The sequence below is a fragment of the Coloeus monedula genome (assembly GCF_965178545.1).
Source record: "Coloeus monedula genome assembly, chromosome: 5".
NCBI classification, from domain to species: domain Eukaryota; kingdom Metazoa; phylum Chordata; class Aves; order Passeriformes; family Corvidae; genus Coloeus; species Coloeus monedula.
In genome coordinates, this window is record NC_138785.1 from 20,740,710 (window position 1) to 20,884,888 (window position 144,179).

Below are 144,179 nucleotides of genomic sequence, written 5' to 3' on the forward strand. Positions count from 1 at the left end.
TCTGTTTCTCCCACTTACCTCCTAAATTCTATTTCAGAGCAGAACATGAAGAGTTAGTTTGGATTAATGTGTGAATAAGTATCAATTACCTGAAAGAGTAATTACCTCTAAGGTTGGAATACTTAAGGGCAACTACCCCATTGAAAACCAGCATTTGAGGTATATTTTGCCAGAATAAAAAACCTCAGCTATGCTGAAAAAGGACTCAATTGTGGGATTATTAAGGTATCTACCTTTCTTTTTCTGCTACTTTTGCTATTCTTAGATATTTTGCAAAAGAATCTTGCTCATTTGATCTCTGCCATCTTAGTTCTATGCCGAGAGCCACTGGGAATCATCCAAACCCATGTAAGCCAACAAAAAATCTCCCTTTATTTTCATCAAGTTAAGGATCAGGGAGCATCACCTCCATCACATATCATCTGTCTGATAAAAAAAGTACTGTGTATCCAGTGCCTTGGGAAACTAGAATCAAGGGTTTCAGCAGTTATCTTCTCCCAAAAAAAGCATTCAGAAAAGAACTGGAAACTCACCACGTCAGTGCAGACTGCCACATGCAATTTGTATGAGAAGATCAAATGTATACTGCAGCTATGGGTGCCCTAACATATCCATGTGAAGCCAGTAGGAGTCTTTTCACAGATTTCAGTGAACTTTGGATCAAATCTTAGAGGCAATTAAGCAGTCCCATTTTGTATACTAAGATTTTATGACTATGTGTAGGCAGACATTCCATACCTGTCTTTCATGGTGCTCCTGGAATAATTGCAGCCATTAAATGGACAGCCATGGATCTTCCAGTCTCTACTCTGAGTTTGCTGCAGCTGTTTGACCCACTGTCCATGTCTGATTCTTCCATATGAGAATCCTTAAGCCTAGACTGTCCATGCTGTGAAAACCAGGAGGAATGAAATCTGTGCTTCCTGACAAGATACAGGCATGTTACTTTTCTTTGAGTTTACGGCATCGCAATTTGCCTTAATTTGCCTACTGTCTTGAGGGAATGAAGGAAAGTCTTGGTGGGGAGAAGAAACACCTGAAATTCATTATATGAAAGTCATGTAACACAAGTATTAACACTATGATTTACAGTAATAAAAACATTGTTACAATGTGTTTAATTAGGAACCATTACAAGACCAATTAAAGTTGTCAAAATAGAACAAAAAAGCAACATGTGTTTTTCCCCTGGAGGAGTAGGATATGGTGAGGCTCATTATTAACTCTTAATATGACAATAGAAGATTGCTTTTGCTTTGAGTTAAAATCCAAGCTCTTAGAAAAAAAGAGGTCAGAGTTATATTCCTCTCTGGAAGACATCGTTTAAAAAAATTTTAGCACAACAGCAGAAGCATTTTTTAATACCCAGAGTAGACACTTTAAAAAATCTGAATTCAACAGTATCTACTTAGTTCAGCTTTAGCACCTAACACAGTTCTGATGTTTGCAACCTGCATGCCAGTATCCATCTTACTGCAGAAAATAAGACACAATGGCAGTTTACCTGGAAAGGATGGTCAGGCAGCCCTTGAAGAAATCTAATTAAAATGCAGCTTGTAACCAGAGCAGTGCATCACACTGTGCTGCCATAGCAACCAGGGTCCCATGGACTTTTGGGGCCATCTGAGGGCATGTTTGCAGGAGGCCCACAAGAACCAAACTGATCACCTTTAGTACATTTTAAATGACCTGAACACTCTGAATGATTTGCTAATATTACCAATGAAAGAAATTAATTAACTCTTACATGTTCAGACAGTGGACCAGTCCCAGGAGCAAATTTATTCTTGTTATTGTTCTTTATGATATAACACTCCCCACAGCTAATTTAAGAAGTGCACAACTTATTTGCAACCTGTGAGCAACCAATTAAAATTGATTCCCTAGAAAAGAAACTAGAGAGCAATCAAGACCTGTGGGCTGTGGAAGTGAAGATGAATAACAGAAATACATGTTCTATGTAGACTGCTATTTCCAGTGCTATCTTCTGAAGTATCAGGCATGAGACTCATCTCAGTAGTTGCTTTTGGTGGATGATTCCCTGCTGCCATACTAGGGGGAAAAAAAAAAAAATCACACTACAGCACTGGGCTTTTCTTACCAAATCCTTCTCCTAGAACAGAAAGATCCTTAAACAACATAAAGATATATATATAGATATATATATATATATATGCAGTATCATACATTGTATCTCATCCCAACATAATTTTCCAGGAATACAATCAACAGATTTGTGACTGAGGCATTCATTTTTCACCATAAAGATGTCCAGGTCAAGAAACTCCTTTGACACATCACCTCTGAAGGAGACTGCAAACTGTTGGTGGGTTGCTACGGGTTACCACCAAAGTTTTCTGCAAAAAAGCACAGGACTTTAGGTTCCATTAAGCAATTAAACTGTTGATGAAAATAGCTGAAAGTTGTTTTAAATGATCAAGGGGATTTTTCATTGTTTGAAGAAAAAAAAAAAGAGCTTGATAGCAATTATTCTGAAAAAAATGAAATTCCTGAGAAATATTGAGTTGGGACTGGGGGATGACACAAGAAATTGAAGCACGGTTTTCTAAGCATCATGAAACCAGTGTGTTCATGTGATTTTGGTTCAGAGTACTACATCATCAGCTCCCACTGTATTCAGATGGAACAGGCACTCAGCTGGAAAGATCTATTTCATGTTGGGCATGCTAGTACCAGGAAGGTTGCAGAAAGCCAGAAAGGAGCTCAATTCAAAAACAAGTTGGAGAGTTCATCCTCCATGGATCTGGGTCTCTTTTTGAGCATACCAGTAACACACATTATGCAGTTGTGCCTAAGTCACCTCACTTCCAAAACCAGACAATGATATTTACCTGTTACCTAGAACACTGAAAACAGTAGCACAAGTCAAGCTAAAAATCCTACTCAAGACCAGAGAATCTTAAAACACAAAGCCATTTCAGGTTAGAGGCAACACTAGATCCAAAATAACAAATAATAAAACATCATAGAAGTAAAAGCATCTCACATTTAAATCTTCTTACTATATGGAAAAATATCCAGGCAGCACATGTCTAAAAACAGACAGTAGACTGTACTTCTGCAAAATGGGACTTTATACAGGACAAATTCATTGCAATTAAGCCATCGCTGTATATCCCAGTACTTTAACAGCCTTGGAACAGTAATTCTTCAAAGGGCCTCATGACTTCCTGATAATTTGCTGCATCCCATTATTAATAGCTTCATTCACTTTCAGGTTGTCCTTACAACAGCAAGTTTATTAGCCCTGCAAACGAATCTATCTTGTCAGCAAAGCTGCGCCCAGCTGACGTAGCAGCCCCAATTTGCTCATTTTTCACCACGTTTTTTGTACAGACTGGGCTTACATTTGCTGGTTTTGTTCCTCCAGTTCCTTCAAAAGAAGCAACACAGCTTGAATGCTTCAACAGGGACTTTTGGAAGGGAAAGGTGGCATTAGAAATCATCACTAATTTAGAAATTCATTTTTAATGGGTTACATTTTATTTGCTTCAGTTGAACACCATTATTTACAGGCACAAGTTAATAAAACACATCACAAAACAATAAAATTTCAACAGCTAATATTTATAGGTGCATAGTTCATGCTCAGTTACTTTTTTTTAATATGTATAATACATACACATATATATAAAGCTCTCACAATAAGTAATCTCTGCACAGAAAGAATAGTCATAGGAAACAAATGAAAACTGTATCATAAACAATATTAAATTACGGACAGCCTATCAACAAAACATGTACAGAATTAGAAATAAGCAGTAGACACTTAGGTGTTTTTACTTAATATTTTCTTTTTTAACTTTTAAACTTGAAGCCACAATATCCACAGCACAACAATGACTCTGCCAACCGGCTTTCATTTCAGCAGGAGGGAAATGCTGAAACAAGGTGGATGCAGTCACAGATACTCCAATCATTGCTGATGGAAGACTTCAAAATACACCGTAAAAACTGTAAAAAAATTTAACAACTGGGCACATTGGAACTCAGCACTTGTACAGGATGGGATGTCTTTAGTAGTTAGTAGATTTCAGGTGATAGAAAGGAAGGAAAGGACTCTCATGCTTCAGGTTCATAGTCTTGATACTCTTCCTATTGAGGGAGAGCAGAAATCAACACTACTGGTATTTTAGATAAAGACATCCTGTTTTCTCTATTTATTCTACTCCTGGTGGACTCAGTGCCCAAATACAGATTCTCATGTGATCAGGATATGATATTTACTTGTGTTTTGTCACATTTTCCAGATTCTGTACCTTACAAGTCATGGTACTTAGAGGAGAATTAGACTTTTACAGCAATTAACACATCATTCAGCTGATACTGCCAGGAACTCCTGAGGCTACCCATGACTATTCACTTGGAGGGGAAGGAGTACTACCTCTGGGCTGAACAGCACACCAGGTGCTACAGATCCTCATATGAGTCAGTAAATCATTTAAAGGAGTGTTTAACTGTGGACACATTACCAGCATCCATAATTTCAGTGATATTCAAGAAAGTACATGCAAGCCTTTAAGTCTTTTACTGGATCATGGCCTAAATTTTTTATACCTCTCATTTTCAGTCTAATTAACTGTGCTACCATAAAACTGCTACTCCATCTACCAATGCATCACGCCAGACATTGTAGTAATATTTTAGATAGCTGGTTCATAAAAACCAACAAAATAATTTACTCCCATAATTGCATTAACTTAAGATCATGTTTCACAAAGCATGATGCATTGGTGAATGTCCAAGCTATTAAAATAATCTATGAAGATGCAGTTTGTCCTGCATTCCCTATTAAGCATATTAAAGATACAAATTTACTGTGGATTACTCAGAAACTCAGGCACAAGTGTTTTGATACACACACTATTTTCCCATTTAACTTCCTTACTATCAAAAAAGCAATTAATTTCTGATTCCCAGCACTATACCTCTGGCAGATCTTGGACAAAGAGGCCACATTTCTGCTGTGCCCTTGCAGCTCCCAGCATCAGCCTGAGTCAGGCTCATGTAACTGGAGCATGCAGGCTCCTCCTGTGCCCTTCTCTCACATGCATTCACAACAAACACCACGATAGATTTACCTCTGGAGGCATTTCGTAAGCCTCGTTCTCAGGATCCACAGGAACATCTGTATTATTCACCATTCCCTCCTGCAGGAAACCTTCTTCATTCTACATTTAAAACAGGGAAAGAAAAGTGACAGTGACTGCTTGTCTCATCATTTCCACCACAGCATGACTTTCCTCCCCATCAGTGCTTGACTTCTCGGCCTGTCCTTTGGTTGTGGGATGTTGCCAGGGGTCATGGAGAGGGAGGGGACATTAGCTGCAGCAAGATCTTCTCCATGTTTCACAGGGATATCCATGGGAATGACTACTGTCATCTTTTTGAATAGCTGAGATTCCATTTTTCTCTTGCCATGGACAGGCCAAGAAGTCAATCTGAATACAAGAACAGTACCACCACCACCTTGCTGAATATGTTTGGAAGATATTTTAACCCCACAGAAATGCTTTTGTCGAGTCACAAAGCAAACCAAAACAAGGGGATTTTGTGCCTTAAGAAACAGATCCAGGAAACAAAGTTCCACACAAACTGTTTAAGTATCACATTAATTCCTATTTAACTGCCTTAGGGAACACAGTCACAGGTATGCAAAAGTGCCTGTAAAAACAGGCCAATATTGAATAATATCAAGACACACAAATAAAACAGTAATTCAATTATCTATTTTTTAATGTTATAGGTGCATCCATCCTCTCATAAACCTTTATTTGCAAGTTTTAGCTTTTTCACAATACACTGCAAAAAAGGGAAAACATGCTGATTTTTTTTTTCCCCCCAGCTTTAGAACCTAACTGTATTGGAAAATGGTTTTTTCCTTTAATGGGTCATACCTTTACATGCTTTCTTATGTCAACCAGTATGTTATGCACTACTGGTGTATGATACATGGTATGATACCTTTTCCCAAGCTTCTTGCTTTTTCTGTAGTATAGAAGCACTTCTATTTTATACAGCAATTTTATAAAGAGTCTCTTGGAATTAACAACATTGCAGTGTTGTGAGGAATAACTTGTTGAATAAGATTATTAAAGGAAAATTATTATTGTCTTAGAACTACGGCTACTGCGTACCAAATGAAACAAAGGAAAAAACCCACATTTCAGTTGGGCCAATCCCCTTTGTAGTTGTTACTACAGAAGTTCAGAGAGAAGAAACATGAGTACCGCCAGAGCAGAGGCTGCTGAGTTCATCCTGAACTGTAAGAAAATTGGTATGAAAACAGGAGGAGTGTCTCAGTGGAACTATTGCGACCATGCTGATTTATAACAGGTGTCGATCTAGACAGAAATGCACTAAAAACTAATTACAGACACTCAGGAAGAAATTCATTTTAAAAACCCTACCTGCAGGCTGGTAGTATAGACAGAAATACAAAATTAAGTAAGTCATAAACCAGACTAATGAGATAATTCTTCAAATCTACAAATTATAATATAGGGGCACTAAATTAAATTTAGGATACAGAAAAAATAAGGACAAGAGAAGCTAAACCTGAAATTCACTTCTGAAAGCTTAATGCAAAATAGAATATAATATGCAAAACAGGTGGTATTAAACCCTCTTTACCGTCACACAGTATTTATTGTGCTTCTCCATTTGCCACATATTGGCTTCCTCTCTGGTTTAACACTCTGTTCCTCACTTTCTGCACCACCCCAAGCACAAAATGTGATTTCATCTGCCAGATACTAACCCTGTTCTTCCTTGGATCCATCATCTTTCTATACATATGTAGGTACACACTTTTGACCCTCAGCATTGAAGTTTATGATGCGCAGAATTTATATCCATAATATGGATTCTTCTCTTCACCTCTTATTTCAGACTTTAAAAGGTCCAGTGTGGAGAGATATCTGATCCGACTGCTTCTCAGTGGGGCCAGATATGCTTTTTCCTTGGGAAGTAAACAGCACAGTCTGTGTGGAGACAGGACCTAACTGTTCTGCCAAGTTCCCTCCATGCATGTGCCGGCTCTGCATCAACACCCTGTGCTGCTCTGTGGCATAGACAACATGGACAAATTCCAAAAAGCCATCGGACACTGATGAATAAGCTTGCAAATGCCTTTATTTAGGTATCTAATAGACACCTGTGTCTTCCAGAACTGCCAAAAATTTGAGGTGTTCAATATGACAGGTATTTTTTCCAGCATGAAATTATGAGAAAGACTAGGCCCAGTTACAGTTCTGCCTCATCTTATTGAAACACTTGAGTTCCTCAGATTACTTGACTTCAGTATTCACCTTAGCTTCTAAACAAATTTTTAAGAGCATTTATGCCCACTTCCTTTTATGAACAGTAGCATCAATCCTTACCAGCTTTGATTGAAATAGCCAAAGAGAGTGTGCGATGCAAATTTGGCAGCTGTTACTGTCCCCTTGATCTAAGGGATCAGCTCTAAGGACCTAAAGCTCCCATCACCTGCTCTCTTGCTTAATCCAAAATATAATTTAATTTCTGCTTCTCCCAATCATTAAGGAACAGCTTCAGCTAACGATCAGTACATCAAGTAAAACTGTGCCCTAAGTCAGGCTTGAGGATGCACAAGAAAGCAAGCGTGCAGCTTAATGTTATCTGTAGCAAGAAAACAGATGGCAAGTGAAACTGCCAGGACCATTAGTAACAACAAGGAAAAAGACTTGCCAGCCGAATTTCAAATAAGAACTTCAAAGTTCACATGCTGTTTGTTTGTTAGGAACCTCTGCAATGGATCTGGACTGTCCATCAGGATTAGTGAGACACAAGGCTTAAAAGACTGAATTTATCATCTTCCCAAATCCCTTCAGCAAGTTCAGGATGGAGACTGCTCTACAGCTTCAAACAAAACAATCAGCAGCACTAGAAAAATACAACATCAAACACACCACCATTATTTTTCAAAGGAAGTAAATCATAAGCTGTACCAAATCTCCAAGGGAACTCTTTGCCTGGGAAAGGTTTATCACCTTTGCCCAGCAGCAAACAGTAACACAAACACCACCTTTCATGCTGACGTCACTGCAGTTCAGATGAGGGTGACATTACTCAAGGTCATCTGTTACATATAAATGCATAGCAAAGGTGACCACCTCATTTTAAATGGTGGCATGCTCTGCTTCTGATCTACAGTCCCCCCAAAGTACGGGTATCACAAAAGTAAACCACCACCCCCAGTAGCACAGAGCCATCTAAGGTAAACTTTAAATCATAATTTACGTCCTTTAAACCAAAGAAATACAATTTTACATAGTCATGATCTATAATTCCATATCCTAATTCAGTTATGGAAGAGGAAAACCACCCAAAAGACCAATTCTTGTCTTGGTATGGAAGACACATTTTTCTCTAAAAGCTGCAACCTCTCTCAACCACACTGAAGGGTACTTCCAGAGGGAAAGATTTTTTTTTTTATTAGATGATCTGAAAAGCTCAACTAACATTTCTCAGAGATGAAGCCAGTTTTTAACTGGGGACCATGAACTCTTGGTGGGAAAACAATTTAAAAAGGGAAAATTACAACTTACCCAATAAACAAGGTGTTAGAAGAACAGTGAGGTGAGGACATCTGCTCATCCCCTGAGGATTCCCTTAAGAAAAAATGAATGCCCACCTCTATATTGGTTTGAAGCATGGTCACTCCGGGTAAGACTTGTATTTTGACTCCAGAGTCTCTTGTGCCTTCAGACCCCACATTACAGAAAAAGTTTTTGCGCCATCCCAAGCAGTGTAGAGCACACTGCCATTCCCAAGCATTAACAGGAGTGGTCACTTTGTGCTACCAGCACTTCTGCCTGCCTTGGCAAAGGCATGTGCCTATCACATCTGCACAAGGCCCATGAGCTACCAGGCAAACTGGCAAGCCCACCCACACTTTTCCCAGGAATACGCAGGTACGTTACAAGGCGTATACCCTCTCTTCCATGAGGTGCTGTGCTCTCATTTTGCCAAGCAACTTTTAGAAACAAAGAAGAGATGGTGTCCCATCATTGTGAAGTGACACATTTGCATGACCCTGGGTGCCACTACTGCCTCAAGGAACAGGTAAGAAATAACCGGCATACAAAAGCATGAAGCAGAACTGCTGCAATGGCTCCAAAATGTTGATCTCTTCTCTTTTACTATGGGAATGAATTCTGCTAAGGTCTGTGCACAACAGGGTGAAATTACCCACTTTTGCAAAAAAATAGTAATCACACTAATTAAAAACTCTTCCTGAAGAACTGGCCCAGTTAAAATATAGAGTACTTGACAAAACTTCAGGACTATTTCTTTCACCAGGAAAATGCCACCAAATAGGTTTTTCTTATTTTAGTGTTTTTGATGAAAATTGCACTCCATTCTTCCCCTTCACTCTCTTTCCCACCTTGTAACACTCTTGGTGGAAGGGAGCAGACTGTTTAATATCCCCTACGCATGAAAAACAGACCAAGTGGTCCACTCCTGGTACTGCTCCTATGTCAGCACCAGGCAGTGAAATAGTCACTTTCAGGAGCATGCATTCTGTCCCCTCGGTGACATGTGCTGGAAGGCCAAGTTATTGCCACTAGAAAGAAGGCAATTTATCCCAAGTCAGAAACTAGAGAAACTTCAAAAGGAACCATTGTAATTGTAATTTAGTGGCTGATCTAAATGCTATACTTTGCCATCTCTCTGGTTAGTAATATGTTTTTTCTCTCCATTATGAACACTGATGGAGTCTTACAGTCATGCATAATTCTCATGATTACTGGAGACTAATTCCTTCTGGAGTGATTCCACATCCTGAGATAAATAAACCAGGCTACCAAACTGTCAGCTCTTAGAACATTTATACTGGCAAGAGGCAATCACCCTGGAAGCCACAAACCACAGAGGTCAGAAGCGACCTCCAGAAATTGTCCACCTTGAGCAGGTTGCTCAGGGCCATGCCTGATTGGGTTTTAACCACTCCCACAGATGGAGACTCCACAACCTGGCTGGAGAACCTCATCCAGTGTTCAACTAACTACACAGTGAAAAACCTTTTTCTTACATTTAAGTGGAGTTTCCTGCATTTAGATTAGTGCCCACTGCTTCCTGCCATTTCACTGGGCACTACTGAAGAGTATGGCTCAATCTCCTTTACTTCCACCCCCACCAGGTGTTTATACTCATTGATAAATTCCCCCCAAAACTCATATTCCTGTTCTTTCACAGTTGCTGATTTTTCTGTCAGTTCTGTAGACCTCTATGGAATTTCTCATGCAGATATTGTGGGAGGACCTTTTCTCTAGCTGAAAGCCCTACTGCCCACAATAAATAAGGTGAGGCTTACCTAAAACACCTAGAAGATTATTGTAACTTGAAAAGTCATAGTTAATTTCAGCAAAATAGATTATTATAACTCAATGAGCACTGGTCACTCTACATCACTTGCCAGTCTGTTATGGAGTGTTTTATAATGTAAAACTGTGAACCAATTAAATTTGATTAAATTAAATCTGTGTAAATTAATCAAATTAAAAATGTGAATCAAAAAAGCTACGAACCAAGACAAGAGGCATTATGGAAAAAGCAGTGAACTAGAATAGGGAAAAAGCTGGTTTACAAGGTAATCTTCAGGAAAGCCCTTTGAGACCCCAACAAAATGTTCCATGCAAAGCAATTTTAACATAGCCCAACCTGTTGTGCATACACACCAGTTGGTACCTGCGGGAGCTCAAAATAATAAAATACACATCCAAAAGCATTATTACCTTGAAGAACTATCACATACTGATAGAGTAACACCTTCCTGACAGCAATGGGCATGTACATCTTTGTGAGCCCAGATGTTAATTCTAGCCCAGTATTAGTGAATTATTGAATTTGCTGCTGTTACAGTCTGGATAATTGCACTGGTAATCTGTCTTAATTTATTTAGGGATAAAATTGTTTATCCCTAAAGCTATTGGCCTCATGCCTGTTACCGCATCTCAAACCTGTAACTTGGCAGGGCTGCCTTAAGCCCTTAAAACTGGTAACTCTATGTCCCTCCAGCCTGATTAAGCCCATTTCATTTTGGTATTACCCACCCTGTGAGAGCTTTTGTCAGGAGCTGTCAGTCATTATATGGTGGAGCTTAAAGTAAAATTTTGAGATTCCTTTTTTATACCCCCAGGGCAGCTGTTATTGTTCCTGTACAAATCTGCCTCCTGCTACAAAGCTGAATAACAATTTGCTGCGTTTATGGGCTTAAAACTCCACTTTGAAAAGAAAATAATTTGTATTCCTTCTTCTCCAAAATGTACTCCACCAGGATGCCCAGGGGCTGGATGCTGGACTGAAGTGAACAAATAATTGTCTTCCCAGTTTGGTAACTAATTTTTTACAGATATTTTGACCATAGAGCCCAACTCATCTGGATTGGAGAGAAACCCTTGAACAAAGAATTCCAACAAGAGGCAAAACAAAGATATGCTAAAACCGCCTCAATTAATTTACTTTCCTAGTCCTAAGGTGTTATATTCATGGAACTGACTGAGTTATACAGTTATAACTAAGTGGCCAGGTCAGCTTAGAATGCTTTTTAAAGCTCCTGCTCACTCATTGCAATAGTCAGTGCCTCCAAGACTCAGCAGTAAATGACAAAGCATCATCATCAGTCCAGTTGTCCTACTCCAGAGACACAGAAATGCATCTGTGCACTAGCTAGAAATAAAGTAAACTGTTTCAATTATCTCTAAGCTGAACACCTAAGTGAAGGAAACGATGAGAAAGCATTATGTGTGAAGGAAACTAGCTGTTCCAGTGCACAACTCATTTAGAGTACCAATAATGAAATGAGACTATCTCCCTCCTTCTCCTCAAATGGAGAGCTGAAATGAAGAAGAGACATTTAATTAAACAAACAAATATCAGCAAAAGCACAATCCCAATGAAAGGCTAAAACAGTGCCTGCAAGTGCGACAGGCTGCATTGTGATTTGCATTTTTATGCCTTTCAGTTGGCAATGATAAAAGTGAAAAAGAAAACAACCGAGGCTTACAGAGAGAGGAATGAAGTGTGTGTGGTAACCTGTAACCACAAGTGCATCTTGGTGTCTACAAGTAGCTGGAAATAATTTCTGTTTACAACAATCTGCAAATTGTTGTAAATTCCTTGAAAAACAAATTTCAGTACAACATAGATTGTGTACATTTTTTCTTTCCTTCCTCTAAAATTCCTCAGTATTACTTGTACAGATGAGACTCCTTCAGAGTAAAACAGGAACATTTCTGTGAGAAATCAAATTTTCTGAAACTCTGATTCATGTTTGCACTAACCAGGCTGGTAAAGTACCTAATTAGAGCCACTGGAATGTTGGTATTGCTGATAAATGAGAATTACATGGAGAACCTGCTCATTGCCCAGGCCAGACCAGAAGTTCATATGAGTTCTACACATGATGGAGATGTGCATCAATCCCAGGTGACTTAAAGTAAGAGGCTGCCTAGGGGCTGAGTCAATGTGACATCAGCAACGCATGTAAACGCACCTAGGACACACAGCCCTTCCAGCTTCATCCTTTTCTGCTTCCCAAATCCATTGTCACATTGAAAACTCCATGGGTAAGGAAAAAAAAGCTAGAGCACATAATTTGGAAAGACTGAAGTTACTTCTAATTGCAAAATAGTGGTATGCTAACTCGATGTCGCATCAGAGATGTGGCCACAGATCTGCCTCTTGACATTCTCCTGAACAAGGTAATAACAATTTTTTATAGTAATAGATCTGTTCAAACAATTTCCACTATCAACTTTGTGATTTACATTCTCAAAACTGAAATTTCAGACTGCAGTTCCACAGAAATCTTCAGTCATAACACCACTAATTTCAATGAGGATTTCGAAGAAGGAGCAAGGGCTGCACTGAACTGTTTGCTTGATCTTATGCAGTAAGAAGGAACAATAAACAGCCTGAGTTTATTTTTATTATTTGTACTACATAACTCCAAGATACCTTGACAAAACTGAATGAGTGACTGAAATAAATAACATGCCCCTCAATAGGAAAACATGTAAGCATCACTTAGGCACTCACCAAATCAAAGATGATGGGCAAACAGCGCACCAAAAAGAATTACAAAGTCAAAAAATAACATAAGCACAAAATGTCCCATTAGTGCAAAGAAAGGGGAAGCCATTCTCTCATGTATTAAAAAGGCCTATCCAGCCCTAAGGGGCCTTCTCCTGAGTACAGAATTCAGTCTACACAATACACTTGGCTGGGGATGTTGGGAGATCCCAAAGGAGAGCAGCAGGAATGATCACATCCTAGAACAGAGAAGAAAATGAAGGAAGCTGTTAGACGCTATGTCTGTTAGCTAAACCCATCTGTTCCCTTTCTGTAATGGAAGGATTCTCCATTCTGTGTGAGCCCATCACCAAGAATGGTACCCAAGGACGATATTTGAACTTTACCTTCATTAAATAAAACTAGAACATAACACATGACCTTTACAAATCACATTAACTAGAAGAATGGTACACATCAGCTTGGAAGTCAGCATAGAAATGAGCAATCTTAGCCAGATTTGGCTCTACTAGGTCAGTAAAGATTATTTTAAACAGCATGGTCCCAGCCAAAACTGCAATGTTTTTTATTTACAACAGTTTGAATATCATAACCACATTTCAATGTTAAGTACATTTTTAGTACAGATAAACTCCAGAAGTTATTATATAGACTCCATGGGTACATATTCTCTTTCCTAAGAAAATTAAAGGAGAAAAATAAATTTCCTCTAAAAAAAATCTCCAGTTACACATGCAGTTCATTCAATGCTGTATTATCTAAAACAGCAACCTCTAAACCATAGCTACTTCTCCTACTCTTAGACAAAGTCCTCTACACAGAACTGCAGGCCCAGCCACCCTCTGGCATCACGAACAGTGGGAGTTCCCACTGCGTTACACATGGCCCCAGAGAGAGCACACCTTCCAGTTCTGTACCCTATCTCCTGTGACTGTAGTCACAAAGCAATGAAGCAACTTCACTCACTCCCAAGGAAGTTCTTCAAGAAAGGGGAAGATCTCTCTGCAGGTAGCAGGAAGAGGGCATGCTTTTCTCCCTTTTGCTTTTCCCTGGAGTATGAGCAGACAAGCTGCTGCAATCAGCATTGACTCATTTGCTTGTATACTGTCCAGCACACTGAGCTGCAGGCTCATGGGTGATCTAGTGGCAGGATGTCACCTTCAAAGGCTGGAATTAATTGACAGGACATGCTTTGAGTGAAGTGGTTACCCTTCAATTATTATCAGTGAGCATCTCTCTAAAGCATTCCTTCAATTCCAACCTATTACAGCACTTTACCCAGCTGAGGAATTTTAAAATATATTTCTTCTATGGAGTAAACCACCACTTGCTTTGAAAAAAACCCACTTGCAACAATTATTTGAACTATAATGGTTTCAGGAGTATTTCCTGCAACTGTGATCTATTCAGCAGCAGATTAGACACTACAAAAGACTAGAGAGCCTGCATTTTAAAATTTATATTCCTGCAGTGACAATCCACATCTAGAAGCAAGTACACAGCTATTCAGAGCTTTCACTTGAATCGGGAAAGGTTGTTTCACAGACCAGTGTCACGAAACACAAACATCATGTACATCTCTTCAGCTTCTTCCTCTCCCATAGAAAATTGAAATAACTCCTTTTGATTACGTGGAAAGAATTACTTAATAAAGTCTACTTACTAAGGTGTAGTAGGCAAGGAGACTCTTTAAAGACCAGTGCCGAAATATGCAATACTTGAGTATCTGTGTTTTCTTTCCCTCCTCCCCCAGCAGTGCTATTGTTACCTTTTCACTTCTGGCTTAGATGCAAGTAAGCAGCAGACTGAAGTCTGCCATCCTCTACACTGCCTGAGAGTAGATTTCAAAGAAACAGTTTCCCAGGCCAAATTCTGCTCTATTTTTGTCAATATAAGCCTGGTGTAACTCTACTCCTCACTAAGCCATTTGGGTACTTACACCTGTATGTCTGAGAGCAGCCTGGGTTTATGACCCCCTTTTCAGGTATCAGCTGCTGTCCCAAAAGGGGTGGACACCAGAAAAATCTTCACTACTACTTCACATATAAGAAGTCATAAAGAGTGTAAGTTTGGACAGCCTTTGAGGAGTCACCCAAGTTGCACCTCTGTTTTAGGCAGGTTCAGCTCTCCCCAAATCATTCCCAACAGATGTATGGGAAAAGCCACTTAAAAGTCTTAAAGTAACAAAGGTTTGGTACTAGAGAAAGCATTACCCTGACTCATTTCATTCTTCTCTGGGCTAACCCAGCTCCTTCTGTCCACACAACACAGTGAGGCAAAACCTGTGGAGCAAAGCCTGTGGTGCTCATTTATGAGAGCTGTAGACAATGTACCACTTGCTAGAGTTGGGATGTGGCTGCTTGGTGTTTGGAACAGAGTCAAGCGGGGCAGAGATGCTGCTCACCACATTGTTGAGAAGGAAAAGGAGGGCAAGCCCCAGTGGTACCAAAAGTCCAAAAACTACCTGAACCAGTGTGGGCAGATGATGATCTCAGCCACAGATGAAGCTTCAAAGGGGAACTGTTGCTGCACTGTTTTTACCAGAAGGAGCCTTCTACTAATAAACTCTGTTAAACCATTTGACATTAAAATGCAGAGCTGCTTTTAAAGGATCAAAGCATTGAATGTTAGTTATTAGAATTGTTAAAATGACACTTTCCCTCTGGTCCTTTCTTATTATTAATCACAGCAGCTCTCCAAATGTTACCAGCTAAGCAGGAGCTGCCCCTGGAATGCATTTAAGTCACAGTGAAGTTATCACCATAAACTGCCAGAATTCACAGGAAGCAGTCAGTCCCACAGCCACTAGAAACAAAATGGAAATATCACTTTTCACATCTACTATTCTGATTTGAGAGAGGGGATTCTAATCATACTCCAGCCTTCACCCCATTTATATTTAAGCATATCAGAGGAAAAAATGATGTATACACACCATAGAGGTAGCACACAAAAAAAGTAGGTGAGATAAAAGCATTTATTCTGTTCATGACAGCCAGAATAGCAGGTAAAACCACTCTTCTGCCAGGACATTTTGAGTGAAATACTGCTTAGTAACTGCACTCATTACACTGTCTACTTTAGGGATTAATAGGAAAAACCAAACCACTTTTCTTCAAATTCATGGCATAACAGTCAGCTACACGTGATTTATGGAAGCTCAGATGAAGCTGAGGAAGAATAATTTCATGTATGTCATGTCAATGAGACTGATTACCAACAAAGCTTATTTTATGAGAGACAAGAATGATCAGTTAAAACAGAGAAGGAGTGAGAGAGAGGAACACATGTAGCAAATTAATTACAGTTGGTACAGTTCTTTCTCCTACAAGCCACATTTGCAGTTCCTGAACAACAGTACACTGCCTGAAGCAATACAACATTTTCTCCATCATAATGAGAACCTAAATGCTGCTCTTTTGTATTTTCGGAACTGAGGATGAAACAAAAAGGCTGGCAGGATGAGTCCATGCTTCAGAAAAAGATGTGTACTTACGATATGTCTCCCTGTAGTTCAAAAAGAACACAAAATCCTATCTGCTACCAGCCATAAAGATGTTTCTCTACATGTGCTGCCTGATGAACATTTGGGTAAGAATCAGAGCCACATCTTGAGAATCACCCACGCAGATCTGAACACAACTCACTTGCAAGACTGCCACAGCTGGATGCCCCAGTGTTTGTAAACACTCAAACAGTATCAGTTAGGCACTAAGCTGGTGAGTCTATGTGTAAATGTCATTTTAGAAATGGCCCACACTAGAAAATACTTCTGTGGAATACAAGGCTAAGAGTAAATGTACTTTGACATGAACAAACTAAATGAAATTCAGCATTATGCTGTATAACCATCTTCTAATAACTACCTCCAAATAATTTTGTTTCAATTATCTGACAGGTATTTGTGCATTCCCAACACAGGGGTATTGCAATGGCTCTCATTAAAGTATGATAATTTTTGTAGTGGTTTAGCATAAAGCCAAATGATGTGTTTACTGTTCCATAACGAGCATTGTTCAACAAGCAGATTCAATGAGGAAACATGGCAGTGAAAGCAGCAGTGATTCCCTTATACATGTGTATCATTTCTGTACAAGCAGGCAACAAACCAACTGGTCCTTGCTTTTTGGTTTAGTTGCTCATCTTCCTGGAATTATCCAAGAAAGGCAATGGCATTGGAAAAAGCAACAGTTGACTGCTCTAATGTTACTGACCTCTTTCCCATACCTGTAACATTTCAAACATAAATATGCAAAGTGTAGATGCTTAGTGGGCTACATTTACCTAAGTCACTTCTGCCAGGATACGCTCTGGACCATCTAGCAGCCTCAAAAAGCTATTTACAGAAGAATAACTAGTGCCTCAAGTATTCAGAAGCATTTTTCTGAATAGATTATTGCAGAAAAGAAGTTCAACATATTCTTTGCAACAACAACATATGTAAACCATATCATGTGGCTGCATGGTACTTAGTTGCCAGCTGGACTTAAACCATGACATAGATATAAGCAATCTGATAAGTGAAGCTTAAAATAACATTACTACTGAAAGCTTAAAAGCTGATATACTTCAACTTGAATTATTTTTAAACATATAAGTTTAATATTTTTAATTCACTAAATTCATTCATTTGCTTCAGCAAAAGATTTTCAAGCATACACTTAAACAAGTAGTTCCACAGAAGTCAAAGCTTTTACATAGGTTTAACAGTAACAGTAGAGAATCAAGAACGACCCTCAGAAACCCAAAGTGCTTCAAGTGCCAAAACCCCAAACTACTTAATATGGTTAAGGTAGGACATCTTGGGAATTTGATGCAAACCACTTTCATCCAGCAAGACAGACTCAGCATGTATCCACCTGTAGTCTCCCAAATTACATCAGTGACAAGTGAGCTCTTCTACTGTACCCTCACTGCAATAAGAGAATTAAGATTCCCATATAAAGAGACAGTATTCAAGCAAAATGTGTTCTTAACACTAGTTCCAACAACCCTGTGGAAACCAAGATTTAAGTCAAACCAAACTTAGGAGACAACATTCCCCCAGTGACTATTCACTGCAGAAGCAGAATCCCTTCAGCACTTCATTTTTTTTTTACTGCTGCTGATTATCCTGTGCAGAGAAAAAAATGCTCTAGTGCTTTGTGTTGTGTGGGTGATGCTCCCATTTCCCAGCTGAGTTTGGTTCAGCATTTATAGAAGGGGTAAAATATTCTGAATTGGCTTCTATCAGTAAAATGACTCAGTGATCACTGCACAAGTGGGAGGACTTCAAGCACTTGACATTGCTTCTCACATTCTTGCTGTCACAAATGCAAATGTTAGGGAATTTAAACTCACTCCTATCTTGTCATTTTAAAATCCTAAAGGGACCTTTGATAATTCAGTGGCCTGTTAAATATTTAGCAGTCAGGAAGAAAGGATTCTTTTTCCTTCTGTGATGGTTTAATGGGTTTCAAATCTAATACTGCTTCCTTTATGTGAATACAATGTATCACCATTTGCCCACCATTTTCCTCAGAGAAAAACAAAAATCCCTTCAATTAAAAATTGATCTGCCTTCTAAACTAACAAGAGAAGAAGACAGAAGTAATATAAACAGAAGATAGGGCTGTGAACCCCACAAACTACATAATCTGTATGCACAGAACACAGGTACGTCTTGGGGGCTTATAAAATAAATTTTTATTATTCTGTTCCCCTTCAAAGCTAAGTGCCTTGCAAATATTGGCTGGGGACACACTCAGCTCATTGAAGGCAGCACTGCCACTACCCTCTTCAGAGGTGTAGGGCTTTGGTCCCAAGGGCACCAATACCCTACTGCACTTGAACCTGTTAATCCCACTGAAGCACATGTGATTGTTTTCATGGTAATATTCATCACACTCCAGGAAGAGATGAGTCTCTCTTATTTTAGGAGCTAAAATTAAGCACCAGGGAGCACTGAGCTGTAACCAGCCCTGTTGCTCTGGCTCAACTCTGCTTGCAGCCTAAGGAGAGATGGCTCCTGCACCCTCCCACACAAACACTCTCCTGTGCTTGTGAGCATGCCTGTTATATTAATGACTCATCTTCATCGTAAAGCACCAGCTCAGACTTTTCATTAATCACCTGAAGTGTGCTGGCTTCTGCAGTTTGCTCAGTCCCCACTCTATGAATAATTCAGGCTTCAGCATTACAAACACAGGGAAGGAGTTTGTGGGTCAGGTCCGGCACTTCAGCAAGGACTTTGTAGCTTTACAGAAAATACATTATGGTCAGAATCTGATTTTTTCAACCCAGTGCTGGGTAATTCCTGGATATTTGTTATGAGCCAGAATAACAGCTTTCAAAATGTGATTTTTAAATTGCATGGGTGGCCAGCAGGTCACTGCTGGTTCATTCCCAGTGATAGGATCAGTCAGAGAACTAGTCCTGTACCACAGCCCAGCCCTCCTTTCCTGTAGAAAAACCACGGGCTAGCTTGCTCAACACTACAGAAACCTAGAGTAAAAAAGGAATGCACTGTACTGCATTCAGGGGAAGAGAAGATAATTCCCTCAAAATATTCTGAAAAAGGCTCTACATGTGTTATGAGAATGAGAAAGCCACTGAGAAGAGCTGCAGGTTGTGGGGAGGAAGCACTGACTTTTGATGGACTGTGGACACTTTCTCCTGCATCCCAGCCAACACTAGATTACATTCACAGTTCATTCTTTACATCTCTTTCAGTTTCAATTAACTGTTTCTTAATTATTTCTGTAATAGCTTCATTTTATTCCATTTTACAGATGACCTTTTTTAATACTAACTACAAAGTAATACAGCTTCCTACTCTAGCTTAAAATGGGCTCCCCACAAATAACCACCAGGGCAAAGTACACTGTTTGCAAAAACTAACAGCCTAAAACTGATGTAAATTTATGTCCACCCACCAGCTAGCCCATCAATTTCCTCTCTCATAAAATGTCAAAGCACCTGTCAATCACGCAGACAATGTGAGAGGCTTCACCACAGGGACTAAAAGAACAACTCTCCCTTCTAACTTCTCACACCAATAAGGGAACCATTTGATACAGAGGTTAGAGCCCAGACACACTGGGTATGTATCTTACAAACTTGACAGATATGTAAGCACTACATCAAGGCTGTACCACTCCTTGACACATCACTTCCTTAAAATAGACACTAGATATCACATAGGGGGTATCTAGAACCACATATTCGGCAGGTGTATACCAGAGCAGACTGTAGACCCCATAATTGATCGCTTATCTATCAACAATGGATTGCTTATCTATCAAGACTATTTGTATCTTTTGGAGCACCAATTTCCAGGTAGCTGGTTAACTTCAGTTCAAGAGATGTGCTTAATTCAAGCCAAAGGTACAGATCTTTACGTACAGCTCTCCCCACAAAGGAAGGGGACAGCTTCTTCCCTGGCTGGGACTGAGCCTACAAAAGCTTATACCACCACAAAGACTGGATGCAGCAGGCTAAGTGGATAATTTGGCAGCACTCCTATCTTGAAAACACTACTCAATTTCCTTCCACAGGACAAGTGTCTGCAGCTACCCTAAAGGAAGTGTTCACTCCTCCTTTCCTTGCCTGCCTAAAATAAATACCTTTCTGGCACAGAAAACAACCTACTTTTAGACATGCTACAGATGAGCAATACATTTTGCTGTAAGACAACAGACTGAGACCTGAGCTCATGGCAGCAAGGGGCAGCCCACAGCTGACAACACTCACAGATCAGCTGAGCTCATGTCTCAGGTGGCATTGCTTTTCTGCCTGAAATACATTTTGTTTCCCCTTCAGCTTTAGATTTTTTTTTATTTTTTGTTTTGCACTTCAGGATTACTAACTGCAAACCCAGCAGCCATATGTTGCTGCCCCCCAAAGTCCCAGCTCCTCTGCTGAATGGCCCCTCAGTGAGGGCCTCACCATCCTCATCTCACTGTGCTTTTCACCTTGTGAAAGAGCAGTCCAAGCCCAGTCAGCACTGACCTGTTGCAAGAAACGGTCTCCTCTTATATGGGAAAATGTCCTGGCCCAAAGGGCCAGACTTTTGGAAGTGATGGAACTTCTCTCCTCTACATCTTCAAAGGACTACCTGCCTTGCTCCAAGCCCTGCTCATTGCTGGATGGTTGTCAGTGCAACTCCAGCATGCTGGCCCAGTAGTTGAAAACTACTAAAAAGCACTGCTGACCAAACCTGTAACACCACTCAGCACTACACCTTGGGGAACATTGATGCTGTGGCTTCACCACATCAATGCTGCATTTTAACTGACTCAAAGACTTGAAATCTCAGTAAACTATCCAGTGGGTTTTTAAGTGTCCCAGCACAGGAAGAGTACTCATGAAAATACTGAAGAGCTTTCCAGTTCAAATAAAACAACATTTTATTTCCTCCGATAATACATTGCTTTAGTCAGGTCAATCTGACACTGTTCAAAAGCCCACATTTAATTAACAGCAGTTAGAAGTTGTCTTTCTACATGGGAACTTAAGAGTAATTAACTTCAGCTGCTGAGCTTGTTAAGGACACTTCCCTGTCCAGCACTCTCACACCACCTGAGCTGGGACTGAGGCCCCTTCACAGCTATACCCCCCACACTCACACAGTCAGAACATGTTTCCTCACCAGCTGGACCCCAGGATTCCCACAGCACAGCCTCAAATGTCTCCATCTTTTAAGTACCTTAATCATGGTGCAGTAACTGAGTAACACCTCGAGCTGGCTCCTCAAGGAGGGACCCAGAACCAAGGAGCCCCTGGGCTTTCACATCCTCACAGTGGAAGGGTGGGAAACTCTGGAATCACCAGCTCCTGCTGTGTCCCTGGGTGTCCGGTCCCCTGGCTGGGCCACAGGTCCCTGTGCCCTTTGTTCTGCAAGGGGTCAGCACTCCACGGCCTCTTGCCTGGGCTCGGGCTCCTGCCCCCCAGAGCTGAACCTGCAACTCTCAACCTGTAACTCAGCTGTACTGCAGCCGTACCCTGAGCTACCTGCACACAAAAATGCTGAGTGAACTCACTCTGCAGAAATTCCAGACTAAGTTTCCACTGCAAAGTTTTGCTGTAGTAGGGGTACATACTGGGATAACGAAAACCAGTCTGTCTATTATTGATATGTCTATACCCACACCGATTCTTGCAATGCAGTTCTTCCACCACTATAGCATATTCTGAAAAACTTTCTCAAATTTTTTTTTTTTTTTTACTATAAAAGCTTTGTTGACATTTGGGATGAAGTTCCTCAGAGAGCTCTACCAATATCTGTCTACCTTCTAAATATAATCTTTCTTCAGACATCTACCATATCCTCCCATGATACACACAGAATCTGTTCGAGCTTTTCGTACTGTCAGTGACAGATTTAACTCTGCATTTGCCAGATTGGGACTAGCAGAGATGTACCAGCACATCTCTGACGACATTTCTGTCCTTTCCCATCAATTATTAGACTGTGTAGCTACTCGTTGCCTCCCAACACCACATAACTGCTGAGAAAGAGCCTATTTCGAAGCTTGTAAAGTGCACAAGAAAAAAGAAGGCCCTCTGATGTTTGTTCTTTATAAACTGCACAGCAGGTGCCAGCTCCCAGTCCCTTCTCTGGACAACCTCTCCATTGCCCAGACGGCTTCTTGAGGTTCACTTGGACATGAGATGTGCTTTGCACTTCTACAAAGCAAAATAATCCCAGAGGATTGCCACGGGTTTGAAGTCAAGGGCATGCCATGTTTACTTGTGATTTCTATTTTCTTTGGGAAGCTTTGGAGAGAAAAGTCAAAAATAAAATGCTCACTGCTGAGACAAAGCAGTGCCTTCCAAGTGCAAATGTTTCCACAAGTGCAGAGGCACTCTAGGTACCAGATGTGACCATAACAGTGTCTCTGCTTTGAAAACACTATGATTAGTCTCACTTTTTTTTTTTTTTTGAGAGAAGGAAAAGGTTTAAATTCAGGTAATGCTCTTCAAAGGACTACATTAGAGATGCAAAGATAAGCAAAGCACTCAAAAAATCATGAAACACCATCTGCTCTCTTTTATCTTCTAATGTCTATCAGCATCACCAGTGCTGCCAACATTAGTCACTCTCCTCATGATATTGGGTGTTTTTCTTACGCTCTCTGCTCTCATAATCAAAGTTATACAATAGCAGTTTATTTAAAATAAACTAAAAAAAAATCCAATACACTTGATGCCTGAGAAAACCAGTGCAAGTCAGCAGCTCAGAAAAGCAAGTTAAAAATATTTAGATAGAATTAAACTGCTAAAATTTGTTATTATATTAAGTATACTCCAGGGACTACCTTTCAGAGTCACTCAGCTCCCACAGGGGTACCAAATGGATAACCACACTTAAGACCCAGGGCAGCACACTGAATCTCTCAAAAATCTGCTTTTGACTATGACCACAGAATACCCAAAAAATCCTGTTGCAAGCCACATTTTTACACAGGCATAGCTCATGACAGAGAAGTCAACTGAACTCTGTGCCTTCGGAAGCCAGGCAATACTCAAGCACTGAGCCCCATATTGATTGTAGTCTCATTCTCTCCTCAGATGAGAGTCCAGGAGAACAAATGCAGCCTCTGTCTCTCCTGCCAACTTTACACTACCAGGATTACATCTTACTCAGCTGCTTCACACAGCTTTTATTTTTATATAAAGTGAAGAATTTTTTTGCTATTCTGAAACACAAAGTATGTCACTGCCACTGCCTGCTGACACCAGGGTGCAGCTCATGACAAGTGCTGTAGGCACTGGAAAGGCACCAGCACACCTTGGCTGGCAGGTGGAGCAGGGCAGCCCAGGGAATGCTGCTCACAGGTGTTTTTCAACAACTCTGCACAGCTGAGCTGGGACCCAAATGATTTGGATCCCTTTGTATGTAGCCATCACCTGGGAAACACATCCATTATGCCCCACTCTCTCCCCATCACATCCCTAGCATAGGTGGCAACCAAAACCGCAGTCTCATCCTTGGCATTTAATCCTGGGAAGTAGAGGCTGCGCTGTGCGAAAGCGTTCTGTTCTCAGCACGCATGTCACAGGCTGCATCTTTGCAGGAGGCTCTGTGACTCATGCCTGACTCATGCGAGACCTGTACCACCAACACCATCCATCACAGTCAGAAAACAGAGTACCTGTCCTCAGGTTAGGAGCTATTTTAATGCCATGGGTGTTAAGGAAGAAATATGCTCAAGCCGAGGTAGCTGGTGCAAGGACACTTGAAGGAACACGACACTGCCCTGATCCCCAGAACCCTCACTCAGCCCAAGCACGGCGGCTTCCACGAGAAAGATTAAATGACAGTACCCACCAGCTCAACTTAATTTAACCACAGCACCCTGGCATCCAAATCCACTGAGGACTTTTGCGCACACACTCTTGTTCAGGTACCCACACAGAAGAATGAACCCATGCACACACTTGGTCCTTTACACAACCAACTCCTGGTCTTTCTGGCACTGTGATTTGTGTGAGGCATTTTTCAAAGTTTCATGTCTTTTCCTATCTACATTTTCCAATATGAGACAACAAAGTTAGTAATTTTCTTACTGTTACAGCTTCACCCCCACCAAGAGACAGAGGGGAAAACCAGGATTTCAGAACATTTGAATATTTCTTACAAAGTCACCTTCCTCTCTCCTTCCAGCCTCAATAAAACACAGCCATTTCTCCCCCACATTTAAAACCACCAAGCTCATTAACTACTTAGTGAGTTTTGTGCTTTCCTGCTGCACAAGCAGCAAGCCTCAGTCTATTTTCCAAGTCACAACTTCTTTTTGTTGTCATTTCTAATACACAGTTTTGTGCACAGAGGTTTCCTGAGAGCCATGTGGACCAAGACATGTTTCTTCACAGTAGGAAGTACAGAAATTGGTAGAAGAGCAGCACTAAAATTAAAGCATTTATTTGGTATGTCAAACAAAACCTACAGCACCCAAGCCAGAAGTTCATTATATTACACTAGATTAAGAAAGCACAGGCAAAATGTGTAAAATAGTGGAAATAGAAAATTTGAAACCTTATAGGGTATATTATATTTAGCAATATAATTTAACTGCACAAACTGCTTAAGCATTGGACATGTATATCATTATAGTTTATCCACTGCAAGTAACTCTGCCAGTGGAGACAAGAAATTGTAAGTTGCCTGTAGGGAATTCTTTTGGATGAATTATCAGAGGGCGGTTGAATATTCAAAACAAGACATTTTAGAAATGTACTTCTCAAACAATACCCTCTTTAGTTAGTCCTTCCGAAAAACCAGGCCAGATTTTTAATTGTCTGTCAGTGCAGATGATCTAAATCAATTATTTAAATTATGCTCAGTTTTCAGACATTAGTTTTAAGAAGGAGAACAAAGAGGAGAGATCGATCATGAGATGATCTGCTTGGTTGATCTCTGGCCACTACTTCCAGAAGAGCTGTTAGAGGGAAGCAGACAGACATCCACACATGCAGGAATCCATCTTTTTAAGCTACTACAAATCAGATCCAACGACCTCCTGGGCAGCATTCAGCAACTGCCATTAAAAATGGTCACCAGTACACGTCTAGAAGGCGTCTTTGAACTAATTAGTCAGCTTCCAAACTGCAACAGCATTCCGAGAAGAAAAACATCTCTTATATTGTCACTTTTTCAAGTTTATATTTTACCTGATCAAAACCATAAAGAGCTAACATGCTTGGTGTTAAGAAAAAGGCTCAGATCCAAAGTCAGTGCCACTGCTGTCAAAAACTTAAATCAGTTTTGGACTGAGCCATGCGTTTGAAAGTTTTTAAAGACTAGAGCTGTCATTTGTGTCATAGACTTAACTGTCTTAGATGCTTAGAAATTATAATGAAAAGCAAAATATAATGCTGTTAGCCTTAACACAAGTTATCTGCATCGTATGAATTTGTCTAGCATTACCAGAATTCTTAACTTGTATGTTAGTGCAGGTGAAAGCAGTTAGGATACAGCAGGATATTAGGAAGTATCATTTCAGGAAGCAGTCATACAGCAGCTGAAGAAAAGGCCAGTGGCAGCATCTTTCTCCATATCCCCAATCCTTCAATTACCTTGTGGTGAACCACGGGAAAATCACAGCCTTGGTCCTAGGAGGGAGAGGATATGTGGTGGACAGTGAGGAAGAGCAGAGGAAGTGGTTTTTAAGAGTAACCATGTAAGCAGAGTCTACAAACCACCAGCAAATAGCTACAGAAAAACCAAGAATGAGTCCCTGCCACAGGCAAAAATGTATGGTCCTATCTTTTTGAAGTAATTTTCCTGATTGGAAAAGTCAAGCCAAGCATCTTGTTGCCTGTGAAGTGGGAATAATTAGGGATCCTACACAGCCATTTCCCAGCAACACCTGTACAAAGAGGAAAAGTAGCTTCTTCTCCTATCAATTGCAAAATAGTATTTTTTTAGAAGAAATTTATCCTGACACTCACAAGTTCAGATTTATATTTCTTTGCCCTCTTTAAAACAATTATGTAACTAAATATAGAAAATAATTCTATTTATGCTATTTGGCATCTAAGAATTTGGCACAGAACCAAAGAAAAGAACACATGTAAACAAAATGCTTAAATAGCACAGGAAATATTCTTTTAAGATCCTACTGGGTTAGATGAATGAATGAACTAGCAAAAGCTATCATTACTAATCCAACTACCATGGTATAACGAAAGGAAAAGTCTCATTGTAGCTTTGATGCAACATTTAGTCCTTGGTTTTGATCACTCTGCTTCTCTAGAGATTCTGATAGGAAATACGTGAATTAAGGGAGGAAAGGGATCTCTCAACTACTCAAAACCCATAAATAAAGGCAAAACCCCAAAGCTTCAGACACCTTCTTACATTCAATCCCTCTTCCCATCACTTCCATGTAATGCTTCAATTCTTAATTTTTTCCTTTTTCCTAATGTTACCATTATGTTACCTATGAACCTCAGTTATTGGGGAACTCCATCTTCACTTAATCACCTTCTGGCTGATAGATCACCCAGCACAAATACCCAGGGCTAACTTGTCTTCCACAGGAATGACTTCTGGGAAGTGTGATGCTCAAGGTCTATAAACTTCTCAGCCACATCCATGAATTTTAGCCTTCTGAATGCTTTACTAAACACTGTGCTGATTTCACCTCTGCAGAAGCCTTTCTCTTGCTTACAACAGCGTGCCAAACTCTTATATTTCACACAGATAAAGCAGAAACATTCTACAAGCTCTGCAGGTAGGGAAACAGACTTAATAGATCTTCAGTGATTAAATGCAAAGCTGCAGCCAGTTTATGATAGACCAGAACAACTCCTCCGACTTCTCCAGCAGCCTCCATCCATGAATCGAAATTTCAAAGTAGCTCAAAGTGCATCCCAAGCATTTTAAGCTCTGGAGTTAAAAATTAATTTTGCCTAGCAACATGGCCTTAAGTTATCTTACTTTCATGGAAGTTGTTTCAGCGATCTTTTTTAGTACAGAAGCAGCTTGGGTACACCATCAGCCATTTCCTTTACAACTGGTACTGAGACAACCTGGAAAAAGCTTCACTTGATCCATCCAACCTTGAATTTTCTTCCCTGCTTCCTGTACTAATCCTTAACTGAATATCACTGCCCCCATTTCCACCAGAACAACAATTCATGGAAATTACTTGCTTTTTTACCATACAATACAATATTTCAATTTCTGATTTTCTTTTGACATCTGTGAGCATGCACAGAGTTCACTATGGGGTCACCAGCTGCAAATGGCACTTCCCATACTTTTGTGGAGCTTCTCTTGACTACTTGCTTGTCTGCCATCAGGCAGGTTATCCTGCATTATTGTCAGTGTCTCTGCTTGTTTCCAAGGACAGAACATCTAATTGTTAATGATTACATGTCCAAAATTCACCAGCTTCATAACTACACTCCAACTCAACTGAAGATGCTTTGACAAAGCCTTCACATATTCTATCTTCCCCAGTTTCACCCTATAAAAAAATTGTCCTTTGAACTCCTTTATCTTCTGGGAAGGAAACCCTCCTGCATATGCTTCACACACACACAGCTCCCTCCCAATCCTCAGCAGGGAAAAGGGACACAAATCTTAAATACAGAAAGAATTTTTCCTCACTTAAACAGGGTTTCAGTAGGAGCCGTATGAAACTTTGTGCATCACCCAAATAATGTGGCTCAGGGTAAATAGTCCTTTTATTTTTTTCTTCTTTTTTTTGGCCAAAACTCCTATTGTTCCTGAAGAAAAAGGAAGCCTTAAATTGTTTTTCAGCCACATTGTCCACATTGGATACGCTGCCAGATCTTTGCTGATCATTTTATATGCTGACACTGCTTTTATTTTTTTTGCTTGTTGAACTAATGTTTTTGTATTATTTTCACATGCTGTTCATTGGAAAAACACAGATTGTTTTCCCAGTCACACAGTTCCCATCATTACCTTAGCCACAAGTTGTGTATCTCTGTTTTAGCCACAATCCCTCATCACTTAGTGTGATTTATAAACTCTGATATTCATTCAGCTCCCATGCTTTCAGACAAAGAAAAATAGCCTACCAAATGCTTGCAGGAACTACACTACCTGTCATTCCTTCTGTAATCCCTGGCACTGCTGTTCATTGCCCTTAGAAGAAGAAGAAAAATTAAGGTGAAGAGCATGCAACATCAGTGCTTCTTTTCTGCTCAAATGACTATGTGGGTTTATTTTCTGTTCCTGCAAGAAAATCTGGAGTTAAGTCCTCAAGGTGTAGCTAAGCATATCACCTGTGATTTACATGTTCCTCCTTGGGACATTTGGTGGCCATACCACAAAAGCAAAGCTCTTGGGCCAGGCTTCCCCAGGTAGATGATGCTGAGGTCAGGCTGGTCACAGTAGGGTTATGCTTGCAGAACATGCAGTCCTAGGTTTTAGTGGTGCAGTGATTTCTCTTACAGTTTCCAGCAGGAGGCACACCTCATCACTAGAATGTTCACAGAGAGATTTTTGACACACATTGTGGCCATTTTTTATTTCCCTGCTACCTCCGTTTGAAATCTCAGTTTGTCTTGATTCTTTCCAAGTCAGAATCCTTAAGAATTTCTCAGGTCACTCAAAAAATTACCAAGAAGCCTAGTAAAACTTGCAGAATTACATATCAAATTTTATTTTAAGGGGGAATAAGTTAATTAAAACATAAAAGATGCTGAACTCTAAGCAATTGTAAAGGAAAATATTAAGTCAACATAGCGAAAAGCACATCTCAGCTTCCAACCTAGTTATCATTTCTTTTGTCCTAGTGGCTACAGCTACAGCCTTTGGAAAAAATCTCAGTTTATATGTTCTTTGCTTTCTCTCAGTCACTCTGTGGTGGTGAAACCATTAGTATTTAAAATTGAAGGGTCTGGCTAAGAAGTTTATCTTATCTACAAGAACACTCTTTTTAACCAAAAGCTAGCAGTCCACAATGGTTCCAACTCCCCACTTCTGAGTGAGGGTAACACCAGAGAGGGGGAGACACCATCTCAGTGTTCCCTCACTAGGGCCACAGTGAATAGGGTTTCTCTCTGACCTGCCCTCATTTGTGCTCGCACTGTTATGCACTCAGAGTCCCCGGGCCCCCTACAGCTCTGTAGTACATCTGTTTGGAACACAACAAAATCCCATCTTTCTCAGAGGCCTGAACAAATGAAACCAGTGACCTTGTTTCATTTCCTTTTCCCCAAAGGAGCACTAATTTCAGGGCTGCGTTGTAGCTGGCAGAACAGTATGTCTAACAAATGGAGCAGTGAGAAATAGCATTCCCAACATTATATTGCATAATGCAAGGCACTGAGATTTACTATGTTAGTCACGAGCCTTTACATACTGTACTCATCTATTCACAGAGCACTGAATCCTCCTTTTTAGAAAAGGCTCCTACATGTCCCATGCTAACAAAGATGACATTTACGAGTTTTACCATGAGTCTTCTTTCTCCTCAACTAATTCTGTCGTGGTAGGAGTATGTCACTTATTTATGGCACGCATTTGGGTGGAGTGTGGGGTTTTAATCACCAACTCAAGGAATTTTTGTTGCTGGACATTTTGGCCAAGGCTGTGTTCATTTAAGAGTGGCTCAGATTTAGTAACACTGAGGAGCCCAACTAGAAGCACTTCAGGAATACGTATTTCAGGACACTTCTAATTAATCTCAGATTAGACACCCTGAAGTTAAAATCCTAATGATGGGTTACTCAACAACTGCCTTGGACAGTAACCTAATTTTAATGCTAAAATGATTTCATCTATTTTATTGCTACTGAGAGAGAAACAAAGTAATTAGTAGGTGCTTTTTAACAGGACAACCAGCAATTTAAGTTTCTTTTACAGGGAAATAGTCAGAATTGCAGAGTTATCTGCAAATAAGTCTTCACTGAATTGCTTCTCCACTGCCAAAAACAGGCCCCCATTGCACAGAGAGCAGAGGCTGATAGGAGAGAACTGCATCATTAAAAAGCTAAAATGTGTTATTCCTCTTTCTCATGCAGACATTGCTTCTCTTTCACAGCCTTAGAGGCAGAGTAAGAGCATCCCATTTGAAGGAAACCTTCCCTCCAGTTGCTCTGGAGGAAGGAATAAAATAACCAGTACAAGCCTACACAAACAAAGTGAAAAAAATCCCAAACCCCTAGAAGTGAAATACCTTAGACCTTTTTAAAGTCTGGTTACCTTCTGACCAAACTTTCTATCAAATACTTGACCAGATCTTTAGGTGGTCCAAAATGAGCATTGATGAAAGTCAAGTGACAACCAGTGGCACTACATGAACAAAAAGTCAGCAGTCTGGGTGGGGATTTGGGAACTACACCAGAGGCACTAAAGTTGCTCTCACAGAGAAAAATCAGTAACTCTCCCACTGACTGCCATGGCAAACAACTACACACAGCTGAAAATCCTGCTCCTGGATGGAAAAAACAGAAGCACAGGCAATAAAACACCAGAGCAGGTCTTGTCCAACAAGATTGCTTCTTTTGCACAGACTCAAAATTAGTGGATTAAGGGTGCAAAGTTAAATTACTCTAGTTAGATCTTACCCAGGCAGCTGGTGCTGTACCTCAAAAATCTTGATTTTAAAAGTAACTCAAATCGATATGAATATAAACAAGGCCTTTTGAATTTAAGCTGTAAAGAAAGAATAACAATAAATGACAGTGTTTCAGTTCGAAGGAAGGTGTCTCATCAGTTACTAAAAGGATTTTTTAAAAATATCTTCCTTAAAAGATCTGTGATAGAAAAGACAGCATACTAGTCACAGATTTAGAAGTGGTAATGATGTGGAAGAAATTCTGATTACTGGCAGCAGAACAGGAACACAAATCTAAAAACTGAATCTCAAGCATAAAACTCCCAAAATTTATCCCAGAAATAATTTGTTCATAAGCTTAAAATTTCACTTAAAAAACTCCCCACAACTATTTGTAGCAGGAAATTTTGAAAATGTGAGCCAAGTCTAACCGTTACATACATGTGCAAAATCCCAGAAATACCCAGATGACAGCTCAGAGATGCCACATCTCCCCTCCACTTCCGGCTGTTAGTCCGAAAACTAAGAACAACAGTTTAAAGGTCAGCACAATTAACTATCTCAGTAAGTCTTGCTGCAAAACCAGCATCCAGCTAAAGCCCATAATACCCACAAGTTGAAGACACTGTCTTTATATTGCCTATTTAAAAAAGTATCCATGAGAAGCTGCAGTCACACTAAGCCATTACAAAATATTCCCAAACACTCATACAAACACAATTTTTGTAACCATTTCAACAGCATTCACCATTCCTTTTATTTACATTCTATTATCACACATATGAGAAGCCACTCCAAATATGCATGCAGTAATGTATTTGCACAGTTCCTTCAAAAAGGCTTTGTGAGCTTGGAAGACTTTTTATCCAAAAGCAAGAACATTCTGTGCACTCGGTGACCAAATGCACAGGACAAATAACAAATAGCAAACAGCAGACAGAGCAACTGATAGGCTGAAACAGACAAACAATCTTGAATAATGGGTAAATTAACGGAAATTGAAATCTGTTCACACATCATTTATGGATACAATGGCTAAAATTTCTGCATAACAAAGTTTTGAAATAATATTAGAAAATACTACAGGAAAAAGATAGCTACCAGGCTATCAAGACTGGAAGATTATTCTTGTTTCTCCCCCCCAGTTTCTTATAATTATACAGTCTAAGACAAGAAAACCACAGCTTTACTGGATGAGTAAGTTACATAAAAATGTAGGATTTCTCCTTCTTTCCCATTTTATTGCAAGGTGCATATTTTTCAAGAAATGAAAATAGAAACCCAGTTAACGTCAAAAAATATCAGGATGAAGAGCATCTCAAAGACCTCAGATTTGGTATCTCTTGGATCATCAACTTGACTTTTGCCTGCTAAACAGCACAGAGACAAGACAAAGACAGATGAAAACTAAAGGACATCAAATACAATCACTGGTGCCACATAAAAATCTTCAAGTGGGACACTGGCTGCAGAAGGTTACATGGATTCAAATAACTGCGGGACAAGCTGAGAGGTATCAAATGGAAACAGTACTTTTCTTACAGTGTGGTGACACCTCTGAGTTAGGAAGTCCCTCAATTAAAAATTCCTCCTGGCAAGTGAAGAGTTAAACCATACCATGAATGCCCTGCATCTTCAAGACGAGATTCACATGCCACGCCAATGTTTGTAACCCTTCTTAGGTTCTTACCTCTGATGCATTTAAAAACAAAAGAACTAGAGACATCTAATGTACATTTTTTCCTTCCAAAAATCAACAAAATAATAAGACCATAAGAAACTCCAAACATTTCAGCAATGATTGTAATTTCAAGAAGCACAATGAACAACTTAAATCTACATGGCAAATCTGTCCCAATGCTGAGCACTGAAGCAACAATATCAAAAGATGCAGCTCTGAGTCTGAACAACTCAACTCAGTGCCACATTTGAATTTTATGCTGCTCTGTGCAACTCTCCCTTGCCTTTGTATTACAAAGTTGTAAATAAAAAGGTTGTTCAAAGAGATGCTACCACTTTGTTTCCCTGTTACTGTAAGAAACTTTTATCCTAAAAAAGCTGAAGACAGTCATCACCCAACTGAAAATTTAATCAGTTTAAATTTAAGAGGATAAGCAATTCATCGGGGTTGGGCTGTAGCTGACTAGACAGATAGAGTTAAGATTTCTTTCAGTGTTCAGGAACTGCAGATAGCACAGTTTAGTTTACACAGAACAGTGTAAAGTGCTTTAGGAGGGCTGCTGTATATTAGCCAGTAAATAGTTGCAGGTGAAACCCCAGAGGATGTTCCAATAAATCCTTTAAACAATACCTTTAGGTGCCTAAACCAATACTGTGGTAGTGAGCCTGCACTTACAAGTCTGTATTTGGCAGACAATTGACCACTTCAGGTTTGTAACTCTGACATCAACACTACTAATAGGACTAATTACTGTAGCTTATATTTTTGTACTTCTCAAACAGCAAGAGAAATCCAAGCTTCCTGCCTTGCATTTCCAACAGAGTAGAAGCATCTGTTCTGAAGATGAAAGTGACATTTGCTTTTAAGTTCTTTGAAATAATCCCCATGCTTTTCAGAGTGTAAAGACTAATGATTTCTGTCAGTTTGGATGTTTCAGGATCCTGTTCTAGTGAGCTGCATTTCTGTCACATTTTTTTTCCTGGATAAAATACAAGTAAATCCCAAAGCAACAAAACTTGTTGTACAGCTGCAAAACCTTGAGAGGTGTATTCCACTCCATCCATCCAAACTACACTCTTTTGGATACAGTGTGACTTCAGACAACCATTACAGGGGTCTTCACCAGAAGATTACTAAAAAATATATTGTGTTCTACTTACAGTTCAGACTGTGTGTGAGGAAAGCACTGTGGCTGCTTAGAGAACAACCCCTGTGATTTGGGAACATGGTTTTTGTGAGTCTGGTCCCTGATTAGTACAGGAAGAAAAGTATCAGCAGAGCAGCTTCAGGCCAACACTGGTCTGTGTGTGTTTCTCTTCAGTGGAACCCACTATGGCACAAGGCATCCTCCTCCCCAGCCACATAAGAGGTGATTTACTCTCCACAAGGATTGGACTCAAAGGTAATGTACATAATGCTGAGAGACTGACTAGAACTCATGGACTCACCATCTTTTAAAATGGAGTAGGGCTATGCAAATGCATGAATCTATCATGTCTGGACTAATGCCTGTTCAGGTGGTCTGAGTATGTACTTTTTAACTGTATCTTTAAATACTAACTGGCAATGAACAATTCAGATTCCCATCTCTTTTCTCAAACAGAAATAGACATTTATGAGTGGCACTTGAGCCAATCCTGTCTAAATAATGCGACACAGAAGAAAGATTGTTGAGAAAAACATGCACAGAATGGTACTGCTATCACATCTCATGCTACTGCATGTGTTTTGGTAGGAAACATTTCAAATACAGCCCAAGTTTTAAGATAAGACTTAAATCACAAGGAGGAAAGAATTAGTATGCACTAGAAGGTATGATAAAAACAAGCAAGGCAGAATTATTTCCCTGAAATAAAAAGTGTAATTACTTTGGTGCGAAGTTTCACACATCTCACAGATATTTTAACAGCTACTCCTCCAAAATGCCCCCTTGTTGTAAACCCGTCTCCATCCTTGATTACCAGCAATAAGACTGAAAAAATTTCAAATAATAAACTCCATACAAGCCACGAAATTCACTCTGTTCCATTTCCACCTAAACATCTGTTTTTCCAGTGATGGACATGGAGGACAAGGACTAGGAGATAGGCTATTCTACCATTCAGTCTTCATAAAGTAACTGAAAAACTCAGAGGTCACCAGTCTTGTGATCACTATCTCGTATCAAATAAAAAAATCCCATCACCTTGCAGTAATTGTCTGCTTCTCTGGCAGTCTGAAGACAACTCTAATAGCTTACTGTATTTCAGAGTCTGAGGCAATGAAGAACCAAACTGTTTGGCTTGGGAAAGACGAAAGGGAAAGTAGTAAAAAAAAAAAACAAAACCGGAGAGTTCTAAATTATTACTACTTACTTCGGAGTTAATATAGTGATCTTTCAGAAGGGAAAAGAAGTTAAAAGGCAGTATATGCCATCACAATAGACTAAATGCATATAGATACAACAGGACTTCAGGAAAGTGAACAGATGACAGTCTGGATGATCTGTCCAAAAGCACAGCTAACATCTGTGCTGTTTTTTTTAATTGCACTTATGTGCAAGGCTTGACTGATCATTATTTTATATATTCACAGCTGAAGAAGCAGTTTCCATCTGACAAGAATATCCTGCTGCCTGGCATTTGTACTTTTTACTAATATCCCAATTACATTACTACTGGTGACCAAGAAGTGGAACAAAGTATTCAGTAAGAAATAGGGCCGTGCCAAATTCTCAGATTCTCAGACATTCAGTCTACACAGTCCTGAAAAACAAAACTATTTATATGGCATAATGAAGTACTCAAAGATCAGAACAATCTTGAATAGAAGGCAAAATAGAAATCAAACACCAAGTAAATGGAACAAGTTTTCTGTTGAGTAGGTTTGACTGACAAGATCATCCTTACTTGCTGTACTTGCTGTCAAAGAGTGACAGTCCATGCTGAGGTGGTTGAACAAGCAGTGAAATAAAAACTTACTGTCAAAGGAAGTAAGAAAACTTAACTATCACCAGCTGTCAGTGTACCAGACTTACCCTCTTGTTCTTAGTCAATTCTAGTTGCTTTAAAACCTTGCCAACCTAGAAGACATATCAGGTTGATCAAGAGTACAAGACAGAACCGACAGCTGACAGGCTCACAATAGCCCTTCTTCATGCAGCCAAAGACATCAAATGGGAACAAGGGATCAATTTAACAGACCCCAGCACCATTTTTCATGCTAAGAATGTGATGTTATTTGCTGCTCTGTACTATTTGGATACCATCCACCTACTGCTTGATGCCTCTGGAAGAGCAGCTTCCCAGATGACTAACATTGACTCCCACAATAGAGAAGATGCTATGAAAGAACAATACAAGGAGCAACAAAGAACAAAACAATTTCATGTCACATTTTAAAGCCAGAAAAATTACACATCCTATTTATTTCCACCCTCTAGAGACTTACTTAATCATTACTTGGTAATGCCTGGTGGCAAAACTCTCAGGGTTTTGGTTTTTTGTTTTGTCAAGAGCAATTACTATAATTTATCTCTCATATACAACTTTACTAGATGATGTTGAGATTATTAACAAAAATCTGAACACTGCAGCATGCACTGCTCCAACAGTAAAAGATAAGGAGAAACAAGTCCCAATTGTTCAAATACAGAGTTCAAAAAGCCCAGACATGGCAATATCCCAAGGGCTGACTTAATGAAACAATGCACTCCTTGTAGGCAGTACACTTAAGAGACCTGACTGAAAAAGCCTACTGTGAATCAGAGCAACTACAAAATTATGTGCTAGCATTGTTAAAATATGCTAGAGTTCTACCTCACCAGTTCTATACATGTGTATGTACTTAAGATTATTTTATGTTATCAATATGCCCATTCACTTCTGCTTATTTCTCCTGCAATCAGCTGCCAAACACTGACACCTTCCCATATTCTTGAGCAGCCGCAGTGACTGCAGTTCTGTTTACCTGCTCACCAAAGCACTGTTGGGTGGCTAAAGAATAGAAGAGCCCTTGATGCACCTTTAGTTTTAATACTGATATATTAAAGCACATCGGCCTGTTTAGCACCCCGAAAAAAGACAATCCCAAGAATCATGCACTTAAGCATGAGTATGTTTTTTCAGTGAATGATTCTCATGAACATCCCAAGTCTTTCCAATGCTAGTCCACAGAGCATGCAAGTGCTGCACCTCTGGTCCCCTGTCCTTTGATTTTGGAACTGAAGCAAGCTGTGCTTCTTGAGAGAGATCAAGCCATCAGCCAAAACACGATCATCTTGGTCCATCTCCCTCATTGCTTGCACAGCTTGGATCCTACCAGAAGCCCTTCCAAGCTTCTGTTAGCTACTCACGCAAAACAAGTGAGGGAAGGAACTTCATGCAATGCCTCATTGTTAGGAAGATAGCGCCTCTTAGGCCAAAGACAACTTGCATTTCTGGACTTCTTTGCCCCCACTTCTCAAACCAGTCTCAAATGCTGGCCACATGCAGAATGACACTTTGTGAAAGAACAGTGTAATAAATGGTTAAAAGGTTTTTTTTGGTTAAAAGGAAGTTAATAGTTACTTGTTATACACAGTTAATAAGTTGATTATTATTGCGACTGTACGGGTGTAATGCTGCTATGTGATCGCTAGATGGTGGCACCAATGGGGGAAGAGTGGTGGGTCTATAGAAAAGGGGAGAACGTTCTGGAATGTTCTTAAGATGACTTAATGGTTTATGATGTAAACATTTTGAGGAATTATTGCTTAGAGGGCAAACCAATCACTCAATGCCCCAGAGATTGATGGAGCTGAACACCAATGAGGACCCTGGCAACGAGCCACCAGAGGGAGGATCTGAGCTCCACCAATCATAACATCAGAGGGACTATAAAACAGCCCCAGGGCTCAGCCCCCACAGGGGTCTTCCTGAGGAACCTGAGTCCGAAGGAACACCCTGGGCGTCGCACTGTAGTTTTTTTTCTGGGTTTCCGAGTGGGACTCGGGCTTATCTCGAGTCTCCGCTCCTGGTTTTTCTTTTTAAATAAACAAGCAGACTTAGATCTCACCCAAAAAGTCCAGGCTCCGTTTATAACAACAGTGTGTTCTTCTAACAAAGAGTGACCAACAGATAGTTCAAGCCACAACATCTGGAAATGAGCCAGCCAAATTCCTGCCTCTCCTCCAGAAGAGACTTTAAAAAACCCCAAAAAATCCAATGCATCTCAGATATCACAATCAGAAATGACATAAGGGACATAACAGATGAGATACTGTAACACAAAAGCTCTTCATAAATATGCTACATACAGTAGCTCGAAACACAATCATCATTTTAACAGCTACACTGAAACGTTTACTGCAAGTAGTCGACAGTTCACGTCAAAACAGAAAAATACAAATGATTTCAAGTTTTCTTCCTTCTGAAAGATGCTTGGTAAATGCTATGACAGGTTTGTTTCTCTCTTTGAATGCCAGATACGTTCAACTAAATGTAAAGATAACCGTAAAACTCAGCTCGAGCTCTTACTTCTCCTGGATCATCGCTATATTTTAATAAAGATATATCTAGCCAAACTAAATATTCAATTTCTCCTGCACAGCCACTGTGGATAAAAGCCTTGTACCTATTTACACATAGGCAAGCAAGGCAGCCTTCAATAGATTTACAAAAATGAAGCTGAGCATTAGGGTAATAAAAAGCCTATCTTGCCTTGGACATTGATGATGTGTAAGAAAAGCAGGAAAGCACCAATCCAGTTCTGATCTCCTACCAGTCTACCTGGGAGGTCAGGGGCAGGAAGTGATTACAACCCTGGAATGCACATAACAAACCAAACACTCTGGGTAAATTCTTTGTACTTTGTTGAAACAGTCAGCATTTCCCTCAAGTGCCAGTTTCAGTCCCAATGACGGACAATCACGCCTCTTGCCATCCTGGTAAAGGAGAGATTGGTGTCTATCAGTACAAGGCAGTCATCTTTATTTCAACAGCACAGCTGCAGAGATCATGACAAAGGAGCAAGGAAGATAATAGCAGGGGGGTTAGATAATGTCCAAGGCAGAGAGGTTGGAAGTAGATGATCTTTAAGGTCCCTTCCAACACAAGCCATTCTGTGATTCTGCGATAGAGCAATATGATGTTGTACTGGACTGATGAAATAGCTGGTCAAACACTATGCACCCTATGGAAACCAAAAGGATAGGTCTCCTGTACAGGACAAGAGTGTCCGCAGGACAGATGGACCAAAGGCTCAGTAAGAACAGATTTTAACTCACTGGAAAATTTAGAAGGTATTCTGATTTTATTTTAAACTTGGATAATCAATAAACACAAAGCACATGGCTGTGGATTTTTCTTAAACTTAATAATCTTTAAAAAAATTTTTTATACACACAAACCCATCCAAATTCAAGATCCTCAGAATCTCATCAGTTTAGTTTCTTTCTCCTTGGGGCAAGGGGTACTAATTAGGTGAGCTACTGAGATGTCAGCACACAATCTAGGAACATTTAGGTGGATGTGATGGTTTGCACAGAGCTCAAAATAGGCCTCAGGCACTGAAGGGTAAAACATGAAAGGAGAAGAGGAGGACATGACATGATGGACCCCGTACAAGTCCTTTCAGATAATTTGAAATCTTAGCTGAACCTATGTCCCTGTAAAACAGTCACTCAAAAGCCCTGCTTTTCCACACTACCCCAATGTTAGGTGCTAGGATAGACATTCAAAAGCAGTCAGCACTCATCAAGTTGTGCTACAAATAAGTTTCCTGGCAATTATCAAAGGGATCAACATTAGGACTGATACAGAGCAGTTACAAAAAAAGTCTCTGAAATGAAATTTCTTCTTCCCATAGGACTCATGTTTATTACCAATGTTTACCAAAAAGGCAAAACATCAGGCTGAAATATCCAAGATCCAGGGCAGCTAGACTTCCAAGCCACTATTCTGGTGGCAAAAGCTGCTGGGTATACAAGAAAGGTAAATCCATTGCACATCCCATACCCCAAGGAAACAGGATTAAGAGGTTCTCTCATGGTGCTTGAATGCAAAGGGGGAACTACCTTCTCTCATATATGCCCACTCTTTCCTCCTCCCACTCATTCCTCAATCAAACATCTCCTACCAAGTCTTTCCATCCTTCCTGAACCCAGCTCATCCCCTCCATCAGCTTTGATTCCACAAACAGACTTGTCCTAACCAGAGGATGCAAATCAATCCCAGCCAAATCAGTTACTGTTTTCTTAGGCCAACTTTAAACCCAAGATGAACAGGGAAAACTTGAAGTAACTGAATGTCCTCAAGTCTCTGTAGAGCACATTAACTTGGCACCTTGACCAGCTACCGATCATCCATTTTACTTCAAGTACAACCAATAGTTCTCCACGTTCTCTTTGTAGCCTGAATGCCAGGATGAATTCCCAAGTCTGAAATATTCTCCTTCAGGAAGCCTGCAAAGGCTTCTGTTCAGTCACTTCCCTCCCCATAATGTACCACACACAATCTAGAGGCATACAGCTGAGCTAAGGAACACAGAGGCTGGGAAAAGAAGAAAAAACAAATCCACCACTACTCATCTTAACTGTCATCAAGATGTTTACATTACTCCAACTAGATTCCAAAGCAAGGTCTAAGCTTTGCTTTTTAAATTGGTTTCATTACTTCTCCCAGCCTCCCCTATTTCTCAGTTTGGACAACAGCTGGCATTTACAGCAGTCCAACCAGCCGCATGACAAATCGTACATCCGAAATGTAGCTCAGGGAAAAAACTGCAGAGACAGCTAAGATTTAAAAACTCCATCTCATTGATGGTGTGTAGGAGGTGGAAAGAAGCACTGCTAAATCTGTTACCTTTCCTGTGAATGATGAGCATACCACCCCTTCCAAAAATAGACTACGGAAGAAACATTATGCTGGTGACTGTGAAAAAGCAAGCTCACTACTTTGGCTCAGACATCAGGTCAGCTGTATGTGAACACATGCCCTCCTTCAAAGCTACTGGAATAGCTATTACTTAGGTTTTTTCTAAAAAGTAAACACATGGAGTCTATTGGAAATAACAGTGCTTTAAAAAACGTATCCTCATTTCAAGAAGCTGTTTTATAAATTCCAAGCTAACAAAAGGTAACAACTGACATAAGGCTCCTAGTAAAAGCTTCCACCTTCCACCTGCTGGTCTGACAAGCCTGTGCTGCATTCTGTCACAACATCCATCACTGATCCCTCCTGCCTTCACCTTTTAAACTTTTGCTATGCAAATATATGCTCATAAAGCCTGTCTCCATACTGTGGACAAGGAAGAGAGTTCAGCTGCTAAATGCACTGGTCCAGCACCATCAAATACAAAAAATGCACTTCAGAAAAATTACTCAGACCACAGTAGGGATGAGGAGAAGGGAGGAAATCTTTCTTCCATCTCAAGATCTCTGCAAAGCCAGTGACTTCACTTTTGACCTGTTACAATAATTTACACCAGAAAGGGAAATTAATTCAGCCTCCAGCTCTGTTGGATCTCTGACCTTTCTCTACAAAACAATTTACATACAGTATGTCTGAACTCAGTCAGTTATATTTTGAGGGATTTGTAAGATGATCTGTCACAGGCACAAAATTAAAAATGACCCAGACATTAAAACTGGTGCTACCAGGAATCTGAAAAGAATCACTTGTTCAGATCAACCATATGAAGTATTAGCTAAGTCAGACAGGGGTTAATCAAGCATCTCTTGAGTGCAGTTCCTACATAAGATATGCTGGTAGCTAAGTAATGAACTGAAGTGTTTGATGCCACCAGAGTGATGTTATTATTTTTAATTGACATAAGTATATTCATTAGGCAAAGTATAAGTGTTTCATGCACATATTATCATCTATAAACTGCATTATGGATATAAATTCTACCAAACTGGCCAGCAACTGCATACACAATTACAATTAAACCACACATTTCAATACCTTTAAAGTATCAACTTACTATAAATCATGAGCTTATTAAAAACACTTCAAATTAGAAGCAGTCAGAAGCTCACAGTGAGTTCTCAACACCAGAGATGCTAACAGGTTTTACAGCTTCCAGCCTCCTTCCTAAAGGCTCACACAAAATCAAGACAACCTGCACGTCTTAAAAGTGCTCTGTAACCCAGCTCAGATGCCCTTGCAATTTCCTTCCCCAAGCATATTTTGCATTACAACCTGTAAAAGTAATTTGCTTTAGATGTGATAGCTTGTTTCAACCACTGCTTCTTCCTTTTTTCATCTTGAATGGACATTCCCTGTTAGAAATACTGTCTCTATGGATAAGAAGAGATTTCTTGTGACTGACACTCAACCTGACACCCTAACTGAACTTTTCACACCACTCCAAGGTAATGCATGTCCATTTAGACCACAAAGAACCCTTCTGGCCTTAAAAGCATCACAGGAAATTAGCAAGGAAAAAAAAATCCACATATCTTTCTTACAAATAATAGCACATGAAGAAAGAACTATATTACACAATTAAAAGATACAGCAGAGGTCAGCCAAAAAAGCCTAGAGGCTTTGCTTCATCCCATGGCCCCTGAGAAGAAATATGCATGGCTGACAATACTGGCAGGGTATCAGCTACTCTAGGTGATGCCCCTTCCCCACAGGATGGAGTGGGAGGTGGGACAGAGGGATTAAGTTGCTTTAAGGGCACAAATCCTGTTCCATGTGCTTCTGAAGGAGCAGCAGTTACAGACAGCTCCTCTTTCTGTTCACAGCTAACTGACCAACCAGGGTAAAAGTAGTTCTCTTCTGGCTGCATATCCTCATCTTGAGCTTCATTTTGACTTTTCTGACCCAAGCCTGGAAAACCTCCAGGGCATGTGCTAATCAAGCACAAGGAAATAGCTCTGAAAGCTAACACCAAAAGCTTGGAGGGCAATCAATATGTCCAATACATTTCAGAATCAGGGTTTTTGCCTGCTTTCACTCTTGCAAAAAGCATGTTTTTTTAAAGGACAACTTTAGCAGCTTACACATCCAGTTTGCTCACAGGGAATATTTTGCATTAGACAAGCCACTGGCAAAAGAGACATGTGCAATCTAAATGTTCAGATGCATTTCTGAGACATTCTATGTAGCTTTGTCCAGTAACAAATTTCAGTGTCCAGGTATATCATAGAAGCTTTTGAAACACTCTGAGACAAGTACTTAAAAACTGAAACATTATTACCAATCATCCTTATCCAGGCCACTTAACTTCCTCTGACAAAAAATTAACACAGTTGAAAGCAGGTGAGAGCCAGAGAGTTTAATGACAGTTTACTGTAGAAAAGATGGATCATCTCTTCTTTTTCATTATGTCCTAGCAGCTTCAAAAAAGTCCCAGACATCTGCATGCTATATCCAAGCTTTCATCTATTACTCCACAGATTCTTTAGGAAGTTGTATCAGTGGTTAAAACAGCCACCAAAATGGTGTATGTGATATGATACTAATATTTGCTGATCATCACAAGTACTCTGATATAAATTTCCTTTCTTCTGATAGTAAAACAGCACTGCCGGTAATTAGGTAGTCCTAATAAAGCACCCCACTTTATTTCTTTCATCCTCCCTTTCCCTCTTAACCTATAGGGTTTCTTTGGAAGGGAGATGACAGATTATCTGTATTTTCAGAATGTCAGGCCAATCTCCACAGGGAGGTATTTACTCCACACTTCAGTTCTCAAAGTTTACACAGCCCTCATCATCACATCAATCCAAGACCCCAATTTGCCACTCATGCCTATGAAACATCCCACTGCAGTGCTTTGCTGAACAGACTGGCAGACAAACACGCATTGCAGTGCTTTGCCAAAATGTCATTTCAGCACCATAAGCTTTCACCACTAGCTAAGAAAACCTGCCAGCTGCAGTCCTCGACTTTTACAACATCAGCAAGTCACACCAACTACCATCATCACAAATACTCTGGAGGCAATGACTTCCAGATAGGCACAGAATGAATCACATTTAAGCTTCTTACCTTCCAAGGCTTGCACACTCCTTCTTGGCCAGCAGAGGAAAGGAGCATTGAAACATGGCAGAAGATGCTAAGGAGACACTTATAGTAACCTGCTAATACCTGGAAGCTTGTAAAACCTTTACCTTAAGTTGCACAAAATGCCACTTCAAATTTTGCCCAGCTACCATGAGTTACATGAAAACTATTTCCCATCTGAAATTGATGAATCTTTCACACAAAAGTGGGCAAGAACAGGAATACAGTTGGCATGAATATATATCACCCCCAAATGAACTTAAAAGTACTCCTCTCACCAAATAGCACCTTCCTAAGTATTTAGCATGGGGTTGGAAACTATTCAGAACAGGAAAAAGAATTCTGTGAGTACTGCATGAAATCCCATAGATGGATGCATAAGAAAGACAGGGACACTGAAATGGAACTGGTCCCACAGCTAGCCTGAGAGAATTCCATAATGCAATGGCCATACCTACACAGGGGAGATCAACACAGCAGGAATGTGCTGTGGGGGGAATACTAGGTAAGTTACACAGAAACAGGAGATGGAGGATATAGGAGGTGGAAGGGAGACCAGAGTAAAGAAGAGGGAGGAAACAGAGCAGAGTGCAGACAAGCAAACTCATTTAATAAATGCAAAAGGCAGTGTCCCAGTAAAAGGATGGGGAATGTCTTTTGCACTTCTTCCTCCCAAGTTAAAGAAAAAGAAATTAAAAATTGTGTTCTGCTATTTGTAGATATTACAAGTATTATCTCATTAGCATGACATGAACAATTCCTAGTGGAGAATGTGTTTACCCTTCCATCAGCTGGGAAGCAATTCTTTTTGGAGACCAAGGGAGATAGGCATATTCAGTTTAAGATGGGGGTACTTAATTTCTCCACAATCAAAGAAATCTGAGGTTAAGCAATTGCTAGAAAACAAAGAACAATATGATGCCACCCAAAAGCTCCCTAACTCAATCTCTCCACAGGTAATTAGGAATACATTATTGTCAGAAGTAGTGAAGGCAGCAGGTAGATCCCAAACATCAGTCTGCACTAAAATGTTATCTCACAGCATGGAAGCCATTAGGAAACCAGGAAAACTTGCAAGACCTTTACATTAAACTGACATTTGCTCCTGAATTAATGAGGAGCAATAACCTCCAGGATATTGTGATAACAGCTTACAAGTTTTCTTTGCTCAAGTTCTGCTTAAATCACAGCTATCAATGCACTGAAATGCTTTGACAGAAAGAACATGGTCTTCCTTCAAATACTGCTGTTTTGCTCTCTGAGAAAAGATACTGGCAACATGCCCCATAGTAGGAAAAGTATTTTCTCTGCCAACCAGGGAGGTCAAGCATAAGTTGCCATTCAAAGTTCTACCAGCACTTCAGCATACTCTTCAACAAACACAAACTCTGGCACTTCTATCTACAGTCACCCATCTTCCACTGCCTGTTTTTTTCCCCCAAGTATTGTTATTTTCTATGCATATTCATTTCTATCTTGCCTAGCCTAATTTTAAATATTTCAAACAGTGGTGTTCAAAGTGACATAAAATTACTCTACTCAGAAGTCCTACCAGAATGTGCACATACCTGCTTAGAAGGAAGTGACAGGTAAAAACTCTTGCAAAAGAAAGGTAGAAGAAAACCATTGTATTTCCTAGCTGGCTTTACGATCTCTTTACCCCTCCTGTTAATCAGCATATTTTTTGTGAGCATCATTAGCATATTTCATCAAATAAAATTTCCTATAAACATTGGAGTCTGGTTCATACACTCCATGCTGTTCTTTACTATGCCACTATGCAGTATCAACGCATACTAAGCTACATATGGGAGGCTTGCCCATGTGGAAACACCAAGAGAAAACAGAACTGCATTAATGAAACTGCATTAAGCGGCCTCAACTGCAACTGTAATGTACTTCCAAAATAAATTCAAACCACTAAATCAAAGCCACTTGCATTCCAACACTCAGAATTCATACTGGATTCTAACACAATTTCACAGATCTACCGACATTCATACCTCTGTACAACCTAGATGATTCACGAGCTTTCCCATCAAAAATACATGTGCTGTCATGAGGAGGAGATTGGACTGTGTACATAAAGCAGATTCAAAACTTTAATATCACCTACCAGCGGGTGCCTTATGGTCCATAACAAACCAGAGTTTGCTGTTTCTAGAATATAGATTAGCTTTATAGAATGAATTTGTTACAGATATTTTAGTACAACACATCATTAATTCTGAGATCAGTAAGAAAAGCTCTACCAAAATAAATCAGTCCAGCTACACTACAGTCAAAGAGATATGTCAGCTCACTGACAGTTCCACTTCCTCCAAGAATTTAAAGAAACAGCTAATAAAGGCTTTCTCTTAAAAGGCTCTTCTGTGAATCAGCTCCTGAGCAATGTGGATCCCCTAATGGGAAATCTATCCATCATTCTTCCACTCTCAATCAATCTACAGACATTAAAAAAGGAAACATCGCTAACAGCTGCTAAATATCCTTTTTGTTTTGCAGCAGTCACTCACATACATTATGCATAGATCAAGAATAAAGCAATAAGGGAAAAAGAAAAACCTGCCTCAGACTATGTGCTCTGCACATTATGATTCAAATAGAAATTTGAAAGCAAGTGTTGTCTGACTGATGTTCAGCTGTGACTATCTGAGCAAGCCTTCTCCTATAAATCACCTAAACCCTGTTGGTTTCCTTGAGAAAGACCAACTATGTGCTAGTTATCCCACCAGAAACCATGCTATGCAAGCTTGCAGGCCAGGCTGATGGGGCTTTGAGCAACCTGATCTACTGGAAGGTGTCCCTGCTTGTGGCAGGGGGTTTGGAACTAGATGATCTTAAAGGTCCCTTCCAACCCAAATCATTTTTTGCTTCCAAACTGCTGCTGTAATTGCTGCAACACACCAGCCAGGAGTGTCACATCAAAACAATGGTAAGGCCCACCCTGAACAACTAGAAATCCCATCTCTGCATTGCACAAGACAAACTGGCACTGGTTGCATCAGGTAAAAAGGGTTAGACCTACGACTGCATGGCAGGCCCACTATGGACCTAGATCACTGGATATATTTAATCAAACGTATCCATTCTCTCCTGTGACATTTTATTGGAGCCAGAAAGGGTAAGAAGTAGTTGAGGAGGGCAGTTAGATGCTGCTGTGCCCCTACAGCCTGCTTGCTTTACAGTATCTACAGAAAAGCATCAACTCCAGAAGTTAATTGGGTGGAGGCCATTTCTGCATTTGGCACACCAAAATCTTACTGAAGTTTCCTTGCTTAAATCAAGGCTTGATATTTTGCTCATACTAAATGCTCTGGGAGATCAATAAACCTGTTTATTCCAACTGAAGAACAACAGTTTAAGTCTCATGCAACTTGCACTTACCATCCTGCTTTTCCTTGGGGTCTATTAGCCTTTTGGGACTAATGCCAATAGCAAAAAAAGTAATGAAAAAGTAAAAAACCTCTCTATTTCCCTTTCTGAATAAGGAAATCAGGCATCTCTGCTCCACAGCTTTTCCTTAGTGTTTTTAGCCAAGCTTTTCGAAATTAATTGACTAACCTATAGACTGGAAGCATAGGGAATAATGATCCTTCAACAAGTCAAGCATCCTGTACAGTATACTGAAATAAAGATGATCAGAGAACCAGGAGACCTCCATATTCTAGCAAAATACATGGTTCCACCTACAACCAAATCCCGCAATGATTAGACCCATTTTTAGAATCTTATTTACAAAAACCATTAATTTTTAAAGCTTCAGGAATTTTCCCTGTGGCATGTCAGTATTATGGCAAGCAAAGAAAATACACTGAGTAGGTCTCAAAAAAATAAAAAGAGATAAAACAAGAAAATGCCTGTTGGAGCTTCTCAACTACCAAGCTAGGTATTTTTATTGTATGCAGGTAGCAAGGAGAGCACCAAAGCAGTCTTGGGGACTTTAATGTTGGTATTCAAACTTCGGGAACTGATACCCAAGATAACTTAAGTAGAAGTCAAATGTCATCCCTAAGTTATTTCTGCATAAGATTTCTGCAGAAGAGTTTCTAAACTGATCTGTTTCTGTAATCAAAGTGTAAAGTGCAAAACCTCGAGATTTCTCATTCAGCTTTTTTGGTTTCTTGAACTACTGGTGGTAATCAAAACTTTTTTGGGAACACCCCAAAATCTCAATTTGCAATGAGACAAATCAGAAATCTTTACAGAAAAAGTGTAACTTACATTTTAAAAAATTGGTGTTTAATAAAGAAGAAAGGTATCCTTCATTCTGCCACTGAAAGACAAATTTTCAGAGACTCACAGGGTTTGCATTCCTTCTACTGGTAAGATTTCCCAAATGAACAACTAACAGCTGACTGGAGTACACTGTGATGCTTGGTGTCTTAATCAAAACTGAGTTGCTCTCACCAAAATTAAAAGGTGTTTCATCATGTCTTTAGTCTCAGCAATGTGCCATGTCTCATGGAGATTCCCTGTAAAAAGGATCAAAAAGGCTCCTACATATTTGTATATTTGATTATGGTGATTCCCCAAAGTAGATTCATTCACCCTGGCTCTAAACAAAGTATAATGTCTGTGGAAAATTTTGGTGGTTCACAAGATGAGCTGTTCTAGAAAGGAAAAAAAGTAAGACGTGGAATACTCGACACCTGTGGGTTCCACTGCACTGAACGTTTATGCTGGGGCACTGTTTGAACTCTAAGGAACAACAGAAAACACAGGGCGGTGGGGAGGGGCAGATAGAGCAAACTTGCCATCACTTTTAATATTCTGTATTAATTTTCACATTAAATGCAATTAGCAAGGGCTCTTAATATTTTCTCTAAAAGAAAATGCCTAATGCCTAAATTGTTGGTCTTGACACCTAAAGACTTTCTGTGAAAGCTTTGTAATTAAACCAATGAGTTCAATTACCTGCTCTGGAAGCATATTGTCTACCTACTTGCTACCTGCTACTGCAATCTTGTGTTTTCAGTGCTATTTACTGCAAAAATGTTAAATTAAGAGACACTAGAAAAAAAAATTAGCACATGGAGATACCAAAAATGATCCATACAGATCATATGGATCCCAAAAATCTTAAGGACAAGACCTGTTCTTCTATTTACTTTAGTAAAATCTACAGTACATGAAATCCATAGCACTGTATCATCATACAGTACTCAAAGAACCTTGAGGTTTCAGCTTGACTGGGAATTTTCGTGCTAGAACAGTAAAATTATTCAGCATAGAAATCATAGAAGTTGGCTACATCTATTCTTGAGATGCCAGGGAACCAAATGACATGGATTCAGTGACATTAAGAACTTAATTCAATTAGTTAATTACCTATCTGAAAACAACAGACTTTGCAATCCATATTTTGTTTTCATGTAATGCTATACACCAGATGCTTATTTGCTGGTACCCTCCCCTCCCCCCCCCCCCCATTTGTATGCATACATTCAGGCTGACTTACAAATCTCCATTAAATGCAACTAGCAATAATTTTCACTTTTTTAAAACTCATTTAGAAGACACACTGTACACAGAAACAAAACATGCACAGGCACACAATAGATGTTTTGTCACTCAGTAAAATACTGCTTGCAATATATTAGCCCTTTTATAATTAATTTGAGCCTACTAACCACCACTACCCTGGCTGTTTCTAGCAGTGGGTTTCTGCCAAAGCAGCAATCCCCCAGGCAGCCCCAGATGGGCACTCTCAAGTCATCCCTGTCTCTCACTGTCTCAGCTGTCACTCCACACTGCCTGCTTACACCAGCTGCAGGGCAGGTGGGTGACAGCGTGGTGTCACAGCAGCCCTCCAGCCTGGCCTCACTTGGATGCTTAAGCTTGTGCTTCATGCTCCAAAGCACACCAGCTTTTAAGGCTGCACTAGGCCAGCTTGGACAAGTTTCTCAAGAAAGAATTTTACCAAGTATTTGCTTCATATTTCCTTCGCATAATTATTGTTGTAGCCACAGGTTAAAAAAAAAAAAATTTATGAGTGTTTTTAATTATTGAAAGTCAAAACCAAACTTCCATCACGGCACAAGAAAAATGCCAGTCACCATGCAAGACTGTAGGCTTTCACAGAGGCAAGCTGCCTTAAGACATAACCTGACAGAGAAAAAAAAGTTACACTGATACTTTGATTGGATGCCTGGTTGGCATCTTCTGTTATTTCAGAAAAACTCACCCTGTTTCCTTCAAGGGACTTGTGTCCCACTGCTATTCTGGATGCCCACACCTGCCCTACCCAGCTGTCAGTTAACCAGGAAAATCCAAGCAAAAATCTATCTCATGGGCCTTGGAGCTGCAAAGGAATGCAAACCCACTAGGTTTTAAAATAACTTTATGTGACTCAATTTTGGTATTAACATTTTCAAAATGGCTACTCATCCCTTGCAAAACCAGTAAAAGACAGAGGCAAGGCAGACCAGGAGGAGCCACAGATACTCCTCAGCTACATGGCCATACTGCATAGGTGACTGAGACTCTCAGTCTAAAAATATCGGTATCAAGACTCGAATGAATGATTTTACATATCTAAAGAACAAAGCACCAGGTCAGAATAATGTTGCTATTTATAGGAACAATATGCATGCACATTATGGATGTTCTTTCATTTCACAGATGTAATTTTATTCTGTTACAGCCATCAAGACTTAAATATAAGCTTTACAATACAGAGAACAGATTTAAATGAAAGTCAGCAGACATTTGTTTTATACTTTATAATTACAGGGATCTCTCTCTACAGAGAGGGATAAAAAGGCATTAGTTATGGTCAATACTAAAGGGGGTAATTGTGAATTAAAGCAATAATGATCCTGATTACACTGAGTTTCAAGAGCTGTGAACAGAAAAGAATATTCTCATCATAAAACTACGCAAGAGCTTTAGCAGGAACGAATGGCAGAGACTACTGTGACCATGCCATACTCATGTATCCCCTGGCTGTTCATTAGATTCTCCACTTTGCAGATCTTCCCACACAGCTTTCACAAAGGTCCATGACCACATCAAAAGCAACATTTTACTTATAGCTGAATAAAAGAGGACTAAAAAATCCCCCAGGAATATTGATTTGAAATAGAATAAAACCTGTTTGTGAGATGTTTTCCAAGACAATACACCACAGTGACATGAATACCTACCACAACGTAACATCCCTTTTTGCTCCACATCGTAAAGCACCAATAGGATTTGTCAGACAGAGACAGAGTACACTTCAATAAGGATAAAAACCCCAAGTTTTTAAGGATTCAATTTTTACAGCTCCTCTGTACACTAACTGGAAACAAGATATACAATAGAACTTCATGCTAAATTCCATGACAGCTGTATTTTTGTGTAAATACTAAATACTCTTCCTAATCTTATTTTTGTCTAACTCTTAAATGTTCATATAGGAAACAGCACAAAAGGAGGTATTTGTCTCTTCTGGGTTATTTTTGTCTCCAAAAAACACTACACACATTTTGGAAAGCATCATTCCTGACAACTGGGGTCACTTTTCACCTAGTGTCAGTGGAAGAACAAAACTACAGTATATCAGCAACAAAAATGAGGTAACACTTCATATTGCGCAAATACTTATACTCACCTTGGGGCTGGAATAAAAATACCTACAGTGTTCTATAGGATAAGCTAGAGCAAATTTAATCTGGATAGTCGAGAATATTTGGAGGCATTTTTGAGACAGTCAGTCTATTAAGGAAGACAGTGACTCTCCAGCTAGACATTTACTTTAGATGCAGCGTGTCTAACCAGTCAGTGGATTGGTACACAAACCCTTCTCTCTACAACCACAAAGGATACAAAGGAAACCTGAGATTTGCTGTTTGACCTTTCAGCACTAACAGGTTGCTTTTAAATTTGAAGTTACTGGGAAAAACAGTTGTCTTTCCACACAGATACACAGCTATCCTACAGCAGTTGGCCTCCGCTAGAGGCTGCTGAGTTCAGAATCACCACTAGATCACACTTTAAACCATGATCCATGACTAAGACATTTCAGAATAATAAAGTTCCGTGCCTAATCCTACTCAAGTTCCCAAATCCTGAAAGCCACTGAAAATACAAGCTATAAACAGCAGACATGTTCTTTGTTGTTCATTTGTTTGGCATAACACAAATCATCCGGCATTCATACCGCTGACAGACAGAAAACACTCCATCTGCCTCTTCACGAGGCCTTCTTTGCTCACTTCTTCACCTGGAAAAGACTATAAATAAACAAACCTGTTTCGCCAACTGATCCTTCTTCACCAAGCCAGTGGCTGCAGCGATGTTCCCTGCTCCTTCCACTGTTTTCTGCGCCACCGCTGTCACTCCCGTCACCACAGCTCCCCCAACATTAGACACTTGCTCTTTGGTCTTCTCAGCCACTGAGGAGAAACATAAGATGGAAAAACACCTTATGCCTCTGGGAGCTGTAACTTTTTCAGAGAATCTATCACTGACAGCCCAACATCATGAAAAGCCATTACATTTTCTGTACCCCAAGTGGATCTTAAGAAATTAAACTATCCATCTGGTAACGCTGGAGCAGTAGAGGTAAAAATAAACCTTAGCTGGGGCTCAATTTCTTTCATGTGAAAGACATCTGACATTTTCATTCATGTCTAACTGCACTTTAGGGAAGAAAAATCATTATTTAGGTGCTCTTATTATGTCCAACTCACTGTATAATATATCCTAGTTTGGAAACACATTCCAATTAGTCCACCAAACACTTGCTGCATGATACAGGGCACAGAAGACAAGATTTTTTTACATTAGACTCAAAAAAACATTGATTATTCTTTTTATTTTTAAGGTATATTTCATTAAAAAGCAGATCTATCAATGCTCAACCAGAGAATTTCAAATACAACCTTTTATCTGACTCCCTTGAGATTTTTGCCCCAGTGCTGATACATAATATACTAATTTATAAAAAGACTGATTGCCAAAGCAAACTGGATTAATAGCTAACTTCCAAGCCCGAGGGAAACAACAACTCATTTAGCCTACATATACATCAGCAGTTGCCATTCTACCTTTCAGAGTATCACTGGGTTTTTTCTGCTCATTCATCCCCAAGGGCTCTTTCTGACAGCAGCCTGAACTACAGTGACGCTGCTCGAAGAAAAGGGATGGAATGACTTCATGCCTTCAAGTTACATAGCCAGATTTTCAGCAAAACAATCCCTATGTATTCCTCTAAACAAGGGAATGGTCTTCAAAAACATCCATCATATATTTTTTCAATTCTAACTAATCCTATACTTTCCTCCAGGCTAAATCCCATTTGATCCATAAAACGCATTCATGGCTTTATCTGTACCCTTTATGACCATGGGATGGATTCCATTTGAAAGTTAGGCCACCATTTCTGTGTCTTTTTTTGGGAAGCACATATGAAAATTAGACTTTCTGTGGATAAATTACATTTCTTTAATTCCTTACATAAAGAGTATCAGTTGTCCATATCACAGGGCAGACAGCATACATTACCATGATTGATACTAAATGGCAAGAATTAGGAAAAAGCTAGAAAGCTAAACAACATCCCTAATATGCAATTTTAATTAAAGACCCAAATTATAAATATCTGCTGACCGAAAATGGAGGCAGATAATTTAATGCTCATTCTAGCTAAGTTAAAGGGAAAAGTTAGCAACCAATTGAGTATTATCTCTATTATGACCAGGAGCTTTCATTATAGAGCAGAACAACAATTTCCTACACATTGTAGGAAATTAGAAACAGAAGAAATCTGCTTCAAATATCTCCCACACTATACATACTAATAATCTAAAAGTTCACGAGAAATTTATTGTATACATCCACTGCTCTATTGCCATGCTTTTTCCAAGGAAATAAAAAAAAATCAAGAGTGGGTTTTGCTGAAAAGCAAATGTTGCCCTCAGGGAAGGTCTCACTTAATGCTAGTAAGTGCAAAAAGATATCTCTTAAGATGCCCCATTTGATTATTACCAGCTACAGACCACAAAAAGCCTTGAATTCTATGGATAAAATTTATATAGGAAGCTTTTCACTAGTTCATGCAAACATGTATCTTAAGATGTGTGTCCTAATAACACACTTTATCTTGCAAAGCATGGTGAGACCCAATTGTGCTTGGAGTATTTCAGAAAGAAACTGAGTAACATTATGAAACAAACTCATTCATGTTATTCCAAATGGCAAAAAGAACTCTAAAAAATAAAGTAGCATGTTGTAAAAGTAGATTCAAAAATCATATTTTCCAAGAAGTATTTAAATTTTTTAAAAAGTTAAAAAGAAGAGGAGATATGCTTTGGGTACATCTCAGTACTTTTTCTTTTCCTCTGTCTCATTCATTTTCTTGGAGAGCTCCTGGGCTGCATCCAAAGCAGCATAACCAGCAAGTCAAGGGAGGGGATTCTGCCCCTCTGCTCCGCTCTGGTGAGACCCCACCGGCCGTGCTGCAGCCAGCCTGGGGTCCCAGCACAGGAAGGACATGGACCTGATGGAGCAAGTCCAGGGGACATTATCAAGATGACCAGAGGGATGGAGCACCCCTCCTATGAAGGCATTCAGAGAGCTGGGGTTGTTCAGCCTGAAGAGAAGGCTCCAGGAAGACCTACTTGTGACCTTCCAGTACCTAAAAGGAGCCCACAAGAAAGGTGGAAAGGGACTTTTACCGGGTCGTGTTGTTACAGGACAGGAGTGAATGGCTTCAAACTGAAAGAGTGCAGGTTTAGATTTGGAAGAAATTATTTTCTGTGAGGGTGGTGAAGCACTGGAACAGGTTTGCCCAGAGAAGCTGTGGCTGCCCCATTCCTGGAAGTGCTCAAGGCCAGGGGGCCATGAGCAACCTGGTCTAGCAAAAGGCATTCCTGCCCATGTAAGGGGGTTAGAACCAGATAATCTTTAAGGCCTCTTCCAACCCAAACCATTCTATGATTCTATAATTCAGGGTCCTTTTGTTCTGTTAATTTCTTCTGTATGGAAGTGACACACATTGTTTTGAAAACTCCCCCTTCCAAACAATGTTGAATGGCAGAAAACGTAAAGAACAAACTCAGCAGGCTTGATGCTGACAAGAGCTCAGCTGGCCTTCAGCAGACTCATCCTTTCTGATAAAATGATAAAGCATGGTTGTACTGTGTTGATTGTCATAGTCACAATTAGTTTCATTATCTCAGCTCTTAAAGCAACTGCACCTCAAAAGCAAAATATCACAAAACAGAGTGGAACTGAGTACACTGTGAATGCTGCAGTATAATCCACCTGATTCTCAATGCCATTATTAGACCCACATTTCTTATACTATGTTGTCATGGCAAATACAACCACTGTCCAAGAGCAACTATCCGGTGGCTGCTGTTCTCACTACTAACAGTATTTTGGGAAGGCGCTGTCTGAAGTGCATTTTTTCCTCCCAGAAACACATTATCCTAGGAGAGGCTTAGTACATACGAACTCAAATGAAAAAGGAAAGAATCAGGCTGCTAACAGTGTTACTGGCACAACAGTAAGATACTGATAAAAGTAGCAACAAAAGCAGTATATTTAATATTGCTTCTATTTCAGACAGCCATGGTTTAGCCCCAGCTGGCAACTAAGCACCACACAGCTGCCCACTCACTTCCTCCCCCAGCAGAATGGGGAGGAAGAGAATTGGAAAGGTAGAAGTAAGACAACTCATGGGCTAAGTACAGTTAAATTGAAATAAAATAGTAATAACAAATCATAATAAGAAAATAACAGAGAGAAAGATATAAATCCCACAGGCGATGCAAATTAAAACAATTGCTCACCACCAACAAACTGATGCCCAGCCAATCCCCAAGCAGATGACCCCCACCAACCTTCCCCATAGTTTCACTGCTCAGTAGGATGCCATACAGTGTGGAATATCCCTCTGGTCAGCTGTGGTCAGCTGTCCTGGCTGTGTCTTCCCCCAATTCCTTGTGAACCCTCAGCCTCCGCACTGGTGGGGTGAAGTGAGAAGCAGGAAATGCCTTGATGCCTAAGACCTGCTCAGCAATGAGCATCTCTATGTTATCAACTCTGGTTCCAGCACAAATCCCAAACAGCCCCATACCAGGAACTATGAAGAAAATTAACTCCATCCCAGCCAAAACCTGCGCAGACATAGCATAAGAAAGCTGACACAGGAGTTACCATGGAAGATCTCTCACACACTGCTTCAGAAATCAGAGCCATGAAGATAAATTCAGCAAACTATATAAATAGCACAGATTGGCAAAAGCAATCATAGTAAGGAGAAAGCCATCTTTCCTGTCTCTAAGGAATAACTAAACATCATTACCAGAGTGACTCTGATAATGAGCTCCAGCCTGGTGACGCTCCAGCTCTGAAACCCCAGTGACAGGAGAAGAAAAATCAAAGTAGGTTTCCAGTCTCACATATTTTATTTCTTACACTAAGTAGCAATGGCGAAAGCATTAAGGGCACACAAAAAAATCAATTCGGAATGCAAGGGGGTGATTCCAAATAATTAAATTCATCTGAATACCAGGTTGCTTAATGATCTTAAGCCATGAAGTCTTTGTAAAATTGATAAATTTGCATCACAGTGTTGAGAACCACAGTAAAGCAGCTTCTGCAGAGCTTTGCTGTGTTATGGCCTGATTACTACTTCTATCTATGCAGAGACTATCCCTTCCATTAAACGACCCTGGGACAGTGTACAATGAACACACCAAGGCTAACTTTAAGTTCTAATACTGACTATAGCACTGGGCAAAAAGTATTAGCATTGAAGTTGACTTTTCCCTACTTATTACAGACAACTGGGTAGCATATGGTATCAATGTAAAACCTCTGGAGCAATTCAAAACAACTACTAGTTGCTTTCAACCTTGGACAGTAAAAGTAGATTCAAACCACAGAACTTCTCTGAATTAATGAAATTACTCTTACTGTACCAAATATACTTTTGAGTACGTGTTTCAAACAGTAAGTTTCTCTTAAGTACTTGAAGAGTTCACTTACAAAGATGCCACAAATATATTGGTAGTTCTTTAATTTATGCAATTTTCTGTAAGATACCTGAGGGAGTTAAAGAGCAGGACACCAATGAATAAGAACGTTAAGAAGAATAGGAATGATCAGATAAAAGAATTAAGAAAAACACTTCACTATTGGTTTATAACTTTCAATATTGTGTCTTCAGTCAATTTTAGGACACAGACACATGGTTGAGGGACTAAGAGCTTTTTGGTTCTGATTTATTTACAAGCAGTAAATATTTGTAAATAGTAAATATTTAAAATAAAGTAAATACTTGCTTTATTTAGAATATCAGGAGATGGACTGTAAATGGATCATCTATGATACAGTTCATTTTTGGGAGATAAAATGGGTGAATTATGCATTTACAGTCAAAGGCCAGGAGACATATTAATTACGAAGGCAAGTCTAAACACAAGCAAACATCCCATAAAACCAATAAGCAAAGCTGCTTTATCATCAGAACTTCTGAGAAAAGGTGACCTGACAAATAACACACTCACCATATTCCTGTGAACCACAGCCTGGAATCCTCATTTCACAGTATCTTGATGTCACTAAACCTGGTACAATCAGGTCACATTTAAAGCAAGAAACACCTAATTTTGGGTTTGGAAATTAACTGACTGAAGAATGCATTTAGGTTTTTTAACTCTTTAAGGCATGTCATTTCACAGGCATTTCACCAGCATAGAGGGTTAACCCACAGCTTACTCAAAAATAGCAAAACAATCAAGATTTTGGAACTCAGACAGCAAGAAAAGACTGACTGCACAACTGTGCACATACTCATTTTGATCTGTAATTCTATTTTGCATTTGATTGTCTCCAACCCCTTGAGCCATTTTTGTTTACATAAAGTGTTTACTTCACCTCAGGTTTCACATGATGAACAGGGGAGTTAGTATCATAAGACCACCACAACCCCAGTCATATGAAAAGAGACAAGTAGGTCTTTACAAGCGACTTAAAAGGCATTTTTATCACATTAACTGTAACAGCACTGATTTAAATGGATTTGATTTCTACAGCAACTTCACTACCATCTCTGAGTGTCTTCATATTACACCTCAGAATCACTACAGTGAACCCAAATCTGTTTTTATCTACTTTCTCTACTTGCCAGAACAGCTATTAATAGACTTGTTATTATTTTTTTTTCTTAAAACGTGTCCAAGCAGTTCCTCTATTCTTACACTAGCAAGTCCATGCTGTTTCATTTTGGAAGCCATGCTCTCTAGGTTTTGCCTGAAGTCTTCTCTTCTCACAGCCACATTTCAACCTGTTCACCCCCTGTTCATTTTCCATTTTCATTCAACAGCCAAACTAATCCCAAGCAGCCTGAAAGGCCAGAAGGAAGCAAACTGTGGCACAGAACCCATTATTCCCAAGCTTTGGGCATTTTGCTTTGTGTCACTTGTTTCCTAAAGTGTGTGAGGAGCAGCTACTGTTTTGCCTAACAGTAACTTTGTCACATTTTCTATTCATAGGCACAGCATGTAACAGAGGTGTTCCCCTTATGTTTAGCTTTATAGTCTGTTTTGTACCTTCCAGAACAAAATTCAAAATCTTTTCAAACCTGTTAAAAATTCTATTCACCTATTGAAAATTTCCTGCCTCACTAAACATATTGCCACCACATAAAGAGAGGTACAGCATTTGAGACCAGCAGTTTCTTTCAGGATGAGGGAGAGAAGTCCCCCACTGAGTCAGCCCACCAGAAGCCCAGTGCTTCAGCATGTTTCATACACACGCAAATGCCCTTGACTTTGACTCTATCACATCCCAGCTTGGTGAACACCACCTCTATTAACTTGCTTCCTACTGCTGTCAGTTGCTGCTCCCACATCTCTGATATTGGATATATGTGCCCCAAATCTCATTCTACTGCAATCCTCTGCTGGTCATAGAAATGATCCCTCTGAATATTTCTCTTAATTGAGGTTTAACAAGCTGAGATTTGGTATCTCATAACAGCATGCATGCTCAGCCTGAGGCCAAACTCTGAAAGACCATCCTAGATACTCTGTTCTGTTTTGTTACTAGAAATGCTCTTGACTGACTTTTCAATCACTTATGTGGGTTGTGTATTAAGTAGTGACATTTGTTTACCTACCATTGTTTATCCTTTGCTTTGGCTTATGTGAGAACAGCTGAATGATACACCAGCTGTACACTAAGGAAAAAAATCCTTTTCTGCTACTTATTTGTTTTCTAATTTGTCAGGGGAAAAGCAACTTACATTTCTTGACCATGCATTCCCTTTACATCACCAGAACTCCCACATTCTATAGCAGAAAATTACACATTTTATTCAATGCCCTATGGTCAGTTAAGGCTTTTCTGCACTCTGTATAAATCAAAGACTTCCATTCTTTTTGCCCCTTAAAACAAATTTTTGGTTATTGGTTACAGTTCATACCTAAAATGATCCCTGCAAATCAATTTAAAATGCAAATCTACTCTTTTTTGGTGTAGAAATGCTATTGTGAATATACATGCATGGCATTAAATTCCAAGTTTCAAAGTGCTCTTGCTACTGAGAGATTAGTCAGTTTTAAAAAAAACATTTCAAAACACACAACTGTGACAAATTCAAATCAAAACTCTGAAATTTGTTTCTTTCCTGTAAGCCATTTCCCTTCAATCTTCCCACCCAACCAGATCTCTCAATTTTCCTATGTATTTCTCACTTTCACAAATTGCAGTGCTCTCAAAAACCTAGAATTTTTGAGAGCTAAATGGCTGGTTAATCAGATGTAGGAAAGAAGTTGAAATCAAGAGATAATTATCTTACCTGTTGTGACACCATGAACTACTCCTTCCTTGGTCCTGGAACCTAAAGAAAGAAAAATATTAGGTTGAGAATGCATATTCTTAAGTACTGGTAAAGACTAGATAGATGATAAAGGGGGATTAATATGTAGATTACATACAGTTGCACACAATATTTTCCAAGGTTATTAAAAGAAATCAAAAAGAAATTCTGTCTAAGAGAAGAGGCAAAGCCATCAGTAAAGAACACCTGCATGGATGGGTACTGACTGTGGAAAGGTGAATAATAGTGGAAACACTTCTGCAGTACATACTGCCTTCCTTGCCATTTTCTTAACAGCTGCATTAAGCTTCCCACCTGGCAAACTCACAGAGATGACTGCACAGAAACCATGCTAACATCCTAAGGAGGGTCATGCATGCATTTGGAGAAGCTCTGAGCCACAGTTTCCAGAAGATCCTTACAGTTTCACCTTTGCCCAATCTCAGTTTGCAGGGGTTGACAACCACTACTGAACTACAGAAAGGCCTAGAGGTTAAATTCACAGGGAGCTGATAGTGCTAGCCAGATTTAGACATCAACTAATCCAGAACAGAAACTTCAAGCAGGAGATTGGTCCCACCCAAGGTCTGCTACATCCAGTGTCCTTGTTGTCACAAGCACATGTCACAGCTCACACCTGATTTGCAGGCAGCAACCTCGAACTCGTGCTAGACTGAGCCATAACACAAGACAAGTTGTGTAAGCAATGTAACCCTGCCACGCTTAAGACCAAATTGACTTCTGCAACACACATGCAAAAAAACCTTGACTTTTTAACATGCTGCATGAAAAGGAACAATTTCCTGCGTCTTTAAGAGGAAGAGAAACAAATTAGCACCTACTGCTGTTTAAAACATAATTTGGTGTCTTTTTTCCCGACCGGCCCTCTTCTTGCCCTTGTCAGGTTCCATAATTTGGCTACATTTCAGGGATTAGTATCCATCTGTGACCTATGATGATTAACAGTGTGCAATTAACAGAGTTTATGGCTCCTAGTTAATCATCTTACCTAGTCTGCCAGAGATAGGATGACATTTTATTTTTCTTACTAACACAGAAATAACCTTATTTGTAATGCAATTTTTTTGCTGTCATTCAGTATTTGAGACATTATAATTTATACTTCTGACTTTACCCTTTTAACATAACAGAATAAAATGCATGAGCAGAAAAATATTAGAAAAGAGGCAACCTTTTGTCCAAAATTCTTTACAATAATACAATTAAACACAGAAATCCAATATAAGCTCATTCATCAATATGTCCTATTTGCTACTATTGCAAATTTATGGAACTTTAGCCATGTAGTTCTGGCACTATTAGATTGATTACACGATTGAAAAGGCTCTGTTACCCATGAGCAAGAGTAGAATAAGAATCCATGATAAACACAAGTAAAAAAAATATTGCATCAAGTAAAATGAAATATTCCGTTAGCTAATTATGAAGTTAAACAGCCAAGAAGTCTTTTTCCCTTCATTCCAATTTTCTCTTTAGAAAAAGCTTGCTTTCTCTCACTGAAAAATATTTACCATTGAACAATCAGAAGTTTCATTATATGCAAAGTGTTCACCTCTAAGGACTTGTTTTAGGACTTTGGTTCTCAATTTTGTACCACCATGAGACCTGAAGAAGCAAAGCACATGCTGGAATTCAAGCAGATGATGATTCTACTGACTTCTAGCAACTGAACACCACTGCAGGCTTACAGTGTGTCTATTGGAATACTTAATATTCAGCACATGCTTTTAAATGCATTGTTAGACCTGGCCAGTCTCTCATTCATGTTGTTGAACTGACTGTTTGCAAGGCAAGCCACTAAAGACATGGAAAACCCTGAATGAGCAAGTACTCAGTTCCCTAAAGCCAGGAAGAGATGGATGGTATGACAGAAGTCCCTGAGGACCCGTACAATGCACACATCTCCAGAGGGACCTATTGCAAGTCAATTCTTACATCACTTGCTCTGATGTATCACTGCTATAGCCACAGCTCACACAGACAGGCTTTTCTTTAAAAAAGCTCAGCTCACAGACCCATATGGAACAGGGGTATGTATAGCCAGATCCATTAACTGGCAAACAACCAGCTAGCTGGTGTTCCAGACCCTACAGCATATGTTAGAGCTCAATAGTACTTGCCCCACTGCTGCACACTTGCATGCAAGTAGCTGTTTCTGCCGTCACAGCTACAACAGCATCCAGAAGCACATGAGGATCTGCCAGAACGGGCCTATAAATAACAACAGTTGAATTCAGTAGGACAACTTCTGGCTGGCCATGAAGGAAAGTTGGTTGTCCTCATTGTTTCTGGGAGAAAGTAGCTGTCTTTCATTCTGGCATTCCCAAAATAGCAATAGTCTTGCTCATGTACCCTGCACAACAAGGGGAACAGAGGAATCAGAGTAGGGATACTATAAAGACCAAGGAACATGACTCTGACCTAAGCCACTTAGAAGCAATAGTAGCACATGGTAATGCTACTTTTCCTAGATATAGTACAAGTCTGTGTGCGGGGAGGCAGAAAACTAAACGGCATATTTGCTTTTTTTCCCAATTATAAAAAAATACCAGAGTCTCTTCTTCATTTATTATCATTGCTGTCACTGTGCCAGAATGAAAGAATGTATCAGCAGTTTGTAAATACATTCATTTCTGGACTATTTGAGAAACCAACAGACTTTTCACATTGCTTAGTCACAGCTGGTTAAAGGCAGGGAGACCTAAGTCCAAATTAGGGGAAGGGGCAATCAATATTCAAGGAAAACACTTGCTTCCAAGTCCTCAAGCCCATTACTCCACCAGCCAGACCTTGAGTCCCTTGACTACTCTCCTGGCCTTTCTACTACCAAAGGAAAATAAGAAACACTATGAAAAGAGTGCAGTGGAGGAGTTTGGATGGCTTTGCCAAATAGGTCATGACTGCCCTGTTCTACTCTAAGGCCATGTGCCAGCACAGGGAGTAGTAAACAACTCTGTCAGCCACCCTGCTGCTAATAAACTATTCCTTTGTTCTGCAAGCTTATGACACACCAAAAACGATCAGACTGGAAACTTCCATTCCTGAGCACTGAACACGCACTCAAGAGTCAACTGAGCAAAAGTTTTAGCTCCCTGGAAGCACACATGAAGTTCAGCAGACATTTTGAAGACTGCACCACCAAGAGTGTGCAAGCACATCCTTCTTACTCAGTTCCTGGTTTCAAAGTGAGTGGGGATCAAGAGCTGTTAGTGTGAAGAGAGGAAGCGAGTGGCAGCATGTAAAGGATACAGAAAGATGCAGTTTTAAATTTACAGCACACACAGGACTGCTGAGCCTCAGTCCTCCTTTCCAAACAAGGACCAGGCCATTGTTTGACATCAAGAAAGGTCCTGATGCTGTGCTTGAATGAGTTGAGAGAACCACCAATTTCAGTTGCTCAGTGCTGAAGCCCATTAGCAGAAGAACTTAAGGATAAAAAAAACCAACACCCAACACTTGAAAGCATAAAAACATTGTAGACTGTATTGAAGGGATCTTGGGTACTTAAAAGGAGGATGGACAGTGGACTGAGGAAAGAAAGAAGAGATTTCAGCATGGAAAGGGAAAAAAAATCGTCAATCCTCCAATACACTGCTCTTCCACAGAGCTCTAAGTTTCTCCCTCTGTCAAGGCAAATTTTCCTTGCGCCAAAAAAATACTAAAACCAAAACAAGAATAAAAGAATTACAATGACCACACTTCATCCCAAACAGCAGCTGTTGTTAATAGAACTCTTACCAGGTAGAATTAGGTTATAATCTCACACTTAATAGTTAACAGCAGCCTGGACAGAAGGTTCCACATGTTTTCCACATTTACTTAAATTGCACTGATTTCAGTAGGAAACCACATCACCTAGGGGATCTGGATGAAAGACTTTGCATCTTCTTAATTCTCCAGCAGCAATGGGAGGCTGAATGTTATGAAACTGAAAATGATTAACAGGTCCCACTCAGCCCAGTGTTGTTAGGTTCTTTTTGCAAGATGTCAGGCAGCTTTCACAGCACAATCCGGCTGTGAATCTCAAATCTGAAAACCCAACTGATAGAAAAATGGAGTGAGAAGTGAGCTCTAATGAATTGTGCTGCTCCTCTCCTCATAAAGGGGCTTCAGACCTTTTGCACTGCAATCATTATCAGCCTGCAGAACAAAAGATTATCACACCGGCCTTTGCTAATGCTGCACATGGGAAGAGACACCTCTGATGTGTGCTTGGGAAGTAGACTGAGAAACATCCAGCTCCTTATTTCCCTTACCCTACCTGAACTTGTTGACACCTCCTGCCAGTATGGGCAAGCACACAACTGGACATGAGCTGCCAGATCTTCTGGAGACAACTTCCAACCAAAGGCTCTTTTGCCTGCATGACAAACTGTGCACTTAACTCTCTCCTCCTGCAAAGGAGGCATCTGGTAGGAGAAGGATCCTCCACCATTACTACAGTCACATGCACAGGTCCCTACCATGGCTCAGGGCTCTCCTAACCCCAGTAATTTATTCTTGAAAAAAATAGCAAGCCTGCCCTCCAAAGTTCAACCTCAGCAAAAGCATCTCTGAAGACAACAGGAAATCTGTTGTCTTTGGGAGCAGAACTAGGTTCAAATGTTATTATGGTCTGAATAACAGGTCAGGTACAGAGATTAATTTAGCATACAATGCAGGTTGCTAATACAAAGAAATCAATCACCCCAGAAGCACTGCCAGAAGAAAACAAGGCAACAAAATAAAGTTCCACCTTTGGAAAATCATTCCAACATGAAGCACAATATACAGTGGAAGAACATCTATTTTAATATCTTGAAAATGAGCAAACACTCATTTTAAAATAGATTCATCCTACAATTAGTGTTCAAAATTACTGCCATCCCTGTTGGCAAGAGCACCGAGCTTTGCTATGACTTAAAAGGAGGGAAGTATGTTCCAAATGAGTAGTCCACACTATCTGGAGCAGAAATAATTTCTTACAGACTGGCACTAGCCTGCAACAGCAGAGGGAATCCAAAAAAGGCACTGGAATACCAGAGACCTCAGTACTTCCATTGAAAAGAAATGCCTCTGGTTTTCAGCTCTGTTTAACTTCTGATACGTGTGCACATCTCCCTCGGTACACACAGCGTCCATTACAGAACTGACCTGCTACAAAATCAACAGAACAGAAACGACCTACAGAAAAGGTTATCCTTTCCCCCTCCACTCTTTTATAGACTAGCTTTTTTTGATGAATACGAGAAACAGATCCATAATCACTTTTTTATAAATAACCACTTACTCATATAGTCTTGGCAGATTGTTTTTCTGTGAATTTTTCATGACAGCATTTGCAAGACAGTCCTCTAAAGCCCGATACTTGCGAAATGAAGATGACTATCACACATGTACCAGTCTGGGATTTGAAAAGAATTTTATCCCTGGCTCTATGCAAGACATGTGTGGTCTAGAATAAGACACTTAACTACTGCTTTGCTACCTTGGGGTCTACCTACCCTACCTCTAACTGTAGAAGCTCTTCCTTGAGAAGTCATGGAAAGTATCTGCCATGAATTTGCACTAGTAACTACAGAGCATGAAATTAATTTCAGAAGATAACACTTAGCCATACAAAATGTTACTGTCAACACACCAAGCAGTCAGCATGTTTACTACTCAGCTCCCAAGCTAACCTCTCAAGTATCTTCTGAAATCCTATTCAAGCCCCACATGTTCTGTAGAATGCTGTGAAGCCATCTTCACCTCCAGCATTTACATTTTTTGTATTTATTTTTACTGCACCAACCAGCCCTTCAGCCTTGATCTGGCAAACTTCTTGTGTGGAGTGCCAGCCAGCAACCTGCACTGTAAGGCACCTCCCATGACACAACCTCGTTCAGGATGGTGTTACCCACGTGGCTCCTCCACTGAGCAGCAATGCATGCCCAGCCCGTGACACAAGAAGCAACATTTGGCTTTAAAGAACCAGAGCTTGTGAAGGCACAACTTTCCTCTTGTTTCTTTTGCAATGGTCTCCTATGAGCAATTACATATTTTTTTGCAGAATAGGTCTGATGAGGATCCAGCTGTGAATGTCTGGGTGCACCAATGAGCAGTGTGCTCTCTGCTGCCCACCTACCCACATAGAGGACTCCCTCTTTCGTCTTTCCTGCTGCCTCTGCCACACCCTGCTTGGTTTTTTCTGCTGCTGCTACGACTCCCTCCTTTGCCTTGGAAAGCCCTTTCATGAACACATCCATGGCTGAAGACTTTCTTCACACAGCTCTAGAAAAAAAAAAAAAAAAAAGACAGTACACACTTTCAGTAAGGTTTTTCCAGCTTTTTATCCCAGAAAGGGGAAAAAAATATTCTAACTGAATGGGAACACAATTACTTTAAAATTATATTATTTATACCCCCAAATTGTATAGCGATATGAAACAGATATCCTATTTCCACAGAATCTTACAGAGAGGTTGCCAATAATGCAGTTCTGATTGGAAGATGGATTCATTGACACAAGTACCTTCCTTGCCTATGAAGGCATCATTTCTTCCAGAGGACAGCTCTGTTCATGCTCTGATTGCAAGATTTAGCCCTGTGATCTGATGATACTCCACCTCCCAACCAGAGGAAAAAAAAAAAAAAAAACAACTTAAAGAAACACCAGCAACTTAAACAAACAGACCAACCTGAAAACCAAACCACATAAACCAAAACCTCTTGTAAATGATAAATGTTTACTTGTTGTAAAAAAACTGCCATTACAATCCAGGATTGGAGGAAACAAAAAATGCTGCATTTCCAGTAGTCCAGCATTTTACACATAGTCTACATCACTCTTTTGGAAACTGAGTTTTCCTGAATGGGTTCCTTGCATGCACCACAACTCAGAAAATATTTTACTAAAAAAGCCAAAGCAAGAACACAGGATTTTAAAAGCACTGCACTAAAGCTACCAAGAAAGTCCTCTGGCAGCAATACAATTCAGTGCCACACCGAAACCACCAAAATAGTAATTAAAACCCAGAATCAGTGTCCCTTCAACAAATCCATTATCAGTAGTCCTTTCTCTTCCTCCACCCACACAGACAGAAGTGCTGCCTGTTATCTTCTTTGCCAGAGGCGGAGTAGGAGGAATGGATGTCTAGGAAGGCAGCTGGGCTGTCGCAGCTTTCTACTAACTCGTGACGAGCGTGCGAAGAAAGGCAGTGTTTGCGCTCCAGCCAAACTGCCCACGGTACCTGCCGCCCTGGGGATGGCGAAGGGGGGTGCCTTATACCCAGCACCGGGGGGAGGCAGGACCCGGCCCGCGGGACCCCCTGACTCCTCCGCCGGGAGGGTCCCCAGGTCCGTCCCCGGGGCAGCGCCGCGACCAGGTGCGGGGGCACCTGGGGACCACGGGTGTGTATCAAATAACACACGGACACCTGCAGAGGCAGGGAGGGAGGGAGCAGCGCGTCGCGCCCATATATATGTGTGTATATGTAGATACACACGTACAAACAGATACATACATACAAATACATACACACAGTGAGGCACCTACCGAGGAAAGCAGAGCGGCGCGACCATATGGGCATCCACCGGCTCCCGCGGACACGCCGTCGGCACACGGCGGACACGGCGCCCGGCTTCTCCTCCCTCCCCCGTGCCCACCCGAGGACGTGCAACAGGAAATATCAGTCTAGCTATCTTAGGTATTATCTATATATAGCTCTCTAATTCTATGCACACACACAGGCGCACCCCGTGCGGCTCCGCAGCCCCAGCCCAGCCCCCGGCAGCGCGGACGCCGAGCGGAGCCGCTCCCCGCCCGAGCCCGCGCCCCGAGCGGCCCCCGCGGCCCCGCCCTGCCCCGCACTCACCGCCGGGCTCCTCCGCCACCGGCGACCGACCCGTTCCGAGCGGGCGTGGGGCGGCGCGGGGTGCGGGCAGGCGGCGGGCGAGGCGCGGAGCGGCCCGAGGGAGCTGCCCCTGCTCAGCACATCCCGAGGCGGGGAGCGGGCCGGTTCTGCTGGCACCACCCCGGCGGCAGCCCCGCAGGCGGCGAGTGCCGGCGAGAGGCGAGGGCGGGGGGCGGGAGGATGCGCCGCGGGAGGGAGGGAGGAGCGGAGGCTTTTGCCACGCTCCCTGTTGAGTATGCGCCCCCCGCCCGGCCCCCTGCGCCCACCCTATCACGTCCTCCGTGGCAGTGAGGGGGGCGGCGTGATAAACTGGGAGCACCTGTTCCATAGACGCAGACCGAGAGAGAAGGGAGGGTAAGAGGCAGGTCAGGCGACTTGGGCCCCCTGGGACTCCGCACAGTCACCACTCCCTCCAAAGGCTGGAGTGCCTCATCTTAGAAGTGTAAGGAAGCTGTTGATGAGGCACACCCCTGTGTCACTTCACCAAAGCCGTAGGAAATCTTCTCTCAGGATCTAATCGCTTTTTCATCTATTTCCAGATCTTCAACCCTGAATGACTGCAGTTCAATGTGACCTCACAAGGTTCATGATCCCAGCTCATTTTAAGCGCGGGAGGTGGTGCTCTTGCAGGCGTATTTTGAGTCTTAACTATTGCGCACACATACAAGAATTTTTATCCCAAATGAAGAGCAGACTTGCCCTACACCTCTGCCAGCATCGTCCACCACACAGTCTATGGCCACTGCCACCCAAGTCTTAAGTTGATGCAGAGAAGTCACCTTCTCCCCAGAAAGGGAAACCTATCAAACTTCTCTACTTTGGTTGCAGAATTTAGGCATGAAAAGCCAAGACCAGTAGGAGATAAGGCACTAGAACAGATGGACCTTCAGCTTCAGTACATCAATTCAAATCCTGCAAGACTTACAGAAACAGTTTGGGTTTTATCGCACTCCAAAAGGAGAAACAGAACGTGGCATAGATGAGATACAAGGTTGTGGGCTGCAAGGAACATCTTTCATCCATCATCCCATACAGACAACATCCTTGGTTTTGTTTTCATGCTGAACATGTAGTGCAGAGTCTTACTCTTGTCAGGTTTCTTTGTAAGTCTTAATATTTCTGTATTCTTTGGTAAACTTTCTTTTGCTCCATTCTACTAGTAGTTTTAAGCAACCAAGCATTAAGCAACAGATTTTACTCTTTGTGTAAGAATGTGCAGACTGTAATACAAATCATCTTCTCATAATTCTTCCCTCAAGAAAAGCCCAGAAATTAAATTATGTAAGGTACCTCTCCTCATTTGTCCTGTGCAGCACATTCATAGTTAGTAGTGCAACAGCTAGATGTGGTATTTGTATTTTCTTCCTGTTTTGGGGAGAGGGCAATAGGTACAGTTCCAGACAGTAAATAAAATTTAATCAAAATCATATTCTTTGCACATGTTAACTGGTCCAGCAATTTATGTATCTTAGTATGTAAATTGGCTCATGCAAACCTTTCTGTCAGTCATTCTCTACTACCCTGAGCAGTAAACTTGGACCCCAAATTAGAATGAAAGTGAGTATTGCACTCCTTATGTAAGTATTATCTTCTAGATTTAAAGAAGGCTTTTGTTTTTCCAGTATGCAAAGTGACTATGAGCACAAAATGTTGCTTTTTATCATGCTGATACAAATCTGGATAGACTTATTGTATTTAATTATGTTAGCAAAAACAGATAATCCAGTATGATAAATAACCTTGTACATTTATAGCTCTATTTCTGAAAACTTTACAAAGAAGAGCTCAGATGTTTGCAGCTCCTAGCTTTTGCAAGCAGTCTTTTTTTGCCTTATGTTTATCAAAGGCAGGCATTATGTTCTGCTGTTAAACAAAGTAACAGCTTGTCCTTTAACAAAATCATGCAGCTAGAAATAGAGAGGTAAAGGCAAGAGGGATCAGTTGCCACAGCAGAAGTAAAGCTTAAAATTTCAGCTGTAGTATTCAAACTAGGCAGATGTTAAATTCTAAATCATACAGTAAGAGGCACAGCAAGAAAAAAAAATAAGAGTACCAATGTCGAGACAAGAAATTCTTCATTCTGAAAATGAATGGGACTTAAGTGGAAAACAGAATTAAATGTGGTAGAGAATGGGCATTGTATCTCCAAGGCAATTCCTATTGAACCCTCATTGTCTACAACAGCTGGTTGGGGTTTTTTTTAGGTTGTCTCTTCAGTACTATTAGTATCACAGTAAGTTCTCCCCTGAAGCCTTTTCTGTCTGAAGAAAGGATAGTAGCAAACAGATCGCCCACTGATCACATTTAAAACAAATCTTTATTTAATGACACTGTTTACTTCACATGAGCATCTAGAGCAAAAATCAATTAAGTAGTACTAAAATCTTCTTTAATCCTTTTTGCCTTGCAGTCTAACTTACTGGTTTAGTTGCTAATGATTAAGTACATCTATTTTATCACTATGAAAAGGGCAATTATGGACAACTGAAAAAGGTTGCAGAGTAAAACTGATCAGAATGTACTGGTTTTGGGTTAAAAAATTCAAATGTAAAACTATTCATGTGGAAACACTGAAAAGGTATTCATCTTGAACACTACATACAAAATTGACAGCTTTCTCCTATTTATTCAAAGAGTGACTAACACAGGCTCCCCGTGTTACCACAGAACTGATAGGTGATGCTCTTCAGAGGAAAGGTATCTTTGAAAACCTGAAAGCTGCAGTATGAAGGGAAGCTGTCTTAGAGCAGTCTATTCACAGTTAACATTGATTGCTCCACTGAAAGCTCCTACTGATTGCAGATAATCTGAAAATGGTCTTCTTTGGATCAATACATTAACTGTGAGAAACTGTGAACTTTTTATGCATACATAGTCCAGTCTTTGCATTTCTCACAGAACAGTTTACTGTGTGGATTGCTTTAGAGGCAACTGGGAGTTCAGATCATTTTCCTAGACTCTTGCATCACAGTGTTTGCATTTCCGCTCAGCTCCCTCTGTGGACCATTGCTGACCATGCTGTAACTACCTGTGTGCATAGCCCCTTCCTGAGAACTCAAAAATGTGCTCAATTAAAAAAAAAAAAAGATGAAGATGACCTCATCTTTGCTTATAGGTAAGCCTGGGGTTTAACAAACCATTATCTTAATACTTATCATGCTCATAAGTGTTGTAATTTAACACTCCAGAGTGTGCATGGTGTTCCCATGATGTTTACTCAACTGAAAGTTAAGCACATGTATTAAAGCCTTCATATAATCAAGATGCAACTCATATCAGAGTTAATTTCCCAGTGGAAGCATTCTGTTTATTAATTTTAAATTAATAGTCATTATTATGCAGCAGTTGCAATTTCCAGTTCAATCCCATTGAAAAGATTTCTGTTTGTGAACTGTTTTGATAGATATAACTGGGTGCTCATTATGGGCTGGGTTATTGGATGTCCACTGTCATGCAACCATTGCCAAGAGACACAAATAGAACTGATTAAAAATGTTTTAATTGATATATGTGACGTATATGTACTGTATCTGAGTACATGGAGATATGTACACACATACACACACAGGCATATATACACATATATTTAAGGAAGGTTGATGTATGTCTCTCATCTGGTAGATTTCAGCTCAGCTACACTAATCTTGACATAAGTCTAACCACCAGACAGAGGGGTCTCACAGCTTTATACCACCTCTGTTACAGGCAAAACCTGCCAGACCTTTACCTCTCCTTCACTTGCAGTCAATGGTGAAGTTACAGAGTCATCACATCTTTCATAAGCCATGTTAACATTTCATTAATTAATTAACCTATCTGGGCTAGAAATTCAGTGCTGAAGGGCACAGAAACTGTCTGTTGCACCTGGAACGTTAAGCAAAGCTTTACTCTGAAAAGCAACATCTTGAATGCCAAAGAAGCCATCTGCCAGCATCTTTGTACTCAGAGACAACCAGTAGGTCAGATGAGGCTGACCTAAGGGTGCCTGGCAGAATCAGTGTTGATTGTTCTTTAAGATTTTTCCCACAGAATCACAGAATATGCAGAGTTGGAAGGGACCCACAAGGATCATTGAGTTCTTCTCTTAGCCCTGCACAGCACCATCCCCAGGAGTCACACCATGTGCCTGAGAACATTGTCCAAAGGCTTCTTGAGCTCTGTCAGGCTGGTGTTGTGACCACTTCCCTGGAGAGCCTGTTCCAGTGCCAAACCCCTCTCTGGGTGAAGAACCTTTTCCTGATACCCAACCTAAACCTCCCCTGACACAACTTCAGGCCATTCCCTCAGGTCCTGTCACTGTCACCACAGAGAAGAGATCAGTGTTTGCCCCTGCTCTTCCCCTCACAAGGAAGTTGTAGACTGCAATGAGGTCTCCCCTTAGTCTCCTCCAGGCTGAGCAGACCAAATTGCATAGCACCAATGGGTTGATTGTAACTGAAGGAAACAATCATCTTACTCACATGTGATGCGATGTGTTATCAGCACCTCGTATAACTGAAAATGCAAATGCTACAATGGTGCTGATGGTGGAAATCATCATGCAGAGTCAGGTCTGATGCCTGTCTTGTCCCAAGTTCTGTTTAATTGAGAAGCCAGCACCAGATGTCTCCAAGGTCAACGATAAGACATCCTGCTGCAAATATAGGCATCTGAGCCAGTGCAGGCACAGCACATTAATTACCTGGATGGCAGCATTTCTCAGGAGCTGCACCAGGAGGGCAGCAGCTTTAATAAATACTACAGTTAGTTACCAGAAAACTGTTTGAACAGGTGGAAAACACAAACAGGAGCATACTTCATTCTATCAAACTGTCTTCTTTCTGTAATTTCTAAGGGAAAGTAGACATCATGTAAAAGAAAAGTGGTGGTTTTCATTCAGATATTAAGCCATAGGGAAAACCTGAAGTCTTCTCTGGAAAAGGCAACACACGATTCTCTTCTCATTTCTCTGATTCCTACATCCTAGCTTCCCAGCCAAGCTGTCCCTTGGATATTTTTGCTGGTGCCACTCCGATCACCATAAACTCATAACACCATCATCAGTTGCCAGCACATTTTTTGTAACACCAACGACTGGTCCAATTCAACTCCCATTCATGCTGATATTAAACCAGAGATTGATTCAGGGAACTAAAAATAGCAAAGGAAATATTATTGTAAGCACATTATTATCTGTTCTGATTTCTTTGGCTCCTTTATTTATTACATGGAATCACTTACTGGAATCCTATCTTAGTGCAATCTCCAACCCACAGGCCTGTATCTTCTTGTTGATGTTTGTATTACCACAAAACTTACAGGAACTTGTCTTAATCTAAAATTCTTAATTTTAAGGCAAGACTCAGGGCTATTAAAATTTCTCTATATGGAGCACTAATCAGGACATGGAATGACTGTGGGGAGCCATTTCAGCTTTCTTCACAAGGGGATGTCTACTCAGGTTTGGGCAATGTAGACAATCAATAGAAAAAAAAATTACTTTTCCTCGCAATCACACACAAAATAAATGAACTTGTAAGTTTAATTTAAATTACCATTCCAGTTACAGCCTCAAGCTCAGATCTTGGAAAAAAACCCCTACCTTGGAAACATTTAATTTCTGTTATGCTCTCCAATTTGTTTCAATTCACAAGCAGTTTGAAGCAATCACATTTGCAGTGATACCCAGGAGGCAGGAGAAAAAGACTCAAAACATCACTTCAGTAAGGGACATTGTCCCTTACTGAGAGGCAAGGGACAAAGGGAAGACAAAGCAGCAAACAGGGTGTCAGTGGTCAAAATTAAAGGCCACAGTCAAACCCAAGTTAAATTTTTGTAGTATCTCAATGAGGGGTTTGTCCAGAAAGAGGCTGCAGGTTGTCAGTGAGCTAAGTAGAGATTTCTGGAGAATGATTTTTCATGTGTGAAGATTTCCTTTTGTGTTTTGAAATACAGATGCAGAATTTGTGCAGAATCAGTGTCTCAGGAGTTTACCTTCTTCTCGTGGTACTAATCTACAGGAAATATTCAAAATATTTAAAAAGTTGAATTTGTTTTCCCTATCAATATATTTTGGCATTCACTTCACTCATATCTGCTGATGAATGCCCCATTGTTCTTGATATTTTATAGCCATGATCAGACAATTTTCTTGGCTCAAAGGGGCTTATTATCTTGGTTTCATGACAAGATACCAACAGGGGAATAAAGCACAGATGAAGAATTTCAGAAGTAGTGAGAATTAAACAGGTGAACCATTCACAGTAACTGATAATCACAGATCACTGCCTTCCTAGGTACCAACTGCCCTGTGAAATGAGAGTTTGACATTTCTGTAGCAGTAAATTCTTTGTACCTGTAGTACATACTCATCAATAATATTTTCTGCTGGCATCCTCATAACCATGTTACTAGGTGCTTTTGAAGTTTCCTCCAAAAATTAAACTCTTTCAGAACTACTTGAAGTGGGCATAAATCAGAATTTCCTCTTGCTATCCATGACCCAAATGCAGATTTCATTATTCTATGACTAGTCTGAATGCTCTGCTGAAGAAAGTCATTCCCATTCACCAGCAAACTTGAGTTTCAATTTGAAATATATCTGATTACATGCTTTTGAACTGAACATTCGAATTCCCAAACGAATTTTAATGTTCTTCACTTAAAATCATTGTGCTGAACATCTTAAAGAAATGTTGATTATTGTATTTCCATTTAGTGATTTTAAAAGATTGTGTTTCAGTCGCTGCTACTTTTGTTGGTTGTGAATAATAGAGCATTTACTCTGCAGGGGTCATCTGTGCTACAAAGTACTAACAGCATGAATGAGAAAATGAGACCTTGACACTTCATTAAGCCATCTCAGTCTGAGAACAGCATTTTCAGTCTCTTTAACATTTTTCATAAGTCAACTATGTTGCTGCCATGCAGTACCTTTTCATCCCAATGTTACAGTTTTGCAGTTTTGACATATTTAAGTGTGTAGTCACTGAAAACCACCATCTCCTATTTTTTGCTTCAGTGATCTCCATTTGACTTTGCCTGTCTGATTTGGGCTACCATTTAGCCCAGCTCTGTGGAAGACTGATTCCTCACAGAGACCACAGAACTAACTTTATATATGGCGTGGTATGAGATGCTGAGTCAGCCAAAGCTATGAGGTGGATCTCACTTGTCCTCTTCTTTAAAGGTCAAAACATTCAAAAAACCAGGTATGTTCAGAGTAGAATCTAAGCAAATAAACCAAATGTTCTAGTGAAGTCAGGTTAGATCAGACCAACTAATTAGCCCAACTGAAAATAAAAATATTTGTACCTGACTTTGTCCCACATTGCTGTGTTCTGGCAGAAGCTTTTGCTTCCAGATCAGCTCATCGTCTTTCTGAGTTTCAGCAAGCAAGCCCTGCACACTCCCCTTTGGTCCTTGGAAAGGCCTTCACCCCCACCTGAAACCAGGCATCTGCTCTCTGCTCTTCGGCGGCGTTCCACAGGCCACGTGAGCTGTGGGCTTCTGGCTGCAGGTGGTGCTGTATGGCCCTGCCATAGGCCCTTCCCTCCCTTGCCACCCCACAAAAGAGTTTACAATCTCTTTCTGCCTTCTAGGAGATCTTCCTGATCCAGTCTTCCTGGGCCATTTCTCATCAACCAAGAAAGCATTCACACCCTTTTAGGCTATGCTGAGATCCAAAACATTTGTTCATTTTAGTATCACACCCCTTGAGCTTTGTTGCAGAGACACGGCTGTGTCATGTGCACTCCTGTAGATGTGGAGATACTACATAGCTCAAATGTTGTACTGAAATCCCGCTGAAGATGGTGATGGTCTGAGCATGTAGAAAGCAAATGACGTATTTTAGTGTGGAGCACTGACCCAAGTGCTAGTGGCATTAGTTTGAAACTTTTTTCATCTGCTGTTGTGATTACACATTTCAAACAGACTGCCTACATGTGACAGAGGTAGAAAACTCTAAGAGCCAGAGCTACTTCCATTTAGTATTCATTGTAGAAACAGCAGAATAGTGTTAATCAATAGATCAGCAGGATTCTGTTGCAGATTTCCTTTGCAATTGTAAGGAGAGAGAAAGATATTTCTTGTAATAAAACCCTATCTGTGTAAGTCCACAAAGACAGGCTTGTTCTTTCTAGCTGAGAATATGGTGAGGATCAAATGTGTTTTTTCTCAACAACACGTCTGCATAGGCACGTGTAGGAAGACCTCAGTCTGCTGGAGAAAAGTGAGTTCATTCTGGGAGGCTATATAGCATAACTCAGCTCTGCTGAGAAGCTCAGTGTGATGTACAGCTTCCAGATCTAAGTAATGCATGGAAACAAAAGGGCCCTCTCTAGCCAAGGGTGTACTGCCTTTGCAGGCTTAGCTAGCTTGTCTATGTTGCTGCAGCTTCTATAAAAATCTTAGTGAGTCTCATTTACAGAGTAGATCAATACTTCAGCTTGCATGCCTCCTGCATGTTTAGTCTTTCCGATCTTTGCCTTGTGCCGTGGTTTAACTTTGGTGGGCAGCTTACCACTGTGCAGCCACTCACTCCCCACAGTGGGATGCGGTACAGAATCGGAAGGGTAAAAGTACAAACATTTGTGGGTGGGGATAAAAACACTTTAATAGGTAAAGGAAAAGCTGCACAAACAAGCAAAGCACACTAAGGAATTCATTCACTAGCTCCCGTCTCCAAGCAGGTGTTCAGCCATTTTCCAGGAAAGCAGGGCTCCATCACATGTAATGCGTCCTTGGAAGCGTAAATGCAATAACGGTGAACATACCCCCTGCCTTCTTCTTTCCTGAGATTTTATTGGAGAACATGACACCATATGGTATGGAATACCCCTTGGGTCAGCTGTGTTCAGCTGTCCCAGGTATGTTCCCTCCCAACTCCTTGTGCAGCCCCAGCCTCCTTGCTGATGGGGTGTGTGAGCAGAAAAGGCCTTGATGCTGGGTAAGAGCTGCTCAGCAATAAATAAAACATCCCTGTGTTATCAACCTTATTTCCAGCACAAATCCAAAACCTATCCTTGTACAAGCTACTATGAAGAAATTTAACTTTATCCCAGACAAACCAATCAATACACTTTTTTTTGGTTGAATAGGCTTTCAGTGTGGCTTGCAACCTTCCAGGCTTTCTTCCAAACATGTGAGCAGCCATTAACATTAGAAGTTCAACTCTGAATCTGAGTTTAATCTGAGATGCTCTGCTGCATCACTAGCTCTCCTATCCCATTATGCTTTGTGAGTTACAGCCTTGTCTCACTCTCTTTTTAATGTACAAGACTCACACAGGGGAACACGAAGAGCATTCAACACTGTGGTTGAAGAAGAGGTTCAGTAACTCAAGCAGACTCATCAACTGTTTTCTCCAAAGGATTAACGCATCTCTGTATTTGACCTTTTGCTATGTTTTATTCCAGTTTTTAGATACCAAACTCTCTAGGCAGTCAAGATGTGTTGAGCTCAATGAGAACTAGTCTTAGATGAAATTTTCTGCTTGTTCCTTCTTTTGTTACCTTAACAACCAGTATATATACCTCTCAAGTAACAGCTTCATCTGAAGTGCCTCCCTCTTCCACATACATTTCCACTCTGAATATTCACTGAAAAATTATGCTGGAAATCAAATATTACACAGAATTTGTATATGCCTGTTTTCCCACATTAATTGAAATTGTCAGATAGCAAGCAACTCTCCTGCCAAATTGTGTGGGTTTTTCTTTTTAGATTTACCCCGATCAAAAAAGACACCTTCTTGTTTAAGCTGTTGAAACCAAAGACAAGGTTACAAAATGGATGAGATCGATTCCAGCTTCCCCATTTTCTCCAGCAAGCTTTGGATATTGAAAGACAGGTTTGTTTCACAAAATAATTTCCTTGAGATGCAAACAGTAACCAAAGCAGAATTAATAACACATACTCAATTTCCTTCTAAGACAAGGTTCTGTCACATTCTACATTAGCGTGGTGCTGGTTTTCAGTGGAGGACTGCAGATTTTTTAGACTTTAAAAAAAGTTAAACTCTTCAAAATTCAATTCAAGCGACAAGATACTCAATGATTATACATGTAAAAGTCTCACCAAAGTCCACAGTATCCTTCAATATGATAAGGCTTAAAAATTGTTATATTCCAGTAATGTTTTTATGGTGAACTGCCTGTATGAAATAATTTCTCTGTATGGGAACATTGGTAGTCCAGACTCCTTAATTCAACAGTATATCAGCATGTTCTTAAATTTGAAGTATGCACAGCAGCAAGCCAGACTTCACACATTTAATGCTCAATTTGTAGACAAGAATCCTGATATTACTGATGATTTTCTATACATTTTCTATAAATCACTGTCTCTAGGACTTTTAAACTGTTGTAATACTAAGTTTTCTTTAAAGTCTATCACAAATGCACTTTGAGGATGTATTATGGGTGTTAGATTTTCGTCCTTCAGTATCATGTGCACATATTCTGTGCTAGTAATCCTTTTCTGACAAATCAATCCCCCAAGTCATCACACTAAAATGTCTTGCAATGGCATTATATGTTTAAAAGTTATATTTCAAATTTGTTAAGACTTCAGTCAAAGAAAGGACTTAGCCCTTCCTGAAGTACAAGTTCAAACAGTCTATCAAGTCACAAAATAATAGATTTATAATCCATTTGAAATGTGTCAGCAAGGTTTAAACCCAACCAACACCCAAAATATTTTCTATTATTTGTTTTGAAAGGGTTGCTATTTAATTTTATTTTGTCAGCATGATAAATTACTCTCCTGAAAATTCAAAAAATTCCAAGGAAATTTTACTTGGTGAGTGCTTAATGACCACTAGGTGTTGCTGGAAAGCCCTTGACTTGATTTGTAATGCTTAATACAATAAGGATGACTGCACTTGCTTTCTCCTCTTCCCACTCTTCATCTTATTGGGTCTCAGATTTGCTCATGGGCTGGAGTTTCTACCTTCAGGTCTTGAGCTGATCACACTCACCTCAATCACCACATCAGATGAGACAAAATAAAGCAATAAAGCAATGTATATGCTCAGGTATAATCTCTGATTCCAGATCATCTCCCCCCCAACTTCTTTTCTTCCTCTATTCTTAGCAATTTCTTCAGCTCTACACCGTAAGAGAGTAGATTCAAATTTTTGTCTTCAATATAATTTCCATAGATTTGTATAGAAATTACATTTTTGGCAGGAAGTGTGCTTAAAGATTGTATAGTTCAGGTATATACCTGACCCCTTGCTGCTTGTTGAGTTGAACTCTAAATGTTTCTGAGCGTCTTGCAAGAAAAACAGAATACCAAAAAAAAAAGTCATTAACCTCTTCCTGTATTGCTGAATACAACAAACTCCTCCTGTTTGGTTTCCATGCTGCATGCTTTGGCGTAAAGACACCTCAGCTGGGCTGCTGGCTGTGTCACCTTCCTAGAGAAATACCCCTTAATTCCTTTGAGGTATTTCCCTGGTGTTTCCCTGTTGGCCTCTTTACCTCAGGAATCCCTGACTCATCTCTGTAAGTCTGGAATTATGCTCCAATGTGGCTCACCCATTTCAGAGTCCTTGGCAGAGGGGTCTCGCTGGTACCCTGTCCCTCTAACCTTTGCATATCACTCCACAGCTTGCCAGGGACAACCCTGATATTGTTGTGTGCCATGTCTGTCACTCTCCCATCACACGTAGGTTAAAGCTCTGCCAATTCCTGCTAGTTCCTGAGCAAAGACTGTCCTCTCCTGCTGAGAAAGGTGACTCCCATCTGATGCCAGCATGCCTGGTGCTATGCAGGCCATTCCACTGTCAAAAACCCCAAAATACTGACCAGCCATGGAACCATTTATTAATAGACTCAGCCCATCTGTTTCTTCCCATGTTTCCGCCTTCAACTGGAAGTCTGGAAGAAAATATAACTTGTGCCCCAGACTTCCATACTGAATGTGCCAAGGCCCTGAAGTTCTGTTTTGATGGCACTTGGACTACACGTTGCCATTTCATTGCTGCCTGTGTAGGAGATCAGTATTGGGGTACTCTGAAGGCCGCAGCAGGCTAGGAAGTTTCTTGGTGATACCCTTAACCCAGGCCCCAGGGAGGCAGCCGGCGCTCCCATGGGCTGGGCCTGGTTGGCTTATTGGGGCCTCTGTTCTCCTTAGAAGGGAATCACCTACAACTACAACCCATCTTTTCTTCCTCTTGGAAGTAGTTGTAATTCAGGGGGTTACCTTTCTAACTGCGGTGATCCCTGTGGTGTAACTGGGCCTTCATCCCCTTCATTCTTTCCTGGCATCCCACATACAAAACCTCTTACCTTTTCTGCAGAGGGTGAGTTCAAAAATCCCTTGGAAACATACTACTAGTATGGAGCAGTTTGTACTTCTGAGATTCCCCCTACTTCTTCTCTCTGAGTAAAGATGGTTCATTGCTCTTTTACCAACATAAAGTCACCATGCAAAACGGGGGGAAAATACCATGGAAATATAACCTGGTCAGCCCAGGAAAGGGGGTCCCTGGTCACCTCCCAGCCTCTCCACCAGTTTTCTGGTGACCCTAAGAAGGAGATCCAGCACTGAGGATGGGGAAGCCATGGTGCACTGCCACCCCACACCTGATCTGGACAAGAGTGAAGCTGAATGCACACTAAAGGGACTATACACAGATTCTGTCTATTAAATAGATTTTTCACTCATTTGCCACTGTGGGTTACTCAACGTCATGATGCACCTTCAGGAGCTGTTCCCGTATTCTTCTATATACCCTGCAATGCCTTGCTTACTGGCTTTAGGAAGGCTTTGGCCTGCTGCTTTAAGTATACATATTTTCTTGCACAGCAAACTCCACCATCCCAGAGTAAAGCTATATTTTCCGCCCCTCCAACTCAGAAATTTATCAGTTAGGACTGTTTGAAACTCAGTAATTGTAGCTGGCAGTGGCAAAACAACTGAAAACATGTAGAAATTGAAATGGGGCTCATAGAGAAAATGTTATTACTGCAGAGGGAAAGCACAGCTTGCACACAAACATTAGCACTCATCTTAGGCCCTAGCCCACCAAATCACAGGAGAATGTGTTGCTCAATTCAATCAGTTTGAAAAGCCAGGAATAAGCCATCAATCATTTCATTTTACTGTGCCTCATAAATTTGTGAAGCCTGTATTTCCCAGCAGACTATACAACCCATTTTACAGAACCATGGAGCTTCCCAGGAAGCCAGGCACAGCCTGGCCTGCCCCATTCTATTACATTTTCTTTGTATTTTCACCAGAATTGCATGTCATTCACAGTGAGCCTTTTTACAGAAATTAATCCAATGAAACTCCCCCTCCAGTTGTTGGAAACCTCCCTGATTAATGGCCCAGGCTACTGGCAAGGCTTGTCCTGGACTGCAACACACACTGATGGGTTTTCCTCTGCTGCCTCTCGTCTGCTACTCACAGTCCAGATTCTGCTCTGCAGTTTGATGCATCCATGTCAAAGACTACATTGCCTGAGTTCTCCACCATTATACTCCAAATTAATGAGCAAAAAGGGAAACACACCTTATATGCAAAACCAAGAACTTATTTTTACTTTAATGAAACTCTAATCCATGGAATGAAATAAGTATTTTTGTTGCAGTTACAATGATACTTACACAGTTCGAATGAAATACAATTAAAAATGACATATACCTAAACTTCCTAGAACCTATCCCCTTTCTCTGATATTGTGCTCACCCTTGCACTGCCCCTCTGGGCATGAAGGCTGATAGCTTCAGGCCATGGACAGGGAGTTACAGCACAGTCAGCATCTCCTCCCTGGGAGGAATGGGATGTTGATTCTCCCTTCTCAACCCAGGACTGGTGGTTGGGGTCAATATTGTATTTGCTAACAGCATCTACACTCTGGTCTTTTTTCCTTGGGCTGTGATATCATGCTACAGCTTCATTTGTGAGCTTAGCAAATGTTATATACTAATTCTTTGTTCTCTTCTCTTACCACTGGAACTGGTTATAGCCAGCTGCTGAGGCTGCTTTCCTTTGATAGCCTATTTGTGTCTTATTTACAACAATTGACCAATGCTGAGTCATGGATTTGCTGATACCATTCTTTGTATGTGCTTTAAAGTTCCTGCCAAAGAAGGCAGGTTGAGAAGTAAGAAATCATGCTTATACACTTGGTACAAGGTTTTCCAACTCTTCCAATTGGAATAATTTGCTGGTGGCCATTACTGCTTGCTCTGACCTCCTTTGACACTGTCTTAACCTCCGGTTTTCCTCTTACTGATACAGCTAAGTCCTTCAAATACATTTAAAATCCAAGCGCTCATTTGGCACTTACTGTGTCATGGCTGCTATACATGAGCACACATGCATATATTTAGATGTAGTACTTGCTCCCAAAGCTCTTTATTTTCTAAATGAAGCTGCTTCAGGCTCCAGTCCAACTCTAAACTCCCAGCTGCAGCAACCATTGCATCACACATTACTCAACCCTCCTTCACTTTTTTGTTCCAAGGGAAAAATTAGTCACTACAAATAATCTACATTTGCTCAAATAGAAGATTACACACAGAGGTTCATGTTGCCTTCCCTTTGTTTTTCTCCCAGGGCATGTCAAGACTGCTAACTAATTTTCTAGGAATAAAATTAATCATGTGAGCCAGAGAAAACTCTCTCAAATCTGTTTTCCGTATGATGGGAAAAGCTTCTTTGTAAATAGCAGAGGGCTCACTCCTGGAGCTTGGAGCAACATCCTTCTGTTGCAAGATCAGAGGATTTTGAGAAGCTTCAATATAGATTAGTTTTACATATTATCAAGTTTTCCAGGGAAACAAAATATAGCACCATATATTAGCAATCCACACAGTAGCTTAATGTGAGATTTTAAGTCTGGGTGAAAAGGATAATTTTGAAATTCTTGTGTTAAAGGCTACATTGAAGAGTAAATTTTAGCTGGTTTGGAATATCTTTTCAGACAAATCTTTGGCTTTTCCCGTGGCTATGCATCATTTTCTGACCGGAAAATTAAAACACAGCATCACTGGTCAATCTGGAGACAATCTGCCCTACCTTTAAATGATGTCTTAAGGAATAGAGATCACCCAAGTATCTTTTTATGTAGGGGAAAGGGGAGAGCAATATGATCAAGCAATTCTGAAAGTGAAACTGAACAGGTTAAATCAAAGTCAGTGTTGGAAATCAACTCCAGCCAGTCATTGCAAGTCAGGTTATTCTCTAGTATAGACATTTCACATCCTTAGCTCTTCTACCAAACCTATTCTTATAAAAACCCACTTGAAAATCCTAGACAAAACTGTCTGCCACCAGACTGCTCCAGTCTTTAGAGAGATACTTTTACATCCTCCTGAACTGGTTCCGTTCTGTGACTTAACTTACCCCATAGTCATATCTGAAGGAAATAAGACACTACCATACCCTGACACAGTACACTTCAAACCAGAGAAATACCAGCTGCGAAACACCCAGCAAATCAAGTTTCTTCCCCTACTGAACTAGAACACCATGGTCACTACAAAAAGTAGACTGACATGTTTATTCCTGTGTAATTCATACACTCGCCCTACGAACAGCAACAAGCTCTAGTCTACCAAAAACCTGGACAAATTTCAAGCACAGCAGCAGCAAAAATTAGGAGACAGAATTATGCATATACTTAGATTTATATATACTGAAATGTCTACAGCTGTATTATCACCTTCCCTTTTAGATTTCTATCCCACTAAGCCTTTCCAAATGCCCTAGGCAGAGCTTGGCAACCAGCCATAGCTCATGAGTAATGGAAGAACTTCATGGTTATCTGCATGCTACCAGTTGCAATGCTGGGGCCTCACTGCTGGAAAATGGCAAAAGAAATTCTGTTTGTAAAATGACAAGAATGAAATTGACCCACAGATGTCTCAGAAGAGCAAAATGCAGAAAAACAAAACATCCTGAGCAGAACTCCTGTAGCCGCAGGAAATCACATGCAGCCTTTTAATCTTGGTTGGATCCATAAAGACTTGTTCTTTGCATAACTTGCACAACGTTCATTCTCCTTAGTAAGAAGCAAATGGCTTCTCACTGTCCTTTGAAGGATCTGTGGCTCTCGCTCCAGACTGAGCTGCTTGCAGGGTGCAGAAGAGGGAGGGAAGACATGCATTTTTCCCATGAAATGCATACCTACAAGAAAAGTGGTAAAAGAGTGTGATTGTAGAAAGCCAAGTCTGTATATTTGCCATGGAAACAGCAGTTTCAAGAAACATAGTGATGGGAGGAATATCAACTGCCACTTCAGTCTGATTTCTGCAGCATGCAGTCGTAGCAAACTGGCTAAAAGTAGGCTGCTCCTCTTGCAGCTTGACAGACCCTCCAGTTTTATTAGCTTGGTGAATATGGGTCATTTCTGGCTGCTACTTTTGAAATGTCCTAGGTATCCTTTGCTACATTGAGGAAATATAAGGAATGAAGTGGAAAGGAGAAAGAAAGGGTGAAAAAGGCTCTCACCTCAGTCTGGACACTCACCCCATTTTTTGTGAGGCCAGCAGCAGCCTTGATGCATATTTCATTTACACATTTGCCTATTTCCTTACATCCTAGCAGAGGCACACAGTATGAGGAAGGAAAGGGACTTCTTTGGACACCTCCTGAAGATGAAGCAGTGCAGGCCTAATTCTGCTATTCTACTTTTGGAAGCTTTTTGTGTCACACGTACCAGGAAAAACTTGACATTAAAAGCACTTCCAGGGTCTAAGAAAGCTTAATTGAAGTAACAAACTCAAATTTTAGCACAGGGTTCCCTTTGTAGAACTGTCACTACTTCTGTAGTCATCTCTCTGTTCTTTCCCACTTAGCAGTTTCCTTTCCTTTTGATGCCCTGTTTCTCTTCAGTCACCACTTTCCCTTCATTATTCTGTTTTTTTTGCTGCCAAAGGTGTAGTGGAAGCATCCCGACTTCTCATCCCTACTGATGTGAGCAAAATGAAGCAACTACTTTTGCCGAAGGAGAGAGATAAACATGCTCAATGCAGTCTGTAGCCTTAGGCTCTGCAAAACAAGGAAGGTACACACTCCAGAAGAATTAGCAGCACCTGCCCTTAAAGAATACCAGGGTGCTCGGCTGCTCCCAGAGTTCAGGGAAACGCTGCTGTCCCAGTCACTCGCAGCACTGCTATGCAGGAGGGTTGATCACCTTGTGGAGTCACCTTCAGCTGCAGGAGAGCAGCCCAGCACAGACGTGGATGTGTGCTTCCAGCAGAGGAAAGTTTTTGCTTCTCTGGTTTTTTGTCACAGCCCTGGCTTCCTTCTAGTTTCCACAGAATTCCACAGATGGATACACTGGGGAACGAGCTGGCATGGGAGCTTGTCAATAGCACATGTTTGTTTTTCACAGGGTGTTGCTAACAAAGCTTTGTCAGTAGCAGACATGGGTGGGAAATCCACACTATCAGACAGACAAAAAGTTCATCCAGGAAGTTTCTGTCCTTCAGGCATCATTACTTAGTCCCCGGTTCCCCACATTTTCTTGGCGATAAAGCCAAGCTTTTCTTAGTGTTGGATTTAAAGGCTATATAGGTAGCTGTTGCTTTCCTAGGTCTCTTCTGATTTCCTGGCACTTGGGCGTGGTTTGGTCTCCAGAATAGTGTGAGCATTCCCTTAGCTAAACTGTGCTTTAGCACCCTCACCTAGAGGCTGGTAAAGGAGGCTGCAATGGTCACCAAAGACCAGTGGCTTCATCACACCTGGGAGGCAATGCTATGAAAAAAAGGCCAAAGTGAGATCTCTGCACCACTAAGTTGTTTTTTTTGTTCTAGGAGAAACCTAGTGTTCTTTGGGGTTTTTTGCCTATCAAAGTAATTTCTAGAAAGGAAATGCTAGGAACAGCTCACAGAGGGGTTTTTTTAAGGTAACCAGATGATTGCCAGTTGCCACTTATCTGATGTCAGCTTTGCCCTGAGGATAGGCTGAAGTCAGAGCAAAGCAGACAGCAATCTCCTTCATCAGCTGCCACTGCTCCCAAGTAAAAGAATACATAAATGTCTCTGAAGGCTAAAAACGTGCCCACAGGCAAAGGAAAAGAATATATTGGAATACACTTTAAAAACACAGGTATTACATGATACTTAAGCAAAGGTATACTCAAATACTGTGGGGTATTATGTTTGCTTAGTTGGATCAAGAGTGATGCTGATGATGGAATAGGACGCTCTGGCAGTCGCAGCTGAGCCTTTAGAGACACTAAGAGCTCATGCTGTAACCATGCAAACTTCACATCCTGACCTTTAATTGGAAAATCCTCCTGCTGCTGTGTCCTTTCTACATGAAGTAATGGTTTCTCCTGTTACTGCTCTTCTAAGCAAACTAGGATTCAAAGGAGTCATTTTTTTGGGAGGGACACAGTGGTCTGTATTATGCAATCAGAACAAACCTAAAGAAATCTTACTGATTCATTGAATCCTATTTTAGATGTAAAATTTGACTTTCCTGGGTAGACATAGAGAGATATTTTTTCTAAGTACACAATGGCTGTAATTTGTAAAATGTGGCCACCTTAAGCATGATAGCATATTTTGTAATGTAAGCTTTTAATTTATGCTAACCAGCCATACACATTGGATATGAGCTCTTAAATAAAAAACAAAACTAAAACCAAACAGTAAGTATGGGTATTGCTCAGGAGCCTTCAGTATGCTTTTGGACTTTACAGAGGAAACATTATGATAAGAAAAAGAAACTTTCTTTTTCTGATACAGAGATATTTAGAGCTCTTCATAACCTGATAAGAATTTTCTGAATCATTGCAGAGTGACTGCAGAAGTGATTTCTTCTTCCTTATCCTGGGGTGCCTATTTTCCTGTCTTAAGTGCTGCCCTGTGCATCTGTACGTGAGACAAGAAAGCAAAGTGGCTTTTTCACTGGACCATTCAGCTGGTACCAAGAGGCACGGCAGGAAATGGGAGAATTTATGTCAAATACAAGTGTCTTTGATCTGGAGCAAGGGAAAGCAAAATTCTCCCGGCAGTAGGCACACCAGTGGAATAAAGAGCTATTCAATAACAGCTTTCTCACTGTGCTGGTTTTGGTTGGGGTAGAGTTAAAATTCTTCACAGTTGGTATGGGGCTGTGTTTTCGATTTGTGCTGAACATGGGGCTGATAATATAGAGATGTTTATGTTATTGCTGAGCAGGGCTTGCACAGAGCCAAGGCCTTTTCTGCTTTTCGTGCTGCCACACTGGCAGGGAATTTTGGGATGTGTAGGTTGGGAGGAGCCACAGCTGGGACAGGTGACCCAAACTGACCAAAGGGCTATTCCAGACCTTATGACCTTATGCTCAGTGTATAGAGCGGGGGGAAGGAGGAGGAAGGGGGGGATTGTCTTCCCAAGTAATATGTGCTGGGGCCTTGCTCCTCTGGGGATGGCTGAACACCTGCATGCCCATGGGAATGAACTCCTTGTTCTGCTTTGCTTTCATGTGTGGGTTTTGCTCTTCCTATTGAATTGTCTTTATCTCTACCCATGAGTTTTCTACCTTTTTCCTTTCTGATTTTCTTGCTGATCCTACTGCTGAAGGATTGAGTGAGTGGCTGTGTGGGGCTTGTTTGCTGGCTGGGGTTAAACCACAACACTCACATAGAAACTCTCATTTTTTACCACATCACTTGTGACCCCACGTGCTAAGCAGACAGAGAGCCCATTGTGTGAGCAGTGTTTTACAGCTGTTGTGGTGCCAGCAGAGGTAGAGGAGACAATCTGGCTGTGCAGTCCTTGGCCTGAATAGTTCTGGAGTGACTAATCCCTATGGATTTGGACTACTCTGCCTAAGACTGGGAATAGGTTTTCTACTGGTAAATCCCAAAGAGTGAGGATGACAGACTGTGGCTGTGTAGCCACAGTGAGCTTATAGAAGTTGTTAAATAATCTGGAGGATCAACAGTAACTCTGCCAAGGTGGCTATGCAGTCTGGTAACTTAGGGGAGAGCAAACCTGATGCTCTCACAGTGGTTGGGGGGAGTTGAAAGTTCCTGAAGATGGCTCAGGTTATGCAATGACATGTTCAGGGATTTGTCTGAAGTCACAGTGTTGAGTGTGTGCTGTTAGCAGATGAAAAATATAAAAGTGTTTCCACAATCACAGTCTTTGGTCAGCTTACTCAAGCATCAGTAAAGTGCTCGCCTTGTCTGAAGAACCACAGCTGTGACCCTGAAAATAAATAGTGTTCTTTCTTCCGCAGTACAGAACAGGGATAACTCTTCTGTGAGCAGAAGGGTACTGCTCTTTTATATAATGTAGCCTGGTGACTTAAATGCCCCCCAGGAGTGCAGTTGCATCTTCACAATCCATTTCCACCTCCCAGAAAACTGCTTCTTTTGCCATCCTGTGCTCTCACGGGAGATGAGAGACTCTCCATGCCTCCTGCTGAATGTGCCAATACCTATAGAATTAAAACTCACGGAGTGAAAGAATATGTGTCTGATAGCAAGCATGATGTAGATTCTGATATGGACACTTAATATGGATTGGAAACTTGAGATCCAGCTTCTGCTCCAAGGTCAACTTTTAAAATTTCCAAGAAAAGCCCATGAGGCCAGCCCAGCATGCAGGGATTTCAGTTACATGAATACACAGCTAATACAAAAAATGTGGCACCTATGGATTTATGCTTAAGGGAGTAGGCAGCATGTTGAGTGAGAGCTTTCAGGATAATTTTGAATCTAGTTCTACCTGAGTTTCACCAAATGCATCCAAGTGCTGATCTTTTGCTGGGTTCAATTTGCACCAAGACAAGCAGCACTTGGATGTGAACTAATGCTGAAATAAGACTTATAATGAGCTTGGGATTCAGATCCAGCATACAGCAGCCTGAAAATGGATATCCTGAGTTTCTTACAGCGCCAAGATGGTTTTGCTAAATAAAAACAGCCTTCAAACAGCCTTATCTTTTAATCTAAAGCCCAGACATGTACTAATAAAGTAATATTAACAATAGATCTTCATTTTGGATTATTCAGACAGGGAAATATACACTGCTGTAAGCGAAATCCACCAACCACCAAAAGCCAGACTCTTCTACATTACTTTTCTCTTTACTGGTGGAAATCTGCAGTTGCTTCTCTGAATTTAGAGGCAGAATTAACACTGAATGGAGCGACTCAAAGCATAATCCAAGTTTTGTGTTGTTTTAGGCATTCTTATTGTATAATTAAACACAGTATACAGCTGCTGTGATTTTTTTTTTTTTAAAGGCAGCTTGCATTTAATTTGCAAATACGGTCACCACTAATTTACCCTTCATTTTGTCTTGGGATTTCTAAAAAATATGGGATGCCAAAGGCTGATTCAGGTAATGGTACTAATTCAAAATCTCAAATATAAAGCTGAAAAAGATAAGCGCTCACATGAAATTGCTTATGTTAGTCTTTAAATTAAATTGCTCATTAGATTATCTCCTGTGTCCTACATTCAAAGGTCATGTACAGATTTCACTATGAATAAAAAAAAAGAGAGGGGTAATAGTCTCCAAAAGAAAACACAACTACATATCTTTTCTAACGTGTCGTATCATAAAATTGCATCTGGTTTACTTACACAGCAGAAGCCTCTGCTTTACCAAGACAATAAAACAGGAAAATAAAATCATAACAAAGGGAAAACCCAACCCTTTAGTACACCTAAACATTTTCACCTGGAAACTGAAATCAAGGCACTGTTACTCAAATCTTCTAAACAGGAACAGTCATCACAGAGATTTATTTGACTGCAACAAAAGCTGGTAGTTTATCCCCCATGTTGGTGTTTTGCTTTTGGGTTTATTGGATTGGTTTTGGTTTTTCTGAAAGCCTTTTCTGACAAAATATGCAAGTAATTTACCAGCTTTTCCACTGTGTCCCTGTTAGTCATTAGACTTCCACGGAATGGGGATTTTCTTCTGTTTCTGAGGAAAGGCGATCCTCAGCTAACATGAAGCACACCCATAAGATGCTGTTCTGTTAGCAGATGTGTGAGTTGCTTTCAGGGACGTCTTGTTCACAGTCCTTAGTACAGAACTCCTGTCAGTGGCCAGAGGATTTTTGAACTGGTTGGCAAGGGCCTCTCAGATCTATGTGGTTCCTGACAGGTCTATTCTGTGGCTGCTTTGTACCTCCTTTAAAATTTCGTGTATTTGTATTTCTCTATGCAATTTCTTCAGCAATTACCTTTTTCCCTTTCTTTTCCTTCAACAAGAAACTGACCAGCCTTAGTTTCAGAGAGCTGGTGAATGGCAGCAGAGGAGGAAAGCTTTCATCTCCTCTTTTCTGGCTGCAGTGTTCAACCTTGCAGGTACTAAGCATAATTTCATAGAGTGATATAGAGTGGAAAGGACATCCAAAGGTCATCTGGTCCAAAACCCCAACTCTAAGCAGGGCTAAGATCTAATTGCTCAGGGTCTTGTCTAGTTGAATTTTGAGTATCTCCAGGCATGGGGATCAGTGGTGGATACAGTGTGAGCCTCTTCCTTATCTCCACACTTTTGGCAGCAGTGTGCTTAAATGTTCAGACTAAAAAGAGGAGACACAGCAAATGTTCAGCTTTGTGTAGCACACCAGTTTTGCCAACTCTTTTTCAAATAACAAGGTCGTAATTTTAACCATCCAAAGGGCACATGTGAGACATCACTTCTCTGTGCATGTGCATGTGAAAGGAAAATTAGCTAATAATTTCAGGTTTTATCCCTCAGGATTACTTCACAGTGCATATTTTTCCACATTTCTATTGTGCCATGAATCTTTATCCTGTGCCTTCTGCAGAGACTTCTTTTTTTCCTCCCACAGAGGCTGCCAGGTTCCTGCTCTCTGAGGGGTCACAGGTTGCAGGGGGATCCACAGAAACAGGAAACCAGGCTTCCTCAGTCAGTTTTGAAACACCAAAACCTGTTTCCTTTCTACAGAAATAAAACCTGTCAGGGCATCCTCTGGGTAGGCTCACTATCTGAGCAGCAGCCCAGGAGGAGGGAGAAACTACAGGATTTCTTGTTTAGGAAATAAATGTGAGATAACTTACAGCATTTGCAAACCATCAGAATGAAAGAGATCATTTTCTTCCTGCTCCTATTGCACTTACAGAGGGGCAGCATTGGATTTAACATTCCAGGAAAATTCTGGACCACAGGACAAGGTGATGAAACCCAGACAAGTCACTCAGACTCGACTCCATCTTCGACCACAATTAGGGGGTCACCCCATTCTGAAATCCAAGAAGCCAAAGTGAATGCCTCACAGGGACCTCCTTTTGCATCTTCAGACGAGACACTGGGAATGAAAGCAGCGAAGAAAACTTCCAGTACCACAATATCTACCCCTGCAAGTCAGTCAAATGGACACAGTGATGATGACTCTGGCAAAGACAAGATGGGAAGCTCATCTCACAGCAAAGGGACAGCCCTACAAAGCACTGCTAGAGAGATCCCTGTCCTTCAAGGGGTCACTACAAGCCTGGATACAGCTACAGGGAACAGATCGGTCAAGCAGTCCTCTCACAGTGCTGGTATCACCAGGAGCCAGCAGGATGCCAACTCCAAAGCATCCGGCTTTCAAACTACCAGGGGAAAGTAAGTTGTGTATTTTTTCTCGTGTCCTATGCACTGCTTATTTTCCTGTTTCCAGTGTCATAATTGACAAAATTCCTAGTGATTTCAGTAAAATTACTTTTTACCTTAAAAAGGGACCATCTAAAACAAACAAGGGAGCAAAATGGCAGCATTTAGTCAGGCAAAACGATTGTAACATTTCTAACAGTGTAAATGCTGCAATGTTTTATTCCTCAGGGTAGTTATCTCAAAATCAACTGGAGAATCATTGTCAAATATGGGTAGGAAAGAACTGCAATAGATGACGCCCTGCTTTATGCACAGTAAACTACTGCTGATTTTTTTTTTCTTCTTTCTTTTTTTGTGGGTAAAAGAAATTGCAGATGCACTATCTCATTTGGAATCTATTAAAAAATATTGTGTTTGTAAAATTCTCCACTAAATTGAAAATACAAGCAATTAAATGTACAAAATGCATCAATGTCTGACAATTTGAAACATCCTATTCTGTGATAAAAACTTATGAAAAGTGGTGTTGCAGGTGAATGTGCATTCAGAACTCTATAACTTAATACACAATAGCTGTGCATAACAGAGTATATCAAACTATACTGTCTGGTTTTATAGCTCGGGAACACTCAATTATTTTCTTTGTTCCCCAATGTCTTCATTTCTCAATGGGGATATTAACACTGACTTTGCAGATATTGCAAGTTTCCCTTAATTGCTGATATCTAGTCAGATCCTGGTAGAAAATGAAAAACACGAAGTATTGGTTGTTTTCCATAGCATTTATGGAGAGTGGGCTTTCAGAATATAGATTTCTTCTTCTGTTAGTACTTTCCCAAATGTTAGCATCCAGCTTCATGCAAAAGAGAATAAATCATCACTACTATGATCATCCTGCTGTGTGTGGCTGGGAGCTAATATTCCTTTATCTGAAAGAAAAGATTCCCATTGACCTGAGCAAGTTTTTCATGATGCATAAGGGAAAGGATGCACAAGGACCCAAAGGAAAGGAGTCCTTTGCCTCTGCTTGGAAGAGAGAGGAGCAGAGGAGCTGTGTTTCCCAGACACCTTTCTGAAAGTCGTCTGTTACACCACCTTACCGCAGTGTTTGGCAGAGTATCTGAGTTCACCTGAGTTAAATGAGTTCTCTTTTTACATGAGTACTGGTAGCTACATCTCCATTAAAATAAATCCTAATACATGCTAACCTTGGTCTTTAGCTTTCACAGCTTTCTTCAAGAACAGTATTCCAATTAGATTAATCTTCAGAAAAACTCTGTGAATCAGCAGGTATTCTTTCTACCTTTTACGCAAAAATTAGTCTCTGGTGAAGATGGTCACATATTTTATTTATCATAATGACATGTGGTTGTAGCTGCAGAGAGGCAAAATAAGCAAATCTTGTATTTGCCAGGACCTAATTTCATGAGTGGTCGAGGAGCAACCTGCTGTGCAACATGCATATTTGAGCCCACTGAGCCAGTTAGCAGCAAAGCCAGGACTGCATACCAAATTTACAGGAATGGGTAGCAGCATGGAACCCCAGCATAAAACAGAATGCTGGATCCCCACGCTTTCTCAAACTGCTGAGCTACATACCCTCTCCCTGTCTAGCAGATATCTAGGTGTGGCTCAGTCCTTTTCACAGGAAGATTCTTGTGCTACAAGGCTTGTCTTCCCCCTGTATATAAGTGTTTTTGCAATCAGCTGTGGTGTTTTGAACTTTCCTTCCACTTTTGCTGCGACCTGGACCATGACTTAAGTCACTTCACTGTTCCATCTTTCTTTACGTAGGAATCAGACCTGGATGAATAATAAACTTGCTCGTGACTCTTTTTTTTTTCAGCAAAGGCATGAAAAAATGCCAAGTCTTGTGTGCTCACCGTTACCAACCACTGCTGTGAAACACCTGAATAGCTACTGCTGGGAAAATATGCATAAGAACACAAAAATTTTTATTTATTAAGTGCAGGTGCCATCAATTATGCCCTAAATAATTTCTAGCATATAATTCCTTCTTTTTTTCAATATTTATCACAAATAAAGTGAAAGACATACTCTAAGATCCAATAAAGACATGCATCTTTCTTCAAGGTTTTACTCATTTGAAGCCTAAGCACAGCATGACTCAGTAACAGATTCCACAGTTGTAAAGCAGGAGGAAATGTGGAAGAACTATTTGCTTTTTGAATTTACTTCGAATTAAAGCACCTCTTTGGTTATAGACTGTATTCCAACCGAATTTTTGAGTGACCTTGTAGGATCTGCATGGCTCTGTAATCCTTTATGGCAACCCATTGTGCTAACATATGTGCAGAGATGCTGATACTAGGAGGCCCTGTATAGAAGGAACAATAGGGAGAGATCTCTGAGAGACAAGAGGAAGGAAAACAAATAAGAATGAGCATTTATTTTAAAACATATTTATAATTTTAAAAATACCAATATATACACTTTATTAGAGAGTCTGCAAGGCTGTCAGATTACCCACAAGGTACAATACGTGCTCATCGTACAAACTTAGTTACCCAAATACCCCTTTCTAAAGGAGGTTATGTGCCTTAATGGCTTACAAAGATAATTCCCTTGCTATCTCTACCCTAGGTTATGTGAGGAAAATATTATGCACTCACATCTAATCAAATGCATGCTAGAACTAGGTTAGGCTTTGAGCCTCTATTACATCCTGATATGGTATTATAAGGGCTAAATATTGGGCATATCCTTTTCTCTAAAAACACTAAACCCTTCCTTATTCTTCACTGGCAGAAAAAAGCAATTAAATTCTGTTCCTTCACATTGGAACAATTTTGTAATTAACCTTAGAATAGGTACAGGAGAATACAATTTGTCACTGTCTGCTCTCAGACCATTTCAGAAGAATGTTTTCTGTGGTGAGGTATTCCCCCTTCTGGCAGGGTCTGCATCCAAGCTTTCATAAGGATAAGAAAACTTCATAGGAGCTCATCTGGAATGGCCTGAGCTGAAGGAGAATTCCTTTCTTCACTCCTAGTAATGACTTTGGCTTTAGCTCTGAAATGTGAAACTTAATGTCTCTACAAATATGCCTTTTTTCTTGTTTTTTTATTTCTACTTATCTTCAAAGTTTTATGGAGTCCATACCAACGAATAAAGAAATACTGGAAAACGAGAGAGAGAATTTTTCCAAAATTCAGTGACACTAAATCTGAGTATCAATTTGGTGTCAAAGAAGAAAATTTATGATACGTTCTTTTCAATTGGGTTAATTTGAGGTACATGTTTTTCAGCCTGTGGAGAGAGACAGTTGCAGTACTTCACTGTGTAAAGCAGCTTAAACAACAGTGGTGCAATGGAGTAAATCTCAGGCGCAGTCCTGAGACCAGCACATTCATCTTTTCATTCTGAACCTTATTTTATTAATTACTATGCAAGGCAGCCCCTGAATATATGAGACCTTCATTCAGGCTGTAAATTAAGCACAGTATCCCCACATGGCTGGGTGGCTCTACATCACTCTCTTCTCTTATTATGTGTATATTACACCTTTTCCAGTTATCATGAAACCACTGAGGGTCTTTACAGACTTCCTCTAGCATTACCTTGGGTAGTGGTGAGGTGACAGTATTTTACTACTAAGCACAGAAGGGTTTAATAGAGTCAGCACCAGGGACAGATTTGCTTAGCTGTCACATGTGATAGGAGTGCTGAAATATTTCATTCTCGCGACCAGACGTCTGCATTTCTCCCTGGAAATTGCTTTTGCCTATATCAGCCTGGTAGAAATCTAGTGTACTGACAAATTAAAATGAATGGTTGAGATCAGCAGATGGCTCAGATGCATAAGACATAGAAATCTGATTTAACTGCCTAGTTAATGGAAGGTTCACAGTCTCTTTTCATCATGTCACTTTTTAATGGAGCAGAGACAACAATTCTTGAATTGATTTCCTAAGATTTTGCATCACTGTGCATTTCCAAAAAATACAGTCACACATGGCTTAGGTTTCTGCCTCACTAGGTATATTCACTATGACCTGGAAGGAGGAAGATCTTACACTGGCCTGAGGTTGCCTTGGCAGCTGTGTCAGGGTGTGTTTGACAACCTTTGTCCCCAGAATGTTGTACTACAGCTATGCAGAAGATCCTTGCAATAAGTCACTCGTGTCCAGCAGCACCTTGAATGTATTTCTGATGCTCAGCTGTAAGCCCACAGTCCAATCTTCCTACACAGGCTAAACTCAGTGTTACTCCCATAGCAGTCCCAAAGACCATGGCAAATGGCAACAGTGGCTGGTAGGGTCATGACAGACTGTTTTCAGCAGCACAGGAAAAATAGCACAGGAAAAAAATCACTCCTTCACCAAGGTTGTTTTTGAGACACAAAGCATTTAGCCTCCTCAGGGTCTCATTGTTTAGTTTTTCTGTGATCAGATAAGGCACCACTATACAGATGATTTCTGGGGGTTTTTTTCAGGGTGGTAAGGAAGGTTTCTGTTTGTCTAATTACACTAACTATTGCATTGATGCTCATGTTTATCTTGCTCTTGTTCTTTGTTTCATCTGCCATGGGAACAGCAGGAAGGATTAGGAACAGACTCTTTTCCATCCCTACAGTGTCCCTTCACCCCTCTGAATAGATTAGAATTACTGTACCAAACTGGACACAGTCTTAGGATTTACTTCCTAGCCCCTGCAAATACTCAACTCTTTGCGGCATTTCGTTTAAGGTACACCAGAAACATCTGCCCAGGTATGCACAGAAAACAGGCATTCTTATAAATCTGAATAAAATTAACATTTTAGAGAACTGACACTAATTCTAGAATAGACTTGGCAAGGAAGAGGACAGCAGCAAAGTGTCCCCGTATGTGTTCCAAAGGCATTATTGTGTTGCCAGTTAGAGAATGCGAGTGTTTCAAATGTCAATTTTTCTGCCAAATCTCAGAGCATCTATTCTGTATCACATTCCTGGTAAGCAATACCATTGGTCATGAGGAAAAGCCTGTGGAAAAAAATCACCTTGAATTTCATGGACTTTGGCTCAGATCCTTTCTGTTCAGGAGCCACATAAGGTCAGTCAGGGACAGTATAAAGATATGTATCTGTATGATAAAGTGGCAAATCAGGTACAAAGAAACTGGCAAGGTGGTTAATCATTTAATGAAGGGAAAGAGGAAAAGAAGAGCTGCCCAAAACAACACTATAAACAAGGACAAATTCACCCCTGAAACTGCAAGGGATCTTATTTTTCATATTTTCATTTGGTCACTTACAAAGTCTTTTTTGTGTTGGTATTTCTCTAAGTGGAGAAGCTGTCACTGACACACTGCAATCTCCTTTTCTGTAGATCACAAAAGCACTAAAAAAGCAGTGAAAACCAATACCACTGAAGGTTATCTGAAAAGCACTGACAGTAAACTAGACCAGAACTATCATAATGAATTTTGTACTCTGGGTCAATTAGAAGATGGAAAATAAATTTCTATTCCAGAAGTAAAAAAGCAAAATTCAGACCTTTTTAAAGAACAGTTTGTCTGCATTTTCAGTTGTGTTTTACTGGATAATTCTCGAAGGTTTGAGATTAATGATATCTTCTCCAAAGTCTAAATTCTATCTGGAAAAGTTTGATTGTGTTAAAGGGCTCTGAACACGGAGCGCAAGATCATGTCTCAAAGAGGTGATCTGATTTGCAACAAGAGAACATTTTAAATGCTAAAACAGATTGGTGAAATAATAAGTGGAAAGGGTGAATTAATTTTTGCAGCAAGAGGGAGGACAAAGAGTAAATAAAAATTTGGATGAAATAAAGAGGCTGTTGCAGTCCAAGGTTTCAGCACTGTAATACAAAAAAAGGAAATGAATGATGAGAGCAGAATTTGTGTTTTGTAACAGACAGAACAAAATGTCAGGACACTGAGTCCTGAAAAAAAACATTAAATAAATCTTTGACACCTAATGCTCTAGTCAGTGTCAACAAGTCAGCTGTTTCTCAGAGATAAAAACTTATCCTATAACATATTTTACTATCACATACTATATTCTATGTCACATGCACTTTTTAGTTTCTTCCATTCCAACCAGCTTGTAAAACACATTTTCCAATTTGATTTGTTTATGGTCAGTCCCTAGTGAGTACTGAATTTTTATTGCAGCTGAGATTCATACATTTCAGAGCAAAGGAAGCTGGGCACTGAACCTAAAGAATTAACTAGTTTTAGTTCAAGTTTATAATTTCTCTTTGAAATAGAGCTTATATTTTTGAAAGATGATCAACATTCATGTAAAGATATAGAATTTACCATATGACGGTGAGACGTCTCTGTAGTCACCTAGTGGAACTCAAAGGAAGTTGCTAAAACCAGTCTCCCATGCAATAGCAAAAAAGAGCCTTGTGAGGGTGCTTGCTATCCTTATAATCTGAGTGTTTGCACTGTGTCAATCAACATTATCTCTCCTCATCCAAACTTGGAAGGCTGTTTAAAGCAAATTTATCTCCTGGCTCTAGATGCTTGTAGCATCTTTCTATGACCCCTTTTGCTCAGATGTAAAGGATAATATAAAATTAAAACTGTTGTGTAATCAAGATGAGTATTTCATTAACTATTCAGTGAAACACAAATAAGCTGCATACAACATGAATGAGGCACAACCACTAAGATGGGCATGGACTTTGACAATGGCTCCAGCTCTGGGTCCTTTTGTATTCTGTCAGCAAGACAATAATCTTATTTTCATGATTCAGTGGTATTCAGCTGGGCTGATTCAATAGCATTTCTATTAAAAGCCAGGTAATCTAATTTACTCACAGACAAAAATAAGTCATTTTCAGATATGATATGAAGGGGGCATAACTGATTCTATACCCTTTGTGGTCCGATTAGCACTGGTGTTCCTGTGGGGTGGCTTTAGGACCACTTGCAAGGATCTGTAAGCAATCCCGCACAGGCGTTGCCGGCAGTTTTTGTGAAGTTTGCTTTTTTTCTCATCAATGCACCCAAGGAACACTTTACAGTGGAAATGTGCTGTGGAAGGGGGTCTGCAGGGACCCCAAAACCCCCGTGATTTTTGGTATTGGTGTAAATAGTACTTCTTTGTTCAGCAGCATCGGGTGCCCCGGCGGCGGCACCTCCGCGGGCTGCGGCCGCCCCCTGCCAGCCGTGCCGGGCACTGCCGCGCCCCGCGCCGCCGGGGAGGCTCGGGTAAAGCCGAGCCTGAGCCCGGCTGATGGAGAGTTAGGAGAGGGTTTTACAGTGCAAAGACGGGTTTAAGGGCTCTTGAGTGTCCCCCGAACCAGGAGGCAGGATCCCAGAAGCTAAAGACAGGCTTAAAGGCAGCGCTGGGGGGGGCACTGATGGGTCCCTGCCCGTTGTAGACCCTTTGTTCCAGCCGCCTGGGCAGGCTCCGGGGCCAATTATCTGTTCAGGACTTGGAACTGGGAATGGCCCTAAGGCCCAGGAAACTCAGGCTGCCATGCAGACGTGCTCACAAGTTCCAGCAGAAGCAGATGCTGCTCTTCCTACCGTGCCCTGCTACTCGGTGTAGGTGCTTCCTCACCCCTGAGGGTGGGATGTCACATTTGGGTACAGCCAAAGCACACGGAGTGCAGAGCTGGGCTAGCAGCATTTTGATGTAAGCTGGAAATAATGCAGCGAATACCACATCAAGGAGGCTGCTTCAAAGGCCTGAGGACTCTCCCACACATTGCCACCATTGCACGTTCCTAGCCAAGACATGCTAGAGGAGGATGAAATCTGTCACTTGGGCTTTATGCCAGCTGGGAACTTGTACTGCTCTTTCCAGGCTGGATTTCTGTTGTATGTTGTGAGGATTTTGTTTTGTTTTTAAATACAGCTTTCCTGATTGAAATCAAGCTCAATGCAAAAGAGACGCTAGGCTCCTCCAGCTCTCAACAAAATCTGCATGTTAGAAGCCTGTGTTGATGATCTGGAATAAATTATTCCAGGGAGGGTAAAGAGGATTTTCAGGTTTGAAGTCCTGTTATGCAAATCAGTTGTCTTCTGTTCTGCCTTTGCATTAACACAGCCTGTCGTAGTTCTTCCGCCACGCTTCATCTTCTATTTCCAAATCTACATTTTTTCAGACAATTTGATTTCAAAATTATATTTACATTTTTAACGTCTCTTAATGAGCTTATTTCATTGGTAGCGTAAACCTAATTATGAGTCACACCAGGGGCTCTTTTGCTGTGAATATTTCCTCCAATTTAGCCTGATCAAAGATTGCTGGGCCATGTGAGAACCACAGCTTCAGACATTGCACTCACGTACATTAAGAATGAGTTAAGTATTTTAAATGGAAACAATCTGCTCAAGTTAGTAAAATTTTTGGTGGAGACCAGAGGCTGAGTTCAGACTGTCTTTAAAATTGAAGAATAGTCCTTAACATTTGGGGTGTATTGTAACATTTTTTTCCTTTGGAAGGCGTCTTCAAATGGGCAAGTTCCAATAGCTGCTCCTCAAAGCTAGACACCCTCAATAATAATAATAATAGTAATAATAATAATAATAATAATGGGATTTACAGTATGAATTTTTAAAAGGTTTTAGGTGGGGGCTAGGGTTGTTTGGTTTTTTAACTGAAATCTATATTCCAGTGCTTTCATGTCTTTTGCTATTTTTCTTTATGCCTGTTTTCATTCTCTTATCTTTCCATTGGTCATGTTTGCTTAACTGTAAAATGGCTCTCAGTGACTAAAATGCATACCCCAAATAAGTGCACTGCAGAAAAGGGTGTCTATGACAATATTGCTGTACATCTTCTGCTTAATCCCTTTCTCTGGTGAGCTGTCAGATCTGCATGCAAAGATAAAGCGCAGGCTACGGAGCCACAGGCTCAAGTCCTAACCTCACCCCTGCCTCACTGTAGCCCAGATTTTAAAATCTGGCCCCTATATTTGGCTTTTTTATTTGCAGAGGTGGTATGCTTAGCACCCAGCTGCCCAAGGTGTTAGCTCCTCACTTCCCAGATGGCTAATGTACAACAGGAAAGGAGATGTGGTACTGTATAACAGCTAGAGATGGCATTATTGCTTCAGAGGTTTTCTGAGCAGACTTTATATGCCATCAGTTAATTGCTGAGAATTATTTAGGAATTTAGATGTTTACATTCTCTATACTTAGTTTAAAGCATAAGCAAATCCCCATGATTAGTCAGAGCTCCTCCTGAATAGATCAGTGTCAGTTTGGCCCAGAATCACTTCCTGCATCTGTTAAGAAATATTTAGTATCCCATTCATATGCTGAGAGATTATTATTTTTTTAATCTCTGTGCTGCACTTCAAAGAAAAAAAATACATTTTTTAATCTTGGGTATGGATTTGCAGAGCCCTCACCACAGATATGAAAGGGAAGAGATTTCGTGCCTGTACTGAGAAAGAAGCTCAGTGATAGTGCCCTAGGCAGCATAACGAGCCTTGATGGTCCTAAGCAACCTCACCTGTAGCTTCCACCCACGCCCCTGGGCTGGGACTCCACTTAAGCCCAGGCTGGAGGCTATATTGCTTTCCTTATGGGTGGGGCTTGTCTCTAGCAGACCTCTTGGACCTGGCTCCTCACATGGTCCCTGCTGGGCTGCTCCTTGACTTGTTCCTGCCACCCCACTGCTGCCTGCAGGTTCCTGGTGCTGTGGTACCTCTGCTGCTGGTGAGGTCAGTGCCTGGCTTGTGTGGTTGGCTCTACCCTTTTGATAGGGAGAAATCCCACTCATGCTGCTCCGTGATGCTCAGTGAGGAAGCCCCCTGGAAGAGCTGTTTTCCTGGCAGTGTTTCCAAGGGCCACAAGTGCTCTGCTGTGTCTGGCTCACACTGAACTCTTGGCAAGAGAAGATGCCTGTCCTCTCTTGCTGCTGCAGAAGTGTGCCAGGAGAGATGCAGCTACAGGCTCTCTCTCTGGCTTACTGCTGCTGGCATTTAAGTCAAATATCATTATTACTTGGTTACTCCTGCCAGTCTCTGTGGTACACGAGACTGTGAAGGGCCCACATGCCCCACCCGTAGGGGTGGGTAAGTGACTTCACTGTTCCTCTGCAAAACTTGTAGGACTTAAATTTCCTCTTGTTTTTGCCAATTTTATGTGTCTCAAACTTGCATATAGTTGCTCCTGACTTTCCCAGAGGAAGTGAGTGGAGTACCTAATCTTTATGCTCATGCTTGATAGCTGCATTTAGCTTTTAGCAAATATTTATTCATGGAGTTTCTAATTAATACACAGAGATAAAAGGCAGTAACTAAAGGAGTGAGAAAATAAAGAAAGCATTAAAAAAAGCACAGCCTTTTTATAACTAATTAAGAAGAAATACTGTCTTACTGAAAATTCTCAAGGAAGTGGAGCGTGAGTGAGCAAAATCAGATCAAAAGCACTCAATAAAAGCCCATTTTATAGGAAGCACATTATTTCTCAAATAAACAATGTGTGTTGTGAAAGGGAGCACAGCAATATTGGCAGTAGAGATATTGTGAGGTTCAATCTGTTGGTTTTAGCATCTTTATAGCTTAGCCTGCTTTTTTCTCAGGAATCATTTTCCTAGTACAGCACTACTGAGCTTAATGTGCATACACTGGTAGGATCTCAGTAGACAAAAGCAATCACTTGAGGATAGATGCTGATACTGTTTTGTGTTTTGTGCTGTTGTTCATGTTTGAAGCAGTGTAAATCTGTATTAATGCCACTTAAGTAAATGGAACTAATCTGGTCTTAATTGTATTTTGATTTCCACTGTAAGGAGCCCATAGCAAGATACTGGTTTCTGGGGTAAATAACCCTTACTGAATCATGAAACATGAACAGAACTACTACAACTGGAAGAAAATGTTAGCAGCAAAACACAACACAGAAAGATTAACTTTAAGTTTTCATATGCAAATATTTTTTGGAAGTACTTGCAGCTCCACCAGTCCTTCAACTGAAACAATGTCTAGTCACTAACTTGCCAACTCAAAAATTAAGTATGTTTCAGCATGGACAAGGCAATAACATATGATCCTGAGAAAGGCTGTGCTAAGTTAAGGATGAAAGAAAAAAGTCAGTACTAGGCCAAATAGACATTTGTTCCACCAGCAGAAAAGCAATAATACTTTCTTCAGGATGCCTTCCAGTCTGCAGCTGGGAGACTTCCTGAGACAGCGGTTATAGTGGCAATGATTTTTTAAAAAACCAAACTGATAATACCATAATGGCATGTTTTTTCATGAAATAATTTTACTGCTTTTTAAATCTGTTTTGACTTCCAAATTTGGCACAGTCTATAGCTATGGAAATGCTGCCCTGGTCTTTGGTTTTAAACCTGTTTTGTTGCCTACTTATCATAACAAGACTAAGTGAATAATGAATGTCATGACTTCTTATCCCTTCTGCTTTTCTTCTATTTGAATCTCGGGGTTTTTGCACCTCTCTTTAGGGTATAGGTCCAAACCTGAATTCTCTATTCAAACTGGCTATCTACTTGTATACAGCAACAAAGAGTTGATGTGCTGAAACAGTGGTGATTCCTGTTTGTTCTTTAGTCCTTCCTTGATAATGTCAAGTATTTGATTACCTAGCTTCGTTAATGCAAAACAAGAAATTGGCCTATTCAGAGAGCCATTAACAATGACTCCAAGATTATTTTTTCCACTGATGAAATCTACTGTAGTGATACTCTCTCTATAAGCCTTTGTGACTGATTCTGCATTGCAAGACCCTTTTCTGACACCTACTTAACTGGACATTCAGTATCATGAGACTTCTGCAGTTCTTCAAGTTCAGCTTTGTTTACTACACAAAATGATTTTGTATAATTCTGTATAACCCTGCCATCCCCCTATTTACTGACTTCCCCCCTAGTTAGTGAATATAGTGCCTATTACAGATTAATGTGGGATTGTGTTGATAAAGTGCTTCTTGAGAAAGCAAAGTAGTCTTTCATCTTTCTGATTTGATGCCTTATTTGTCTATAACAGGATATAGTGATAGACTATAGTGATATTGGGGGGGAAGCAGTGATAGACTGCTTCCCCCCCAATATCTTTCGTTGAGAGACCTTGCCAAAAGCCTCTGAAAATCACACCCTTATCTACCTGCTTCTGATTCAAGGAATACCAATAGATCTGTGGTGTAATTTCCCTGTACGAATCTGTCCAGAGCTATTATTTAGATTATAATTTTGACTTAATTCTATTCTCTACTGTAGCAAAGTTCCAAAGTCTGATTTACCAGTTTGCATTTGCTTGCAACCTCCTTAGAAACCTTTAAAAAAACCCCAGCAAACCTGCTCTTGCACTCACCAACTCCAGCCCCCTGGGCTGCAGTGATCTAGAGTTTGATCATTTTGTATGTGACTGCCTTCTCTGGATGGGCATCCAGAGGCACAGGCAAGTGTGGAGCCCTGCTGTGTATTTGCTGTGTGTGGCTTTGACCTCACAGTGCACTGGAAAACAAAGTCTGTACTCACACTATTGCTGGGGAAAGCAAGAAGCACTAGAAATGGCTGTCCATGAAGTGAAAGCTGTGGATGATTAAAAACCTTACTAAACATTCCTTTGAATTCTGGATAAACAGTTTCTGTAGTCTGAAATGTAGGTGTACTTTAAGACCTGTCATTACTGAAGTCTAGAAGAGCTTCTTTGTACTTGGATCTCCACAGACATTTACAAATTAAAATTTAGATTTGCAGTATGAATGTATGTAGAGATGGAGAAATTATCATCTGTTTCCTTTGCTGAAGCACAAAGACTAAGTAATTGCCTGAGACAACATTGGCAGTTGGAGAGAAACAAATGTAATTTTCATAACTTACTCCTGTTTGTCATTTATGGGTGCAACTTTCACAGTTAAGTGTCATATATTATCATATGGTGGAAAATGTTGATTGTACTTTTAATCATATTTACCTTCTCTATCTTACAGAAACTGGTGTGCTTATGTCCATACCAGACTTGTACCTACAGTTGTGGTGGACAACCTGGAAACCTTCTTATCAGGCAGAGCAAAGCCTTGCACTTGGCACATTGGATCCTGTGCTCAGAGGTACGGAGAGCTGGGAAGAAAGAGGACTTGCAAGTACTTTAATTACCATCCAATGCACAATTAATGTGAATATAACTTTAAAAATTAAAAGGGAAACAGGAGAGAGCAGCTTAGCATGTCTCCAGGGCTCATCATCACATGACCCTATAGCATGTAGAAAGGTCATGGCCTGTTCCTATAGCAAGTCTAAGTGCTCGTGACTGGGCATGTCCTCACTCTGGCACCCTCCAATCAGTTCAAAGTCTTGGAGTCAGAGAGATGCACAAGTACAAAGGTTTAAAGCATGTGCATGGAAGAAAATCCTTTCTGTGCAATTTTCCAAGCCTGTGCTCTGTTGGAGCAAAAGGCTTCCCCTGAGAGGCACAAATATTTTTGTTATTATCTCTCTGCTGAGTGCTTATTTCTGGCACAGCTTTGGTCAGGCAGTGAACCTAGACAAGTAATTGGCCTGGATGGAACTTGTAAATAATACCTCTGTTAAACATATTCAGATTGTCCTTTGTGGTTTGGGTGCCTCCTTGTATTCTCCAAATGTTAGATTGCAGTCGGAAGTGAAATTGGAATTTAATGCATGAATTTGGAAAACGGCAAACTGAAACAGCACCAACAAAAATATTACAGTCTCCAGATTTTAATGTATTTTTCCCTTGACGAATTTCAGAAGCCTCCTAGAAGTCGGTTTGACTGTTCTGAGAATTGTCCTCTAGGTGGTATGGCAGAACACGCTTAAAGGTTTGAGTTGAAAGTGGGAATAGAGCTTCCTTAGCATTTGGTGACTCTGAAATGCAGTCGACTGCATTGCAAAACTGTGGAGCGGACCCTGTGGTTGAAATGTTGCCAGCTGTGTTTTGTTTTGGTTTTTTCCTAATTCAATCACTTTAGGTCCTTGTGCTGCTTGTATAAACAAGGCTCTACTATATAAATTTCTGGGACTCATTTACATGAATTTTTTTAGTGTGGATTATTTTTGAAATAGCTATTCCTGATTAACTCCTTTCATGGACACTTCATTTTTGTGAGTGGTTTTAGGAATGGATTATGCTAATGCAGAATGAGGTGTTTTTATCATAAGACCATCCATACAGCAAAATAACCGAGAACACTCTTGAATTAAGATCACCTTAATCTTTATTGAATTCTTGCTGCTGAAAAAGACATTTTTTAGAGCCAAAGCTGGTTGGGAACACATGCAAAGCTCCTGCCAGCTGCTATAAGAATTTTATTATATATAATATTGCATCCCTTGCAAAGGGGTGACAAGATTAATTGGGGTGTGGCATTTAATGTGTTGGGAGGATTTTTTTTGGTCTGACAGCCTTTAAATTCTTCTCGTTTTTTGGAGTGATTTATACAGGGATTGTGTACAAAACAATTCGGTAACTGTTTTATCATCGTATTTTCTGAGATTTTAGGTGTTCTTCATGTTTGTATTAACAACTAGCAGTACTGTGTGATATTGTTTTTATTTGAACTTTGTATTTAACATCTTAAAAGAGCAAGGAGACTTGCTGTAGTTTATTCTGTATGCCCTACTGCAGCACGTTTGTTCTAAACTGACTTCTCTGTGAAGTTAGGAAACCTAGGAGAAGTGATGGGGGTAGCCAGGACATGCAGAATGTGTTGGAACACAAATAAAATTGCTGCTGCCTCTGCAGTTGTGTACTGTAACAGTGGTAACTGAAGCCTCACAATTACACAGCCATGCCCTCCTTTCCCTGAAGTCCAGAGTGGAATTTTTCACACTTTATTGGATTAATGTTTGTATAATCTTGTTTAAAATAATCAGAAGAGAAGGTTTCCAGTGTGCATTAAATGTGTGCTGATGTGGTATAAATTATTGTGAATGCATTTTTCCACCAATTTCAAATAAAAGGGGCCTATGACTATTGTAGTTTTGGCTCACTTTGTTCAATGAGGTAGTTATTAATTGTAATGTCTTCCATAAAAGATTGCAGTATTTGAATCCTGAATAAGATATTTGGGGAAGAAATTTAAATAGACATCAGGTTTCTTTAAAAATCATGTACATGATCTGAAGGTTGCAATACTAAAGCTCTGATTGCTAATGAAACACCAAACCCTGGTTAGAATTCAGTTTGAATTTCAAGCAGTAATGAAAGGATAAATATGACAAGTGAGATAATGCACTGTAGTTATGCAGGTATCTTACAGCTCCTCTTTGGTTACCTAAAATAGGTTTAAATTGTTCTCATTTCACAGGTCCCAGACAACAACACACCAGGCCTACAGAATCAAACATAAAATAGTGACATCCCTGGAGTGGAAGTGCTGTCCTGGGTACAGGGGGCAGAACTGCCAACCCAAAGGTGAGTAGAATTGTAAGGATTTGAAACTATTCAGCAAAAGAAAACAATGAGGTGTGATTTGGGAGCAAATGGCTCTGTTGAAAACCAATACAGTCCTTTCCATTAATTTAAAACCAGGAAAAATGCACAGTAAACTAAAATGCTTTGGGATGTTGATGCTTCCCTGCATGTGAATTTTCAGAGTGGCTAAGCAAAATGTCCTTTCTTCTCTTCCACTCTAAATAAAGCTCATAAAATCTCCAGCCTTATTTCATTTTGCTAAAATATGGAGTTTGCATTCAGTGCGTCTATGTTTTGACCTTTTAGTTATTGAGTATTGCATTGCTGGGGATATTAAATCCTGGTCCTCTATTGAATATTTGCTGTAATATTCCTCTACAACACTGTTACTCTTTTTCCTTTCAGTTTCAGGCTCTAAGAATGTATTTTGTTTGTGATGAAATAATGTATCAACTTTTTTTTACTTCTCTGAATTTTGTAGGTCTTCTGTTGTTCGTTTCAACAGTGACTGAATTTTTCTAGGTATTACACATGATCCCTGTGTAACTGTGCCCTTTTTGACAGAACAGCCTTTTACCTCTGCCCTGGTGATCAAACATGTGGCATCATATTGTAGTTTTGCATTTGTATAACAGCTATTTCTTTGCTGCTGGCCTTAAGCAAGCAGTCCTTGAAAAATTAGATATGGCATCAGCATACATGTTTTAAATGAATGAATATTGCAACAAAGGCCATTAGGTGTGATAGGGAGTTCAATCAGCAGTGGTAAAGTAAAGGGCTATGATTAAAAATTAATGTAGAGGAATGAAGAGAAATCACTGTTGTTCACGTCCAGGAGGGAAATTTCAGTGCTGAAGAGCCAGAACCTTGGCAGGCTCCATGTTCTCCTCTGCACAGCAGAGTGTAGAGTCAGTTATGAACATAGGACATGGTCAGGCAGAAAGGCTGTCCAGTGAGCATGGATCAAATGTTGTAAAGGTTTCCTTTCAGAAAAAAAAAGCAAACATTAGCAGAAATAGATTTAAGAAAATGTAAAGGGTAGTATTGAAGGGGAAGGTCACAGGTGACAAAATTGAAATGGCATCAAAATAACAGGGAAACGTTGACCAGGAAGAAAAGCTGTGCAACTCAATTTGTAGTGGCATCTGTGTAAAAAATAAGAATAAAGGAAAGTGCTGTGAAGTGTTACAGGAGTGGGTGTTACATCCCCTGGGTTCTGTTTTCAGACCTCTTCTGGCTTGCTGAATAACTTTGGGAAGCCACTTATAATCTGCATAACCAAGTTTACCCAGCTAGAAAATTGAGATGACACTTATCTCACAGGGGCAATGGGATATTTAATTAATTAATGCTTGTAGAACTGCTTAAAGAGATTGGGATGAAAGGTGTTATGTAAGAGAAGCTTTTCTTCCCTGCTTCTGGAATCCTGCCTCCCATGAGGAGCAGACCACCAGCACAAGCCCTCCCTGTATTATTCAATTCCCATGAAGGGACGTCGGCTAATGAACTTGAACAGTTGGGAGCCCGATAGTTTTGTCTTCCTGCGCTCTGCAACAGCAGGGGAGAGACGCTCAAAGTGCTGAGTGGGGCTCTCCCAGTCACTGAGCCTCCCACTTGGCCTCTCTGTTGTTCAACAACACAACTGCTACTGGAGGGTTTCTGTGTCAAGGGAACTGGGGTGTTCTGACAATCCTTTAGATCCTGCAAAGGCCCTCTTAGTGTGATGTGGGTTGCTGGTAGAAAATGCTAATTTAAAATGCCTTCTGGTTTAACTTCTCTCTCAGACAGAGTGAAGTCATATGTAACTATTTCAGTCTGATAGTCTAGGCAGAAGGAACCACCAGCACCTGGTAGTTATTATTACACATGTGAAAGTCTTATTTGGTAGCCCTGTTGTAACTGCTTGATTACAGATGCTTCCCAAGGTACTGCAGTAGTGAGAGAACAGGAAGTGATGTGTTCAGATTGCTGTTTCTAGCCTTACCTCCCTTGTGGCAATGCCTGACCAAATTAGCTATGACATGGATCTTATTCCAGCATGGACAATGCAATTTTGTAAGAAAAGTTTTAAGAACAAAAAAACATAGGCGTAATTTCTTTTAAGTCTAATGAGACAGCTCAATATGGACAATTCAACAATTAAAGCATCATCATTTTGACCTGGGAATACAAAATGCTTAACTGGGAGCAAAACCACTAAAACAAAAGCACTTTTAAATTCTGAGTTGCAGACTTCATGGCACATCACTTTTACTGAACACAGCTTTATTTTAACTTTGCGTGTGTAGTAATGAAATCCCAGTTCCCTCATGCACCTATGGCCCCTGAACACCAAATTATATGGTTTAGAGCCAGCAGCCGTCTCTGCCACAGCCACTGTCATCACAGAATTCCCTGGCGTGGCAGTGATGTCATTTCTCCAGCAGATGGCTGTGCAATGTCCCATCCTCTGCGTGGGGTGAGCGGCACACACAAAAGGTGGCAATTCGCCTTGAAACACAGGGAATGGGAGGAAACTACCTAATCCTCCCTCCGGGAAACCCCTTCAGCTGCTCCTGCTTCATCAAAGATATATTGAGTGAAAAAGACCCAATCTCCATTTTTTAAATATTCCCTGAAATGATTTTGAACGCTGTGTTTAAAAATACATGGGACAATAAATTATACATCTAGGCCAATATATTGGATGATAGACATCTAATGTTACCTTTCTATGTGCATTACCTGTTTTTTCTGATACAACTGGAAGAACTCATTGCTCAGGATTTTGTATTGCTGCTTTTTTTGTTGTTTGTTTTGTTTGTGCTGCTTTGTTTTTGAGACTGGCACCTTTAGGGTGGGTCTAGCTGTCTGATTTAAATTTCATATTTTATTTTTTTTACTTTAAAGTGAGAATGGCATAGCTAATTTTTTAAAGGTCTCAAATGTGAGTCATTTGATGGCTATTTCTACCCTAAACAGTATGTGTATTAGATTTTCAGTCTGGTGCTCCCATCACACCTGCTGTTATCCAGCATCTACGATGGGAAATCGCAGCTGTGGGAATAAGGGACACATAGATGTAATCACCATATGATGTCTTGGAGTGATTCCTTTGGAAAAGGTCTGAGCCATGCTGGAAGAATGATGTAGGAGAAGCTATATTACCAGTGACTCCTCTGAATTTGTTTCACAAATGAAAAGCCTGAATTTCTAATGGTACTTGCAAAGTACCTTTCCTATACTGCGATGAAATTTAGTAAGTGTACAATATGTGACTATCTGTGGGTGATGTTTGTGTGTGTGCATTGCTGGCTCCAGTCCTTGCTGCTGTCAGAAGCAGTGCAGTTTGGGCTTGCTTCATGGATGGTTTGCTCTGACAGAGATGCTATGTCCTGGGTCTTGCAGCCATCATGTTACCTGAGCAGTTTTAAAGCACTGGTAAAACAAGCACACAGGGATAAATATATATCCTTAAAACTTTAAAAGTGAATAAAATGGTAAGATTTTGGGTATTCTAGATTGTGGAGCTCTGAGTGGGGCAGTTGATTTATCAGGGAGGATGAAAGAAGGTGGATAATATATATTAAAAAAAAGTGGTGTCTATAGCACCAAGAGTGTCAGTGAATGCATTTAGAGTAACAGAAAGATCAGTAAATGAAAGAATAAAAGGACATCGATCAGCTGGTCATTATCACAGGCAAGTAACCTACTCCCTTGTCACAGATTGTATCATCATGTCACCACCTGATAAATCCTGTGTAATGACATGGGTTGAATGCAAGAATTTAGCTTCTGTCAGTAACCTTGACACAGAAAGATAACAGAAGCTGTTGAAATTATAACTATTTGAGGATTTTGTATTTCTTATCAGCCAATTTCAATAGATTCTATCAAACTGTTGGTCCATATGTTAATTTCCTCTGAGTTCCAATCCTAATTTTACAACACCCTTAATTTACAACATAAAACACCTTATATCCTTCTAATTGCAGTCTATTTATCTTCAAATGAGCTATGTGAAACATGGAACTCCTTGATTCAGCATTTTAATCTGTTTCCCTGGAAACTTGTGTTTTGGCTAAACTAGATTTTAATATTTGAACTGTAAAATAATGTCACTATACTAAAGTTATTCTGCTTGTACTGTACTAAAGACTGGAAATCACATTAGTGCCACGTAAGTGGCATTCCTTAGATATGCTCTTCCTGGAGCATTGACTTCAAAATGTTTCATGAACTGAGCAAGTATATAAAAATTGCTATAAATTTACACTAGCAAATTTATTACCTAATTTGTACATTTTTTTTTTAATAATGAAATGAAAACAACACCATTAAGCCTAATGGCTAGAAAATGTATTTCAGGAATATGGCAATTGCAGTTCCGTTCCCAGCTATCTGATCAGTTCATTACTTTTTGCGAGTGCAGGCACTTAACTTTCTGGACCTCAGTTTCCCCAGCTAGGATATTGAATTAATAATAATGTTAGTCCAGCTGTTTGCAAATTGCTTTCAGATTTTTGGGCTGAAATGTAAAATAAGAACAGATAATCCCATCTGCCATCACCAGAGAAAATATTTACAAAATTGACACCTTTGTGAAGTCTTTTAATGTGTATACCAGTCATAAATTTCAGATGTATTTGCTGGAACTTAGAATTTGATTATGCTTTGAAATTGTTTTTATTTTTTAGGTGCTGCAAAAATGTAATATCACCATTGCCTTTAGTAGTAAGATTTCCATGGCTGAAGATCTGTGTAATCTGTAAAGAAAAAAAAAAAAAACAAAAAAAAAACCCCACCAAACAAAACCAACCCTAAAAAACCAACCCAAAAATCAGTTTCAGCAGGCCTGGTTAATTTTGTAGCCATTAAAAAACCCTAATAAATTTTACCGCTGGCAAACTCTGTATTGTCTTCGTATTCCTGTTTTACACGGTTCCAAAATATTTGTCTAGAATTTTTAGCCTTGGGCGTTTAAAAATTCTGTTCATCATAAGGCAAATTTTGACATTTTAATATTAACACCAGCCCATGCCAGTCTTAAGAAATCTTTTATAAAGCCAGTCAACATCTTCAGCAATGTGGCCCCACACTGCACAAAGTGGGTAAGAGTCACTGCAGATGATTAGGCTTTGGTAAAGCTGGTACAGAGCAGAGACAGAAAAAAATTGTTGTGGAATCATCCCAATTGTTGTGTTCTGTGGTTTGCTCACATCCTTTCCTTTCACTTTTCTCCCTTCTCTAGCTCCAGAGCAGCAATCAGTTATACACAGCAACCAGGCTGAAAGCAGCAGAACTGTCAGTGAGAGGACACCAGGAGCTCTGCAGGACCCCAGTGGGACAGGTCAGTTTTTAAGAGTGCTCTCACCTCTACCCAGTCACTGACAATGGGATTCACCGAGATCACTGCAAAAACAACTTGAGGAAAATCCCTGTCTACTGAAGGGACCTGAATGCACTGTCAGCTTCTGGCAGTCATGGTTCACTGGTATGCTCTTCTGATAAAGATGGGCAGAAGATAGTGGATTTAAATATACCAGCAGCTTAGAATTTATAGAGTGTCTTGTGACTAAATTAAAACCAGAGGACTACTCTGTATAGAAATATTTAAACTATTGTGTTGGTGAATACAATACGTTAATTAACAGGAGAAAGAAAAGAAAATTAAACCAAAAAAAAAAAAAAAAAAAGCAAAAAGACCCAACCCAAATACAGGAGTAGTACAGACCAGCATTGCACACAGAAGAAAATGCAATGATGTTAATTGATTATGTGAATACGTAATTGCTGTTATATATTTTCTTACAAAAATTGGCTCTTTATTCAAAATCACAAGGATGTTTCAAGCCTTAACAAGGGCAGCTCAGGTGTTTTAAGCTACTATGTCTAGGATGATCAAATAGCTAAGAAACACAGTGACAGTTTACACATTTATACCACAGATACTTGAGGGTATTTCTTATTGCCCTATTCATTTGCTCATTACTGGGTTTACTTTAACCTATCTGGACCTTATGTTTTTGGAATATAATGTCAGTTTTGTCTCACAACAGTATGTACAGACAATCTAGAACTGTAGGAGATGGTCAGTAACAAAAATGATTTATTCAAATAGTGATCTGTATCGAGAACCTACGTTAGATGACTGCTGCATGAAAATCTTCTCCACATCTTGGTCTCCAGCTGCTGGCAGCTTTGCTCTGGGAGAAATCCTGTGCTGTTTGCCATTTTAGGAGGCAGCACGCCACTGTTGGCCACATGCAACTGGACACGAACGGTGGCCATTTTCTATGAGGAAAAAAGCTCAGTCCTTCAGTGTCTCGGGTTCAGGTCAGAGGTGTGGCATCTGGAGCTCCAAGGGCAGCCAGAGTCCTAGTTGTTGGCAGCTTTGGTCTGGAAGCAATCCTGCAATGTTCACAATTTTTGGAGTTGGCATGCAACTGTGGGCACAGGTGCCTGGTCTCAAACAGTGGCCCTTTTCCACTGGAAAAATGTTAGTTTTCATGGTGATGGCCAGGATGCGAAGGACGCTTTAAATTCCTTGAACTTTCTTACTACCTCCCTGTTCTTTTGAATCTATTGATGCATCAGTTATGTTTGTCTGCACTGGCTTTTTGTACAACCATCTGCTGTTCCGTGCTGTGGTGTTGTTGTCACCTATTGGCCTATATCCAGAAACATTTTAATGAAGCAAATAAATAAGGCAGGTTATGTTCTCAGGTCTGTGTTTTGCAGTTTTCAATATACTCTTCTGGGCCGTAATGCATGCTGAGAGAACAGGACATCAGAATTAAGATTGCTGCTGATTTTTATGGAGATTTTACACGTGTCTGTGCTTGTATGCATGTATGTGTTTTATTTTAAATCTTAATAGAAAGAAAAAGAGAGGGATAGATTGAATCTGGCATGGAGATATAGAAAGGTATTTTCAAAAGGGAGTTAGGCTGTTGCCCCTTGGTGATAATGTATGAGCAATCAAGTCTCCCAGGGCTGGAGGGAGGAGGATGTTTAGTAAAGCAGACAGGGCCTATTATGAAAAAGTGAACTTGATCGATAGAGCACTGAGACATGCCACTTCTGTTAGTAGAATTATGCTCTGAGAAATAAATCTGGAATTGGAATCTCTAACCTCCATATTAATTGCCTTTCAGTTATTTTTAAATCAAATTGGGTCAGTCTAGAAAGAGAGAGATACCTGTTTTGGCTGTCAACCCTGCAAACATGGCCTGGGGCCAGGACTCACTTCCCTGGTCTGTCATTCCATCAGCACCTGCTCTATAAGCCAGATTCTGCTTCCAGCTGCCACTGTGCAGCCATGCCACTTTCAGGCATAAAACCTCACTTTCAGGTTCATCTAACTTCTCTTCCTCCCTCAGTGGGAAATGATAGAAACCAAGCTAAAAAAAGCATTACACCCTGCAGGTTAGTTATCAGTTTGGGTGACCATGCATGAGCCACTTATGAATTCAAATCCCTTTCTCATAGTAATAATTCTACCAGAAGCAGGAGTGTCCAGACCTGTTTGTCTCTCACAAAGCTTTATTATGAAGACAAAGGTCTATCAATGTCCTGTCTTTGCAGTGCCAGTCAGAAGAATTGCCAGAGTCCAAGCTAGATGGTCGAGTTAGAAACTATTTATTATCTGTATAAGTAGATACCTTGGGCAGAGAACACAGTTGGAGATCCTAAGATCCTAACCTAAAAGAGCCTTATTCTCCAGGCTCTTCCAATTCTGGCCTTTACAGCCAACATGCCTCTGCAGGAGAGCATTCTCATGGGTGTTGGCCTGCTTCATCTGTGCTGATGGGGTGCATTTAGCTCATTTTCTGGGTTTTCCCATATGCTACCAGGTTAGATAAGACACATGTATTTTTTACATACTAAAATACAAGTCATCAGAAGAATATGCCCTTTAGCATATAACTTGGGATGTTTTGGGGCCTTTAGACCCCTGTACTTAGACACGATTTCTGATTAGAGCTGTTTGCTGCCACAGGAATAGACACTGATGCTGTGATGAAAAGTAACAAAGGATCAATAGCAATACTGTAAACTCACACTAATAAATGTGTGTGTGCAATGCTAAAGAATCTCTTCCACAGCAGTTTATTAAGTCATAGTATACATAGCCCAGATCATTTGGGGTAATATATCCTATGTCAAACATAGGCCATTTAGGCTGAGTTGTTGGAGATTTTCTAGCTTTGCTTACAGGAGTTCAAATATCTAATTTTATCACCATCTTCTGAAAATCCCAGACTAAGTTTGGTACCTGTCACCCATCAAACTCAGACGGCTGGCTGAAGTCGAGTGGGGTCTTAATTTTCAGCATCAAGGCGTTCTTCACCATTCCCTATCTTAAAAGCATCCTTCGAGGCCTATTTATTCCTGAAGAGACTACAGGTGTCAGCAACAATTTGGGCAGGTTTTAAAATAAACTTGACTTCGTAGGTTGAGCTTCTATTTTTAATGACAGACTAGTCATTATTGCAAAGTAGTTTATCTATTAGCTGTTTTTCTGCCTTGCTTCTGTGTTGAACAAGTCTTTATTTTGACCTAAACAATGGAAAGATGATGTGTTCCTTCAGACACAAGCCTTACAAATTCATGGAGTTGTGTTATAAATGGTAAGTAAAAATGAATGCTTTTGTGATTGTATTAAAGGAGATTGACTAAATGAGAGTTAACTGAGTACCGTGTAGGGTGCTACATGGAGGAAGAATGGCATTATGTTGATTAAAATATGCTAACCATTCAGAATACCCTTGTAGAATCATAAATACTTTATAATGGATACATATGCTTCAGTAATTAGTAACTAGTGTGCTGCTGAATCTCACTAATAAATGACACATGACAAAAATCAAGATGATTCACTCAAAACGAAAAATTCAGAAACTTTTCACTCCACTTTTAGCTAATGTCTCTCAAGTCAATTATACCTTCCTTTTTTTTAATTCATTGCACAATGTTTTAACACTACTTGTTGGGTTTTTTTCTTCTCATTTTGTTTCCCAACCAAGCACTTTTTCAAAAAATGAATGAGAAGATTAGCAGTCAGGAGATGAAACTGACTTTTCTACAGAAGAAGGTTGACAGCATTGCTGCTGCAATGAATGATGTGAGCAAGATGCTTTCTTCTCTGGAAGGCAAAATCAATGAAGATAAGGGCAGAGACTTCCAGTCTTTTCTAAAAGGTAAGAAAAATAAATTAATGTAATCACTCACCCTGTTAGAGGTGCCAGGGGGAAAAAAAAGCTAAAAACCTTCATAGACTGTCCGATTCTATCACTCAACACTTGTAGGGAGAACTAATTTTTTTAATTTCATTTCATAAGAGAGGAATTTGTTTATTTCAACGTTCGCTATGGTGTTTTTCATAGTGACAAAAGATTTATATTCTTGGATACTTCATCATCTACGTGGTGACTTAAGCCACTAGCAAGGCATTTTAATTTACTTAGAGCTTCTGCAAATATTCTTATCTCTGTTTTTGTTTATCTGGCAGCCACTAAAGGATGCAGTATTTGTTTTGCTACCAAGTCTAACTAATATCCTTTGATACGTAATTCACACATGCAGGGCAAACTATAAGGAATTCTGTGGTGGTTGTATTTATAACACAGCAAACATTCTGCTGAATAATTTGTCCCTGATCATATTAGGCTATCTTTGATAAACATGATCAGTATATGAGAAAGACAGCTAGAGATCAGGAGCTTGGGCAGATCCTCACCCGCAGAATTATGTATGCATTCTTCCTGAATCCTGGAGCAAGACCTGTGTGTTACACAGCTACAAGTGCTGCTTAACAAACAGATTCACTGAAACTTTCATTTCCTCAATGTGCATTGTTTTTCTCATTTTTCAGGAATTTTCCCCAAACCATATTTTACACTTAAGAATCCAGAGGACTTTTCTACTGTTTAGAAATAGAGCAGAGGTTCTGGAGTGCCTTACATTGAGATAAAACTGAATGAAACAATAAGTGGTTTTGTATCTCCCTCAAAGTAGGATCTCATTTCTTATGTTTTCAGTCCTCTGTCTCCTGAGCTGCTCCTGCACATGCTAGATGGCTCTCTTGTATGCAGTTCATTCCATCTCTTGATCGGTGACCTGCTTTCACCTCTCCACATATTGCTAGATGGCATTCTTGACCTTTGGGTGCACATTTAATTTGTCTTTGAATATTTTCCATTTCCCTTCTGCTTTGTCCTCATTCTTTTTTGTATATTCCACTCATTCTAGCTGTCATTTTCATGCTAGTCTAAGAGGTGTTTTTCTGCATCCTGTGTTTCTGCTTCTGCACTCCCTACTGGTATTTCAGGGTCTAAGTCTTTATTACAATGTGCTGTTCAAACCCCTCCCCTTCTTTGAAAATGTGCTTCAAGCCTTTATTGTTTTTACCTGCAATGTTTTACATTATACCTGCTTTTAAAAAATCTCTAGCTGATGTCCCTTTTTTTTAAATTTATCTTCTCAATCTATCTCCTAATCAAGTAGCTCCAATGAACAAGATTCTATCAACTACATTCCTTGGCTCTAATTATGAGCATTCCAGTACAGGTTATTCTTGACTTGTACATAGGTAAACATCAGGAATGAGGACAGGAGGGGAGAAAGAAAAGGTTAGTGTGTCTGTTGGCTTGTGTGTGTAATGACAAACGGCATCTGCGGTTTCTGTCCAGGAAATATTTGAGTTGCACTCAAATGCATAAACAGCATCCTAAAGCAGTAGGACCTGGAAGGAGCTTCCATGCTGTCCTGTAACTTTGTACACAGGTGCAGCATAGGCACATCAGACTGGCTAAAAATAGCTCTTAGAAGCTCTCCTGAAGCAAACCACAACTTTCCCCAGTATGGCTTTGCCATCCTGAAGCAAAGTGCTATCAAAGCACAGTTAGGTCTATAGTTGCTTCATGTTATACAGACATTTTCCTTCTTCACCTACTTTTCCATTTTCTTCTTGGTGTGCCCAGGTCCTTTGCTCACAGTCCATGCATCACTTTTTTTCTTATCACAGCAATTGTAATGTTCTGCCCAGCTTTGTATCAGGGTTTCTTAGGAGTGAGGTCTGATTCTATCACCAAACAATTCAATCCAGTTTGAAAAGTCTTTAACTCTTGGTTTCATCTGTGACTTTGGTGACACAAATGTCATTTGTTGATAGAGGGCAACACTCACTGGAGTAACTGATATGCTCCTCTAATTTTGTTAGTGAAACCTGTTGTGCATTTTAAAAATTGCTTTCAGTACTCAGGCAGCTGTTCTGTTTTTTTACTTAGGGAAAATAATTTTGTGCTCTCTTTTTAATTTAAGAAACTCTGCTTACTTCCTGCTATTCTTTTCTTCCTCCTTTAACTCCGTGTTTAATACGCACCTTTCCTCTTCATTATTAAAATGTACACTCCTTTAAAAATGAACTCAATAGTGGAGTGTTAATCACTTCCAAGTCAGAAATGTCATTTACAGCTGCATCTATAACCTCAATTCAGTCTCCTATGTACATACATTTATTTTGCACATTATTCTTCAAATAATTGAAACTGCAAAGAGAGTATATGTTGACACAGAGTAATTATGCCCTTTGGTTTTCAGCCAGGAAGCTAAAATTAAAATTTATAATCTCATAAAAAGTGCAAGAAGTCTTTAACTTTCACAGGTAGTTTGGACCTTTCTATTTCAAAATGAGCAATGGAGAAATTGAGTTACATCCATGAATGCACACATGTATTCTTAGCTCAAGCCTTACAGCACACCCAATTGTCACCTACAACACAAGTTTGGGTTAGGTCTTTGTGTGGACAAGTGTGCTCCCACAGTCCCTGCCTTGTTGTCCTAGCCAGCAAGCAGCAGGGAGAGAAACCCAAAGCTGTCTTGTTTATCAGGCTCCACACTCCGTTGGTAATGGGAACACCTGAAAACCAGAGCCGAGCTCCATGTTACCCTCACTATCCAACTAAATGGAACAGGAATAGCAGAGAGTGAGGCTGGCACCTTCTTGGCTGTCACAGAAAGAAAAGGTCAGTGCAGACCTGTGGAACACCTCTCACAGATGAATGGCCTGTTATCAAGATTTGCTGCTGAGATGAAGGAATTTAATTGATTCCTCACAGAAGGTTTAGAGTAATCTTGGTTCTTTCCACAGCCGTTAAATTTTTCTTCACAGCTCATTGTGTCTCAGAGCACAGAACACTTTTCAGCATCATAAAGCAACCTGACCACATCATAGCTTGGAATGGTTTTCCTACATGTCAGTTTTTTGAACTTGGTTAATATCTTGGTTTTTCCTCTCAGCTGCCAGGACACCTTTATTCTCAGATATTTCAGTGTGCACATACATGTGCATAGTCTTGTACATGCGTCTGTCTAGTCATTTACTTGCTCTTTGGATAGTTAAAAAGGAAGTCAATAAAGGTAATCCCAGTATTATCATTGTTGTTTATTATACTTTATACAAAATTGCTGTGACATTTGGGACCTCAGTTGACAATAATGGAGTTTAATTCTTAGGAAAGTTCATGCTGTATTTCTGACGTGGCTCTTTCCTGGGCTAGCAAACTTGGGTCTGATTTCCTGATGTTTTACTGCACTTGCTGAGAATGTACCTTCAAATAAGTTTTCAGAACATGCCTCAGTGTTTTAGAGATGAAGAAATAAATTCCAGTCTGTAGAATTAATTGAGAAGAAAATGGAAGTAGGGAACAGAGAATGTCTGCCTTTATCGATACAGTTTTAATCAGAGAACCTGTGGTCATTGAGGCATTGTAGAGGTTGAAGAGTTTAATCATTATGTCACAGTCTGACTGCAAATGTTCATAGGGCTTATAAAAATTGTGCAAAGAATGCATCAGTGTTTTAGTTGAACATAAGGGCTACCTTTGGAGAATAAATTAATAAAAATCCTTCTAATCTCGCACCAGAGCAGAACTACTGCTCTAATTGACTGCAATATGTTATGCAGAACTCTTTTATGCCTGCCTTGACCTCTCTAAGGCTATATGGGAAACATACCTTCATGTTGTTCACTGGGGCAGAATTCCCACACGTTCACTTCTGCCTAGTGCTTTTCAGGATCAGAATTCCTAGGAGCTGTTTAAGGAGTCGTAGTATGCAAGCCGTAAAGTTTCTACCTTTAAAATGTCAGCATTTTGCAGCAGTTGTTGTGTTACTAACTTTAGCTATTCAATAAGCTGATTTTTTTTATTTTGCTTCTTTCTCACAATAGTGTTGTATTGTCACCTAGCACATACTATACAGCAGGAAGGTAATAATCTCTACTTTCACTTCTTGACCATAATGTTGTAAAGCAGATGGTTTTTGCCTTGCCTCCCTAGTGGAGAAAGGATACATCACTTTTTATGAGCAAGCCACAAAAGCATACAGATCTCCTTCTGGTTCTCAGAAACAACTTGGCTAGGAGGTCAAAGTCAGAATTTGCCCTTTCAAAATAATAGCAAAAGTCACACTGATTTCAGTAGAAACAGGGACTCTACATTCTTCAGCTGTAAATTTTGTTCTGTGTGTGGGTAAATTGGGGCAGGGATGTGTGTCACCTCTGTGCAGCGCTGTGTTTGCTCACGTTGTGGGAAAAACTTAGATGTTACTAGCACATTTGGTTTGATTGTTTCCATATTTCTTCTTTTCCCCAAAGGTCTCAAATCCAGAAGTATTAACGACTTAATCAAAAACGTAGTTGAAGAACACTTTCATGTGTTTCAAGGTGAAATGCAAGAGAGCATGGCTCAGATTTTCAAGACTATGTCTAGTTTGTCAGGTGACCTTGAAAATACAAAAGAATTAGTCAAGCATCTGAATGAAACCCAAAATAAATTTGCTCAGGAGAAAGATAGTGGGCCAACAGAACTTGACATTCTGGAGCTGAAGAGTCATATGGTGCAGATGAGAGAGGAAATGGCCCTCACTTGTGACAAGCCTGTGAAAGCTTTACAAGAAAAGCAGAAGTCCTTGGAAGTTAACTTGGAGCATCAACAGTCAAGAAGTGTAATTTATTATGAATCTTTAAATAGGACCCTTACTGAAATGAGAGATGCTCATGAACAACTGTTATCAGCTGAACAGTCCTCAAGGCAAAGCATCCCCTCAGCAGATAAAGTCATGGAATACAATGTTACAGAGTACATGTTCACCCTGCATGAGAAAGTAAAGAGACAAGGTATGATGGTACTGGAGATCTATGATGACTTAAGAGTCCAAGATAGCAAGATCAGCAATCTCAGTGTTGCACTGGAAATTCAGAGGGACTCTGTTCTGGGGGTCTGTGATGACATGTTGTCAGAGAGCAGGACAGATTTCCAAGCACAGCTGGCAGCAGTCCAAGAGAGCATGCTTGTTCTAAACAAGAGTCTCTCTGATGTGTTCCTTCCATTGGGCAGTAAGATGGACAAAATGAATGAGCAAATTAATGATTTGTGCTATGATATGGAGATCCTGCAACCCTTGATTGAACAAGGAGTACCTTTTAGTCTGTCTTCAGAGTATGAGCAACAAATCCAAGCTCAAGAATTCAAAGAGAAACTTGATAACCTCACTGTTGTCATTAACAGAATGCATTCTGCAATGAAGGAACTTTCCAAAACTCAGGAAGGACTTAAAAATGAATCTCAGGCTTATCAGGATCTGTTTGAGAGTCGTGTTAATGAATGCTCCATGGAAATAGAAGATGGATTAAACAAGACCATGATAGTAATAAACAGTGCTATTGATTCTATTCAAGATAATTATGTACTGAAAGATATGCTACATGCTTTAAGAAATGAGACTGGAGTTTGCTGTGGCAGAGCTGAGGAACTGGACAGCCTCCTGGCTTTCATTCCTCAGTTCCAGCAGTGGAATGAATCCCTCCAATCACTGCTCTATTACAAGAAATACGAAATTACTTCACAAGTATCGCCATCTCTTTCTGATCTTCCGTTCAAGGAATCTGACAAAAATATCCTCCACAACTTCAGCAGAGTTTTCTATATTTTAAATGAGACATCATCAAAAGTGGAAAGGCAGCAACAAGATATCAGCCGCCTGGAAGAAAAACTATTTGACTCTGTGGAGGGTTCAAAGGACCATGAGGTTCGCCTTCTGAATGTAGAGTCAAAAATTTCCAAGTTTTTGGCAAACAACTGTGTCTCACTCAAAAAAACGAAAGCTGCCTCAACAGAGAAAGAGCAGGTGGTCTCACTTCAGCTCCAGGCACTGAGTTCCAGGATCAAGGCCCTGGAAGCCAAATCGATCTGTTTCTCAAACATCATTCCACTTGTGAACAAGACTGCTCATGAGGCCTGGGGGCTGTGCCAGGATGCCAACAACAGCATCCAGAAAGTGAACGCAAGCATACCTGTGCTAATTAAATTGGCTCAGCCAGATATCCCCCTGCTGCAGAGAGGCCTCAAGGAGCTCATTGAATCTGTGCTTGAAGTAAAAGCAGGAGCTATTTTGACAAATTTAACCCAGCATGTTGACATATCGATGGTAAATGCAATGAACAATATCACCAAACTTCAGAAGCCGCTGAAACCAGTTATAAAGAAACCCTCCCCAGCAAAAAAAGTGGCAGCAAATGCCACCATGAGCCTGGCAAGCCGAAGCCAGAGAAACACAGATAATGCAATAGATCCAGGTAATGCGGTTTACTCTACTAAAAATCAAGGTATGTTTTATAAAGATTTTATGTAACAATTGTGATGAACTGAGTGGCAGAACCTGACTGAGAATAAATAAAAAGTCTAAAGACTGCTGTAAAGAGTGTTTCAGAGGCACTTGAGATTAGTCTCTTGCTTACAATAGAATTTATTTTGCTTATGAGGAGATTTTGCACTAAGGCATCTAGAAGCTGCATTTAATTTTCCTGAATAGGTTCCCATCTGATCAGTTTAAGATATATATATGTGCACACACAATCAGCTGAGAACTTGACCTTTGAAAAGTAGCTGATAGTTTAGACCAAATCTGAAGAACCAGAATGTCGTGCCTGCATCTCAATTAGCAACTTCAATAGAAAAAGAATGTATGCAAGCTGGGAGAGAAATATGGAGTTGCATCAGTACTTTGCAGTGTCAGCAATGATGAAAGGTATCAAAAACCTGAAGCAAGTGAATACAAATGACTGTAATGAGGCTTTTGCTGGCTCCTTCAGGACTTCCTTGAGAAGTGCAGTTAGTTACAACAGTGTGTTCTTGAAAAAGCAGGAATCCAGCCAATAAAGTAAATTTGGCTTCAGTCCACCGGGAGGGCAGCTCATCTAAGCAGGAGCTGCCATTCTTAAAAAGGAAATTTTGAGTGTGATCTGCTTCTGAACTTAAATTCAAATGCCATCATGTGAAATGAATTCATATGAATGAATTCACAGAAGTACAAACTCTTGAGTTATGACTTCTGCAATCATGCTTGAGTGAAAATCCACAGCACAAGATGATGTTTTATGGAAATATAATTTCTGGCACAATACAGAAAATGAAGAGTGGATGAGTGACTAGAAATACTGAGATGATTCTAATTCACAGTAAAATTAGACAGATTTCTTAATGACAGAGACATGTCCAGATACTCTTGAAGATCCAGACCTGAATACTTTCTGTAAAGTACTCTTAAACCTTTGAACATTTCTAAACCACTGTTTGGTCCCTAGTGCAAGCAGATGTAGAGAAAGTAAGAACTATTACTCTTGTTCATGTGCTAAGGCCATGGGCAATCTCCTTTTCCCTCTCCATGCTTTTTCCCTTCCTTTCCACTTTGCTCTTTTATGTCTTCCTGTCCTAGGGACAGCATTTCTCAATGATCAATGGAAAGGATCCTTTATAAAGCCATAATCCCATGAGTAGCTTGGTTTCTGATGAAAGCCATCCCCATTGAAGGATTGCAGTCCTTGGTTATCTTTTCAATTAGAGAGGGGACACAGCTATTAGAGGAGGCAATCACACTTAAAAATGCACCAATGTTTGCCAAATCCTCACTACAAAGTAATTTTAATATTTTGCTGTTAAAAATGGCATTTCTTCCTCAGTCATTTGTGTTTTGTGTGTTCCTGCCAATGCACAGGATGGAAATTCAAAGTCTTTGTTCAAAATTTAAATTAAGAGAAAATGAGATATGTCTTTGATCCTTCCCATACCATGTACTTTGTTGGAAAATATCACTAGTGCTACCTGCCTGGAGCACAGAAAGGTGCCAACTGCTCTGGTTTTCACTCCAGATTGATGAATTAATGTCTTTCATATTTGTTATTTATCTCATACTCAATTTTAACAAATAACTTGCTTGATAGCTTTGGATATATGCTCACTTACATAAAGTGCAGATCTTTGCTGATGTTGAGAAGCCTTATTTTTATACAAGTTCTCGATACAGCAGTGTTTATGCTGACTTTTCCATCAGTAATGAGATTTGGTACTTAACAATATTTCAAGCCTAGCAAAGCCACACATTATATTTCTGTAAGTTAAAGAACCAAGACCATTACCCTAATTAACAAATATCCATTTTCTGCCTGGGTAGATTTTACTTCTCTGTGAAAGATTTTCCTTGCAAGTTCTAGGATACCATCAGAGATTTGTGTTGCCTCTACTAAAATTTCTAGAAGAAACTCTAAGGCACAATTGGCTAATTATAAGATGTATTTAATCTCAGACTGCCTTTTTCAATTAAAAAAAGTGGAATAAAACTATAGAAAGAGGTGAATGACAATTTTCATTGACTCCAATATGTTCGATATTTGAGCCTCCTCTAACAGATTAGGGTTTTAATTGGCTTTAATGTGTTCGGGATTTGACCCTGAGGTAATACTTTCCTAAGTAATTAGTTGAAATCAAGAGAAAGCAACGTGAGTTTGCATTGCATGTGCAGGGACATAAACCTTTGCAGATTTCCCGTATTGTGGAATGAACTAGAGAGGATTTCTATGTCAGGTGGAGGCTCCAATACGTGTATGAGAGGTGAAGGCACCAACACTTCTCCTGATGCTGACTGATATGGCAACCCAGGGTGGATAAAAAAGTGATGATCTTAAGACAGCTTCAATATCTATTATAGAGGAGAGGACAACCTTAATATATATGTATTGCTATGTACCTACATACAGACATATAGACTAATCAGTCTTGGGTGTGGGTTATGGCTGGTCCTACTTTCCAATGCACTGTTCTGCAGAAGTGTGTGATGCAGTGTGAGGGCAGTTCAGCTCAGTTCCCATTTCCCTGTTGCTATTAGTGCTGCTCTCTAGGGAATCTGTGCTTTCCAAAGGTGAGTGTATTCTCTTGTTGCATGTATTGTGTTTGCTGTGGATTTTGCTTTATTCAGATTATGCCACCCTCCCATCAATATGAATAACTGAGAGTGAAGCTGTGCTATATTTATGTATTTAAAACAGTGCATCTATGAGAGAGGTAATTTCATTTCATTCTCACTTTTTGTGTCTTATTTCTGATTTTGTTTTCACAAGATTTGACTCCTAACAGAATTGCAAAGTTCCATTGTTGCTTTATCATTCAAGACTTAATTTCAAGTTAAATTAACCTATTCAAATGTTTTCCATCTTGTGTTTTAATTGCACAAATGTGATGGTTATTCCAGTTCAGTTTGGTGACATACACTCTTCAAATTCGCATGTTTACTCTTTAGACTAATGGGTTGATGAATCTGTTGTGTTGTTTTTAGTTTGGTAGGCCTAAAATCATCACACTGGAATTATTGGACACCTCTGCTTAACAAAGAGACAGAGTTGCCAAAGTCCAGGTAGCTCGGGTCCGTCCTGACAGTCCACCCCACCCAAAAGTAGAGGGCACAGCTGAGGCACCTCTCCTCCCTGCTTTTTGCCCACTGTCAGCCTGAGAGTGCTAAGCCAGAGGTGATTAATAACTATAGGCTGACAACCAGTTTGACCCTGTGCAAGCAGGGTGGTTTAGTAGATTCTCAGGCTCTTCCAATCTCCTAGGGCTTCCTGAGAAGCAGGTACTGATAACTGAATACTGACAAAGTGTTGGTAGGTTACTTCCTGGTCAGAAGAATTTCCAAATTGAACTACTGGAGTCAATCCTTTCCATAAGGAGACCATTAAATTGCTGAATATTTGTTTTGCTTCTAACAACACCCCAGTAGATACTGACAGAGCTTCATTATTTGTTTGAAATTTGTTTGCACAGCATTGGCAGTCTATTTCCCAAAAGAGCTTCTGGCTGTTTGCACTCCCAAAGAATAGCAAAACTGAGCATTAACTGGCTCTTCTCACTGCTACCATAATAAGTGTAATTAGCAACTACATTTTATTCTCTGCTAGTGCTGGCTACAATTTAAGCCTTTAATTTATAGTCTCTCTCCTTTACTCATCTACACTACTAAATTGTCAAAGATAAAGTAACAATAAAATATTTACTATAGTAGGGAATCCTTTCCTAATCGGAACCTTCTGGCATCTTTATCCCAAGGAGATTATTCAGACATGGTGTCTCAGGACACCCTTCAGTAAGATAAAAGAAAATACTGGGCAGAGGAGGAGCCTCAGCCAGAAATGACAGCAGAAAGATGCTATTATAGCATAGTTACATGGAGATTATTGGTGCAGTGGAGGTCTGCAGCGTTTGCCTCTTGCTCTGAAAATCCTAACTTGACTCAAACCCCCCGCACAACTTCTCCTATTCTAGCAAATGGACGAGCTTCCCTGATGCTGTTAAGCAGTGCTTCACCTGGAGGGTTAATTTAATGTAGCTAAAGCTGTGTCTAAATTTGAATTAACACCAAGGTTAAGTTCAGGCGGAATCACCCCACAGCAGACTTCCAAAGCACTAGTCTCAATCTCATTATCATTTCCTTTTAGTGATCTTTTTCCTGTTTCTTGGATTTACTTCTTGTTTATGATAAGCAGAGGCCAATTAGCAGAGAGACTGCTGAGCTCTTGCAGGAAGCTTTTGTATTTTGGGAATATGATAGAGTCAGCACAATCAGCTGTTTTCCTTCCTTTTCTGCTTTTCTTTGACACTTGGTAAATATATGGATGCTTGGTAAATATCAGTGAAATGTTGTGGGTGCTCGGTAAATGTGAGTGAAAAATAACTTCAATGAAGGACTTAGCAAACTATTATCTGAGAAGAAAACCATTATTTCCTCATGTCCAGTTGCCTGGGCTGTGACCCCAGTCATGACAGTCCTAAATTGCTTTATTTCAGGCATTACAGAACAGACATTCTTTTCTGTGAAAAGAATGACGGTTGTGTTTATAAATCCATATGCTATATCAGAGCAAATTCAAGTGTCACTGCACAATGTGCCTCAGCATTCTGCTCACTGAACTAAAATATCACACAGAAACAGTTTGCCTTAATGCAGCAGTCTGTGAAATATCTGGTTGGTAAAATGAAGATAACACTGGAATTACTGAAACATCTATGTGAAATCCAGCTCAACAGTTTCCTGGAAATAAGTAGATGCTTTTCTGCAAGACTTTTTCGGTTCTGACCTACAAACCTAGATTTACCATCACAGGACTGTGTGTTCTCTTTCCAGAGGTCTGCAGGTAGTTCCTGGCAAAGAAAAGGTTTTTTTTCTAAAATATCTGACTTTTATTTGACCATACCAAAAGAAAGCAAAACTGTGTGGTTTGGGAATGCTTTGTGTTCAGAATTATTCATGGCAATATTTAATTTTTAATGTGACCTGAATTTTCTCCCCCCAAAAAACTGCTATGACAACACATTATTCAATTACACTCAGTAATTACTGTCTCAGAGCTCAGCAGCACTGGCCTGACAGATTTATCTGTATTGGCTGAGTGTAATTTGGCCAGCTCATATCTAGTTGGGAACAGAGGCAAGGACATCCTCAGTGAGGGTGCTCTGCAAAGCCACCTGTTTGGTGTAATTTTTCTTGCTTGCAATCCAAAACTCCTACAACAATCTTGGTCGATATCCTGAAATTATGGAGTCGTTTAGGGACAAATACTTGAAGTGGCTGGGATAGCATTTAAGACCTTTCATCACCAGGAGCTTGACTCTCCTGCAATGTTTGTGACGTGCCTGGGTGAAAAATACCATAGACAAGACAGTCCAACCTGAACACCAGCAGTACAAAATCTGTTTTGGTACACCCAAGGATAAGATGGCCCAGTCCAGAAAGAGCAACCTGATCTAACTTCTTTGGAGGACATTTTTTCTCACTGCATGTCCCTGACCCTCTGAGGCTGGCAGAACCTAGAATTTACAGGTAATCTTGAATGTCTTGGAGGATAGCTGAAGGTATGCTGTGCTCAGGTAAAGAGGGAGGCTGGACAGGATCTGAAGTTGGCCTTCACGAAGAACTTCAGCAGAAATTGTGAATTGACAAAGAGCCTTTCCAAAATACTGCATACTTAGGAAGTGTCTCACTGTCAGGATGTTGCAACTGAGGCTGTTGGATTTCCTCTCTCTCTTTCACAGGGCAGTTTGCAGCGTGTGCCAGTTCCCCGTGCCAGAATGGAGGGACCTGTGTCAATGACAGGCAGAGTTTTGTCTGTGCCTGTCGCCACCCCTTTGGAGGAGTCAACTGTAGTGTGAAGCTGGTGAACGACAATTCCCTGAGTGTTGGCAAGTACAGAATTTAGCAGTGCAATACACCATCAGTCCAGGCCTCTGCCCCAGGGCCTAATTACAGAGCATTTGCTGGTCAGAGGTCTCACGTTTCACTTTAATGAGTGACAACTCAAGCAGCAGAGTCCTGTGTTTTGGTGCTGAAGACATCAATCCCCACGGGTGACTCATGATCTCTTTTTTTAATATGACCAGATGATGGGATTAAATTGGTTTGCAACCTGCCATAATAGCTGGAAAGCTCCCTGCTGAAATGTGCAGAGTGGGAGGGTGTGGAATAGATATATTTGAACAAGATGTCATGGATTTTGAAGGTGGAGGTAGAATCACATCGCTGGGGAATACTAGCTTCAATGCAGCCATAAATGTTCTATAAATACCAGTAGCTACCAGGATGTGTGGGACTATGGCCTCCAGAAATCATGTTAGGCTTGCCTCTGGCTTTCATCAACAAAGGATGCAGCCCTTGAAAGATTTCAAAAGGGGAAAAAAAGTGAAAATTATGCTTATTCGGTCCAGAAAACAAATAAATAATTTACACCCAGGCCACATGGAATGTGAATTTTATGCATCTTTCAGCAGTCATTAGGCTGATTTTCACTCATGACAGTATATGAATAGTGAATGAAATCATTTGTACAGAAGCAGGGAATGATACTGTGCAGGCTTAGCTTGAAGAGAAACACATATACTTTTATTCCCTCATTTAACATCATGAGTGCTAAACCTCCTCAGTGTTTGTCTAAGATCTGTGGTGAAATTCTTGGCTTCAGCGCTCTCACATGAACAGTGAAAGAGATCCTGGGGTGGGAAAAACTAGGAGGGGGTGTAGGGTGGAAAGAAAGCTCCCTTAGTGATACCATAGATAAACAAACAAAGTCCCCTTGCTGTTTCTAAAATTTTTCTCTGGTGAATACACCAAGCACTAATTGTGAAGAAAATTACTCTTTATCCAGTATAGACAGATGTGTTTATGCAGGAATACTATGTTTCATTTGCTCAAGGTCCACCATCCACAGGATGATGTGACATCAGAAAGTCTGCTTTTGATCTTCTGGCTGGTCCATGTTGCCTTTGTACAATGTAACATCACTTAAAATTGTTCTTTATTCCTTTCCAGATTTTTCAAAAGGATCATACAGATATGCACCTATGGTGGCTTTTTTTGCTTCTCATACATATGGAATGACAACTCCAGGACCCATCAGATTTAACAATCTGGATGTCAACTACGGCGCCTCATTTGCCCCAGCAACTGGAAAGTTCCATGTTCCGTATCTGGGGGTCTATGTTTTTGAATATACTATTGAATCATTTAGTCCACGTGCCTCTGGCTATCTGGTCATTGATGGAATAGACAAACTTACTTTTCAGGCTGAAAGTATTAACAGTAACAAGTACACTGACAGAGTAATTACTGGAAGTGCTTTATTAGAGTTAAATTATGGTCAGGAAGTCTGGCTCAGACTGGCAACTGGCTCTATACCGGCCCAGTATCCACCAGTAACTACCTTCAGTGGCTACTTGTTGTATCGTACCTAAGTCAGTCCTAAATGCAAAGTTAGTCAAATGAAGCAACCTGCAGGTGAATTTAGCTTTGCCTTTAAATACTTTGTTTCTTTAACAGCACTAAGTTTCCCAATGTAATGTCTTTTCTAGTGCTGATCCTCCAAGATGTCCTTTGGCTGTAGCAACGTGTGCAACCACAAGGAGTCCATAGGTTGGAGATAGGGGAAAACAAAGCATCTTGTTTATATTAGCATGATTTGGAAGCACAAATCTAATTATGTTCTACTGTTATATCACATAGACATACTCACACAATGTTGCTGAGAATCATTTCTCAAGAGAAAGCTTGTTTTGATTATTCCTTTACACCCTCACTGCAAATCAAAAGTGACAGATAGATTTTGATGACTCAGATGCTGGATTACTACTTAGCTCATTGTATCAATTGATAATCATGGGTATATATTCTGTTTGGAAAAAATATATTTTTCATTTTGCCTACCATTATCCACCACATACTTTGATATGGGAGCATTTAATTGATTCATTATTTTTTTCATGTAACCAGTATAATGATAAACTAGGTTTTTTGAGTTTGGCAGCAAAAAACTAGGAGGAATACATTCAGATTGGAAATAAGGTATTTTTAGCAGTTTAATTAGTCACAGGATAAACGCCATAATAGATTTGGTGGATTTTCTCTGCTGCTTGAAATATTTAAACCACAGCTGGATTTTCCTTAGGTGATGTGTTTTAAGCAAACATTGTTATATTGGCTTCACACAGATTTTAGCATTTGACCTATAAAGTACACAAGATTAAATTATATAACCAAAGTGTTTTCTAAGTTTGAGCTCTATAAATCCATGGTTTTGTTTGTTTCTGCATGATGTTCACTAACTACTGAGGCAAGATGAAATTAACTTCAGTCTGCACGTGATTTGTAAAGCAACAATCTAATAAAGAAATATTTTTAATTGATGCCTGTCTGCCTAAAAAAATAAACCTTCAGGTTTTTATTCTTATTCTTTGCAAAGTCCCAAGCTGCTGCAGTTTCTTGATATCCTATCCTCTCGTGTGACTGGCCAGGTTTGTTTCTGGTTATTGCCTTAGTTAATGCTATTTGACCAGGTTTTCTGTGGCTCTGTGTTTGTCTCACTCCCTTTTCCTAAAAGCTGGAAAAACCTAACTATGATCTATGCCAATCTATTAAAACACAGAATGTTTTGAAGCTCCCTGAAGTAATTTGTGCCCAACTATCAGGAACTTTTCTTGAAAACACATGGGAATCTTCAGCTCTCTTCTTAGTATTACTTAATGTACATTACAAGATCTTAAGATGAATGTCCATGAAATGACTGAATTCCTGCCATGCTGTGTGTGGATAAGATAATCCACAATATCTTCCCTCAGATGCATAAATCTACCTTTTGTTTTTCCAAACGGAAATGAACATTCCCCACCAGCAGCAATGGTGCTGAAGAGTGTCCATGGGCACGTGCCTCTGGGTTCTGGCTACTTGAATTACAAAAATATGCAGCACTGAACAGCATTCCTCCAGCTTCAGGGGCATCCTATCATGGCTTGTGGTTAAGGACAGCAGTGGAGAATTAATGAAAGTTTTCAATCCAACCCTGGTTTTTTTGAGGTCAGAAATCTTTTCTTCTCTGTAATTGACAGGTTCTTAATGTACCATGGACCCTGAATGAGTGTGCTACAGACCTTTCTCCTGTTGCATACCACAATTTTTCTGTAAACAAAAATCTTTGGTATGGCACTAACCCAGCCTACTGTATCATGGCATTTTATCAAATATAATGACCACAAGCCCAAATCCCTCCTTGTATGACTTTGTCATTTTAATGTGTTTAGTCCTCTTTATTCCTGCTGCCATTATGGCTAAATCGTATGAAAATTACTCTGAAGATGAAATTCAAATGACCCACCAGAGACTGCATCTCTGTTTTAATGTGACTTTCTTTGCCTTTGCTGCCCTTCTCTCTAAATCTTTCAATCTGGGTCCTCATCTTCACAGGCACTATTTTCCCCCAGCAATCAGATAACTTCTATGTTGTTGTACTGGTTTTCTTTCCTTTTTTCTCCTTTTATTTTTTTTCTTCTTCTCATGAAACTACAGATTCCATTGGAGTAAAGTAAGAATTCTGATTAAAACCACATGTGTTTGAGTAACACTTAGAAAACTAATTTCCCTAATAGAAATAGTACTGAAACTAATTCTCATTTTACTATTTAAAATATAGTAAAAAATAATACTTTAAAATACTAATAAATGTATGCTCCCCTTTTAATACTGTTTAACAATCCATTCAAATCTTTCTTCAGATGTATACAAACTAATTATAGTTGGCTTTGTCTATTTTTAAAAACTAAAATGCAGATTGTTCGCTGTGAAGATAGGTTTGTATCAGTCACTGAAGCTTATTTATGGGCTTGTGATTGTACCTGAGCTGCCTGGACTCATGAGGCAAACCACTGAAAAATAACTGAGGATCAATCAGTCAGCCTACCCATTATGCAGAATAGACAGCAATCAGTCTGAAATCCCAGGAGAACTTTTCAGGCATCAACCAGGGTAGGTGGTTCCTGAGGCACTTTGTCACACCTCTGCTTTCATCTTCATGCTCTGATTTGCATTCCCTAATGACAGCAGGCAACAACTCTGAACACTCATCTCTGCCCACAGCCCTTGTGAGGGATCACAAAGCCAACCTGAGCCTTTGTACTTCAGAGTGAACTGTGCTCTCTTTATTTGGGTGACTCAATAACCATTTTGTCTGGTTTGGCTTTGACAAGCCCATCCCATTTACTCCAGAGTTTGTGCTATCATTTCCTCACCTATACCAAGCAAGTTATGGCTGAACCCAGCCCCTCATATGCTTGGAATTCCCAGTGAGACCAGTGGCTGGTTATCCTCACAGACCATTTCTAGCTGCACAGCCAGCACAGCTCGTGCCAAGCTCCCTTGCTAGCCCAGGCCTGCCTGGTGCTGACTCGTACATATTGCCGTCTGTCCCTACATCTGGGGTGTTTTTGTTCAATTATTTTTTTTCTCTGCGATAATAACATCTACATTGGCAGCAAGCAGGAAAGAAACCATTATTTCTGAATTCAGCAGTGACTGAAAGCATCTATTAGGAGCAACATTACAGCTAAATCCCACCAAAATCAGTAGGCATCTGATGATTAAGTGCCTTTGACAGTGGGATAGTAAGTGCATTGAGGCAATTGCAAAACTGAATCTCCCTTGCAGCTCAATTGGGCAGGTGAGCTGGAGAGTATGAAACAAAAGAAGACAACACACAAAAAGTTTGGACATTTTCAAAGAACGAAAGTGTACGTGGCTTTGCACATCTGTCACTGGTGGCTGCTACTGGCTGCAGAAACAAATGCCTAGCAGCTCCATGCATTTCACTAACCCCTTCAGGCCATCAGATGTATCACACAGAGGTCTACATTTTTTCCTTCAGTTTTAATTTTATTGATCCATACTTCTTCCCATGCTCAGCTGACTGCTGGGAAGCCTGAGCCCAATACTCCTGCTCCCATGCTAGAGTGTTATCAACAGCAGAAGATGGAAACCTTTAATTATTGTGGAAGAAGTTTTTGTATTTACTAAATCATCCTGGTGTAATCATATTTTCAGCAGTTTTATAAGTAGTACAAATATTTCAGCAGTTTTATACTAGTACAAAGTAGTACTTTGTTTTTGAAATAGACAGTAGTTCCATCGCAGTAATTTTCCCTTTGCAAAGCTGCCATTCTCCCCTTTTGTATGATGGCTCTGATGGCAGGAGAGTTCTCAAGGGTGAGATAAAATAAAACACTCTGTTCAGATGGGACTCCAGTCAAGAGTGCATGGTAAGAAAGCTTTATCAGCAAGCTGCTTCCTAGCTGAAGTTGCTATAGATATGTTACAACCAACGCACTGGCTTGTAATGAACTTCCTTGCCCTGCTTCCCCACCCTCAGAAATCTGTGGTGGCTGCAAGCTGAAAACAGTCTTCTGCACTCACATGTTGCATGTAAACAAACCAAAGTGTTTCTGAAAACACTGATTGCTGTGGCTGCTGTTGAAAATTCTTGTCTTAGAAAGAGCAAGTTGCAAACAAAACGACCATGGCTGTTTACAAACAGTGGGCAAGCACTTCCAGAAAGCTTGCTATTCAAATCTGCAAGAGTTGGGAGATACCATGAAAATTATCTGAAGTGCCCAGAAGTCCTCTATAAATACTATAAGCTTTCTAAATTCTTTTTTAGCCATTGGACCAGTATATCTCACATTCACACAGATTTAGTGTGATGAATGGCAAAGAATGGTGGCAACTAAAACAAAATCCTAAAATGACAGACTTGTTTAGATAAAGAATTATCGTCAGCTCCATCTGACAACTCTGACTCCTCTGCAAATTGCCTTGGGAGGGAAAAAAAGGTTCAGCCATCCATTGCTAGGCTACTTACTGCTACTTACTGAAGGGAAAAGAATACACATGAGAAAATTGTCTACTATTATTTCCTTTCAAAGAAAGGGCCATTACCAGCTTATACAAGCGAGACAATTTTCAGGCTCAGCATTTAGACACATTCTAGAAGAACATACTAGACCTCAAGTATAGTTTTCATCAATAATTTCTAGGGTCTAAGTTGATCACTCTGCTACCTTGGCCCCAACACCTGGCATTATTACAGCTTCTTAATAGGTACACACTATCATAATAAATGTAATCCTGGAAAAACAGGAACTTTTCTTACAAAAAAGGGAGAGAGATTCACTAAAAGCTAAAACGTAGCAGAGGAAACTGGAATGCTATCAGCAATGAATCACAGAATCACAGACTCATTTAGGTTGGAACAGACCTCTGAGGTCATTGTGTCCAACCTTTGCCTGATCACCACCTTGTCAGCCAGACCACGGCACTGAGTGCCATGTCCAGCCATTTCTTGAACACTTCCGGGGATGGTGACTCCACCAGCTCCCTGGGCAGTCCATTCTAAGGTTCCATGAAGAAATTCCTCCTGATGTTCAACCTGGACCTCCCCTGGCACAGCTTCAAGCCGTGTCCTCTCATCCTGTTGCCAGTTGCCTGGAAGGAGAGGCCAAATGTGCATTAAAAACAGCCTTTATTAGCCAAAAAGTACTGATCATTCCTTTATATGTGAAATTATTTGTGTGAGCTAAATAGAAATATGATGACAGCTATGAGGAACTCTTAGCTTTCAGAGCAGAATATATAGGTCTAGGACTACCCTTCAACTGTCTGTGGGCTTACCTTGTTTGTATAGGTTTGGACTTTGACTTAACTAGTATATATGGCCATTATGGCCCCAAAGGAAGGTCAGATGCTTAAATAACTGTGGGAGAAAGGTACAAATCAGGGAAATAACACCGGACATGTTTGTAAGTGTTCAACAAAATGCATAAATAACAATACATTTGCTGTCCTAAATAAGTATGAAGAGAAAAATAAATTAAAAGTAAGGTATGGGGGAGTGTTCATCAACAGTTAGGATGCCCAGCTGTGAGGGATTGTTCTCCCAGCTCTCACAGCACCCAAGTACATTTGCTGGGACTGGACCACAGCCCTGCCTTTTCTCTGCCTTCCCTGTGTCCTACCCTGCATTTCTTTCTTCTTCCCTGCTGTTTCTGAGAATGACCAGACTGCAATGACTTTGGAAATTGTTTATGATGCAATATCCTTGCACCACATTTCTCCTGAGCCATAAGAAAAGGACAGATTTTTTCTATCCCTCTGTTCTTTTCAGTTTGCTATGTCCTACGGGCACCCCAATTACCATCATTTTAGTTTTGTTATAGTACAGCACAAAACTCCAAAAAGCTTGTTTGGAAGAAGGGAAAGAGCATTCCTTCAATCTATTTCTACACAAACACAGTATTTCATTGTTGCTGACCGTTGTTCATTGTTGTTTGTGTGTATATCCTTTTTTTTTTCCCCAGGCAGTAACAGGAAAAGCTGACGGGGAAAAACTACCTTTCAACCAGGTGATGCACATTTTAGTTAGAGAATAAAGTGCACGTGGATGAGAAGCTGTCTAGTGTCCCCTGTTTAAAGCTCCATGCCATGCTTTTCATTTTTCGGAGGTGTATGTACAATCTCTCCACTCACTTGGTAGCCAGTTTCACAGCTCGGCCTGCAGGTTGTACTATCTCAGGTCATTTTTCCAGTGACTGTGAAAATGTGTCTATGCCAAAGGCCCTGTATCAACAGTGAAAAACCATCCATCTGTTATAAAAATACTTGCAGATCCTTTCAGGTTAAGGTACACTGTTGGTCACCCAGCAATGCTGCCCAGCAGAAGATTGTAGTCAGCAGGTAGATCTTGATGTATCTTATGAAACAGGAGTAGAGGCAGGTTTAAAGATACAAAGGTAGAAGAGGAGAGTTAAAACCAGAGAATAGTTAAAAACATTTCAGAAACAGATAATCAAGGGAAATAACACAGAGATTATTATAAATAAATATGTGAATTTGTTGCTCAAGACATAGGATAGACTTGTAAGGTTTTTTAACATTACTCAGAGGGAGATGAAAAATTCTCTTCTGTGCTGATCAGAAAAACTTCCTGTTTACTGAAGACAGAGAATGTATGGCAAGACATGTTGATCTGTAACAGGATGTTTCATTAAAGCATTTAAACACAAGGAAGGTCTTGATTTCTGCCTGAAAGCAGGAGGGAGATACAGAATGAAGAATTATGCAACTTCTGAAACACGGCAGGAAAGCCATCAACAGCAGCAGCAAAACTGAGGCTGAGTGGGTCTGAATAGTGTGCTTGCTTTCTTACTGGGAAGAACATGATTAAGCTAGGGGCATCTGGGGCACTTTGGGCAATCTCAGCTCTTATTGTGCAACCTGCAAGTATTAGATCAAAATTGGGGTATAAGGTAGATATGGGTATATAGCCAGCCTACCCCAGCTTGTGCTTTGATGTGTATGTAAAGAGCTTTCCTTGGCTTATGAGCACTGATAAAAATAAACTCATTGAGTGAAGCATCTATCTTATGTCAAATTACCTGATGTCAGCTGCCTGCAATTCTGAAGTCTTTTGCAGTAACTTACTGCAAAAAAAGATTGAATCATTATTTGAATGAGAACCACCCAGTCAAATTTAAGCCAAGTAATTACAAAATATTTAAGAAAATAATGAGATTACATTTTGCATTTAAAAATCCCAAGATAGATTTAAATACTACAGCAAAAGATGTCCAACATCTTTTTCAGTATAAGTTTGTCAGTGTAAATTGAGGGAAGCTAAAAATGCAGAGTTGGTTTTGCAGCCCTTTAGTTCTGCTAACCCTATTGAACTTGCAGAACAAAGGCAGTTCCTCCTGCATGCAAAGAGCAGTGCTAGTGGCAGCGTTAGTGTGGCAAAGCGTTTAAAATCTCAGGCTTAGGTGGTAATAGCAATGAATAAATACCAAACTGCATGTGTGTCACTCCTCTGCCTGATGGAACAGAGCTACTTGGAGAAACACGTGCACAGCAGGTACTCTACTGCAAGGATGTTGAAAAGAACAATGTTTGACAGAAGTAAATTAACACTTACAACAGGCATATAAAAAGCTGAAGTAACAGAGGAGTGCCTGACAACATTTACAGGTTAAGAAAAAGGTTCCTCCTCAAGTCAAGATTTTTTGCCAGTCTCCTGTTGTGTCTGCACCTTTTGACTCTCAGGCCATTCTAAGGTGAGCTTGTGAGCCTCACAGACTGCAACCAGAGCACTTCTTAAGAACATCAGTCTGTTTGCCATCTCTGGAGAGTACCACCAAACCAGTGAATGCTGGTACCTTTTCAAAGCCACTGTGAGAGTTAGGGTGGGTTGCTGATCTCAGGAAGAATTGAAGACTATAATCAGTTTTTAAGGTCTTTGTAAATTGGATAGATCTTGCTTCACAGCTACTGACTAAAATAATGATGTCTGGTGGTAAAAGGACTTTCTTGGAGTAGTCTTTCATCACCATCCAGTTTACTACTTTTCTTTCCACAATTATTTTCCACAGTGCTGGCAGTGACAACCCCTTCCCAGATAACATTTTTAATGAGAAATTTTTGTTTGACTTTTGATCTTCCCGCAGCATGATGGCTCTCCTCGGCTGAGTTACAGCAGCAGCCATGTGCTCATGTATGCTGAGAACAGCATGCTGCAAGTGTTGATGATGTTGGGCCTGTCTCTTGAACCTGACAGGACTGATCACAGCAATTCACCTCTCAAGTGGTCAATACTGCTGCAACATTTCAATCTTTCTGTGATGAATCCCATGCAGTTTCATGCTTTTAACTTGCTTTTATTTCCTGCCAGTTGACTCCAGACACACTGTGAAGACTCACAAGGGCTCAGTTTTTACATCCATGCTGCTCTGAGTTTCTGCATTTCTTTGGAGCAGGCAGCATGTAACATATTCCCCACCATCATTGTTATGCTGACCATTCACTGCTTTATCTGTCAAGTACTTGCTTTGGGAATTTGCATCCAAATCCATTACTGCCATAATCCAGGAGTGGTAAAGAAATTGCCTTGGGAACAGCATCTTTGTCTCTCACCTCAGTACACCTCTGTATTTGGTTTTAAGGAGGTGTGTTGTGTGATCTCTGATCTGCTTCATCTTATGAACTTTCCAAACATGGCTGGTGCCCATACACCCCTTTAGGGTCTTGTCTGCACATGTACCACTTCAGTTTCTCCCAGAAAGCTGATTCATGTGGGCCTTAAAAAATTAAACTCTCCTTTAGAGGTAGCTCCCCTTTAAGGCCGCACCTCAATAAATTTCCCTTCCCTGTTTCTCAGGCAGGTGTGTCCTTTCTGTGACACAGGGGTTGCAATTGAAAATTCCAGGCTTTACTGCCTGGCCTGGTGACACCTGACTTGAGAGCAGGGTTTCGCATGGAACCAAAAAATGCTGCAAACACCCACAGCTGAGAATAAATGAGACACTGCTGTGTCTCTCAGCATTAAAAATTAACTTCAGAAAAACTACGCTTTCTGGTAACTGCAGAGGCTCCAGCTCCTTATTTGGCATCCTACATGACTTTATGCATTTTGATGGTGAAAAGTAATGTAAAATAAATATATTGAGTGATTCTGTTTTACCCTCCTCCTGGGATGACTTTGATGTCCAATACTTTCTTCTTGGAGAGGGACTATTTGTCACAGCATTTCAAACAGTCAGCTTGAAATTATGTGCTCTTCTGGAGCCCCCAGAACACTTGAAGCTAAACAATTTAGAATTCAAAGAGAATTTGCCGAGGTATGTAGATACAAAAATGCTTGCACATAAACTGTTACAACTCTTTTTAAAAATCCCCTCTGTTTCATGTCCTGTTGCATTATGAGACTAACTCTCCTTTCAGCTGGCAGATCAAAATGGCACAGTTTGAAATCACAAAGCTTCCCTGTATTCTCCTAGGAGCTGAGAACCCAATTTCTCCACAGAACTATCCAGACTGTTGAACTGCTATAATCTGTCAGAAAATAATGACATTTTTTCTTTAGAAGCTTCCTCTGATTTACTTGCATGTTGTCAGTATTACATGAATTACTAGATATTCCTCCTAATTTAAAATTCTCCAGATTAAACATCTTTATTGCGCATGTGTCCTCACGAGCCTTTTATCTGACCGTATGGAATGAGTACTGACAGCAACTAATTTGATAATTATTGTATTGTGCAGATGTACAGAAGGATAAAAATCCAAGTCTTAAAGACAAACACAATGAAAACAAAAAGGAAAGCATCTTGCTTTGTCTGGCCTCTCCTTCCTTTGTACCAATACCCTCTAAAACAGTTTACCCCATTAAGATTAAAACAAGCAGCTTGATTCTTAAGGATAGCAATTATTTTTGAGTGCTCTGGTGAGTATAATTACACTGTAAAGAGTTCACTTATGTTCCACTGGTAGCCATGTGGCTCTGTTTCAGATTTCCAATTTCTCTCTCCTACAGAGAGAGAAACCCCTTGAATGGTTTTAATGCTGTACCAGTCCAGTACATTTGTGCTCGCACTGTGGTGAGTCACACACCACCTGCCCACAACCATAACAGTCCTGGGCAGAGAAATAGTATAGTCCAGTCCCCAGAGGCTCCTCTTTTCTGCTTCCTAACAAGTGGCTGCTCAGCAGGATCCAATCCTTGGAATGTCACCAGAAAATGAGAGTGGGAGAGGGACAAAAGGAGGAGCTGTGTTGAGAATGTGCAACAAAATAACCCTGAAAAGCCTAGGTGTGAAATGAGTCCTGATAGAGATGACAGGGATTACACTCGTGGAGTGAGAGAAGTCAGCATTAAGGGAAATACTCACAGTCAAAGGGGACATGTACTCTGAGCTGAAGGCTGCCATGCTGCTGGAGAGTATCCAAAACTGGAAAGCAGCAAGAAACAAAGGAAAAGCAGTATTTGACAAGAGAGATACTGAAACAGAGGAGAAACATATAGAAAAACAACAGGATTAATAACAAAAGAAAAAGGTAAAATGATTGTAGGCAGTGATTCCTTAGTTAACATTCATGGGGCCTGTGTGATTTCCAAAGGGCTAAAGCTTGTATCAGGGTATGCTTCAGAATAGATTCAGGTCTTCTCGAGGAAGGCAGAATGAATCTATCTGGTGAGCAAGATAAAACAAAGAGCAGGAGAGATGATGAGAAAGTATTTTTGTCCTACCACTGATTTTCTTTCTGTGTGACTCAAGCTACACTTCAGGTAGGCAGCACCATTGTACCCAGTCAGCACACCCCCTTGACCCAAATTAAGCATTTATGTAAGGTTTGATGATTTAATGCCAGATGGAGAAGAACAGAAAGATTTTTGTCATGAGCAGAACATGTTTTCATATGCTGCTGATTTTTCTTAAGCTGGATCAAATTGCCTTTGTGCTACTCTGCAGAAATCTATTACAAATTGCTACTGCTTGGTTTCTTTCCCACCAATATATGTTATTATAGCTTGTGTAACATGAAATAGGAGTGAGAGAGACTCAACTAAGTCTTGGGGGATTCAGAGTGGAAAAAAGACAAGCTTTTTTTAGAGGTAAAGCTTGAAAAGAGGTGAAACACCTTGGGGCCCACTAAGGTTGTTCTGAAAAAGTGTCTTGACTCAAATGGGAAAACTTGGTGAGAGGATAAGCCTGCGTGCTCTGCTTTGTCCCCTCCAATTTGCCACTCTCAAGGAAAGCATCCCTGTGTGGGAGACTGATTCTTCATCAGGAAGCAAGAACATTTTTTCTTGCTGATTTGAAAGGGAGAGATAACATCCCTTTTGGAGCTCTGAGTTTTCTCCCCACCTCTGCTGTAAAATGCAAATCTGTTTGAGAAACCCTGAAACCAGCAAAAGAAATGTGAAGACCTAGTTAGAGAATGTCCTACTCCCTGGTACAAAGGGACAGGAAAGTCCCTGCATGGGAGATTTGGGAGTGTTTGGCCGGGGAAGGAGCCAGTGACTGACATGCCCTGGGAAAGCATCTGCTGTTATTGTGGTTTGAGAGACCCCTGGAGCCACAATTACTTGGCTATGGGTGTGTTGACTTTAATTGTTAAAGATATGGAAGGACTAGGCAGGGCACAGAGCTGAACACAAAATGTATTTTGGACCATTTGTTTCATTTTGGTTTTTATCCCTTTTATTGGTTATCACTGTTGTTGCCTCTTGCAATTTGTGGCCTAATATTTTCCTGTGTGCCATTCTCTCTTTGTGCTCTGATTTCATTTTGTAATTTGTATTTTTATTGATGCTATGATTGTCAACCATATAATGAATCCTTTTCTGCTGTTTTTTCCAAAAGCTCAAGAAAGCATCAGATGGTCTGAGTCGGCACTGTTCCACTGAATTCTAAACAGGTGAAGCAAAGCTGGCTCAAAGGGCTGATATAACAGTGCAGGAAAGGGAAGAATTTCCCCCTAACTTATAAAAGCTTTCCATTTTGCAGTCTCCTGTGATATGACACTTTGTTGACAGAAAGATAATTTATTTGCTTTTCGAGTATCTCTGCACAGCTCATGCTTGTCACATGGTGACAAGCCTTCCTGATTCATTAGGTCTCTGTAGAAATATGCATCCCCTTTTCTTGTTTTCTATAAGATCAATACATGGATTCCTTCCAATTTGAGATATTCTGTGGTTCTATGATTCTAGTCCTTCCCCCCACTCTAGTGCAAGTGATACTGGATAAGCATGGGATTAAGGATTAAAACAAACGAGTGAAAACATATGTTTATTGATTGCATAGTTGTGGTGACAAAAACCTCAGACTCGTTGTAAAGTGCAGAGGCTGCAGCAAGGTGCATCTTGTGTGGATTTGGCTTGTCATGGGCAGCACAAGGGTGGAGTAAGCATCGTCTGATTTTGTCAGATTAAGCAAAAAACAGAGGAAGATGCAAAAGCCAGTGTGAAATTAAGGTGCGTGTATGAATGCTTTTCCTCATCAACAGTCGATTCAAAGCTGACAAACCAGTTCCTGCCTGTGATTTGACTTGTTTCAGGAGATTGCTTTCACATTCAGGTGAGAATTCTCAGGGGTTAGAAAATGCATTGCAGTTTCATAAAAATCATTAACTTGGGTTTTTTTCTTTGGGATTATATTTGCCTGATTTTCTAACTCCCAGTTCTTTTGCCCAAAAAATCAGGGATAGAAAAGCATGTGGAGTGGATTGGTGGGAAATGTCAGTTTTGAGTAAATGTTAAGGTTTTCATGTAAAGCCTGTTTTTATGATCTGGATCTTCAAGAAAGAGTCCTGTGAGATGACTGGAAGCTCAACAGTACATTTACTTTTACTGGATGTCAGGTTCGTACTGGTGAGTTGTGATCTGCATAACCCATGTCTTGAATAGGCTTGCCCATCCTTCTTTTCTTCTGACACAGCATTTACAACTGTCCTGTTGCTATTTAGTGTGAGTGCAACAATTATCTATTACAAAATTTGGGGATACAGCAACAGTAAACCATCAGAAGAATCAGTAAGTGTGCATGTGCAAATAATCATATGCCACTTTTGTTACTGGATTTAAAGTACTCAAAGCCCAATGCTGTACCCTGCCCAGCTAACACTTTACATTTAAATGTAACTCACAGTTAGTGACAGATGCTGAAATAAATATACACATAGGGAGGGGAGGGTATTAGTTTATATACAGTCATTTATCTTCTGTTAGCATGAGTAAAGCTGAAGTCAGATACAGTTAAATGAACTGAAGCTTTAACAGTGCCTCTTGAACTGCTTGAATTAACAAAATCAATCCTCATAAATTAAACTATCATTGATCCATGATACAATTAAGTTCTATAATCAAAATACACTATTGGTGCATGCAGCGTAACCATACTTGTTCCAACGCTGAATTTTAACCACTGCTGGCTAACTGCTCCTGCCATGTTCTGTAAGGCTCCCATCTGGCATGGGAGATGCTAACATTATGATACAGTATTTCTTTTCCATTTTTCATTTTAGGCTGACATCTGCTGGTCCCTGCAAATGGCAGGCAACCCTGCTGAATGCAAACCAATTTGAGGCTGAGGCTTCTCGTGTTTTCCCTTTGTCATTTTTCCAGAGCTGGGAATGGTAACCGAGCCACTTAATTACAAAGGAAATTCATGCAGAATAATAACTCTGTGGAAAAAGAAAGGCAGGAACAATAGCGTGTAAAAGAAAATGAGTTTGACATGATAAATTACATGCATGCACGCCCAGCGCACTGTGCAAGCACTCAGAGGAGCCAATGGCAGCCACTATATATTGGCCAATTGACCTACACAAAAAAGGTGTTATTTAAGGGCACCACACTGAGGGTTGTAATGAGGAGGCTGTGGATGGTTGTTCTCTCTTTTACACTCTCAATGAGGCTAAAGAGAGAGGGAGTGGCGCGATATTGGGCAATCAGCACTTGATGTCAGCCCAGGCAGACAGCAGTGGTCGCACAGATCTTGGCATTGGAAGGCGTGAGACATTCCTCCAGGAGCTACCAGTACTCCAGGTGAAGTGCTACACACACCTGGCCAGAAGCAGCAAGAGAAATGAGAGGCTGCTCTATGATTAAATAAAACAAGAGGCACCTCCACATTACCTGCTGGCTGTATATATCATACCTCAGTTTTTTAGGAAAATCAGTCATTTGGCATCTTATATTGACTGCAGCACTCCTCACGCTGGCAGCTAGCTGCAAGACCATTCAGGGGTATCTCCAGTGATACAGCTTCCACTTGTATGGACTTTCAGTTCAGTTGTCCCCCAGCTGTTATTTTGGACAGGAATCTACTAACAACCACTGCTTTCCCACTGCGATTTTGAAATCCTGAGTAAAAGGAGTCACCTCTGAATGAGCTGTGAATCTGTGGGGATACTGATGCTTGAGCTACAGTGCAGATTTGGATACGCAGCATTTACTGATTCCCCTACAGTGGTTTGTTGTGCACTTTGAAGTCCAAAGAGTTTGCAAAATTTTTGCTCTCGCCACATTTCGCTTCCGTTTGTTCCAGCTCTTTGTTTGAAACAGCTGGTGTGCCCATTTACCTCAGCAGCGGTATTTCCCACTTCAGTTGCATCACTTTATCTTTCCCAAGGTATTTTGTAGAAGGGAAAGAGAAGGGAAGCATTAATTATGCGATGACAGAGGTACTCCTCTAACTCCAGGGTGTTTCAAGCACAGGTTGCTGACAGTGGGTGTTGTCCATGCCTCCTACAGGCTCCTGCCCTTCAGTACAATGCATGAGAGTTGGAGTATTCTCCTGCTCTTCCCTGCTCTTCCCGTGCTGGCTAACCACGGTGATTACATTGTG

The 144,179-nt window shown here is 40.3% G+C and overlaps 2 protein-coding genes across 3 annotated transcripts; one reads left to right on the top strand and one right to left on the bottom strand.

Annotated features, from left to right (window-relative positions):
- Positions 1-3,618: 3,618 nt before the first annotated feature.
- SNCA (synuclein alpha) lies at positions 3,619-67,577 on the bottom strand. Of its 2 annotated transcripts, none has more exons than XM_082282573.1 (6): positions 67,437-67,577; positions 65,708-65,853; positions 59,560-59,601; positions 51,996-52,141; positions 5,103-5,192; positions 3,619-3,975 (listed from the first exon to the last, which is right to left on the bottom strand). In XM_082282573.1, exons 2-6 carry the CDS (start codon positions 65,826-65,828, stop codon positions 3,886-3,888), a joined length of 489 nt encoding a protein of 162 aa, XP_082138699.1. In that variant the 5' UTR covers positions 65,829-65,853; positions 67,437-67,577; the 3' UTR covers positions 3,619-3,885. The 2 variants fall into 2 exon arrangements, with proteins under 2 accessions (XP_082138699.1, XP_082138700.1); XM_082282574.1 differs by having other exon boundaries at positions 3,619-4,116.
- A 22,900-nt stretch (positions 67,578-90,477) lies between these two features.
- MMRN1 (multimerin 1) lies at positions 90,478-129,416 on the top strand (the record flags this gene model as incomplete). Its single annotated transcript, XM_082282496.1, has 8 exons — positions 90,478-91,004; positions 103,877-103,996; positions 106,217-106,323; positions 111,554-111,652; positions 115,332-115,505; positions 119,963-121,942; positions 127,725-127,871; positions 128,995-129,416. 8 exons carry the CDS (start codon positions 90,478-90,480, stop codon positions 129,414-129,416), a joined length of 3,576 nt encoding a protein of 1,191 aa, XP_082138622.1.
- Between the last annotated feature and the right edge of the window lie 14,763 nt (positions 129,417-144,179).

Coding starts and splice junctions, on each gene's coding strand:
- SNCA (XM_082282573.1), bottom strand. CDS start 65,828: ATGGATGTGTTCATGAAAGGGCTTTCCAAGGCAAAGGAGGGAGTCGTA. Junction 52,142..59,559: donor AGTTCATGGTGTCACAACAG/GTAAGATAATTA, acceptor GTTTCTCCTCAG/TGGCTGAGAAGACCAAAGAG. Junction 5,193..51,995: donor AGGATCAGTTGGCGAAACAG/GTTTGTTTATTT, acceptor TTTTAAATGTAG/AATGAAGAAGGTTTCCTGCA.